Source organism: Xyrauchen texanus, chromosome 44 (genome assembly GCF_025860055.1).
Source record: "Xyrauchen texanus isolate HMW12.3.18 chromosome 44, RBS_HiC_50CHRs, whole genome shotgun sequence".
NCBI lineage: Eukaryota > Metazoa > Chordata > Actinopteri > Cypriniformes > Catostomidae > Xyrauchen > Xyrauchen texanus.
In genome coordinates, this window is record NC_068319.1 from 15,696,120 (window position 1) to 15,840,298 (window position 144,179).

Here is a 144,179-nt window from a genome sequence, read left to right on the forward strand (position 1 = left end):
GGTGTCTATTTGATGTGTGTTTACATCTGGAAGACATATTTTTTTAGGTTGTTTGCTCATCTGCAAAACGTCTATAAGACGTTTCCTCTCGGATGTCATAAGCAGATGTCTTTGAGACATTTATTATTTAGAATGTTTGTAAATCTGATCTTTCTAAGATGTTTAGCAGATGTTAATTCGATTACGATGCTTTCCGGATAAAAAGATCTATAACGGAGATGTCAGAGATCTCAGAGACGTAGGCCTGCATGTGCTATCTGGGCTGACATGTAGGCAGTGGTGGAGCTAGGGGGTGGCCAGGCTAGGCATTGGCCACCCCATTCGCAATTGCTGTTTTAGTCATTTTTTGGCACAATTTAGTTCTTTAGCGGTGAAATCATCTCTGTATATCAAATGTACAAACTCAACATGTGCACACACCAAGGTCGCCCGGGTGTCATTGTATCCACTCACTCTAATGTCCCGGGTATACTTTTTTATACGTTCCTGATTAGATTGCACCCTGTAGATGGCATTGCCATTCAATGGGCATTGCAGATTTTCCTGGTGCCACAATGGTGAGAAACAATTATCATGCACTTTAATGATTTATGTTTGACAACATTTTCCTGCTTCTGACAGAAAACATGCGCTGATTGTCATTGATCCTTCCCCCGGCCGCATCTATCAAAGTATGGGGAGCCGATATCTCACACAACTCATGTGAAAGGTGTGTGTTTCAGGACCATTTCTCTCGGTTTTTAATCTTTTTTGAGAAGTTTGGGTGTGACATGCTAAAATACGGAAACAAATGGCATCCCGTATCCGTATGGATTTCATACGGAACCTAATTTTGTTTCCTTTAAAAAGGAACAATTCTGTATTATATGAGATGGTTGGCAACCCTACTGCCATAGTCCCCTGACTTTAACAAGAGCCTACCAATTTAGCAATCTGGAGCTGTGCTTTTGAGTTGCAGGACTATCTTAAACAATCTTTTATTTTACAAACTAAAGTGTAAAACTGATCTTAGAACAGGAGTCTAGAGAGCTGTCTAAATGGACGTTTCCCACATCAGAGCATTGCTGATGTCAGGAGCACATGGCACATGTGCAAACTCGGCATGAGACACACATTAAAAAGCAGTAAAAGAAAGACATACCCAGCGAGGGGGATTCTGTTCATACTGTTGCCCATCAACACTTGGAAACTGATCAGAGGCAATGCTTGGTGGGGGAGAGGAGCCATTTGATTTAATTAGACTAAACTAAGAGAATAGGGCGTGTGTTTCAGTAGGAGGGGGATTTGAAACCACTCTCCCCAACATTGCTTGAAGATTATTGGGTGAGACTCTGTATCAGCATAATTTTGTTGAAGGATTTCAAATGATTTTAGATTGAATATAATATTCATTACATAGAAATGTCATTTTCCACCCTTTTTTGCAGACAATGAGACTAAAGCTATGAGATTAGATATGAGGTTGTTTAGCAGTCTGAACTCTTTGTTTGTCTTGGGAAGCCAAATTTAATCTGTTTCCTGCAAACCCCGCAGTCTGAAGTGGAGAAATAGAACGTTCGGCGAGTGATTTCCCCGTGTAGATTTGATGTGGTATATCAGGCATGCATTTCTGTTTCTCTTTCCTTTTGCTTTTAATTGAAGCCTTGTAATCATCTCAGAATTGTTCTTCAGAGGAAACAGATTGTAAGTGATTTTGTGCACTTGCAAAATCTGACAGAAATTACAGGTTTCTGATGTCATGCCTGGATGTGGTACTGCACTCATTTTTGGACAAACTACCCCTGGTTCCTGAAGTGGTCTTGTTTATGCCCATAGGCTTTTAATTCTACATTTTACACCTATGATCAGGTTCAGTTTAATTACTATAAATTATACTATAAAGTGAAAAGGTTGATAGAAAAAGATTAAAATGCTTGAAATGAAACCAGGTTAGTGAGTCAAGCAGACACACAGGTAATAATTGCATATCGTAGACAAGAGCTTTCAATGCTTTACTCCACTCTAACCTGAGCTGCTCATTGACTCTTATAAATGCCATTGAATCATTTAGAGCTTCATTCAGATTACTCCAATGGAGTATGCAGTACTGACTCTTTGTCTAACAGTCCTTTACAGCTTTTAGTCATTTTTCATGGTGGCTTTGTGTTTTATTTATTTATTTATTTTAACCTCTGAGGAACTGCAATGGTTGTTCTCAAGCATCAGCTCTGTCAAATGGACTGGAAACATGCATGTTTGTAGATAAGGCCTGAGTTTGGACAAGCCAGTGTAAAATTCTACTCAGCACAGTTTCTTTTCTTAATAGAATGGCACTCACAGTTGGTGGTGGATTGCCATTGGTGTAGGCCTCGGTGTAATACTAATATAGACAAATGTCTGTTATACTGTACACATCTTTACATGAACAACCCCCTTACATAACGTCTAAGAAGAAAGCTTGAATTGGTTGTATTAATATTGGGTAAAGCTCAATAAATGAGCTAGTTCACTATGGTTACTGTTAAGCGAAAAGAATGCTTACAGATCTTCTCATGTGTTTCAGTGATGTAAAAGGGACTTTTTATTAGTCTATTTCAATATGGCTGAATCTTAACACTGGCAAGTTCAGTATTTCAGAGCAGAACAGTTGAGAACATGAAGTAATGTGAAGTAACCCTGGAGACATGGGAACGTGAGATGTGCCATCTCTGTGTTCAACTCTGTTAAACAGTGTGTCACATCTTATCAATTATTCAGTGAACTTGTTTCTATCGCCATCTCCCTTTTCCTGTTACATCCCGTTCCTCGAGCAGTCTGAACTCTTTTACCAAAACCCATGCTTATGATGGGTCTAAAATGACTGAATACGGATGAACAGTCACCACTGTTTCCACAGGCTAAATGCATATGGAATTCACTCGACCCTGATCAGGGAGAGCGCAGGTTTTCATTAATTTACTGAAGCTGACATACTCTCTCCTTCTTTTTTTAGTGCACATAGTAAAATAAGTGTTCCGGGTTCAATACAAGTTAAGCTCAAAGGACAGTATTTGTGGCATAATGTTGATTACCACAAAAATGTATTTAGTCTTGTCTTTTGTGTGTTTCGTACCATTCTACTTACTGTCCACAAGACTGAGCCGTTGATTTAGCCATGCCCCCATATCCAAAACACCACACCGATATCATTGAAACCGACACAAAGCATGTTCCCATGGTTGTCAAACACAACAGTGGTGAAATAGCATCCTCAATTGTCAAATTATAAATCATAAAATGGCAATTAGCCTCAATAATTCGCTGCAACGACAACACTATGAGAACATGCAAAATGATTGACAGGCAAAAAGCATCAGAGGCAGTGGCCCGCAGATACAATTTTGTTTGCTGTTTACAAAGTCTAGAGCTGTCACAGAGAAATCTCATGACATTTATTTCAGTATTATCTTTCAGGGAGAAGGATTTTTGATGTTGCATACCTTTCAATGATACAACACAAATTGATTGTAGTAAAAAAATCATAACTGTGTAATTTTTATTATGCTGTTAGCTGTTAGCATGATGCCAGTGAATCACGTTGTCTCTTTGTACATACGTCACTGTTTTGGTCAAAGTTCGCGTCCCTGTGGAGCGTGTGCACAAGCGCGAGCACGCGAGCACGAGCAACAGGTAGCTAGCTGCAGTTCACTTAATGGCCACAGGTGTCATTAATAACAAGGGTTTCTGAATCTTACATACTGCATCTTTAATGGGGCTAAATGTTAAATGTTAAAATACTCAATGTCTCAAAAGTATACGGTAGCCACAAAATTTGAACAATATCCGTGTTAACATGATTTTAGTGCGGTAAAATAACTTACTAACATTTTCATTTTGTTATATCCAATTTGACAACTTTGTTCCCATGATGTAATGCTGTAAATATGAAAAGACCAAAAAATGATGATTTAAACAACTTTACAGCTCAAATAATACTCAAGTTTTAACAGAAGAATTGAAGTAAGTAGTTGTCTTAAATTATAAGCTTTTGAACCCTCAAAAAAAAAATGGCCCCATTTACTTCCATTGTAAGTGCCTCAATGTAACCACAATCTTTTAAAGAATCTACTAAGTTTTAACAACACTTTTTTGGCTTTTGACACTGTGCTTCATCTTTGGTTAGTGGATGTAGCCTACTGGTTTAAACAAGACAAACCAAGATAGGATTTCATGCCAATGAAATGTGAAATGTCTCACCTGGACTTGTGGGGTCATCACTTTAGCCCAAGCATTGTTTTTTCTGCTCTTGCCCGCAGTTCGAGAGTGGAAATTTGGAAAATGTTCTTCCTCTCAGTTTTGCAACAACTACAAACTCCATGTTTCTGCAGTGACTTTTTCAGGAAACTCAAATCCTAATAAACCTGTGCCACAGAGAGACCATAATATTTTTATTTTTTTAAAACAAAGAAGTGTGTGCATGTGTGGAAAGAAATGTCAGGAAAACTGCAGTATATCACACCAGTTACCCAGGATTACGTCATTGGTATGTCAGTGAGTCCAAACTGGGGGATACATGTTCATTTACTCACCAGATGATGGATATTGTTTTACTTCTGAGATCTTTCCTCACGCCATGTTAGTGTGATAGCGGAGGGTTTTTATAATTTCCCTAAATAATGTATTGGGACTGTTAAACAGAAGCAAAAAGTGGATTTCTATTGCACACAAAGAGATACAGTGTAGAGTTAGAGCACGTTTCATCCTTGAATTCACTATATACATCTTAAGCTGTTTTGCTTAAGTGCATTGAGGGTTGTTTTACATGCTGAAGAGATTAGTAGTAATTACCCTCAAAAGTGTAATCTCGGGTTTTATTCAAACACATTACAGATGACGACTAAATCAAAAACGCTCATGGGCAACTATGAGCTCAGTGTGTGAGTCACTGTTAAAGCACGCTGATAAGGGTTTTATTGAACCTGATATAACTGTACCATACTGATAACTGTGTACAAACCACTATCTTTGTAAAGAAGATCATTTTCTTTGTAGGGATATGGAGCTTTACAACTCTAGTGTAGTTTTATACCAGTGCACAACTGCCAAAGTCAGTGTCAATGGCAGGACACACAAATAGTTCTCTGGAAGCCCTTCCAAAAAATATATTTTCATCCAAAATAGCACTCCTTCATCTGGTCCTAAATTACACAAACTTTGTAGCAATTTTATAAAACATTAATATCAGTACTATGCCAATGCAAATACCACTACATACAGTTTGTGAGATCATGTATTTTTAAAAGCATTTTTTCCATCAGTGGATGCTTACTAGTGACTGGTGAGTTTTAGAGGCGTTCAGCAAATGGTTCATAATTTACATTATCCTTCTTTGCTGATCTGTCACCTGCTTCCTCAATCATAGCAGAGCACAACTAAGCCAGACTCATATCAGTTGGGATCTCTTACTAAGTCCCGACTGCCACCTTCACTGTTAAACTAACCTAATCCAGCCTCCTGACGACAGCTGGATGGCTAAAAGCAGAAAGCCCAAGGAGGTCTGGCACTGTGGTTGTCTAAATACTGAAAACTGAGAGGGAGTGAATTCCATATGCATTTAGCCTGCGGAAACTGTGGCAACTGTTCATCCGTATTCAGTAATTTTAGACCTATCATAAGCATTGGTTTTGGTAAAATAATTCTTATTCATCCCTCAAATAGAGTTGTTTCTTAAAACTTACATTTATTTATGCTAACCTGCTAGGGTTTCTGCCAGAAGTTATCATAGTTCAGCATGAATGCGAGCTGTTACAATATGAGATTTTTATGCCTCTAGCATGGCATCAAATTATTGGGAATGTTTGGCATTGATGGAGTGTGTAAGCAATATAGTATTAACCCTCATATGGGATTAATAAATGAGCCCTACCTTCAATCCTCTCAGTCATTTTTGTCCGGAAAGAGCAATAACAATAAAAGTATGCACTTCTTTGGGGATTTTATGCTACTTTGACCTTATTTACATGTACATTTCTCAATTTTACTATAGTTTTTGAGAAAATATGAGAATGTGACATATAGTGGAGGTAGATTGCTGCCATCTGGTGAACAAAATCTAAATAAAGATTAGTAAAACAATAAACAATAGTAGCCAGTAGACTGCTGCAGGTTCTCCTAAATACTAAAGCGTTTTGCCATGGTGCTGCTATTGTGGGTGTGTTGTTGTCGCACCCCTCATTTCTGAGTGTGTGTGTGTGTGTGTGCATCATTGTAGCTGATTTATTGGTTTTATTTGACAAATAATAAAAAAAAATGCTCTATGTTATAGTCTCACCAGTTCATTTTTATTTGTGTGTGTGTGTGTGTGTGTGTGTGTGTGTGTGGGTGTGTATGTTTTGTACTCTGGATGTTTTATAGTCTCGCCCTTTAATTTCTGTGTGTGTTTTTCACACCTGCAAAATTTTCCCTAGCGGCAACCAGAGGTCACAAGGAGTTTAGTGACTTTTAGTTTGAAGTTTTGAATTTAACTTCTTGTGTCTCTGTTCCTGGTTCCTGCCCTGATTGTTACCAGCTGTTTTTCATTTACCTTGTTTGCCCCAATGTATTTAATGTCCTTGTGTTTGCTCAGCCTTGGTCAGTTGTTGTTTCCTGCTATCCCCATGGATGTAACGTTTGTTCAGTTTCTGAGTTTTAGTTTTGTTCCTGTATTTTCTAAGTTTTGTATCTTAGACTAATTTTCTTATTAAATCAAAGCTGCACTTAGATCCTGCTTTCTTGACTTCCTCCTGCATTTGTTACAGAACAACTGACCAGCAACTATGGATCTAGCGGCTTTGCAACTGCTGCATCGGAGGCCGTTCCCCTATCACTGCCTGTGCTCTGGACTACGGCGACTCCACCCTCAGAGTCTTCCACAGTTCCGTCCGCTCTTCCTGAGACTCCTCCTCCAGTGGTTCCACCCGCTCCCCCTCCAGCAGCTCTGCTGCCTGACCCAGTCCCAGCCCTGTGTCCGCCTCCCAGGCCTATTGACCTAGTCCTGGCCCTGTGTCCGCCTCCCAGGCCTCCTGACCCAGTCTTGGCCCTGTGTCCACCTTCCAGGCCTCCTGACCCAGTCCTGGCCCTGTGTCCGCCTCCCAGGCCTCCTGACCCAGTCCCCAACCTGTGTCTGCTTCCCAGGCCTCCTGACCCAGTCCCCAACCTGTGTCCGCTTCCCAGGCCTCCTGACCCAGTCCCCAACCTGTGTCCGCTTCCCAGGCCTCCTGACCCAGTCCCCAACCTGTGTCCGCTTGCCAGGTCTCCTGACCCAGTCCCCAACCTGTGTCCGCTTCCCAGGCCTCCTGACCCAGTCCCCAACCTGTGTCCGCTTCCCAGGCCTCCTGACCCAGTCTCCAACCTGTGTTCGCTTCCCAGGCCTCCTGACCCTGTCCCGACCTTGTGGCCGCCTCCCAGGCCTCCTGACCCTGTCCCGACCCTGTGACCCAGTCCCTGCCCTGTGGTCACCTCCCTGGCCTCCTGATCATCCGCAGGCTCCTCCTTTGTCTCCAGACAGTCTGCCTGATATGCTCTGGCCTCCTTGGCCTCCTGTTAGTCTGCCTGATCTGCTCTGGTCTCCTTGGCCTCCTAGCCATCTGCCTGATCTGCTCTGGTCGCCTTGTCAGTCTTGTTTGCCCCAATGTATTTAGTGTCCTTGTGTTTGCTTAGCCTTGGTCAGTTGTTGTTTCCCGCTATCCCCATGGATGTAACGTTTGTTCAGTTCCTGAGTTTTAGTTTTGTTCCTGTATTTTCTAAGTTTTGTATCTTAGACTAATTTTCTTATTAAATCAAAGCTGCACTTAGATCCTGCTTTCTTGACTTCCTCCTGCATTTGTTACAGAACAACTGACCAGCAACTATGGATCTAGCAGCTTTGCAACTGCTGCATTGGAGGCCGTTCCCCTATCACTGCCTGTGCTCTGGACTACGGCGACTCCACCCTCAGAGTCTTCCACAGTTCCGTCTGCTCTTCCTGAGACTCCTCCTCCAGTGGTTCCACCCGCTCCCCCTCCAGCGGCTCTGCTGCCTGACCCAGTCCCAGCCCTGTGTCCGCCTCCCAGGACTCCTGACCCAGTCCATGCCTTGTGTCTGCCTCCCTGGTCTCCTGACCCAGTCCTGGCCCTGTGTCCGCATCCCAGGCCTCTTGACCTAGTCCTGGCCCTGTGTCTGCCTCCCAGGCCTCCTGACCCAGTCTTGGCCCTGTGTCCACCTTCCAGGCCTCCTGACCCAGTCCTGGCCCTGTGTCTGCCTCCCAGGCCTCCTGACCCAGTCCCCGACCCGTGTCCACTTCCCAGGCCTCCTGACCCAGTCCCCAACCTGTGTTCGCTTTCCAGGCCTCCTGACCCAGTCCCGACCTTGTGGCTGCCTCCCAGGCCTCCTGACCCTGTCCCGACCCTGTGACCCAGTCCCTGCCCTGTGGTCACCTCCCTGGCCTCCTGATCATCCGCAGGCTCCTCCTTTGTCTCCAGACAGTCTACCTGATATGCTCTGGTCTCCTTGGCCTCCTGGCCATCTGCCTGATCTGCTCTGGTCGCCTTGTCAGTCTTGCCTTCCGGAGGTCTCTCTGGGTTCACTGGTGGCCTTCAGCCTCTCTCGTTTCCACTGTGCTTTCTTGGACTGCCGATTCCATAATGTCCTGCTCCTCCCGTTAACAAATATATATATATATATATATATATATATGTATATATATATATATATATATATATATATATATATATATATATATATATATATATATATATATATATATCACTTAGGTCACACCTAAGAATTCTTCCCTAGCGTCCACCAGACGTCGCTAGGAGTTAAGTGACTTTAGTTTGAAGTTTTGTGTTTACCTTCTTGTGTCTCTGTTCCTGGTTCCTGCCCTGATTGTTCCCAGCTGTTTCTCGTTTACCTTGTTTGCCCCAATGTATTTAATGCCCTTGTGTTTGCTTAGCCTTGGTCAGTTGTTGTTTCCTGCTATCCCCATGGATGTAACGTTTGATCAGTTCCCGAGTTTTAGTTTTGTTCCTGTCTTTTTCTAAGTTTTGTAACTGGACTCATTTTCTTCAAATCAAATCCTGCTCTCTTGACTTCCTCCTGCATTCGTTAAAGTGTTTTCTCTGCATTGTGGCTGATTTATTGATTGTATTTGACAGATAAAAAAAGTTGGTCACTCCTATTAATTTTCAATGGTCGGTCAATTTTGAACACTAATACAAAAGGTGTTTTAATGACCACTTAGACTTTTTGAATCATGCCCAAGTTATTTTGGAATGTTTGGAGGTCAAGTGGAGGAAAAGTCACCAAGTCTTGTACCACTCAGATAAAGGAAAACATTTGTATTAAATCAGCAAAAGTGTTTCTGGCCAAAAATGGCCGAAGATTATAAAAGGGTTAACAGTGGTTATTGCCTTGGACATTCACTATTATTTTACAGAATTTATTCAAATCAGTTTAACCATTTTCATTGCCTTAAAGAATTTATATATTTCTGTGCTTCATATCTGTAATGTGACATCTAGATAGTCATTCACTATTTAGTCACTCAGATAGTTCATCTGGTAAGCATGACATTAGTCTAGCAACGCAAAGGTCATGGGCTTGATTCCCAATAAACACAAATGAAAGTTCCAGACTTTAATTGCATTATAGACTATTGTACTGTTAATATGTCTGAATAGTTCACCCAAAAATGATCATTCTCTCATCATTTACTCATTTACCCTTATGTCGTATCAAACTCATTTGACATTCTTTCTTTCACAGAACACAAACAAATAAATTTTATTGGAGATGTGATGTCTGTTACATGAGAACAGACAAAAATATACTGTAGCTCCTTTTTCTCTGTACATATTGCCATTGACGTCTCTAGGCAAAATCATGATTTCAAACTCGTTTTAACTTCCTAGCACTTGACGAAGTGTAATCAAGCTTGAAGGAGACTGCTGATGTCAAGATTTATAGTTCCAGGAGTTTCATTTTACTATAGACCTTAAATCTTTCTGTGCTTAAGCTCTGTTGTGTTGCTTTTGCTCAACTGGTAGAGCATAACACTATTCTTGCAAAGTCAAGGGTTTGATTTTTTTCCAGGACCTACATTGCATTATAGACTGTAAATCATTCTGTGCATAAGCTCTGTAATGGCACTATTCTAGCAACGAAAAAGTTAATGATTTGATTCCCAAAGAATTCACATACTGAAAAAATGTATATGAAATTGTAACTACTGTATGTAAGTGACTATGTAAGATGGTTTGGATAAAAGTGTCTGCCAAATGCATGAATGTAAATCTGATCGAGCTTATTTTACACCGGCATTTGAATTAGAAACATTTTAACTGATAGGAGAACAGCAGTATGCCTAAAATGTGAAGATTCTCAAATCCAGGAGATTTCACTGCTCTAGTGATCCAATGTTACATGGCTGTGAGCTGCTGCTCTGAACAACTGTAGAACTGCTGTGTGGTGAATAGAACAGCCAGCACCCCCTACAGATTTTCCTCAGACGCCTCTGTCATTCACTCAGTCTGGCCTGTGTTTCTATGGTGTGATTAAGAAACCGTCAGCTCTTCCGACCCCCTCAACAGCATTTTTTTGTATGTATTTTAATAAACGGTTGCATATAAGAATAAAGCACATTGTTGAGGCAGGGTGGCAATGCATTGTGAACCTCAATGATTTCAGAATCTGTTTAAATTGGCTCAAAGTGACCCCCAAGTACCCTGACATTTCTGTTGCTTTCATTAGACGGAGCATGAAGGGGCCACCACAGTCCACAAAACCCCCCTACAGGAGGTCTTCTGATCTAGAATTTCAGGTTTTTGGCTTTTAGAATTTTGGAAAAATACATCACTTTTTTCTGTAGTCCCTGCTAATGTGGTTTTAAAAGATACATGTATTTTTAAAGTTCACAGTACAAGACAAACACTGTGTCTGCATTTCTAGCAATTTGCCGGTTTCAGTCTGTTTTGTGTACGAATACACACATTCGTAATGTAGATGACATATTTTCATTTCAAAATGTTGAATTTCGCCAAATGGAAAATAGTTTGCACCCTTGGAAATTACTGTTGGTCAGTACAAAAATTTCAATCATAAAACAGGGTCAAATATTGCATGTTTATTTATATAATGACATCTCACATGACACAAACACTCCCGTTTAGCATCTTAAACTTGAGTCCTGCCTTCATCGATTTTATTGACTATCTCGTATGACATTGATGAGCGGTGTTAGACTACTGGACGCTGTAAAAATGAAACTTTTTTAAAATCATTATGTTATTCCTGCAACAGCTTAATGACAATTAGACAGCATTGCATAATGGACTGCAGCAGAACAGCAACAAGGATATCAATTAAATATATTGTGGTTACGGCCCTGTGTAAGGTGCCCCTACACATGAAAGTCTGCAACCTTATCAGTAATCACATGTTTGTAAAGGTCTCGAATATTTGATTAGGACAGACAGAATGTAGCCCTCCTGGTCAACTTTCTTTATGAGGTTAATTATTTGTAAATGCCAACCTTTACACAAAACCACTTGTACACACACACACACACACACACGCACGCACGCACGCACACACTTTGTTTTTCTGTCATGTTGGGGACTTCCTTTTGACTCCATTAATTTTTAAACATTGTCTTTCACTTCAAAACCAGTTGACTCTTAAAAGCCTCTTGTTGCCACTAGAGGGAGCCTGGATGAATAGCCTTACATTTAATCAAAACTGGAATCATGTGGTTTTTCTGGAGGGCCTTTTCTCCTTAAAAATGTCAATATTTCTTTTAATCCTTCAGTGAGTTCTGTGTGTCTCGCAACTCTTTTTAAAATAGAGCTGACAAGGACAAATTGCAATTGTAATCCACTTATACATTGAGACCACAATGATTCTCTCTGATGATCAGGTATCATTTTATACATTGAGGTTTGAATAACACAAATTTTACCAACAGCTTCTTTCGTCAATGCAGAATGCAAAGACTCCTGAGGTTTTACTGCGAGTTCCAGCCAAAATAGTATAATTTCCTAATTGTGCTAGTGTGCTTCTTTAGTGGCATATAAAATATCCCAAGTCTGTCCATCTATAGCAGATTGCTTCACACAATATTCAGCCTTCACTCATTTGAAAAGAAGAATGATGCTTTCCAAACACATACGCCAAACTCCTGTCTGGCTTTTTGTCTGAGTAACCTCTCTCTCTCCTGAAAATTAGAGTATACTGTATAATCCAAAACCAAAACCAAAAACAGCATTCTTGTCCAAACATCCTTAAATCTAATTAAATGTACCTGTCAGGCAATATTGTGACAGATAAGACTTGTTTCCCCATATTTATAGTGCTGTTAGTCGATTGCATTTTTATGCAAGATTAAACGCATTATTTTTTGTAGTTAATCACAGATTCTGTGTAAAAGAGCTGACATTTGACACTATATAAATGCATTTATTTCCATCTTAGGAAAGAAAACAAAACAATATGTAACAATTTAATGCTTTATTAGCTATTTAAAAAACAAAGCCTGCCACAGTGTAAAGATAGAAATGCACTAAAATAGCACCAATTCAATGAACATTTAACATTTCCCAAAGTCTAAGTGAGAGTTTGATTCATTGAAATAATTAGTCTCACCATAAGTATCAGTTTCATTGCAATGGGCGTTAAATCTCTTAAACTCTCATCCTCCACAATATTAATCTGCTGCTAGACTGTGGCTATCCACTTTCCTACAGCAGTCGTGAAGCTGCATTCATGATTCGCGTCAGGGCAAAGCCAGCAAAGCGCAGCAAAACATTTTTTATTCTGTATTTGGTGATAGTTAAGAATTGACAAGCTTCTGTGGTAATTAAAATAATTATAATGTGCCTTATATAAGTCCTATCTGGGCTTGTTTTGTACATCAAATAGTGTTAAGAGCTCCTTTCCCCATCATTTGATCACTAACATGATGCGCTGTTGTGTGTGTTGGGAAGTGTGCATCAGTGTAATGACTCCGGGCGGACACATTGCAAAGGTTCTGCCCTTCAAACAAGTGTTTATGCTGGTTTATGCTGTACTGATAGTAAATTTACTATAGTAAATGCTTTAATAGCGATTAAGAAAAATAACTTTTAAACTAAAGATTTTAAACTTCAGCTAATTTAACTTCAGCATTCCAATTTTTATTATATCAGTATGTAGTGTCTAAAAATGCCTTGGCAACGTACACTTAAGTTTCTCTTGCTAATAAAGTTTGATATAAACTGAGTCTGCCCATTTGATCCTATTATTAAAACATTCCACTGTAAAACGGCAGAAGATTTTAAACTTCAAATTACAGTATGTCCACTGATTTTATGATTTGTATACATATACTTGTGTCAAAGATTTATACATGTAAAAATGTGTCTAATTGACTCTATCCTAAAAAATTATTAAAACTATGTTTCACTGGATAACATAGAAAAACACTGATTAAAATAGTGAAAATAATGAAATTAAATTTTTTTTTGCAGTGTAATCTCTCTTCTTTAAAACTGTTTTAAAGTTCATACAAAGACAGAAGTCTGTACTACTTCAAAATCTACTTAAATAATTCCCCCCTTTTAAACAGCTTTGGCTTCCACCGTACTCAGAAAGTATTCTTTGTGTTAACACTCCAAGTAAACAGTGGTGTGGGAATTACAGAGTCAAGTGAAAGGGGCTTTTCCTGCCACCTGGTACCCAGTCCTTCAATGATAAATGAGTCTATGCCATATGACATTGCGCTTGAGCAGCATGACACCCACTCATCTGAAAACAGCTGGAAAGGAAACATTTTAGCAATATTCCTCTGCAAAAGAGTCTAAATGAGGATCAAAATTTTGTGTAAATTAGTGATTTAAACAAGATTTCTTGATTATAATAGATTGATCTCTTTATTATGTTAGACATCTTATAAACCGAAGTAACTTTAAGTTACTGAAGCTGTTTGGACTGTCTGACAGCATCGCAGATAAGGCATGGAGGAACCATGGGAATGATATGTGTGTGGACGGAGTGCTATGTTTTTAAAAGGCATAGCACGTAAACAAGAGCCTGTACTACATGTGGAAGCAGCTTACGATTTTTACTGCCCTAACTGAGGGATGCCTCTCCTTTCTATTGATTCCAGCTCTTTGTGTGTGACAGTGAGGGAGTGTGTAATGTCTGTATTGTATTAATTCATCATAATATTTTGCAGTGCTTTGTAAACATGATAGCACCTTGTGACAATCTATCTCCTTTTTTGCAGGTGTGAAGAAATCTTGGCACGATGACGCTGTTTAATAGCTTTGGGAAGAACACATGTGGACTGTTTAGTATATGGGTTTTCTGGAGGCTAAGGATGCTTTTGGTGATTTGCGTAGTAATGGGACTGTTAACGGTAATGGTCGCAGAAGATGGCACACCAGGAATTTTGGAGCTTCAGTTAGATGAGGAACAGCCGGCAGGAACAATAGTGGGTGACATCAGTGCTGGCTTGCCCCCTGGAGTTACAGCTTCACTATACTTCATCTCTGATCACGAAGGTACAGGCATTAGTAGCGATCTCCACATCGATGAAACAACAGGGATCATTAAGACTGCCAGGCAACTTGACCGAGAAGAAAAGGACCATTACAGTTTTATTGCTGTCACTATGACAGGTCTTACAGTCAAGGTTTCCGTCACTGTAAATGATATAAACGATCATGCTCCCACATTCTCCAAGAAGAAAGCTTCTTTGAAGATCCCAGAGCAAACAGCAGTAGGAACAAAGTTCTCAATTGAGCCTGCTACTGATGCGGATAAGGATCAGCTTACCGTACAAGGGTATCAAATCAAAGATGGCAATGTAGGACAAGTGTTCCGGCTTGAGACCAAAAGAGCAGCAAATAAAGTTCTTTACCTTGACCTGGTAGTCAATGGTGTCTTGGACCGAGAGAAGAGGTCCTCTTACTCTTTGGTGGTGGAGGCCTTTGATGGTGGCTCTCCAAAGAAGACTGGTCAGATGACTCTTAATGTCTTGGTGCAGGATATTAATGACCATGCTCCTGTTTTTAACCAGAGTCGCTACCATGCCATCATCTCTGAGAGCCTACAACAGGGCAGCAACATCCTGCAAGTTTTTGCAACTGATGCTGATGAAGGAGATAATGCCCTTGTGCTCTACGAGATAAACCGACGTCAGAGTGATCCGGATCGCTATTTCGTCATCGATTCTCACTCTGGGGTCATAACACTCAATAAACCTTTAGACTATGAGGTGAGGAAGGTCCATGAGCTGGTAGTGCAAGCCAGAGATAATGCAAGCCATCCAGAGATTACCAATGCATTTGTTACAATCCACGTACGGGACTACAACGATAATCAACCAACCATGACCATTATCTTTCTCAGTGAGGATGGTTCACCCCAAATCTCCGAAGGTGCTCAGCCAGGTCAATACGTTGCAAGAATCTCAGTCTCTGACCCTGATTACGGCGAGTACTCCAATGTCAATGTGTCACTCGAAGGAGGCGATGGGAAATTTGCTTTGACCACTAAAGACAGTATCATCTACCTCATCTATGTTGACCAAACATTAGATCGTGAAGAGAGGGATTCGTATGAGCTTCGGGTCATGGCAACAGATTCTGGAACCCCGCCACTTCAAGCAGAGTCTTCGTTTACTATTCACATTACTGATGTAAATGACAACCCGCCTCTTTTTGACCAACAGGCTTATGAGCAGACTATTCCAGAAGTGGTTTTTCCAGGTAGTTTTGTGCTTCAAGTGACCGCAAGAGACAAAGATCAAGGTCCCAATGGTAATGTCCGTTACAGCATCCTACCTGACAAAAGAACACAAGCCAGTTGGTTCACCATTGACCCCATAACGGGTATCATAACCACGGCAACCCAACTAGATTTTGAGATGGACCCAAAGCCGAGTATCAAAGTAGTGGCCACTGATGGGGGAAGGCCCCCATTATCGTCCACGGCTGTGGTAGAAATCGACCTCCAGGATAGCAATGATAATGAGCCAGTCTTTGGAAGCAGCTTCTACAACGTTTCTATCAAGGAGAACACAGCAGCAGGAACCTGCATCCTTGAGGTAGGAACAAATATTTTTACACCACTTTTCACTTCACTATTGCTTCACTGTTCATTTACTGCCTATAAAATTCCTCAGGTTTTCCAGTGCTAAATGCAACTGAACCTATTTAGAAGTTTTACAAATGAATGAGCCAAATTCTAGATTCAAAATAAGTATTATTTTCAAGTTACCCAGATTGGCTTTCAAAATTCTGCTTGACCCTGCTTGACAAGCCTAAGATGGTTTGCTGGTCTTAGCCAGTCACCCAGCCTGACCAGGCTTGTCTGTTGGCTGGTTTAGAGGGGTTTTGGGCACTTTTTAGAGACCAGCTGGCCGACCAGCTAAATCAGCCTGGCAAGGGTTGGATGCCAATTAGACCAGCTTGGCCACACTGAAAGAATAGCTTTAACCAGCTAAGACCAGTAAACCAGCTTAGGCTGTCACTGTGAAAACTTGAAGTTTCACTGTCAAAGAAAATTTGTAATTATGATTAACAGATGTTACCTTCTCATAAAAAATTGCATAAAGAGTTGCTAAGCAGAAGGTAAATTCTGTGCTTTGTTCTTCTTTTGCAATTTTGATTCAAGTCTGTTTTCATGTTAATTGTTGCCACCATGTGTCAGTTGGGCCAACTGTTTTCTCAAGCTGTTGTTACCCCTGTGGAAAAGAAATGTTTTTTCCCATTTTTCTCTCAAATAACAAGCAATTTCAGACTTCAAAAGGTTCTCTGTAATGTCCTTTTCCAACAGAATCATCTGCTGAAAAATGCCCTCCAGAACAAACATTCTAGATAAATACTGGAATTCCACATTGTTGCTGGTTCATTTAACTTATATTTGGAAAGAGTGGTTGGTCAGAATTCAGTGGAATTTGGTATGTGGGTTCACTATATAGAGAAAACGTGGGTGAGGGAGACAAAAAGAGGGATAGGAAGAGAGGGGGCTTTGCCACACACAGAGAGGGATGCATTAAGTCAAGAATATAAAGGAGGCTAGAAGTGAACGATATAGACTGATAGCTTAATCTGGGAAGCAAGTGGCCATTAGGAAGAATGTAGAATGTAGATTTTGTAGTTTAGAAGAGCAAAAATTTGGGCTCAAAGAATTATGCATCAATTTTAGTCATTTATTGAAAATAACGAAAGCCAAGAAATATTCTTTTCTCATTATTGGTAAACATCTTTTTAACTAATTTCAGGTCACAAACCAGCACAGTTGTTTTTTCTGTATCCTTTGCATGCTGTGCTGTCATTCCAGCATATTTCTTTTTGGTTTCACTGGACCAGGCCAGGGCATTTAGAGGATGAGTGTTTTTATCCAGAGCTCAGTAGCAGCAGCCCTCATGGCACCAGACCGCACACACTGGCATGTATACCACCAAACCAACTCTGGTCCTTGGTTCTGATCCACTGAGAGACTGGACTTGGCTGGAGTCATCCTGAGTTTTGTGAATAAGGCACACTCTAGAATGTGTGTGTGCTGAAGAAGAATAACACTGGCCTAATTATTGTAAATACTCATGGCTCAGCACTGTTTCAGTGGATTTAGTGCCTGGTTAAACTGGATTTTAGGTGGTTGGTAAATAACATATTTTTGTGATGACATAACGCATGCAAAACTGGTGCCACTGTTTAGTGATTGTCCCCTCAGTTAACACATTTGACTTTTTTTTAAAAGAAAAAAATGTAAGAAATGGGAAGCAATTTGTGTAATTTATAAACACAGATCTTTTAAAATACAGAGTAGGGGATTTTGTTTAATCAGTGTTTATAGAATAAACTGCTTTTAGATAAAATATGGCATTTGTTCACTTCAGTATAATCACACATTTGTCTTTAAAGATTTGGAGACATTAATTATTGTAGTCTTGAATGAGTGATTGGGCTGATGAATGTGTATTTTTATTGGTTTAAGTTTCAACCACTCAATCCACCCAACACAAACATCGCCCAGTTCTATCTATTAGTTTTTTCCCAAACATTTTCTGTTAAACAATGCTTATCTATAGAATATTATGGTGTATTATTTATACACTGCTGAAAGAGAAAACTGACTTTTATTTATATTTCAGTTTCTTCTCCTCTCCCAGGAGTAATTTCTCATGGAAGCGGCCTGCTCTTGTTTTCTGTTCATTGTTCTGGTGAACCAATGGATTTCACAAGTAGGGTGCACAAACCAAACCCTATTCGGGACAGCCCCTGTTACAGCATGTTAGGATAAGGATGACTCTTCTGTATATATTGGACAGAGGTCTCTTCACCCTATGCGTCATGTATCAACCATTGGGGCTTTTATTAGTTCCATTAAATTTACACTTCTACTCTGATCTGAGTTAAATTTCTTTTTATCGCACAATTCCTAAGTGTAGGATCTGTGTTAAAAAAACTAACACTAAATCGGTGTACACTGTCAAGCCAGCATGTTTTCATAACTAAAAGTAAAGGTCAATTTCCTCCTAATCACATCTGATAATAAGTATCACACTGTTTGGTCTGATTTGTTTAATGTGTCTCCTGTTTGTTCCATAAGTTTAATTCAGAACAAATGAGGGGCAAATTGTCTCAGGACAGACCCTAGACAAACAAACCTGCCAGTGTATCAATTCTTTGTCAGTATGTGCACATTTTAGATACAAAGTGTAGTGTTTACATATTCTTCTCAGAGCAAAGAAATATATTTTCCTGAGTCGTGCTTTGGCAGGTCAAGGTCAGGTTGAACTGCACAGTGCTTTAAAACAAATAATTTATTTCCCATGTTGAAGATTATTTAAGCCTTTGGAAAACATGTGCAACTGATCTTATACTCTATTATTTTTTATTTGTTTCTTGTAATGTGTCACATATTTTTGGCATGGGAGTATCCAACATATGTCTGTGCACAGATGGAGCAAGGGTTCCATTCCATGCATTAAACCACAGCAAATGTTGCTTTTCTTCACCTGCCTAAGCAATCCAGTTAATCCATGGTGTTAAGCAATATTTTTTCCATTAAGGAAAGACTAATCACTTTTTATAAACTGGGTGTTGGAGCACATCTGGAGTGATGGTTGTAGAGGAAGCTACCTGGGGTAAAGCTTCCTGTAACACTAGACCGGCCCCCTGGTGGGGTCACATTAAAAAGTGCCTCACCGGAAACAGGATCCAGACTGTGACTACCTCCTCTCCCGGTAACCTACCATTGACAGAGCAGCAAACAAGCCCCTTTTGTTGTGAATATAAGGAAGAGGAGAATATATAATGTGTTTACAAATGTATACAATTCACACTACATTATTTGTTTGTGACTGATGATAACATTTACCATTATTCATTTAAGTCACTTTTATCCAAAGCAACTTATAAATCAGTAATGCTACATTATAAGCTATTCATCCTAAGGTGACAGTTCCAAAACTGCATCTGAAATATGTACAAATAAATATTATAGTAAATGTATTGAATATCCATTTTTACATCCCAAAGTTGTTTACGTGGTTGATAACACACCCACTCCCTTCTTTAAATTCCTCCTTGCTCTGTTGTCTCACATTGTGACAAGTACAATGTGATTAATAAAAAGGCTGAACAAATCAGATAAATAAAACAAATTGATAAGCTTGAAAGACCATTCTAAGCCATGACGTGTGAGCGAGACTAAACAAACTCAGAAGTGAGAAGCCATATTTACATTTCTCTACCTTCTCCTTCACCTTCACTGTGCAATCTGCTCAGCACCCCTGATTTCTAGTCCTCTCACTCATCCACCACTCTTTAATCTTAAATTCCTTTTCATATCCTAACCATTTCTTAAATTCTCTACATATCTTTCACCCTCACACATTGTTTGCATTCAAATGACTTCTGTGACTGTTCGACTCTCACTTGTCTCCTAGCCTGATCTGTACTGCTGTTGTCCCAGAGTAAAACAGAGCAGCTGTGGATGTATCTGGTGACACAGTGTTGAGACTGGCAATCTGCTGAGGGTTCAGGGGGCAGCGGTGGTGTTTAAGATCATGCTAATCGAATTACATAATTAAGATTATAATGAATTAGTATGAATCCTTTAGGTTCAGAACTTCGCTGTTGGAGAGGGTGGAGAGTTGCTTCATGGGACAGCAGGTGGTAGATGACATTATATGTAATTAGCCCTTTGGGCTATGAGGTCATTATTGGTAATAATGTTCCTAGAGTGTCATAATTGGTAAATATGATAACACACAGATGTAATACAGGGATGGTCCATCCTTACTGGAGGTTCATGGAAGCCATCTGGTCTTTATTTAGAAAGGATAAGAAAGGACTCATAATATTCTCTAGAGATTGTACAATATAATGGACACAGCCAAGATGTGAAATTCTTGTAGTTCTTCCTTGATGAAAAAACTGTGTAAAACAGCACTAGATTTGCTTGTCTTAGCTGATTTAAACTTTCTCCTGCCTGGCCAAGCTGGTCTTCAGCTGGTCTAGCTTGTCTCCCAGCCGATCCAGCTGACAGGTCCAACCTATACCCTCTAAAACAGCCAAGCCAGACCAGTCTGTCCATACTGGGAGACCAGCTAAGACCAGTAAAGCTGGGTTGTTGTTTTTTTTTGTTTTGTTTTTAGCAGGGTTTTGCCAGTGTGAGTGACAAAACCCTTGGTTGAGGCATTAAGCTATCATCTGAGAGCAGAAACAATAACGGCAGTAACAGGATACACAAGCTATCTTGTTTGTGTACTGTCTCAATAGAATGTAAACCAGCTCACTTTTGTATTTTTCCATGTTGAATTTATCTCCCCACAAATAGTTCCAGTTAAAGAAATTTGGACAACCACAATTTTCCATTGTTGTGTCTCTGCCTCATCATTTCTCTCATGTATATTTTTTGTGGTCAAAAGGATTTTTCAGAGCAGCGGTTTTCAAATACCCCCAGAATCTACGCCCATGACTGCGTGTGTTCTAGGTGGTTGTGTACTTTGATTTGTTTGTAAGTTTTGTAAAGAGTTCATGTCAATTTTGTTGGGCTCACCAACTGCAAGTAGCCTAAACCAAGACTTCAAAATTGTGGTATTTTAAAGATTATAACATGTGATAATATTTACAACATGTATTTTCTTCACCAACCCCATATGTTTTCTTTTCCTGACTGCTTTTTTCAGTTTAAATTTGCATTGCTAGTGTAGATAGCAGTGCTGTGCTGCACAGTGGCAAAATGCATCCAGTCAAAGAGCCTAATGAGGCTCAAATAAAAGCGATTATAGTCTAGTAGTGAAATGGCTGATTAGTAGAGGTGACTGGTAATAGTACATTGGTAAATGCTCGGAATATGTACCTTTTTTGAGATTGTTCTTTCACACATACAATATACACATACTCCCATTGAAATGGGTCCGGGTATCGTTCGTTCATTTGTTTTTGCTTTCATATATAAAAACGAAAAAACGAGAAAACAACTCCTTTTTCGTTTTTTCGTTTTTTGAAAACGAAAAACTAAATTATGACTTGATTTTTGGTTTTCCGTTCTTGCACGGAAATCAGAAAAACGACTTGATATTCCGATTTTCCCCTGTGGGTGGGGCTAAATCTGATTGGCAGGATATGCATTCATTGTTTTTCAAATTAAGAGTTTTCCAAACACTGTATTTGTTAGCCTGTAAAATTAATAGTCTATATGCATGCTATTTGTCACCCAATTATTTGGCTTCACTGACTGAAAAAATCTATTGAAATAGCCTAAATTCAAGCCTAAAAGCCTGTTCACGCACTGACAGTTGTCATTATACAAATTTAAATAATACATTTATTCTTTGTTTTAGATGTTTTTATTAACTTAAATTCTTATGAATAATATATTTTTTATAATGTCTATTTGTTATTTATGGCCTGTATGCACATACACATAAATATGCTTTGAGGTTCCTAGTAATATGCCACATGCAGGCTATAGTCAAAGTTTAGTGCTATATTACATCGTCATTATAATACAATATAATGCAGGATTGTCATCTGTCCTCTTATGTCAGATTCTTAAATTTAGTCAACAAATTCAATCAGAATGCAAAGACACTGTGTTTGGTGTATGGTTACTATGACCAAATAAAAGGAAGTCGGTATCAATATAATACATTTTTGGATTGAGATTTTGGATTGAGATTGACCCAGGCTGTTTAGCCTGTGTCATGTGGATTTACACATACACAGCAAATTATAATTGCATAAATTATGTTAAGAGATTAATGTTTTAAATGTAAAAAATTGTATGTAGAAATATGAAATTATTGGAAAAAAAATGAAACGTCTACTTTTTAACTATATGAAACTAACACCGCCATTAGGTGGCGGCAAGTCTCTAATGAGGGAGTTGATTCCTTTATTCCAGAGGTCGACAAGTAAGGTTGGCATCGGGCCAAAAAATATTTTTGACACTAGATGGCTGGCCAGAACATAGTCAATGGATAATTTAAGAAATTAATTGATGAAAAATGCAACTAGAATTGCATGTGACAGACTGTTACAGTGTCTTTTGCAACTGGTAGTGAGCTGTTACTCTGTGTTAAATCCTGTAGTAGGACAGTCATTAACAAAAAGCCACATTTGTGTGGGGGTGTCCGGTTTTACACTGAATACATTAATAAAGCAGTAGGGATGAGTCACGATTTTCGAATATTCGATTTGTTGATTTAATTATAGAATATCGAATAGGTCGTGGCGATTATTGTCTAAAAAGTCCCGATGTTTTCGGTGCGATTCGGTGGTGACGCCGTGTAACCAGAGGGTGACGCTGCCAATAACGCAAAAGCTGTCACAAGGAACCGGCAAAAGTAATGATTATGAATGTTTCAAATATAGCAAGGAGACATTTTAATTGTTAGTGTCGGCTGCAATATTGACCGCAGTAGTTAACGCAGCATAGAGAAATGCACATTTCGGATTAGACATAAGCAGAGAGTAGGCTAGTCGGTTTCTTTTCGTTTTGAATTGTTTCGTTTAAAATTAGACATTTTTAAGCTTTCTATATATTTCTGGTGTCTGTGAGGCAGCTTAAACGCCGAGTTTCGGTTCATTTATAAGATGAGCTCCAGTTCATGAGCAATGCAATCTTGCCGCGCCTCCATGTCCTGATTATATTGTCTGCTATATTTGCTTCTTATTTATTAACTCCAGGCAATTGGTTGATAAAACATTGATTAAAAATAAGATACAAATGATACAAAATGAAATTAAATTTTTAGAAAGGCTTTCTACAAAACAAAACTTAATGATGGTCAAAATTTCAGGCAGAGGAGTACCAAATCGCCTGGCTGAGGGTGGATGCAGAGCCAAGATTGATGAAGTGTTTCTGCCAAATGCCTCTGTTGCAGCAGATATGTATCATCAAGAAGTTGGGTCAACTCTGACCAGGTTGTCCATGTTTGGCAGTAATCCCATCACATCAGTAGAGGACAGAGCCAGTGTGGAACAGCACTTCACAGAACAGTGGCCTGACATTTCTGTTCTTTTTGATGAGGCAGTGATCTACAATGGCACACCTTTCAAAAATGCGTTGATGTGTCTAATAAACACAACAAAAAGATTTGCCTAAAAATTGTTCATGTTTTATTGATTATCTGATGTTTCAACGATTTACTTAATCAAAATAAATGCATGTAACAAGCTAAAATTTCTGTAAGTGGTTCCATGCATATTGGAAATATAATTTCAATAACATCTTAGTGAAAGCTACCCTACATTTCAGATGACAAATGTGGATATTTGTAGGCCTATGAGATTATTAATTCATGATTCAAAAGTGTAACAGTTGTTACTTATTTTTATATATTTGATATAGTCTATTGGTGAAGTAGCTTTTTTTTAATATAGAACTGCTTTTGAAATTATTATACAAATGTAAAGTCATTCTGTTGGATAATATTTGTTCCTTAGTGTAAAATGGAAGTATATGGTAATTTTATTATATGAGCAAAAAACTATATGCTGTAACAGTTTTAGAACTAGACAAATCTCTGCATTAATAATATGGTATTAAATGCATTAATAGGCTAATATAAAAATTGCTGTGTTTGCTCGGGATTTGAACCCGTGTCAAGATCGTAACGTAAGTTCTACCACTCGGCCATGAGTGTACTCACTGAGAAATGCCCAAACGTTGGTTTCTCCAGTGTGTGTTCGCTCACATGAGCGAGAAGTGCTCTTCATTCGTTTCATTCCTCAATAGAATAGTAAAAAAATATCAGCTTAATTGCACCTAATTTATTTTTGTTTGTTTATTTGATTTTTTTTTTGTTATCGCGCTGATCCCCGCCCGGGAATAGGCTTATGTCAGCCAACCGACGTCAAGATAGGCCTACAATATGAAATATATAGGCTATATATTGTTCTTGTCTCTATTTTTTCTATTTTTCTGGGCTAAAAATGTTTTATTCTGTTTACCATAGTTGTAGTATTTCATCTTTACTGTTAATTGACATTAATCCCACTTACATTTCAAAATGCGGCAATTGCTGCTGTTTTGCACAATATCCATTTACGCTACCTGGCGGTCATTTCGTGAATGACTTGAAATGCGACTGGTTTATTTTTTCTGCTGGCGATAATAGGCATTTTGGTTGACTACTGTAGGTGTTTGCCAATGACTGTCTTGAAAGGCATCCTCAAAACTGTAGTGAGCAGGAGTATAGGGACGGCAAAAGTAACCTATATTGCGATGGAATGCAATATAAACTATAAGAAGGGCCTTCTCTCCATTCAGCCTTTTGTCTGATAACCACCGTGACAACTTCAATGCGTGAACATGTTTACATTTAGGCTATTTCAATAGATTTTTTCAGTCAGTGAAGCCAAATAATTGGGTGACAAATAGCATGCATATAGACTATTAATTTTACAGGCTAACAAATACAGTGTTTGGAAAACTCTTAATTTGAAAAACAATGAATGCATATCCTGCCAATCAGATTTAGCCCCACCCACAGGGGAAAATCGAATATCAAGTCGTTTTTCTGATTTCCGTGCAAGAACGGAAAACCAAAAATCAAGTCATAATTTAGTTTTTTCGTTTTTCAAAAAAAACGAAAAAAGGAGTTGTTTTCTCGTTTTTTCGTTTTTATATATGAAAGCAAAAACAAATGAACGAACGATACCCGGACCGAAATGCTGCTCTTTCCATTCATCTTTTCTCTTCTCTCCCATGTCTCACTCTTTCTCTCTCAAACTTTTGTTTCTTTTTCAGACTACACTCTGTTTCTCTGTCTTTCGATCTATGGCTTCCATTCTCCAAAATAAGCAGATCTCTCACACCTTCTCGTAAACCCTTCCTTTCAAAGAGCTCAGCTGAAAGAAAATTCATGACAAGACGACAGGGCACACCAGACCTGCAGCCAATAATAGTACCTGCTGTATTTATTTAATGAACAGGTTGAGATGATAAAAAACATGAAACCATGTTGCATTTGTAAACAAAATTATGCTAGACCTTTTCTCAGAACTAATCTAGCTTTTCTGAGCCTGTTTTGCAATTACATTTAACGAAAATAAAAAAGGGTAAATTGTTTGGTATCATTTTAAAGAGTTTTTTAAATTTTTTAATTATATAGTTTATGATAAATTATAATACTCTCTAAGAAACTAATGAAAAATCACAGATAACTTGAGCCAAAAATTAACTTTTCTTTTGTACAGTATATCAGGGTGTAAATTAGGTAGCTCTGAATTTTTTTTTGAGCCTTTGTTTTGTTCACAATCGTGTCACTAATTACACGTGCAAAAACAACAATGACCAAAGGTACACTCTGTCTTTACAAATCATACAGGCATAAGTAACGAGATCTCATTCAGTTCCATTTTGTGTCATTTGAGCCATCACTGAGTCTGTGTCATGTACTTGGTGCCATCTCCTGGTGGCCATATGTAATTAGAGTGAACAATCCTCTCTGCCCATATTTGGATGACTTCCACCTCTGGTTGCAGCGATCTGAATCCTATTACGTTTGGTTTAGCGTTTCATGATGATGGACAACATACTACATAATTTCCAATGAACTCATCTGATCCAGGAAAGCTAACGGGTTTTTAGCAAGATAGCACATTATGCACTCTGTGCATATTGTGCTCCGTGTAAATTATCTAATGATCTATACATCCGATTATGTTGTGTGTGGGCTTGTTTAACGTGAATTCCCTTCTCTAAGCAGTGGTCTGTGATGGTTTTGTTCTGTTTATTTTTCTTGAAGTTATAAGTGAAAATGCATTCTATTGTGTTGTATTCTACTCTTTTTTGAGAATTGCAATGACATACCACACAACCGATTACAATAATATGTACAGTGCAAAATTAATACATGATCAAAATGGGAAACTTCTGATTTGTCTGCATATTTTAAAGAACTTGTTCAGTTCTAGTCATAATCTCACCCTGGTGGTCTCCTCTCTGTCCTTCATCCCTCCAGCACACACACTCTTTTGGTTGATGCTCTGCCAACTCGCCTTTGTGAGATCTTACCAATTTTTGCCACTCATCCAATGCTTTGGCCTTCACCCTCATGCAAAACGCCATAATTTCCGTCTATACGCTACCATTACATAATGCCGTTTTAGTACTTTTAAGGTTTGTTTGCATTACGTTTAAGAGGCTGTACATTAACTTGAGGTTTCTGTTTGATGGGAAGGGGAAATTACTGTGTTTTTCCAAACCTCATGCTGATTTGATTCATTTACACTAGGCAGGGTTTGGTAAACTTGTTTGAGTTGGCATCCGATTGGGGCACTGCAAGATTTAATCCTGTGGAATAGATCCTGACTGCTGGGGAGAATGATACGAGGGTGCTTCCACTCAAACTTCACAAATTGTGTCTACTTTTTAGCCCTGAGCTGTCATGCTCACTCTGAGTATCTTAAAATCAAGCAATTTTTTATTTTGTATTTAAACCAGTCGACTCTCAACAATTGAGAGTTCAATGACTTATTTAATTCAATGATTATCCAAGTGCTCTTCCTTTTCATTTAGTGGCATTCTTCATAAATTAAATAAAGTGCCAGATGTGGTCTTCTGCTGTTGTAGCCCATTGCCTCAAGGTTCGACATGTTGTGCATTCTGAGATGTTATTCTTCTCACTACAATTGTACAGAGTTAGCGTAGCCTTTCTGTCAGCTCAATCCAGTCTGGCCATTCTCTGTTGACCTCTCTCATCAACAAGGTGTTTCCATTTGCAGAACTGCTGCTCACTGGATGTTTTTAGTTTCTGGCACCATTCTGAGTAAACTCTAGAGACTGTTGTGCATGAAAATCCCAGGAGATCAGCAGTTACACAAATATTCAAACCAGCCCGTCTGGCACCAACAATCATGCCATGGTCTAAATCACTGAGATCACATTTTTCCCCATTCTGATGGTTGATGAACTGAATTGTGATTAATTATTTTTAATATGAATCACTAACTGAAGGTCCTGACATATATCTGAATGTTTTTATGCATTGCACTGTTGCCACGTGATTGACATATTAGATAATCACATTAATAAGTAGATGTACAGATGTTCCTAATAAAGTTCTCAGTCATAGAATTTTATTTTAATGCAAAATATTTAGATAGTTGCAAATATGTAAGTAGTTTTAAAGTGTAGGAAGACTGACTCTGGTTTCATTCACAATGCATCATGGAAGTGGGTGGCCAGTCCAGAGCTTGTCTGGCACACTTGTTGGACTGATTGGTGAAGCATTCTCTTCAGGATCATGTGTAGTGTAGTTGTTCACCAGTAATTCTGGGGAACAATATGGCTATGCTGGTTTATCAGCGAGACCAGCATAAACCAGCCTGGGCCAGCATGGCCATGCATTTAGGCATGTTAAGTGTATTTTCCTCTGACCACATTTTTTTTACTCCCTCCATGGCTAATAAAGCATTTGGACCTCTGCACAGCTGTCCCAGTTTATGTTCACTGTATTAACTTGCAATGTGACACAAATGTTACACTGTGTTTCTTATCCCACTGAAAGCCATTTCAGTTGGCATATCCCTTTCTTTTCCAGTACACGTCTATTGTAGAGCAAGAATGGATGGCCTGTGTAGGCTTATTGAAATTACCTTGTGGTGCAAAGCCTGGAAAAATGAGAATGCTGACCTCACGTCTCTGTCAAGCTGATCAAACTTGTGCAGGACTCTTAAAGGCATTAGAAAGAATAGGGGACACATTTCCAGTAGCTACATATAGTCTGTGTGCGGCTGGCTTTTTGTCTACTGTCACTCATGAGCCTGGAAAGAAAGAGACGTTCATTGAATTCTCATCATGCTGTTTGAGATGGAGTTAAAGGCCTCTGGTTCTCAAAGCCAGCTTTTGGTTTGCCTGTTTAGGTTTTGCTCTAAGCTAACAAAGCAATCAACTGTTCTCTTTCTGGATTGGAAAAATCATCTTCATCTTGGGCAGTCCGATGTGCAAAGTTGCAAGTTGAGTGTATACACAAGGGAATGCATTTTTGGACAAGTCTACCCTGCTGATGAGATTTTAGACCAGCATTAAATTCCATTCTGGCCCAGTCTGTTTTTTGTTGGTTAGTGCTGGTCTAATTAGTGGACCAGCAAAACTTTGCTAATGAATCTGGTCGACCAGCTCTTTACGCTGGTTAACTAATGAAGTCTTGCTGGTTAAGCTAGTTTTAGAAGCCTGCTGGGAGCACCAACACAACCGCATCCCATGCTGAGGACCAGCACCCAAACACAAGATGTTTTGGGGCCGGATTTTTGAAAATCTTCTAAAATCGTCAGTCTTTCATCAATTAGTGTGACATATTCACCAACGCTTGATAACTTACAATTGCAATGAATCTTAGCCTCAGATGAAGTTCTAGTAGTGTCAGTAGTTCAGTGTGATTGCTCCTACGATGGTGAAAGGAAATAAAACACCCAGTCAACTCTTTTACTTGGAATGATTGGAACCATAGTTTTGGCTTTGATGTGTATCGTTCAGTCAGTCAATGTCACACAGTGTGCCATGGCTTTTACCCAAGATTTCAATGGGAACATATCGTACAGTCTGACCCACAACAATTGTGGGATTTTAAATATTAAATACTGTGCACACTATTGTCTGCAGGCAGACAGATCTCTCGAGGGAAAGCGAGAGTAGGACATTATTTCGGTATTTAACAAGAACGGTTACAAATGACATGTTATCGTTATTGCTCCCCTCCTCTCTTACACTCACTGCTGTCTGCAGTCTAAACACTTCATTTCTGGCCACAAAACTTGCACTGATGCAAGAGGAGATGGTCGATTCGAGACCCGTGCTGTTCTTTTTTTTCTTAAATTATGCTGCAATATTTTAAAGCTTGTGACATTGTACACACTGCTGCGACATTTTCTTAACCTACATAATTAGCCCTGTGTACTAATGATCTTAGAGCTGGATTCAGAATCCATCATGGAGGAAAACATTATTGTTGACTTTCTCTGTATTCTATTCCCGTTGGAGGCTTGTAAATAATCATATCAGATCCTGGATGCTCTAAACCAGACGCCATGCCTGGTTCACTGTGTGGCTGTTCTCTGTGCAGTAGCAGGTCTGGTTTAGCCTAGTGGTCAAAGAAGGTTGCAGGTTCAAAGCCTGCATGGGGAGATCCATGAGTAAATACAATTGTACCCTTGAGAAAGGCACTTAACCCTGGTTGCCCCATAGGGACAGTCCCTGTAACTTAACATGGTGCTGTTAACATTGGGTGGAAACAAATTTCATCAGCCCTGATCTGGTGATGATTGATATAAGTTTCTATTCTTCTCTCCAGATGATGTATTCTGACCTTTTGCATTGGCCATTTATGATGTGGTAGGCCATTCATCATAGTTCTCAGTTGCAGGCACTGCTCTGAACTTGTTTTGCATAAGGATATGGCTTACCCTAGGAATGTATGGTTGTCAGAGCTTACAAGATGAAAGCGGATATAAGGGGACTCCATGATTGCACTATGGAGAACTTGATCAGATATTCTGGCTTGACATGCTGATTGGTCTCCACCTACAAGCAGAGCTCTCTGAATTCTAATAAATGGCACTGCGCTATAAGGTGGAGATGTATTTTGCAAAGTAATAAACCTTCGGCCTTTGTCTGCAAATGGTCTTCAAAAGACTGGGCAGATGGGCCTGCATTGATCAAACAAAACATGTCTGATAAGATCTCTGGATTCTTTAATGTTTTAGGAAAATCTCTCAGCATTTTTTTTGGAAGGCTGTACCCTTAGTGGATAGCTCCCAACTAATCAATTCATAAACAGCCTTAATCCACGAATCAAATGCAGATCATTCTGTTCCAGGTGCTGAAAAGTAGCAGAACTCGGTTTGCCGCATGTCCCTGGATAACCCTGAATCTGTGCTGTCTGCCAGATGGCTGTGCCTGAGCTGTTCTTATGAGAGCTCTTATGAATGAAAGTAAAGGAGAATGATATATGATGCTCTTGTTAAAGGGAATGTTTATGAGAGAAGTCGATCTGGGAGTTTGGTTTACATTGGTTGTTTACAGTTTCGTTCAATTCGTATACACTTAAAGACAAATACACACACATGACAATTACAGCCCCATTATGGGCGTAGTTGGTGGTGTGTGCTGCAATGGCAAAAAGCAATAAATCAGATGAGATACAGTATATGAGGCTTTTTTTGACTCATGGTTGTGCTGTTTTTGTGTATAAAGAATTACAAAAAATGTGTCAATATTCAGCATTGTTCCATTTGCAAATATGCCTCATTTAAACATTTCAAACAGCTCTCAGATGTATGTGTGTGTGTGAGAGAGAGATGTCTGCATGCGGTGTGAGTTATTAGCAAGGAACTGTGCCAGTAGTCACGGTTACCATGACAATCCGAGGGAGAGAAGGGGGGAGGTGGTGGTGTGTGTATGTCTGTAGTGTGATTGTGTGTGTGTGTGTGTGTGTTCTGAAGGGTTTGTGTGTATGGGTTTGTAATGTTCTTGGAGCTGATGGCCTGCTTGGGAGCATGCAGGTTCCTGGTAAGGTTTGTCTGCTTTATATCTGACAGTGCACCCCTCAAGGACATAAGAATTGGGTTAATAAATTATACGTGTAGTCCCTTGAAAGTCTTGTGCGTTGCACAGGCTGGCTTGTACACAAACATACACACAACATTCAAAGATAGATAGCCCTCCATTGTGGAAACAAGGCCACTCCCTACAGCCTAACATATCTTCCTGGGCACACTACTATCTTGTAAACTACACACACACACCCACACACACACACACACACACTCTTATCGGACTGGCCAAGCCAGAGAATTACATGACAAAAGAGAATAAAATGGAAGCAGACAGTCTGTGAGCAGTAATGAATAACACCAGCTCTGCCCAGAGATCTCCACTCTTGCAGAACAAAGAGCAGTCCCTTACTCCAGAACTCCAATCAGCCTTTCCACTGCCCATCATCTATCAGAGTATTTCCTCTCCTAGTTAATTTGGTATTGAATGAAAGTCTTGTGTGAAGATAGGAGAATGGATTTTGAACAAGTCAATAAGATCAGCCTGATCTAATGAAAATTACGTGATTGTGGCAACAGTTTTGCAATATGACATAACATGGTTCATTACACGTATCTCAGCAGTTCCGAAATGAAATGTTCACTATGTGGTTATAAAAGGGAGTAAATTGTTCTCCCAAACAAATTGAGTTTTCAAGGTTAATCCACAAAACCGTCCTCTCTATCTTAAGCCTTAAACCTAAACCTAACCGATAGTGTCATAAAAAGCAAATGTGAGATGAAAAACGCAATCACTGTTTAAACCACGTAATTTTCTGGTGCTTCTATGACTTTCTTGACCAACCTGTCAAGTGTAATACATGCTCTTCAAGAATCGTAGAGCTACCGCACAAAATTCGAACAAGCTTGGAAATGTAGTTGGTTATGTAATTTTTTTTTTAAACGTATCCCCTTACAAGTCATGAGCTAGAGTAAAAGTGCTATGATGTCATAAGATAGCATTGTGTGAGGAACTGATAATTTGCCTATTACTTGTAATTTGTGTGCAAGTGAATAAAAGTCATTGTTGTTGGTGTAGCACCTATAATGTTTATTTCACCAAAGCACAATAATATAATTTTGCAAAAATGTAGGCATTGTATCTAGGCTTGGGATCGATGCATTTTTTCACACATCAATAATCAGAAGATTTTCCAGATGATTATCAATACACACTGATCAGCCACAATATTAAAACCACTGACAAGTGAAGTGAATAACATTAATTATCTCATTATTATCTCATTAAAAAATGCGCAAGCAAAAGAATCTGAGCGAATTTGACAAGGGACAAATTGTGATGGCTAGACATATGTGTCAGAGCATCTTCAAAAAGGCAGGTCTTGTGGGGTGTTTGCAGTATGCAGTAAATAGTACCTACCAAAAGTGGTCCAAGGAAGGACAACTGGTGAACTGGCAACAGGGTCATGAGTGCCCAGGGCTCATTGATGCGCGTGGGGAGCGAAGGCTATCCCGTCTGGTCCGATCTGGTCAGAGTGCCCATGCTAATCCCTGTTCACCACCGAAAGAGCCTACAATGGGCACGTGGGCGTCAGAACTGGACCATGGAGCAATGGAAGAAGGTGGACTGGTCTGATGAATCACGTTTTCTTTTAGATCATGTGGATGGCCGGGTGCGTGTGCATCGTTTACCTGAATAAGAGATGGCAGCAGGATGCACCATGGAGGCAGTGTGATGCTCAGGGCAATGTTCTGCTGGGAAACCTTGGGTCCTGGCATTCATGTGGATGTTACTTTTACATGTACCATTAACTAGAGATTGTTGCAGACCACGTACACCCCTTCCTTGATGGCAGTGGCCTTTTTCAGCAGGATAATGCAACCTGCCACACATGACAAAGAGTTGAAGGTGTTGACTTGGACTCCAAATTCCCCAGATCTCAATCCGATTGAGCATCTATGGGGTGTGCCGGACCAACAAGTCCGATCCATTGAGGCCCCTTACAGGACTTAAATGATCTGCTGCTAACGTCTTGGTGCAGATACCACAGGACACCTTCAGAGGTCTTGTGGAGTCCATGCCTCGACGGGTAAGAGCTGTTTTGGCGAGATTCAGAGCTTATATCTTGAATAAATTTTACCTCACAAAATTGTGTTAGATTCATGGTTAAAACTATGAAATAGATTAATTAATTGCAACTGGGGTAAAAAAAACTACAAAACTTCAAGATCTATTATCTGAAAACAAGACTTGTTATTGTATGTAAATTTGTCTTGTAAATAAATGTTTTGTAAAAATTATTTAAAAGGTTTAAAAAATGTAAAATGATAGTGTAAACTATGTATGTAAGTGCAGTTCTATGCAAGTAAGATAATTTTATTTTTATGTTGTTTTCCAAGACCCAACAATTCCATTGTCATTTTTGGCATGTTTGCATGTTCTTATTCTTTAAGCCATTGTGTTGCAATAGATATTAGTATAATAGCGACCAAGAGCTTCATATGAGTACACACACACACACACACACACACACAGACGCATTATGATTATTCTGTAGAACCGTAGCAGAATGATTACTATTTGAAGAGCCTTCCTCCTTCCCCCACAATCGAAAGAATGCTAATGGACTCCTTCATCCTCTTGCTGTGTGTGTGTGTGGCTGTGTGCTTGCGTTTTGTGTGATTTAAGGTATGCTGTGTGTGATTTGTGTGTTTTTTTAAGCAACAGTCTTTATGTGTACATGCAAACGTAAATGTGAGTGAGTATATGTGTGAAACAATGGCTTAATTGTAACTTTCTTCTCTAATTATTGTCATTTTGTTAATTAACCATAGAGGAGTTATAATTAGCCAAAGCTCTTCAGGGGAATCTATCAGTCAAGGCAGTTTCTTACATCTCCTAATTAAATTAATCTTCTGGCTTCTATACAAGTTAAGCTTAATTGACCACATTTGTGCCATAATATAGCAGGTGGCAGATTTCAGAATTTAGAGGTTGGGTTACAGTTGTGTCATCACAAATAATCAAATTTGACTCGGACAATGGGCTAGTCGACTATTCAAAAAATCTGTAATTGTGCAAGCCCTTTGATGACATTATGCTGTAATCCTGGTTAGTGATTTCATCAGAATAAATGTGCTAATGTGTATAATGTTTACATGTTTTGGCTACACATTTGAAACATTGTGTATTTTAATTATTTATTTTTTTAACAGTATATATGTCTCCTGGCATAATTCCCTGCAGTTTCCAGGTGAAATGAACTGTGTGTTTTATTCACTTTCACTCAAATCATGACTTTAATGGTTTAATAAACAAGGGACAAATATAATTATTATTATTTAAAAAATTTTATATAATAAAACCTGTGTGTATCAGACCTAAGATTGTGATTTGTCAATTATTGACTTGTGAAGCTAGCTCTCATTCCATCACATTATATCTACTGAATAAATTCTTAATGGTTTCCTTTTTAATTATAGCTGGTTTGCAGATGGTTTTGTGTGACAGCAAACAAAACAAGATGTCAGTGCCTCTGTGGATCTCATTGCATTTTGATTCGAAAGGGTAGTGGAGTGTAACGTCTGGGGTAATATATCTGTTGTCTACCAGCCAGTTTGTGTAAATGGTTTTAAAAGAATTAAGAAAAAAGAGAGAAAATAGGGCCATTTGCTTGGTTTGGCAACCATGTTACTATGGTAACCGGCACCCATGGGATAACAGGTGTAGGAAAGGAAAGTGATGCAAGCGTAGGACAAACAGTGCGCAGGAATGAAGGGTGGGGGACATTATACTGACATGAATTGGTGGTCATTGTAAATCTTTCATAGTCCCTTATCAACAGGATAAAATCTAGACAAAAGCACACTATTTTGGACTTTTATTCATGCGTAATATTTGTTTAAATATGTTAAAAATAACGTTAGAATTGTTGTTGATGAGAATTATTGATAGCGATATTTAACCCAAAAATTATTTATTTTCTGTGGAAGACAAAAGGAGATTGTTAGACAGAATATAAGGAACTGACAGCATCAGTCACCATTCACTTACATTGCAAATCTTTTCGGTAGAAGTGACTAACATTCTGCATAACATCACCTTTGGTGTTCTGCATTAAAACGAAAGTAAAAAAGGTTTGACCTGTAGAAATGGTTTGACACACTGAAAGAACCCATAAACCCATTTTTATTTACCTCAAAGGAAATTGGTCTTAATCCTCAGAAGCCTTATTTTTTCCTCACTGGAAATCTGTGGAGGGCTCACTGTACCTCCTGCCACACAGATGCAAATCATTATTGTAGAGCTAAAGACCAAATCACACAACCAGAATCTGCAACTGAAAACCACTAGGCAGGCAGACACATTGTGTGAGGTACTGAGTCCTTTTGCTTTGTTTTTTCTATAATTAAATAATTTTGAGTTGTCATTTAAGAGCAAAAATCTTTCCAATGCCCCACCCTATTTCAGAGCTTTGAAATGATGTAGTACATAGCCCTTTGTCTGGGCGGATAATGATCAAACTGGTATAGGGGAATTTTTGAAGGGTTGATCTCTGATTTATTTTTACCCCTTACCCAATTAAAACACATGAGCTGAATTATCGGTGCAGTGGTGTGTTGGGGAAATCCAGTCTCCTGATGGAAAACAGCTACTTTACTTTCATGTGCATGTTTGGTTCTTCAAGTAGCAGCCACTGAAGCTTCAGTTGGTTTGCATAAGTTTGTGATAATTTGATAAATCTGCATCAATTCATCAACACACACACACCATATAAAACACATTACACTTACTTTGATACCATATTAGACCAGTGTAAAACAGTTAAAGGATGGGCAAGGAGGAGGCGAGAACCGGCTTGTCAACATAAATTATATTTTAATGAGAAACTTAAACCAAAAGCACAAACCTAAACACACATGACGGACATGCCCGTAATTCTCTCTCTCTCGAACCATCGTCACCGGCCGCCTTTATCCCTCGCGCGCCTCATCAGGCCGATTGGGGACGCGTGATATTCCGACCCGGCCCCGCCCCCTCCGCTCCACACTCCTCCCGGCGTTATCTCAGGCCGGGGTGCCACCGGCATGACGTACACCTCCCCCCATCCCTGGGGCGGGGTGTATCTTGTGTCCCGCGTGGTCATCCCCGCCTTCCTCGCCCTGGGAGGAGACAGGAGGGGAAAAATAAATAAAAAATAGGCGAGGGAAAAGGCCAACACGGTGCGAGAGGCGAGAGAGAAAACTCACTCACCGGTTCTCTGATGTACCGTCGCGTGGTCCTCGAACACTCCTCCACACTCAGGCGGACGACAGCCGCTCCAACCCCGGGCGAACCGGAGTGAAATCTTCGACCCCCAGCGGGCAGAACGTGCCTCCGCTTTTCTGGCGGCAAATGGGGACACTCCTCCAACCCTGGCAGCGGCTCTACCGCTCCGGGCGGTCGGAGAGTTTCTTCCCTCCTCCCCTCACGGACGGCGGTCTTCCCTCGACCCCTCCGCGTCTCTGGGGACTGCAGGGCACTCCTCCGCCCCCGGCAGCGGCTCCCTCGCTCCAGGCGGTCGGGGTATCCAGTCCCCACTTGCCCCGCGGACGACGGCCGTACCCCGCATCCGGGCGGTCGGGCTACTCCGTCACCCGGCAGATGGCAGCGGCGCTCCCCTGGGTGGACGGCAGTGTCGAGGACTCTGCAACAGGCATCCCTCCTCCTTCCCGGGTTTCAGCACCAATGTAAAACAGTTAAAGGATGGGCAAGGAGGAGGCGAGAACCGGCTTGTCAACATAAATGATATTTTAATGAGAAACTTAAACCAAAAGCACAAACATAAACACACATGACGGACATGCCCGTAATTCTCTCTCTCTTGAACCATCGTCACCGGCCGCCTTTATCCCTCGCGACCGGGCGCGCGATATTCCAACCCGGCCCCACCCCCCTCCGCTCCACAACCAGTTTAGCTAGACGGTTTAGACGGTTAGATAGCAGTTAAAAAAATTTATTCACTTTGGGTGGTATTTGTTGCTCCTACGTTCAATATATTTGGAACATTTCTGTCAATTCTGACAATTTTGCCTCCAAACCCAGTTATTACTTACCCTGGCTGACTATAGTGCAAATCTTGATAGCCATTTCCAGGAATAAGGCAGGGGTTTGGGCAGCCTTGATTGGCAAAACACACTTTGCATTGAAATAATTCTAATTACAGCATCTGAAAAAATAGAAATCAGTACTTTTCTGGTGCATTTGGGATGCCCTTTTCTGGACTCATCATTTGGTATCACAGTAAAACTGGCAGTGGGACAAGGCATGTATAGCCAGCCAGTGAAAATGTCACCTAAAGAAAAATCCTGGCAAGCTTAGCAGAAAAACAAAAAATGGAATGTAAAGCAATGCTGATCGCTAACATATAATAGGAATTAAACCTTGATATGAAAAATTACATAAGACTTTCATGTTTTTTATCAACCTCTGCTTAATGGTTGCAGTCTTTCAGCTTTATTTCAATCTAAAAATGAGTACTATCAAAGCAAGACTGATCCTAAATGGAGCAGTGCTCTGTAGATGCCAATGAAGTCAGATGGTGACTTGCGGGGTTGTAATTTTCGAACTGGATTACCTCATCTGTTAAAGAATCACTTCCTTCCTTTGGAGATTGTATAACAGGAAGCTAACACCTCATGCTGATCGGAATATGCAGTCTGGGCCACAGTGCTGTTTTGATGTTTATCAGCAATCAAAAAAATTAGCATTCCTAATGGGAACATTCATTGTTATACACAAACAATATAATAAGGAACCCAAGAGGCGAAGCTAAGAGCTAACCAACATCTGGTGTGTGTTTGGTGGGAAAATATTTGTGTAGCTGCTTGAAATTTTATATTTTGGGTGTATTAATTTTTTTCCTGGTCTCCCCTGAAAAAGAAATATGCACATGATCATTTTTTTTCTACAGACTGCCATTTTTTTTTATCTCTCCCTTGTCAGCATTTGTCATTGTTACGCTGCCGGGGAGAGAAGACTGCAAGAGAGATGAGAAGAAGAAAAGGGAATAAGGGGGAAAAATAGTGAAATCGTTCAAATGTCTTTGGTATTTTTAACCTCCTGGCTCTGCAGATCACTGAATTGCACAAAAAGGCAATTTGACAATGCATCATTGGGTGTTTGTTGTTTGTTTCCATAATGCGCCTAATAGAGCAGGAGATAAGACCAGACACTCCAAGACCAAGAACAGACCCCTGAAGATCCAGACTGATGCAAAGACCCCCAAGACTCAAATCCAAACCAAGAGAAGACCACGACCCATCAATCCATTCTTTAGCTGAAATCAGTCTGTGTGGAAATTCGAACCACTGCCCCAGTGGCCGAAACTGAAAGTATTGTTTAACGTATGAGTACGTGTGAGCTGCAGGCAAAATTCCAAACCACTTCAAAGATATAGGCAGCATCTAACCTAAACCTTTCTCTTACCCTAACCGTGAGTGGAAGTGACTCCTCCTTTTAGAGTTAGTGCAACCCTTTTTTGGAGTTGCTCTGCCTGGATTCACTACGCCCTCTTTTGGAGATTCTGCCCCCATTTGGAGGTCTCAGGCCTGCAGCATTACCAACTTGAGTTTCCTGGTAAAATGTCCAGAGAGTTGCACCAAATTAGGTGCCAAAAGTAGTAAAGCAAGTTGTTATTAGTTGTAAATTTAGTAATAGCAAATTAATTTCTTGCAAGACTTTCCCAGATTGAAGGGTCCCTTCTAGGCACAACTGCCAATGTGAGACTCTACAATACTACCCCAGGTTCTCAGTTGCCCCTGATCCGTACTTTTTGTAATGTTTGCTGTATTATGTCAACATTCCTAAAACTTAAAGAGCTAAAGCTCTGGTCCAGCTGGTGGTCTGTAGAAGTTGCTTCCACTGCCCTTTGGGTCTCTACACTGAGTTTGAAGTTCCAGAGATTAGTTGTAGAGGTCAGAGGTCAAAAAGAGATCAGGGTTAAACCCATTCTAATAACTCAAAATGCTCTTGTAATCACCTTTGTGAGTCCTGCAAGAAACTGCTGGATAAATAATTTGAGGTGCCAGAGTTGGAGTCTTGATCTAGTGATCTTTGTTCTCGAGACCTCTTAAGACTGTGACCTTTGTCTGGGTCTCAATAATCTTTGTCTTGGGTCTGGAAATCAAAATGTAAAGTCTTGGTCATGGTCTGCATCTAGGTTGGCTTGGTATCTTGGAGAATTTGCCAGAATTTCATGGCTCTGAACAGCTTCTTAACAACTGTGCATATATTATACATTTCACCTCAACATGATCACACGGGAACTCTACATATTGATACTGAACATCAACCCCAGTCTGCCGAGTTACTGACAAAGGCCATTGTTTACTGATACTTGTTGTGCAGAGACACAGGTTCTGGTCCCATGGAAAACAGGAAGTAATAACATTCAATTAATCAAATTACGTAATCAAATTTGAGCATGATTCTAATGTTTGTCCTGCTAAGATTACAAATTTAATTAACTGGCGGTTACGTTTAGGGTTAGGGATGGGGTAGAGTTAGGGTTTCTGTGTAACTCCAAATAAATTAATGTTGCATCTCTCTCTCTCTCTCTCTCTCTCTCTCTCTCTCTCTCTCTCTCTCTCTCTCTCTCTCCCTCTCTTTCGACTACCCACATCGAAGGTTCCCTTTTAGACACAACCCACAATGGCTTGGCTCCCTGGAGTGCAATGTCTATCCTCTCACATAATGCTGAGTTGTTCCAAGCAGAACTTGCATGTAGGCCTTAAAGCAGAAATACTTGGATGTAGTTTTACCATAATAACAACAGTATTCACCAACACATCCAGATTTAAGTGTGTGTCATCTGCTACCACATTGGTTAAGTCAATGAGGAAATAGCACATCATCTCTTGGAACACTTACTGTTGATGTAGCAGAATTGCTAGTGTTAAGCTTTTACTGTAAATCTACTCCAAACTTTTTCCACCTTCTAGAATCACCCTTTGTGCCCAGAACAATCCACTCATAGAAAAATCAAGAGTGTTCCCAGCTGCTGTCACCTCTTGTGATGTTCTTCTCATAAACTTTTCCCTTCTCCAGCCTGAACAAGTCAGAACTACAGAGGAGTTTGCACTGCTTTTGACTTTTGAGAAAGCCTTTGATGTCAGCAGGCACCTCTGTGATTTAATTTAGGCTGTGCTCTGAATAGGCCTAAAACTATCAGTCCTCTGCATTGCTTAACCTTTTTTAAACACCGCCTTAAGCTAACCACATAATGCCTCCTGATGTAAAGCTGCTGAGATTTTCTTCTGAGCTTGCGAATATACTTTTAAGATATCACACACAAACACATATTGAAGTGACACCCTAAATGTTCAGCACACAGTGGACACATGTGACATAAGGTCAGTTTGTTAGTGTGACCCTGGGTTACTCATTTCATCACGTAAACATCACAATCTTTGTCTGATAGAGCTCAAAGGTATTCTCTGACACTTAAAGGGCCCTTGTCATATGGAAACAATCTTTTCACAAGCTGATCACATGCCACCAATGTCATATTCATCTTAAACAATTTTTGAAATATGAAAGGGTGGGAAGTTCCACCAAGCAAAACGTTCCCCTAAAATGGAAAAATGCCACACAACCTCCTTTTCAATGTAAATAGTCTTTTCTATTTGTTTGCTTAACAGTCCACCAGGGTCTATGGCAAATCTATTTACACAAATTTTGCACATTGGATGCCCCATTTGTCACATGGACGTGGGCTCCAGCAGTATAGATTGAGTACCAAACCCATGCCCAGAGCAACACTCAAATTACTCGCATTACTCCACAAAAGTGCCCTTTATTTATGAAGATTGATGAATGAAGGATTATGATTATTGATGAAAATTGCTCTTAATTTAAATGGTTTCTTTTTGTTCTAAAGCTGAATTTGTTTTCATGTTTAACTGAAAAGTTAAACATTTTCAAGTTAATAAATGAGATTGGTCTTGTTTTGTTGGTTGATGTATGGAGTGAGGTCTCAATGTATGGCAGAGTTTAATTTATGTCTGGCGGTAAAAATGTGCTCTTTAAATAGTTCCATGCTTAGCTTTCACTTACTGGATCTGCTTTCAGGAATAATTAGGATTAATATTCTTCTTGGTATTTGAGAAGAACTTCTTTTTTCTTTCTTTCTTTCTTTGCCTTCTTTTAAACTAACACTCCCTAGTTTTTTTGTAGTGACCAATGCCACTCTACATCTGGCCGTAAGTACGCTAACAGGGCTGTATTAAGGTGCTCGGGGGGGGGGGGGCACTTAATCACCATTTTCTACATGGTCGTATTTAACCGTGCGCACCTTCTCTGTGTTTACATCATTGTCTCCCACTGAACCTGGATGCCATGACTGGGCCTTCATTTCCCACAAACACCCCGCTTTGATATGGCCCTGGGTGCTAGCCATGGAAGTGCAGTTTTGCACAAACCAGCAAGCCCCAGTGGGAAATATGGGATGCTAAATGTCTCTCCAAAACAGTAGAAAATGAGCATTTCTAAATTAAGTCAGTTTAATGAGTCAAAGAGAGCATGGTCAAAGCAACCATTGAAGATCAGACCCCTCTAAACCCCATTGAGGTAAAAGCTCAAGGGCATCATAGCCAGACAGACAGACATACAGACAGACAGACACTTTAAGGCTTTCTCTATCTCTGTGAAATTAAAGTCTAGCAAATTCTCATCTTGGCTCCAGCTGACAGGTGGAGAAAGATGGGTGTAAATGTATGTCTCTATGCATTAGTCTCCAGTGATCTAATTTTGGCCTCATTTTTGGCATGGTGGGTGAAAGGCAAAATATATTTGCTTTTGTTGGAATATATCTTTAAAACATGTGCTGCAGTGATTTTTAAGGTTTACAGTACAGAAGCGTATTTATATACTGCCAAAACAGAGTCCTGGGATTTGGGCCTGGGACTATGTTTAGGTCAAATTATGGTGATGTAGGGAAGCTTGGCAGATGGGCATTATCAGGCCACTGTGTTAATTTAGGAGGAAACAGCTTGGGAGAGTGTTTTAGCTTACCTGTTTGTACTCTGCACAAAATTGGCGAGACACAGTGCGAAAACAAAGTCTGCGTGACTAATAATGAATGTTTGAGGGAATTACTCACACTTTGTCTTATTCTTTCTAAGGAGGTCAGAGGATTACTATGGGTGCTTTCACACTAGTACTTTTGGTGCGCACTCAGGGTCGAATGACATAACATTTCGGTTTGTTTGTACAATGTGAATGCTGTTTTCCAAATTCGGGTCCACACCCGGGTCTGCTTGAAAAGGTGGTCTGGGGTACGGTTCATGTGAACTCTGGTATGATTCGCTGCTAATATGAATGCAATCTTACAAAATCACAGAAGTGAACCGCTTGTGTTGACGTATAATTTGAGTCTTTGCAGGGTCACGATCGCAATTATTATGTTATAATGCATTTCTCATTACCTGCTTGTGTCCAAATGCACCGCAGCTCACATTCTTCACATCTCTTGCAACACATCCGCAGGCTCACGGCAGGCAAATGCTAATATTCATCACATCATTGCACATTCAATGCAGCTGCGGGAGATAAACACAAGTGTTGTTCTGTGCATGGCAAGTTTTTGTGGTAAATGCAAAGAGACAAACTTTAATTCTTCACTGAATTTAATACTACCTCACTGACTTCTCGAGTTGTTACCTAGTAACAGTGGTAAACAGCTGCGCTTGTATGCACATTGATGACATAATTGGACTGCAGTATTGCCCCAAATAATATGATGTTAATACATACCGGTGCAGGCAGTGAGAGGAGGAGGAAACTAATTCGAGTTCAGTCCAAGCAATCGAACCAAGTGTGAAAGAACCCTATGAATACGATCTATCTAGTTCTATCTTGTCTATTTTGCTTACATCCACTGAACAAACCCTTGCTTGGAGGGGAAGAGCTTTAAAATGGAGCATGTTTCAATGGTGCAGATGAGTCTCTAAAACATGAACAGCACTAGCCCTGCATGGCTTACAATGGGCAATTTACAGATTACTGTATAAAAAAAAAAAAGAAAAAAGAAACATCAGCCTTTGTTTTGATTGAAGATTGTAGAGATCTATACTGATCCGAAACTTTCTGGTTGAGTTGAGATCCACTCAGTCAGCCTCATCAGACCACAGCTTTGAAGGTAGGAAAATATTTTTTTTCTAAGAGGTATCTGTGTATGGAGCAACATTTTCCCTTAACTGTGTCCTTAATGTAGTGAAGACATTGTCTCTTTAGGCACAGACCTTGGGATATTTTGGCATCGTTTCTTGAGTCTTACCAATGTACAGCTCCTTTTGACCTTGGTGGTCCAAGTTGTAAAGAGAGTGCTGAGTATTGCATTACTCTTTTATGTGTCAGTCAATAAGGTGTGGGAGAGAGAAGGAACGAGAAGTAAAAATAGGCTCCAGTGCCAACAATGAGAAAATAGATTTCTTTATAAACAAGGTAAATCACTTCATATTGGGCTATTCAAACTGAAAGCGCTCTTAGGTTAAACAAAGCGTAATGATTGGAACAGAATGCAGGTGTCTCGAGACCTGGATCTTAAAAGTGCTCCTGTGCAAGACACTTAAAAAAACACGAGATGAGGTGCAACGGTCAAAAACACCCATCTACCACATGGGTTTGCATAGAAAAACAAATATGATACAGAGCAGACTGATGCAACAATGTGTTCTTTGTGAACAGCATAATGGTGCTTCTATATGAGATGAGTGAAAAACTGTCAAAAATGCTTGTCTAGCACATTTTAACATATCGGAAAACAATTACAGTGAGAGATATACGTATCTCAGATCCACATTAACTTGAGAACATCTCTGTTATTAAAATAATTCTCATGCATCAGAAAACATGAGAAAATGGCATAGCATTCTCAGATTTCTCCTTTTTCAGGTAGGGTTACGGAAATGTGTCAGGCCTGGTTTGTCATCAGCAATCTGCAAAGAGGGATAGTCAGCCATTAGGCTGGGCTGAGGCCAGGTGCCCATGCTCTGGGCAGTGTTACTCCACACTACAGGGACAGTGCTCGAAAAAAAGGACATTTAGCAGGTGTACCTAAGTTATAACTCCATCTGACAGCTTTATCCTATGGGCCTCTTTCTCTTTTTCCCTCAATTTCTATCTTTCACTCCACAAAATCTCCCCTTTGGTCTCTTTTATCTGTCAAGAAAATGTATGTTTGAGGGTTTCTTTCCCTGCAGAATATACCATGAATTACCCTGCTGGTCCAAGCTGGGCAATGCTGCTTAGTTCTGGTTTGGTGCTGGTCTACCAGCATAGCCATGTTGTTCACCAGCAAAAAAATGGTCATTCTGATTAAGCATGTTGACCAAGGCTTGCTGGTAAAGACAGTTAAGAAAGGCAGAAATATACCTTGGTTGTAATTTCATCATTAGCACAGTCTGCATGGACTGTTCGCTTGCAGCATACAATTTCTCTACAATTGGATAGTCCTCATCTGTTTTTACTGTGTTGAATGTAGTAAAATTATCTTGCAGTCAAAAGAGCATATGAGTGCTCAGCCGAGTGCAAGATGACCTGGAACATGTAAAAAGTATACCAGAGCCTAAATCCTGATAGTGACACCAGCATACCAGGAGCCCATGTTTGGGACTAGCATCTAAAGCACAACAACGTTCCAAAGATGGCCGCCGAGTGGACTGACTTGCTAAAAAGACTTAGGTAGGAATCACACTTTTAGATTTGCGTGAAGGTGAGAAATGAGTAAATGTTGTGCTCTTTAATCCAAACCCTGCTCTGGGTGAGTGGTCTGTTTCTGTAGCCACGGGGAGTCTCTGCCTTTCTTTCTCTATCTGTCTCTTTTCTTCCCTCCTGTTATTTCTCTATCACACAAAAGGATGCCATGATGCTTCAACAGCCTGACTGAAAAGGTACCATAGATTGCTAAAGTAGAGCACATTCCAAGGAAAAAGAGCCTGCTTCAATACTTTATCAGAATAAAACTGATTTGATTTCAAAGGGTTTTTATGGTGATTTACAATGCCTGTCACAGCAAGGTGGATGTTCAGTTTTCCATAGACCTCCTCCATTTGTTATCAACTCATGCAACAGACACAAACACACAATAAACACATATACAGTATATAAAGTCTTTAAAGGAAATATGTTGTAGAAAACCAGTTTTCCCTTGCTTTTTTAAACCTTGTAGACACACACAAAGTATGCAAATATGCAGCTCCCTCCCCAGTCTACACAGAGATTATTTTATAAGAAAATAAGTTACAAAAGGGGTATTGATTTCACATACATATTCAGCATTCAGCAACCTCTTGGTTGAGTTGTTAATCATTTCAAATGCAAAGAGGATATCCAACCAAAACAGAGCTCATTTACATACAGAAGCATTAAATACTGTTCAATTCAGTGGCAAAAACTACCTGTTGTCTAAAACTAAATTGTAACATTTTGTGGTAACTTTCACTGGGGATTTGCCTCTCAGATCCACGTCTCATGCTTATTTCACTCTCAAACTTCACGACTCTGGGGCCTTGTTGGTTGTTATCGATTTAAGTTCAGGCTAACTAAATGACAGCAGACGCCTGGTTCTCCGCTTTCCCAGTAGAGGATCAGCCAGAGTTTCACATCTATGAAAGTGTACCCGCCATTTGGGTGGAGCAGCTCGTCATTTCAGCAAGAAAAGATTATGTGACATGACAGTTGGAGAATATAATTTGCAACCATCCAAATGTATTCAAAGGAGCATCCTCATTTCTAAATCAGTGCACTGTAAAGTATAAATAACTCTATATCAGTTTCACAGTAATTGTTTCCTAATTTTTCCTTCCTTGTCAATTCAGTCTGAAACTGTGGACAGCAGTGGGGGATTTAAGGTTATAAACTTGAGAGGGAAAAACCCCAGCCTTTTCTTTAGCTCCCCACACAATGTACTGTAGTGCAGCTGTCACCCTGCCCTACCCAAATTCTGTCACCCTCTTGAACCCATCACGCACACACCAGGTGGAGTGATCACTGCCACCAGTACTTTAGAACACTTGGACGTCTAGTCGGTTTTAGTCCAATTGCTCTCTGCCCTCCCTGCTGAGCCAAAACGAATGAAGATAGATTTAGTTTCACTATTAGACTAGGCTTAAAGGGTAACTAAACACCTGCTCAGAGTCTGACTCCACCCACTAGAAATATTTGAAAATGCAGGAAAAGTGGGCAGACCCTGGCGGGGATAGAGGGAACGAACCGAGTGCGGGGCTGAGCGGGGGGGGCACCTGAGACTCGTAGTGACGGATTAATTGACAGCTGTTGTCAGACTCTATGTTATTATTATTCCTCACACGGTCGCAAGACGACATGTACATGAATCTGGCGTGGTGAGCTGGAACCTGCTTACGTCAGCTGTCACCGCTACGTCACGGCACCGCGAACTGCCAATAGGAAAATTCAACTGCAGTAGCCACCGTTCAACCTGAAGAGGGCAGCACTCAGACGTTTTTACACCATATATTGTAGAATTAAAACACTTTATACACAAATGTCTAAAAAATGACTTGAATCAATGACCAGTACTAATAAAGCCCCATGCTTACAGATTATTAACTAAAAAAAGTTGGTTTAGGGTTTAGTTACCCTTTAATCAAGACTCTTTACAATCAGGGTTTACAAAATCCATTATATTTGCAATACAGATCAAATTGGATAGTACTACTTTATTAGATGTTTACAATGAATTCTGTCAAAGGAAGAGAATTGTATTGCTCAGAGTTTGCTCATTTTCATAATTTAGGACAGTTTCATAATTAGTGGACCGCGGTCCAGGACCGGACCCCTGCTTGGTTTCATCCAGAGGCAACATGACAACAGTTGCCCCATCTTACTGTTTGTACAGTTTAAGTGAGAAATGTGTCAAAACTACGGAGCTGTACCACACACCATGCTAATACATTTTTATCTATCGCCAAACACACTTTATTCCCGCTCCATGTGCATTGCCTCTCTCTCCCTGCTATAGGCATACATAAGGTGCTGCATAAACCCTGATAAGTAGAGTTGCAGGTGCAGTTATTTTAACAACAATAGTGGAGACACGGTGAGCAGCAATATAGATGGATACTAGCACCCTTCGCCTAAACACTTTGCAGAAAACAAGAATGAAGCAAAGTGTAACTATCTTCATCCATCTGATATATGAATCTGAGGGTTCAGCTAAGGCCGGTTTGTAATAGGACAAGTTAATGTGATGCCTTTAATGTTTTTTCCCTCATCTATATTTAAATATATATATATATATATAGCATACAGTATTTTATGCTGCACTGTTATGTAAATGTTTGTTTGTGTTAGTAGATTGTCACTTTAAGGAATATATAAAAATGGTCCATTCAGAAATACATTTTATAAATTTTCTTTCAGGAGACACCCCTGAACCCACATACAGTATTTTCTGATCTATCAAAAGGTCTCCTATGCTTATATTTGAGATCTTTTCTGAAAATCTGTAGGAGACACATGAGATTACGGAGGTCTTTTTCATAGGAGAAACATCTGAGAAGCAGGAGACTTTAGCAAAGTCTCTATTTTTTCCCCGTTGATCCCTTTGCTGTCTTGGAGAAACAATTGAGAAATTAACAAAATCGCATTTGTGATTTGTCTTTCCTATCAAAATGGTCTATTCTTTGGTGAATCCTAATTGTTGCAACACAAGTGGTGACATTTTCCATTGGTTTTTCCATTTTCTCTCTGGAATATTTTAGAAAATTATTTTACGGTAATTACTACCCTTAAGCCTCCCATTTATAATGTTGTTTCCCGGCTAAAAGGAGCGAGGACTTGAGCACAGGGTATGGAGGTGAATGGAGCTTGGGACCCCTTTCCTGTTTCTCCAGAGTGGGTCTGTTTTGGCAGACATGTGTAAATATCTTTACATGTCTGTTTTATCAATCTGCCCTCATGGCTGAGGCTCTCCTCACACAAGGTGCTGATTGGAGACCCATGGCCATTTGTCAAGCCTGGGTTTCAACAATTGGATTTTGCAAACAAGACTGCCGGTGCTAAACAGTTTTGCTCTCTTCCCCCTTTTCCTATGTCAGGTACTGTGGAATAGACAAGCGATTGTATTACATAAGTATACAATAGCTGAAACATTGCAAAACAGACTGAAGCAAAGTTAAGGTGGAATTTACTGACAAATAACATTAAATAAAGACAGTTGTTTGAACCAAAAATGTAGGATATCTTTAACAATGTGGGGTGACTCCAGGAGAACCCCAACTGTGCTAAAACGATGACCTGGGGTTTGTGTATGATTTAGGGTTAAGTGTTTCACCTTACGGGAATGTGACAGCAGGGTCACTCGGGTTAGACAAGTGGCAAAAGAAAGGCAAAAGAAAGGTTCTTGTCTGCTGATCAAATTACAATCACAGTTTTGGGGGCAAAGGTAAAAGGTCAAAGTGTGAGGGCTGGAATGCAAAACATTTCCAAAAGAGGTGCTCTAGTGTCAGTATTACTCTTCCTTCCCTCTAACCTGAACCATTGAAGACGAGACATCAAAACTGGTCGCAAATCAGCACCAAAGGCTTATTTCTGCCAATAATTTAAAAGTCCAGCAATTACTCTGTTAACATGACAGCTAAACACAACTCTCGGGTCAGAAGATGCCATTCATAAATGCCTCCCTGCTGCTAACATGTCTTTTAATATGGCTGATCCAGCATGCCAGAGTGCAACATAGGGCATCACTGAATCTCCAAAGATTCAAGGTAGGGCTGGGCAATATGAAGGTATGTACTGTATATGTGTCAACCAGTAGAGATTCTGCTATACCTGCTATATCTGCTATACCACTGACTTGCACACATTGGCTTCCAATTATAAGAAGCCAACCAGATATATGATGCATTACTGTTTATGAGTCTTGTTTTTAACTCTTTTGTTTTTAAAGTTGTTGCCATTCTGAATGCTAATGCTAGAACTTATCTATCCAAAATATAAAGTTACTATTATAATTTTTTTGAAGTATGTAACTTTTTTCTGTGTTAAAATACTTTCTCCTATCCCAGCTTAAAGGTAAAGTGTGTCATTTATGTGCCAGTGCTAGTGGCACCAAATGCAATTACAAAAATGAAGTATGTTTTCAAACAGCTTTTGCCAACACCCCTTACACTCATCACACCCTTACACACTCTCTAATTCACTATGAACAAATAGGCCATACTTAACAAAAGGTGGTAACTGTTTAACGCTGTAATAAACAAGACCTCTATTACAAACACACCGGATAGAAAGCATGGTAGAGGAATCAGGTCTTCCAATAATATCGCCGGATTGAACGCCAATACATATCAATGTATTGTCAGTGCCTGGGAGGCTTATTGTTTATACTTTTGGGGGCAGTAAACCCACGAATGGCTTAATTGTACACTGCCTGGCCAAAAAAAAAGTTGCATACATAAAATTTAGTTGGACCGCCTTTAGCTTTGATTACTATGTGCATTCATCTTGACATAGTTTAGACAACCTTATGCAATTTAAACATTTTGTTTCTGTCCAGAGTTGCTTTAATTTTTGGCCGAGATCTTGTATTGATGACGAGAGAGTCGAACCACTCCGTAAAGTCTTCTTCAGCACATCCCAAAGACTTTCAATGGAGTAAAGGTCAGGACTCTTTGGTGGACAATTCATTTGTGAAAATGATTCCTCATGCTCCCTGAACCTTTCACAGTTTGAGCCAGATGAATCTTGGCATTGCTGTCCTGGAATATGCCTGTGCCGTCAGGGAAGAAAAATATCTTTGATGGGATAACCTGGTCATTCAGTATATTCAGGTAGTCAGCTGACTTCATTTTATTGCCGCATAATGTTGCTGAGACTAGACCTGACCAACTGCCTCTCAAAAAGTAATTTGATTACAAAATATAATTAATTTGTAATCAGATTACACACAGAACTGTAAAACATTTTTACTGTGTGATAAAGTTCATACAGAAATACAAGATTTTGGTCATTCTGCTCACCCATAGGTGGATAAGCCAAAGAGTTCTGGCTTAGTTATACTCTCTTGCTCCTGATAACTGAAAATGGCAGAACAAACTTGAGCCAGCCCTGAAATTAATCTGTTTTTGTTGCTTGTTTATGGACTGTGGTTGTTCTGTGTCTGGAAGTAATCTCTGTTTTGAAACCTAAGATGTAAGTAATGGGTTGACATTGTTCAACTTGTTTTCTTCCCTGTTTGTGTGAAAGTAACTCTCAGCATCTCTCTTCTCTCTCTCATCTCTCTTTTTTTGTTCTCCGTATAGCATGATTACCATCCCATAGAGAAGTCTTCGTTCTTTGAACTGGGACTTATGAATCTTTGACGTGTCTTACATAGAACAGCGTCTGCCTCAGCTGTCATAACTTTGTGACTAATCTAATGTGGAATGCCGCAGCTGAGCAATAAGAGTGCAGAGGGGAGAATAAAACAAAAAACTGAACAAAGCAAAAATGAAACAAACAGATGTAGAGGGGGAGACACAGCCATGTGAAAGCCGGCATCAATGGGCAGTCCAAAAAATGAATAAAGACATTTATGGCCCACATGAAATGATTTAATTTAATTAATGTGGATGGTGGTCATAAAAGGGTTTCTTAGTGTCTATGTGCTACTCTAAATTCATTGCAGTTTTTTGGCCATTAAAGAATGACTTTCTGCTGGTTTAAACATCATGCACTGTGAGAATGTTTGAAAATGCATTGTCTTTGCTCATTTTACTTTTGACAGCTATATGATATGTTATATCCAATGAAATGGAGACCAACCTTAAACCACTGGTAGATGTAGAACCATGTATTACATGACTCTTTGAAATACTTGATTCTGAATCTTGACCGTTGTCTCAGGCAACCGATTACCTACATAATGGCACTAGTTTCATGCCTCTCATATCAGTCCTCCATCTCTTTGTTCTCACAAAGTTAAAATAATAATAACAATAATTTCAACAAAAAAATAAATATGTCCATTTCCATTTCTATCCATGTATTTATTCATTTGGTAGCTGTCATAGGTGGAATAATGAAGAAATATATGATTCCGTGTCATAACATCCCTTAACTGATTTCAGATTTGTTTATTTCTTTTTCTTTGGAACATGAAAAGGTAAGTCTGTGTAATTAAGACATATTTACAATTTTCCACATTTTCTGGAGCATGAACAGAGAAAAAATCTGGTAATACTTTCTATGGAGCTCATATTAATAATGCATTGTAAAGGCATTATAAACGCATTATAATGCATTCGTAAAGTCTCACATAATATGTTGTAACTTCTCATAAATAATTGTAACCACAATTATAATACTTTCAATTCATAGTTATATATTAGAACTATAACTGAGGTTATACCTCACTGTCAACCATGTTAAAATGCAATTATACGTAATAAATTCTGAATCTATGTACTGATTATCATTGTCCCATATCTGCCAAACATGTTGAGTGATGTAAACATCATCTGCAGCCAGAAACTGAACTTTTTATTGAAAGGTTGGATTAAGTGCACTTAGCAGCATAGGAAATCTATAGGATGCTCTCTTGCTCCCTATTCAATGAAGGACTTAACTTCCAGTGTGCTGTCTTTCTACACTGGTCTCAGAACAGTTATACATACACCTTATTTGCATCCTAACTACATACAAGCCTCATGCAAAGAATATTTTTCAGCTTTTGGATGAACCCGTTGATTCTCAATGTTTAAATGCATAGCAAATATAGGAATGTTAATGAATAAAAGTGTATTGTACAGTGATAACAAAATAAAATAAAACAAAATGTATATTCAACTTAAATGATTTATCAACATACACGTGGCTTTGAACGTGGCTCATTCAATCAGAATTTAGATAGGTTTTATATTTAATAATGTACATTATCCCTTACATTTACTAACAAAAGTACAGCAATGAGACTGTAGAGACACTGAAAGTTTGTGTAGCGAAGCCCCCCCCCCCACCTAAACACAGTACATCACAGTGAACCTCATATTGTCTATTTGACTTCTCACCTTGAGAGAGGCCTTGACTGCTGACAGCTTGGACATCTCATGTGTGTGGAACGGGGGCCTGGGGAGAGAAATTAAAAAGCATTTGATTGATTAAACTTCTTTAGTCCCTAGAAAGGACCCTATTTGATATACACAATCTGTTGCAAGCTTGAGTGTTCTCTCCAGTTGTAAATGAGTGTTCTCTCATTTTACTGACTCTGTAGGAACCTGAAGAGCTGTGCTGAGCTGAAGTCATTGATTTTACACTTCTGGTGCTGCCCATGCACTTCTAAAATCCATCGTAACACTTAACGTAACACAAGAGGATAGAGTTTTTTGTGTGTGTGTGTGTGGGGGTGTTGAAGTTGTTGTGGTGTTTTTGTTGTTGTGGTTTGAGAGGCATTTGCTTGGCAACATAGGGTGCATTTAATGGGATTGTTTAACCAAAAATGACAATTCTGTCATTTACTCATATTCATGTTTTTCCAAACCTTTATGACATTTCTTTCTTCTGTGGAACAAAAAGGATCCATCCATCCATCCATCCATCGTCAACCACTTATCCTGTGTACAGGGTCGCGGGGGCTGGAGCCTATCCCAGCTAACATTGGGCGAAAGGCGGGGGACACCCTGGACAGGTCACAAAAAAGGATAAGTTTTGAAAAATGTTCATGCTGCTCTCTTTCCTCAAATGAAGGTGGATGGTGACCAGGAGCAGTCAAGTTCCAAAAAAGCACCATAAATCAACATAAAAGTAATCCAAATGATTCAAGTGAATTCTCAATTTGAAGTATTCTGAAGGCATACAATTGATAACAGACTGCAATTTTAAGTTGTTATTCACAAAAACATATTTTCTGACAGCTGTGGTCATCATTTACTTTCTTTTTATGGAAAATAACAGCTTGACATTGGCTATACATTTCTCCTTTAGCGTTCTACAGAAGAATGAATGTCATACAGGTTTTGATAGACATGAGTAATTACAGAATTAGCATTCTTGGGTGCACTGTTCCTTTTATATCATGAAAACAATCTAGTCACTAAATGCAGAGAACCATTGTTACAAAATGGGGGAAAAAAAGTTTCTCAGTAATTTCTTTGACCAAGGGAAGTGACATGTAATAAATCAATGCCTTTATTGACCCCATTGCGTGTGCAAATCAAAAGCTGATGTCATACATTTGTTACTAAAGGTCTTGGCTTAAGTAATGCCGCCACCCTTCAAGCCCAAAATCCCATTTGAGGGTGGCCAGATGTGTTTGCAGCTGCAGCTTGTCTTGCCCTGTTACCTGCAAAATAAATGTATGGAAGTCACACAAAGCAGAGACTTTGTTTTCGTATCATCAATTTCCATTGCCTCAGTTCAGTTTGTATATCCGTGTTGGCAGATTTGGTGCTTAAACATTTGCAGCTCAAACTAACAGCAGCCCAAACTTGGTGACCTTGGTCTCCGCACTCCTCCCCTGAGGATAGAGGCTTCATTTTTTTTCTCAGCCATGTGAAGGTCATTTCTTCGACCCTCTTCACGTCAACAGTCATCGCAAGAAGTAGAGGCCAGGACACGAGATCAGCAGAAGCGTATACATACTTGAAACTGTAGACTCTCTGGAAACCCAAAGAGCTAAACAAAGACACTGTCCTCTTCAACACTGTCCACTTATAAGTCCATCGGTGAGAGCAGTACAGTGGGATCTGAAAGTCTGATATCAAATTTTTAAATCTATTTCAATTTGAATATAAATATAGAATATAAAGGTATGGTATGATAGACTTTTGGTTATTGGAGATTGGCTAAACTTTACAGTAATGTTCCCTTTTGTATATATTAATAAAGGAGTTATTATTGACTAATATGTCATTTACAAATGCATTTTAAATTATTGACATATCATTATCATTATCATTATTTATCACATATCATTGATTTATAATGCATTTGTAAATGACTTATTAGTCATTAATTAACACTAAACAAAGGAAACATTAATGTAAAGGGTTACCGAAATATTTATGATTCTGATTTATGATTAATCAAACATAATCCACTCACATTGAAGCACACAAGTTGTTCTTTGGAACCCTCAGAAATCATGCTGGAAGAACATTAATCATCAAGTTGTGAAATCCATATCTGCTTAAGTGCATGTTCTCATTAAAGCAAAAGAGGAGCCTACCAACAATACTTATTTATTTATTTTTATGAGAAAAATGAAAAACAGTATTTTCACTAGTGGTCTGAAACTCCCCACTGTATATGCCTGTGTCTGTACTGGTATTTATTTCTAAGCACATATTAATCTCAGTTTGTGAATGTTTACGTGCAGATGTCTTGTGATGTTGGATGCACAAATTAATCTCTTAATCGCCGCACCTTTCTTGATGCTGACATCATGCTTGGATAAGGAAATATGTAAACTGTTTGGAAAAGTACTCTTGATGGTTTACCTTATAGATTCCCTTCCCTCTTGGGAAATTCTCTTACAGTTCTCGCTGTCTTATCTGTCCAGTATCAGTGCCGTCAAGCTTCGGCAGCACTGATGCAGCACTAACTGTAATGCTGCTGACAATCTCTCCATGGTAACCTGTCCGGGGGGAACAATCTTATAGGGTACAGTTTCAATCAAACCCTTAAATAATTAATCGCAGTGCTCAAGCCAGCATTGAAACATTCAGAAGCCCATAGATTTTATGTATGAGAAAGCATAGACGTTTTAAGAAATTGCTCTCCCCTCAGATCAGGACATTCACGCAACTCATAGAAGAGGCACCGACCACATAGAGAAATGCCAGTTTTGGAGTTTGTAGTTATTTACATGATCTGCTTCCATGTTATTTAAACTTTAATAAAGCTATAACGCATTAACTATAACTGCATCCGTTTCCTTTAAAGACGCTCGACACGCAAGTTTTGCTTCAGCTCCACTTATTCCATAACGAGAGTGCTTCTGTATTTACCTTTTTTGTATATTTACATTGTAATTCCCTCATACTTTGTGATCTACATCACCTGAAGCTGTTTGTAAAGTTTAGAGTGCATCTGGACTGTGAGCTGTGTAATTCTTCCTCTCCTCAGTCAGGTGCACCATCATTTGAGTTTTAATTGATCTCATATTACATTAAATTTGATCAAACATCTATTCGACGTAGTTGATAATGTCGACTAATCGTTTCAGCCCTAGTCACAATCCAGAATTTCCGAAACTGGCTGTACATCTGTGGTACGACAGCAAAAACAAACATTTATTTTTAAAATTTTCTGGATAAAAGGAGAGTGGTGTTTTCTTGTGCAAAACATGTGCTATGGGATTTTGCTTTGATATTGAAGGCGTTCTGATTGGTTTTTAACACATTGCGATGCTAGGGATTTTGGGTGTTTGCAAGGATGTAGCAAGGTGGTTGCTGGGATGTTCTGAGTTGTTGCTTACTATCGTAAGTCAAAAGAGCCCATTCCCAAGTTTCCATGATATTGTGTTCTCTAGAAATGGCACAGTCTCTGCTTCAATCTTAGTCTATGAGAATTGTTTAATGGAAAATATTATGTGCCAAAGTTTAATACTTAGTTACAGGTTTTGAATGAATCCTATTCATGAGCAATAAGTCAGCTAGAAAGTGAAGCATTGTTTTTATTGCATTTTTTTAAACCACGATTACAAAGTTCTTTACCAAAGACATATACAGTGTATGTTCATAAATGTTCACATACAGTATATACATATGGAGGACATACAAGAAATGAAAATGGAAAGATTATGAATAAAATATACACATATTAGCCTAAATCTATGATCACTCACAGATGAAGCAAATAACGTTTATCATCTCCTAACAAGGGCACATGTCAAGGTCTGGGTAGATTAGATGGCAAACGAATAATCAGTTGTCGTAGTAAATGTGTTGAATGCAGGAGAAATGGGCAGGAGTAAAGACCTGAGCAACTTTGACAAGGGCCAAATTGTTATGGCCAGATGACTGGGTCAGAGCATCTCTGAAACAACAAGGCAAAGTGTTGAGTATCTACCGACAGTGGTCCAAAGAGGGACAAACCACAAACCGGTGACAGGGTTTTTGGCAGCGCCTAAGGCTCATCGAAGCACGAGGGCAACAGAGGCTCTCCCTTCTGGTCCGAACTGACAGAAGTTCTACTGTGGCACAAGTCACAGAACGTTTTTAAAGATAGTTATGGGAGGAATGGGTCACAAGACACAGTGCATTGCACCCTGCTGCGTATGCAGCTGCATAGCTGCAGACTGGTCAGAGTGCCCATGATGACCCCTGTCCAATGTCGAAAGTGTTTACAATGGGCACGCGAGCGTAAGAACTGAACCTTGGAGCAGTGGAAGAGGGTGGCCTGGTCCGATGAGTCACGTTTTCTTTTAGATCACGGGGCCGGCCGTGTTCGCTCTCACTGTTTACCTGGGGAAATGATGGCAACACGATGCACTGTGGGAAGATGACAAGCTGGTGGAGGGAGTGGGCAATGGAGGGAGTGGGCAATGTTCTGCTGGGAAACCCTGGGTCTGTCCATTCATGTGTATGTCAATTTGACATTTGCCACCTACCTAAACATAGTTGCAGACCAGGAACACTCCTTCATGGCAATGTTATTCCTTGATGGCCTCTTTCAGCAGGATTAATGCACCCTGCCTCTCTACACACATTGTTCGGGAATGGTTTGAGGATGGTTTGAGGAACATGATGAAGAGTTCAATGTGTTGCCCTGGCCTCAAAATTCTCCAGATCTCAGTCTGATTGAGCATCTGTGGGATGTGCTGGACCAACAATTCTTATCCACGTACAGGACTTGAAGGATCTGCTGCTAATGACTTGGTGCCAGATACCACAGGACACCTTCAGGGGTCTTGTAGAGTCCATGCCTCGGTTGGCAGGTGGTAATAATGTTTTGGCTTATCAGTGTATAGAAAGAACATAGAAATAAAAAATTTGAAACTTAAGTAAGAAAAAAAGGGAATAGAGTGCAACAGTGCCTGCCCACCTTTTCGTCTTGGTTTCAAAGTATTTTTACCATACATTTCTTCCATAGGGTTTACAGAAGTCCTTCATAAAAGCGTTCTATGACATGAACCAAAATAACCAGCTCCAAGGTGAATCCCAACATTACAAACTTTACAAAACTCAGTTAAAGTATTTGAAAATCTGACAAAAAGACAAAAATTCAAGACTGTGTATATACTGTCTTCCATGAGCGCACAAACTACAATCCCATTATGCATTGCTAATGATGGCATTGAATTAAAAACAAAAAAAAAATATCCAGCTATTGATTTAAAACAGCCTTTTTAGCAAGCAAGTCCACTGGCGACATCCCGGGCAGCTATGTTTCTATGTAAGCAAGCGGCATACAAGTGCACCTCCTACATGTATCTACTTTAATGGAGATAGACTGAAATCCCCAATACAGTTGGTCAATATAATGATCAAATAAGGAAATTCAAATTAGCACAAAAAACTGACAACACTGGAATCATAAATTGTGCTTTGTTTTTTACCCCCAATTACTTTAAAACACACAATTTTCCCGGTTTGTATAGCTAATGCGCATGCGCATTCTCGAGTTAATTGACAGGCGATGTCTGTATCTAAAAGGTGATTGGCTCTTTTAACTGTAAGTAGGTAAGAACTTCCTTTCTATATCCGTTGACTGTTCCAATTTCTCCCATTCATTTTAATAGAAGTGGCCCATGTTTGTTAAAAAGTCTCTTCCAGAACCAGACTTTGTTAATGACTCCATACGTTTTGCAGATATCAGGTCATGATAGTATGCTGTGTTATGAAATTCACAGCTAATTCCAGGGGTGTTGCAGCTGTGACAGTTCTAGACTGTATATTTAAATGGTTTGTTTGGCAGATTTCTGTGACACATAGACAAGTATGTTCCTCATCAAGCCTGTTGCATTAACAATCATAGCTCGTTGCATGTCTAAAGCCCTCTTCAGGTGTTTGAACCCCATGTGCTGGTGATTAGGTACAAGATTCCACTCAGACCAAGGGTGAAAGGGTCAAGTGTGTTGTAGGAGACATGGCTTAACTGCCGCATTAGTTCTGCTCTCCATCAACTGATAAATCCTATACCGCTGACCCTCAGCTAACGTGATTGATTGGAATGGGTCCTGTTGCGTGAAACGATCTTCCTTTGTAATGGCATCCTAGAATTCAATCCTCCACACAGACAGAACCATTTAAACATCCACAGGCTCTGTGGGCATCTTGACACCACAGGTATAGGAATGCTGCGTACATATCAGTTTTGCTTTTACTACATTTTGCATTGCCCCCACTGATAAACTGTTTCAGATTCTTTTTCCTATTGCGCTTACATTGGTTGATGACCCAGCACATTTCAACCCCTGCAGTGTAAAGGGAGATATTGGTGGTTGAGGTGCTGTAAAGAGAGCCCGAAGGTCACAGTGAAAGGCTGTAGTAGTGCTGGAAGATCTCTCCATAACTTTCCAGTGACCTGAAACTCTCATTCTGGAAGCCATTATCTTGAATAACCTCAGAATCAAAGACCTTGTTTTGGTATTTTTTGTCTCCTGTCTGCTTTTTAGCGCTAACAGCACTCCCCACAGACGCAGCTCTGGAATTATCGCCTTTGGATCATCAATGCTCAGTGGTCTGCGCAGTGATTTCAATCAAGCGCACAGGCTGATGTGGAAAGCAACAATGAGGCTGTTTAAGTAAATTAGGCAGGAAAAAACAATGGTGCTTTTCCTGTTTTTAAAAGTGGAACACTTGTATTAAGTTATTTATTTACTCCATGAAATCAAAATGAGAGTTTGTGCCTTTTAGGTCATGTGTGTTAGCTTTAAGGGAATCTAACTCCTAAACAAAATCAACCTTTATCAGATATACACATTTCTCTTTCAGCACAACAGACCAAAGATATTGGTGACTCATCTTGCACTACATGACAGAGATGATGGTTTACGTTGGAGTGCGTTTGCTGCATTTGCAAAACGAAGTGACAAATGAAGCATTTTTTTCCCCTCCCATTTTTCTCCCCAATTTGGAATGCCCAATTCCCAGTGTGCTCTAAGTCCTGTGGTGGCATAGTGACTCGCCTCAATCAGGGTGGCAGAGGCCGAATCTCAGTTGCCTCCACATCTGAGTCCGTCAACCATCGCATCTTTCACATGGCTTGTTGAGCACATAGCGAATGTGGAGGCTTCACGCTATTCTCCACGGCATCCATGCACAACTCACCACGTGCCCCACCGAGAGCGAACCACATTTTAGCGGCCACGAGGAGGCTACCCCATGTGACTCTACCCTCCCTTGCAACTGGACCAATTTGGTTGCTTAGGAGACCTGGTTGGAGTCACTCAGCATGCCCTGGATTTAATCTCAGTAGTTACTAGGCTGTATAAATTGGGCTGCTCGTTGCTCATTAGAAAAACATTTTTCTTAACACGACTTTGGTAAACTGTGAGCGGTAGGGTAAATTAAAGAGACACATCTAACGAAAACACGCAAATAAGGCCTCTAATTTCAATGTCGGCTAATTTTAATATATCAAAGCCTCAGAAATATATCGATAAAATATCATGCCGACCAGTAATCGATATATCAGTATTGTATGACATACATAGTAGTTACTGTATGTTGGTAGCATTGTCACTTTTAGTTAACTACTCCCCAACACTGGTGATTACAGTTTATTTCCTCTTTACTAGCCAACATAGAAAACCGCTTTTCCCAGTATTTGCAAATACATTTTCTGTGAAGCTGTAAAGGTTTTACCATTCACACATTCAAAGTTAAGCTCTGTGAGTTGCACTGCCACATGTTGCATTAATTGCGAACCTATTAAAGGTTTTCTAACAAATGGCAGGATGCCAATCAATAATACACTGTTAAATACTAACAATTATTACATTTTGATTTTATTTGAGATTACAAGTTTTGGTTGAAAAGTAAGGTTTGGGGTGTAAATGATTGCACACAAAGGAAACAGACAAAACAAACATTTAGTTGGGGTCCCGTGTCTATAGTCTGATGTTGAAAAAAGATAGCTCTTTCATTCAAAGTAATGTGGTTTCATCACCAACCTCCTTCCATGGATACAGTCAAAACAAGTAACTGAAATCATTAATGTCAATCATTTCAGAGAAACTGCCAAAGACCAAAATTAAACATGAGCAGAGTCCTCAAAATCATATTTACAAGCCAACCAGAGATATAAATGACACAGTTTTCTATGCTTTCAGTACATTTTAGTTATTGTTTTTGTATTTTGTATTATCTGGTGTTTGATAATTAGCCCTGACTCATTCACGTTTCTTTCGGATGCTTATCAAATCGAAATGACGGCTCATTCATAGTAGTAACAGCCTGAACACTTGGCAAGCTTGGATGGAAGAAACCGTAAAATGCCAAGCCCAGAGTAGTGCAGTAGTGCCATATAGAAATCATCTTTACCTACACAAAACACAGTAGTTCCACCGATTTCATACCGCCTCAAATGATTGGAGGATCAAAATGCAGATATAATTGCACGTTTATGGTCCATGAGCATCTACTTATGAATGTACTTATGTGTGAAATTAGATATAGAAAAATATATGATTTTGGGTTAAGACAAATTTAATTTAGCCTTAAGAGTCGAGGTCTGAAATTAGCCTAGCATTCTTTTCATTGTTTACTCTGCGTGTGTGTGTGGAAAAGCCATGGGGTTTTTGCTTGAATGTACTCAAACAATGTCGCATTGATCCTAAAATCTCCTTAATAGAATTTTTTTTTTAAATGAGCATGGAATAACCTTAGAAAACCTCAGTTTTCATCTGTTTGAGGTTATTTGGGGGGAAAAAATCTTTGACACACTAATCGCAAACATATTGAACCGTGGATTCTGCGTGTTCTGATTATTTTTACTGCATCAAACTCCGAAATGTTGATATTCATTACTGACTCAAAATATTGAGTTATGAGGAAAACCGACATCTGGACTTATTGTTTTCTTTTTTTATGACACATGTTTTTTGTATGACAAGAAGCGTTGACAGTTTGCCACTCAGGTCACGCGTCATTGTCTCTGAAGTTTATTGTGTTAGCAACTCATGATCTCAGTGTTTCCGCATTGTTAAATGGATATTTGTAGGGAGCCAAAGAAATGTGAGCTATATTAATTACTGCATTACACCACTGATTTTACCATCTGCACTGTTTGCTCTCACGGAACTTCATCTGTTCTCTGCTGCCAGGGCAAAATATATATATAAAAAAGTGGGAAGCCCTGCTGCATTATATGAGATAATATAACACACCGGTTATTAAAAATAGATGCTGGAGAGATATAAGTGCAAAGTTAATGTCTTCTCAGGATGGTAAGTGCCTGGACGAACCTTGAAGAAAATAAAACAAGCTTAGTGCTGGAAATGAAGCCAATACCGCATAGGCAAAGTTTCCGTTTTCTCTCCGCCAACAATAGATGCCTTTTCTGGTTTATTATAGAATTTCCTGCAAGGTTGCCGACCAAAGTTTGTAAAGTAGCACAGGTTGGGATCCAAAAATCACTGTCCACATATAAAATCTGTGCTTGAATTTTATCCTGTGAATAAGAAGTTTTAGGGTTTTGAGAAATAACAAACAAAGGCACGTTATGACGTAAAATGAATAAGAAATATTTCAGATTCTGCAGTATTTCTCGGTCACTAATCAAATAAGCAGACTTTTTAACTCATACTTGTTCCTGTCATCCATTGAAGCACATAAAATGCTCTTTGAAACATTCTTAAATCATGCTGGATAACATGCATTGTTGTTTTTTGGAGTCTTTACCAGTTCTGGTGCAAAAGGGGGAGCTACAATAATTCATGTTCATTTTTCACTTCAACATTTCCTTCATATTATGCTGACAATATCATTTTTGATTAAATTATAAAAATGCAAAAAGGAGGCATTTCCACTGGTGGTCTCAGACTTTTGAAGAAATAATAACAAACCTTGTTTGCGTTTTTCTAAGTGAATTTTTACATCTTTAAACAATTTTAAAAATAAGTCACAGTTTATTGCATATGAAATCTAATATTTTAAAATTAGGTGTTAAACAAAACATTCAAAGTAAGGTTAGAGATGTTCATGGTCAGTTAACATTGAAAAACAGGGCAGTGACTGATTATGCTTATGTTGACCTTGGGTAGGTGTGTGTGTGTGTGTGGGGGGGGGGGGGTTTACAGTATGTGTGTGTGTGTGTGTGTGTGTGTGTGTGCATGTTTATGTGATTTACAAGGACAATTTTATAAATTACAAACTGGTAATTACAAGGGTATTCATAAGTAGATTATTATGCTATACATTTGATTTATGAGGACATCTCTAGGATCAGTAACATTGATGTGAGGCTGTGTGGTGTGTGGGGGGTAAGGTTGTTATACAGCATATGTCGTGTGTGTCATGTGTGTGTGTGTGGGGGGTGTTATAGTATGTGTGTGAGTGTGTGTGTGGGGGGGGTTACAGTATGTATGTGAGTGTGTCTGTGTGTGTGTGGGGGTGGTGTTTACAGTATGTGGGGGGGGTGTTTACAGCATGTGTGTGTGTCTGTGTGTGTGGTGTTTACAGCATGTGTCTGTGTGTGTGGGGGGGTGGTGTTTACAGCATGTGTGTGTGTCTGTGTGTGTGTGGGGGTGGTGTTTACAGCATGTGTGTGTGTGTGTGGGGGGTGGGGTGTTTACAGCATGTGTGTGTGTGTGGGGGGGGGTGTTTACAGTATGTATGTGAGTGTGTGTGGGAGGGGGGGTGTTTACTGCATGTGTGTGTGTCTGTGTGTGTGTGTGGGGGGTGTTTACAGTATGTATGTGAGTGTGTGTGTCTGTGTGTGTGGTGTTTACAGCATGTGTCTGTGTGTGTGTGTGTGGGGGGGTGTTTACAGCATGTGTGTGTCTGTGTGTGTGGGGGGGTGTTTACAGTATGTGTGTGAGTGTGTGTGGGGGGTGTTTACAGTATGTGTGTGAGTGTGTGTGTGGGGGGGGTTTACGGTATGTATGTGAGTGTGTCTGTGTGTGTGGGGGGGGGGGGGTGTTTACAGCATGTGTGTGGTGTTTACAGCATGTGTGTGGTGTTTACAGCATGTGTGTGTCTGTGTGTGTGTGTGTGTTTGTGCTCATGCATGTATGTGTAGTACTTTCTGTCAGACAGACAGGAAGAGAGAGGTGGGAGAAGCGGTAGAGATATACTTTGCTTAGACAGAAAATGGAGATTGCCGTCTGGCAGACCCACATTCTTTCAGGTCTCACAATCACACACTACAGGTCCTGGTAAAACAGGAATGATAAGTGAAACTCTCTCACACACATGGGCAGCGACCCACACTCAGCCACTGGCTGGACAAACTGCCTCTGTTCTTCACAGCATGTACAAGTCCATTCTCCTTTCTTGCTTCTTCTTTCATATAATTCTCTAAGTTAATTTCTGATAATTCTGTCATTATTTACTCACCCTCATGTTGTTTCAAACCAGTATTACTTTTTTTCTTCCATGTAACACAAAAGGAGAAAATCACATGCAATTACAATGAATGGGAACTGAGGCTTTCAAGCTTCAAAAATGACACAAAAGCATGATTAATGTATTAAAAAAGTGGTCCATACATTTTGTGAACTATATACCAAGCCTTCTTAAGTCATTCTATAGTTTAGTGTGAGGAACAGACTGCAATTTGAGGTTTCACTCACAGACAATCTTCCCCTCTAGAGAGCTGTTAACTGTTTCAACCAGATCATTGAATCGATGAGTTGAACTTGAAAACTGATTCGTAAACTGGATCAACAAACTCATAATTTTTTTTTTTTCGTAGTGCATATTTCATAAGTGCATGTATTATGAAGTGTTGTTATTTGCATAATGTCAATTTTAGTTAAAGGTGCACTTTTGGGGCTTGGATGCAGCATCATTTTAAATCAATATTTTTCAGTTTCAGATGACATTGTTGAACTCTAGTATTCACAGTCAGACATGATTCATTTAATCAATGAGTGAAAGTGTCAAATAACAGGACCGTTACTGAGATTAATCGAGTAGTATTCAGCTGGTCGTGTGATTCTAACATGGCAGCCCCCATGTGTGAACCCTCTCCATGTAGAATAAAACAGCTTTTATAAGATTACTGATATGACTGGAGTCTTCATCTTAATGTGAGTGCTCATGATTTCATACATATATTGCAAAATTACAATTCATGTCTTTAGGAGTTCAACTTTTTTAATAAGGAAAAATTACTCAGTGCAACTTTAAGTGAACTAGCATGTATAAGCTTGAAAAATGTCATTCATCATTGGTGCCAAATGAACGCAGTGCCCCCTAAAATTTGCGATATTCTTTTATAAATGTTAGGAACATTACAATGAGGTATGCCAAGCCTGTAAATTTGTACATTCCAAGTTGTTGGTGTGACGTTTGTAGGCTAGGTCCCTTTTTGGTCGTTTGCAAAACTTGGACAATGGTTTTGTTTATTGTACCGAGACAGAATTATAAATAACCATTTACGTCTCAGATTCTGTCTCCGATAAGGAGAGGTCAGAGAGTTGCTTGGCCAAGGCTACACATGAGCTTAAACAAACTAGCTGTGTTGATCTGTTTATGCCTTGGCTGTTCATCCAAAACACAAAAGTACAGGGTTGTAACATACTGGGCCTGGCAAGATTTTTTATTTTTTATTTTTGGCCTAATTGTGAGAGAATTAATCCAGTAGTGTTTAGTGGAAAAAAGATCATTGGTAGATCATCCAAAAATTAAAATTCTGTCATCATTTACTCTCCCTCATGTAGTTCCAAGCCAGTATAACTTACCTTCTTCCATGAAACACAAAGCACTATGTTTAAAGTGTTCTTTTATGATGAATGAATGCTGTGAAGCTCAAAAAAATGACAATAAACATCATAAAAACAGTGCATATGACTCATGTTGTATATTCCAAGTTTTCTGAAGATTTATGATAGCTTTTTATGAAGACAGACCAGAGTTGTTTTTTTGCTAAATATCTTGCCCTCCACTGTAGCTGTGCACTTGCTTTCATTCAAATATGCTGCATGAAGACATGTTGCGCCATGTTTGACATGACAATGATGGCAAACGACATCGGTTCTTATGTGTCACATGACCGTTTGTAACATGGCAAGGTTGAACATGCTCACATGCAAATGAGATATGAGAGCTATGAGTTGATAAATACATGCATACAGGCAGTTTGTGCTATGAAAAATCCTGATTTTGTTGATATTTGCATTTGAGGTAAACAGGATGCAACTTTATAGACTGAGCCATGTGAAAAATCCTGTTCATTGTTGGAATGAGCTTGTTTGTTTGAGATGTGCATGTACATGTGTGTGTGTGTGTGTGTGTGTGTTTTTAGAGAGAGAAGATGGCTGAGGTATTCACTAACCTCATACACACAGAGGCCATTGTACACTCTGGATTTGGTGCCTAGCCCAATCTGACAGCCCAGTCTAGAATAGGCCCGCAGGGAATGAAGTGTTTAAGGTAGAAATTTAAAAGGCCGTGGTGTTTCTGCATCCTGTCCTGGCCTGTCTCTCTGTAGAGGGATGTGTAAGCCACCCCTCAACACCCCCTATCTCCATAAACATCAGTCTACTCAATCTCACATCCACCGCGGTAAATGCAGTAAAAGTTGTGAAATTCAGAGAAGTTGTATTTGACTGCAACTATGGGGAATCCAACAGAAAATGTCATTCCAAGTTATAAGTATGGTGAAATGAATGTCACATTTGTTGTCTTCAAAAGGACGGTGGCATATTCACCTCCTCCAATTTTGTCATTCTTTAGACATTAGTCATTTTGTACATTTCTTGAGTGCCGTTCACGCCAAACTTGTTTTTGTGTTCGTCTGCACACATTTTCCATTGCTTTTCTTTATAAACATCCACTAGATGCACATATTTGACTTTGAAAAGTCTTTTTTTTAGAGCAAGAACAAAAGTACAACAGAAGTTATTATTTTATGTAATTTCATCTTACACTGAACAAGCAAATTGAACTGTATGGGGCTGAATTGCATCAATAGACTAAAAATGAGTAAGGAAAATTAAGACCTCAGCTAATTTAAGACCATCAGGGTGTCTCATCAATCTTCCTCTGCCTTTTATCTCACACCCAGTGCTGAGCTGAGCTGAACATGACCCTCCAATGGACTGCAAGCTAAGCTTGAATATTCGATCTTTGCCTCTTGTCTGGAAACTCTGTTGTACAAAGAGTTAGGAAGAGAAATGTAAAGAAGCCTCTTGCAGTCATATTCTTTTAGAGGTCAGAAAAACATGAAGCTTACCCGATGAGTGGGTTAGACTGGTTTCTAAATTATATCATAACTGAAGAGGAGCTTCAAGAGGAAAGTGGTAGATTGCTCTACAATGTCATGTTTTGTTTGGGGCACATTTGGTAGTGACTTGGAACCAGTGAACCAGAGAATTCTATCTGAAGCAGAGGAGGAACACCTTGTTATCAGGGAATACATACATAAGCTCGACCCCTCACTCATCTGTATTAGTTATGGAGCAAATTGTAAAATCAAATTATGGATGAAATCATCCAAATGGATTACATGGCCTTAAGGTTAATATTTCGACAGAATCATGTTGACTAAACACACAGGCACTCCTACAAAGCCATCCTTGGCCGGACATACTTGCAGCTTGGAAGTCAATGAATGGGCGGGCGGAACAGTCCAGTCCTGCAGTTTTCCTGGGGCAGAAAGAGAGGGTCACAGAACTCACTTGTATTAGAAGAAAAAAACTCTTTGAAGGAAGAGTGAATTTGAAACGTTTCTTTGTCCTCTACTTTTTTAGCAAAACATTGACGAGATTCCGAACTGTTCCCATTATAGTAGCATTGTTTCACTTGGAACTCTAAGCCATATAGACATACTGTAACAGGCAGTTTTTGAATAATACCACCAGATCTACAAATTTGCTTTTTTTATTTATTTTTTGCTTTGCTTTGCTATGTTTTGTGTTCTGTGTTTTGAATTGACGAAGAATTTTTGGGATTAATGACATCTTTAAGAAAAATGAAGCAAGTGCGCTGAAGCAGTGTTTCTCAACTGGTGAGAAAATGGGTCGCAGGTCTGTTCTGATTGGGTCAAGGACAGCATGGAAAGAAATATGCCAGGGTTGTTCCTCCGTTTCAATTTTTCCGTGGCCCAAGCGGAATTTTGGGCTGCTGAGGCAAATTTAATTATGTTCATTAGAAAGACTTCCAAGACGTATGGACAAAATAAGGACAACGTCTTCCTCCTATATCACTTAATACACGCCCTTTTATTTGAAAACCATGAACAAAACTATGCAAGATAAAAGAAAATGCGACCCAGGCTACATTAAATACAGGATACATGTTGGGTTGCCAGTTGATGTCCTATGTAAAATCTGCGTCCCGAAGCAAAACCAGTTGAGAACCACTGCAATTAAGTATTCCATTATTTGGTGACAAGCTAATACTGTAGAAGGACATTTATATTTTTGATGTAGAATACAGTAAGTGTTAGTGGATTCAGTTAAGCATAAGGAAAATAAATATACTATAAATGAATTAATTATTGTATTGCCGTATCTTGGACTGAAGGTAGGGAGATGCAATGTGGAGAAAGAACATTTAAATAACCTGCTGCTAAGGTTATTATTGTTGCTGTCCAGCACCCTCAAAGAGGAACTCACACTGTGGAGATCATCTCAAGACCATCCTAATACTGAAGCCCTGGACTTAAAGGTCCAGCTGATTGGTCAAGGGCCCACCCTGAAACCCAAATCCACTTTATGGGGCTTTGATCAGCTAATCACCTTCCTGCTAGCCCTGTTTGTGTCTGCACATATCATGTGATGATGGGAGCTTTATTCCCTGACTAGAAGTTCATCTTGAAGTCTTTTATTCTGCTGGCAGTTCTGAGGCCCAGAGGCACAGGGATTCAAGGATAATCTCTTCTAATCATATTCTTCAGCTTATATTAGCACACAGAACTGCTCTACTCTCTCTACATTTGACAAAATCTAATTCTTAACTCCTTGTTTACATTCCATGTGTGGGAATTTGTGAGATAGAGTGCTTATAGATGTCAGCTGAGAACATCTCCGTCCACCTCAATAACACGTCATCTCCTCTGTGTATGTCAGTGATTGATCTATTGGAACGTGTTTGATTAAATTGGGTCTGGTGGTACTGTAGGGACCCAGCAGGTGTGAGAATTGAAGATCCACTATGTATGGGTTTCATCCCTGGAGGAGACTGCAGTGGAGTTCCTTGATTTTTCTACAGGGTTTGATGAGAGGACTGTCTCTGATTTAAGAGTTGTAACAGATGTGTTGTGTCATAATGGGATTTAATAAAGCAACAATTTTTGGAAAGGATTAATTCTGAGATAATGGAGTTGGGGAATGGAGAGATTACGTACTGAACCATGTGTGAAAAGATTTAAGGATTCTGAGGCATACTAAGATTTATCAATAATGTAGATCTGTAGGATGTCTCATCAGACACTATGCTCAAACAGATGGATACAGGACATTGCTATTCTGTCAGAGCTTAAGCTTCAGTTTGTTTTTAACCGATGTGGTGTTTTGGAATGTAGTTAAACATTTTAATTTCAGTCATTAACATTCCTGTCATATCCATTAAAGCACACAAACTGTTTTCTCCAGCTCTTTAAAATCCTAAAGTAGGAAAGCTGAGTATACTGAAAAGGTTTCAGATTTAAAATTAAAACAGTGTGTCTTACACTGTCAACTATTCATGCATGTGACACCACAAGAATGACATTTAAATGACAAGAGGAAATTAAAAATCTATGAGAGTTTTATTGTTTCTGAATTGTGGATGTTTTGTGTGATGTTCTGAGATGTTGAGCCCTATTTTAAGAGTGCCAGCACTAAGCGCAGCGCTATGCCATAAGTCATACACACAGAGTCAATGGGCATGGCCAGGAAATTGTTGTATTTTCATGCAAGCATGCGCTAAGTCTAAGCGCAAGTGGGTTCGGCAAAATTTTGCTGGCATGTCTGCATCCTATTATATTGTCCATACCCTGTCATGCACCAACAATATAAAGAAAGACTGCACATTTATAAGAAGTTGGTTGTGTAAATGGGCTGTATGCAATGAATTGGAAGAATAGAAATATGGACAAATGTTCTTTTATCTAATGTTCTTTTAACTGAGACCCTTTTGAATGTCAGACATATTTATCATAAATATTGGTTTCATAAAACGGCTACAACATTGATCGTCATGGATAAAATTTGATGTTCCAATTTATTTTCAGAATTTGGACATCAAATTTATTAAAACCTGCTGATGGAATCTCCAAACTGCTAAAGCAGGAACTTAGTTTAGACGAAGTTTAGCGCTGAAAACAGACATGCTTTTGAAACATCCTAGCGCAATGACCTATTTCTCAGGAAAAGAGCAAATTACGCTTTGCGCCACTTCATTTACATACAATACATCAACAGTTTGCATAAATACTCCCACCCACGCCCACTTGCACTTTGCGTTCGCACGGAAATAAGTTTAGAATTAGCGATTTCACGAAAATTGGATAAGATGTTTACACAAGGTCGTAGTGTGTGGCACTGCGCATTGCGCACTTATGAGAATACAACCCGTTATCTTTGAATTATAATAAATGTTAAAAAATTTGATATTGAGGTTATGATGATGTCATTCTCCATCTCTTTAAGGAGATTTTAAATCTACGGACCGTCAACAGCTGGAGAATTCATTTCTCTTCTTATTCTGAAAGCCACTGAGATGAATTTATTTATTTGGGGAAATAAATTAGCAGTGTGACAAAATTTTCATCACAATTAAGAACAATCTTCCCAAGTATTAATTACCGTAATACAAAAAAAATCGAATTCTTATTACAGTAATGTGAAAACAGTACTATGTTATTTTAAATATAAAGTATTTCTATAACATTGTGTTTGTTTTATCTTTAAATAATGCTCATTTAAATATCTGTATAATGATAATCTAATGAGATTCACCTTTCAAAAATATGAGAATTACAAAACAAAACTCAATGTTACTGTAATGCTACACATTACATTAATGCAGTGGTTCTTAAACTGGGAGCCCTGGCTAAGAGGTGCCGTGGAATCTCTGCTCAGTTAAGTATTTATATACCCACCAATGTTAAAAGCACAGGTAGTACTTTTGACTACTTTGACTACAGCCGTCTGCTTTCAAATGCTCGCATGCGTATGTCTGCGCATGCTCTATAGAGTGCTAGTGCCGTGTGGTGAGTGCAGCTGCGCCCGTGAACTGTTAAATGCGCTTCTTGGTCAAAATGTCCCTCTTGACGCGATATTAATGCAAAAAAATATATATTTTAGGAGAGTGTAAGCAGACAGGGCAAAAATCATATATCTCTAAATATCTGATCTGATCTGTCTTATGTGTAAATGCAGCCTAATAGACCTTGATGTTAATCACACAATATTGACAAGAGAAAAGCACTCACTGTCCTTGGCTGGATAACATCACTAGCTGTAAGCCCAATACATTTCAATGACAGGTCTGTGCGGTGGGGGTGGCGTGGGGGGAAAAGCGGGTATACCGATTTTTTTTATTTGACTTTGGTAGCTAATGTTACTGTAGAAAACATTGTCTGGAGAAAATACTTTGGCTGCTTTGAAATGCTTTAATACAAATTGATACCAGAGATACTGTATTAACATTCTTGATGGTCTTGAAAAATGACACTGTATTGAATAAAAATCCATTTAATTTCTGTGTGTTTGTTTCAGTGTTTACTGTAAATCCATTTGTTTAGAAATAAGGGTTGGCAGTCCAGGCAGCATTTTTTGGTTTGGTCCATTTTAAGTGCATATCCCTCAGGGAATGCTTTTAATTAGGCTGGAGTCAAACAGTGGTCAGATAACAGCTGGCTTTTCAGGTCCTGTGTTCAAATAGCCATTTGCATTTAAAGAAGACTGCCACACCAGCAAATCTATAGTCTTCAAAACACTACTGCTAGTTTAGAGAACTGCATATTCATTTTATAAATTGACTAGTCGGCTGGTTACCTGAACAGCTCTTGAATGATGGTCTACACCACTTTTAATTAGAGGGTGTTCACACGAACAAGTTTTTCCTGCCATCTGGGCTGTTTTTCAATAGTTTTTCTATGTGAAAATGTGCTAGATGGACATCATCACTGTTGCGCCATGTCTTGCTGCTTTTCAGCTTCTTGCACTGGAGTGCAGCGTTTTTTATGCTGTATCCACATTTAAAAACACATCTCAATATTTGCATTCTGTTATATTCCGTCTAAGCCTCTTAGGTTGGTTTCGGGTACATAAGACCCATTCTTACAATCAAAACCAACTACGGAATTGAACAGGAATTTAAAAGTAGGACTACTCTAACTTGACAACCTTTGTGGCGAGCCACTTAAAAAAAAAGAAGCACTTTGTAATATGCAGGCACAACTTGGAACAGCCGCTTTAAGGTTGAACGACCCTGTGCAGACAAGGTCTTGATTTAATGCTCCCTCAGAAGCTTCCTGCTCACATGCACACACATACAAACACACGTGTGCTCGTGCGCGCATGTGTGCATGTATGTGTTGGGTTCATCATCTCTCTCGCGAAGCCCTTGGCCTGACTCTGTACGTCCCAGCTGGAGCCCGTGACCTCTGGCCTCTGTGCTATCTTGCGCTCAGCCAGCATGTTGTTTTTGGCCATTCTCAGAGCCTTAGTGTGTGCAAGTGGGACCGAGCTGGTGTGTGAAGTCTGGAGGATGTTTGTGTGTTTGGGTGGGTGTACTTCTATGCCTGCAAGTGCAATGTGTGCATTGTAAGTTTAGATTTTGGATGCATATGGGTGCGTAGGAAGTACTGTACCACTCTGATAATTTATGACCCCTTTCCACAAGACAGAGACTTAATGATCTGCTTAGCATGTGGTGTAAGCCACCATGGTTTGCTTTGATCCCATCCGTTTGTGTCCACAGGCATTGACTAGGCTTGCGTAACGGTTATATCCGAATTTCCAGGCAGCGGGGATTCATTGACAACTTTATTTCAGTTTGTGTGCCCCTGCTAAGCTCCCACTGAACAACAACAAGGCACCCTTGAGCTTTTGAGGTAACAGGTGCTTTACATGTTTTAATTTCCAGCAAATGTGAGGTGCATGTGCCCTGTGCACTTGTGTGAGGAGGTGGGGATTGATTGGCGGGCATGTGTACATGTGTGTTTCAGGAGGGGGCCAAGTACTTTGCCTGAATCGAATGATTCTATAAGACCAGGTTGGGGGTTTTCTTCTCACGAGAAAAACCTGGGAAGCAGGAGACATTTAATCTCAATGCTGTTTTGAAGAAACAACTGAGATGTTGTGATTTTTCTTCTCTATACGGAGATTGAGAAAAACAATATGCAATGGAAACCAAATAGAAGGAACTTTGGCCTGCTTGGAATGTGGTCTGAATAAACTGCATGTTGAATGCTTTTTCCGTGCCGTCTCCGATTCCATAACTCTCTCTATAACTCCTTACTGGTAAAGATAATTCAAAGAAATAATGACCGCTTCCAACATCAGCGCAATACATGAACACTGTGCTGTTACTTCTTTTCAGTCAAGCCTGTGAGCTTCAGTAGGGGAAAGATAGATGTCTTATTGTTTTACGTTCTTTCTATCACCTCTCCATTTCTCCATCTGTCTCCCACTATAATCTGTCTCTCCATTTCTCAAACAGTCTTTCCTCCATTAATCCAATGTCCAATTCCAGTTAATATCCCCCAGTGTCCTGATTGTTGATTCATATTCACAGAGCTCCTTTGGGACCTTGACTAGGATTTTAACCCTTTACATTTTTTTGATTATTTGGCATTATATATTATGATCAATAAGTTTGGTTTTCCTTGAATAATTCCAGAATAAACAAACAGATCTTCTATTTCCTCACACACTACTCAAGATCGTTGATCAGTCATTTCGGGGACAATCAGGTTAGGCCTAATATACTGTGGTATTACAAAAACTAAATCTAGTTATTCTTAGACTGAGAACAATGTGTCACTTTAACCTTGGATTTGCACGATTTATGCACTTGTCAGCTATCAGTTGGCAGGCATTTATAGTGATTTCTATGGTCATAAAAGTGTGTATGAGTCATCAACTACGATCTTCCGTGTGTTCAAGCCGGCCTAATTCAATATGGCTTGCATTAGACAGATGGAGGGGTTCTGCTGAAGCGTTTTTGAAACCTTTAACACCAAGAAGAACTCTCAGAGGAAGGTGCATTCTCTCTCCCTCTACCTTCCCCCCATTTTATCCTTCTGGTTCTCCCTTTTCTCTCATTCTTTCTCCAAAATGTTCTTCTTTTTCTAAATGTGCTTTGTATTAGAGATCTTTAGCAGCATTTGTGTCTGTCAGGGTCACCCATAGCTCTCTGACATTCACTCAACATTGCAAAAGCAGGTCCTCTACACAGAATATTGTTACCTTTATTTGTTTGTTTGCTTGCTTTCTGTCTTTTTTTTTACTTTCTTTTACTCTCCACTCTTTGGCTCTTTCTTTTATTTGATCTTTTTTCACTCTTTCTGTCTTTCACACTTTTGCTTTCTGTCTCTTGCTTTCTTTTACTCTGTTTTCTCCTTTTTCACTCTTCCATATTCCTGTCTTTTTCACTCTTTCACTTTATTTATTTCGCTTTCGTTCAGCCTTTCGTTCTTTTTGTCTTTCACTCTTTTGCTTAAGTTTGCTTTCTTGTACTGTTTCATTCGCTCTTTCACTTTCTTTCACTTTTTCTTTCATTCGCTCTACTTTTTTCACTCTTTCGCTTTATTTTTCTCTGTCAATTTCTTTCAGTCTTTCTTTCACTCTTTCTGTCTTTCACTCTTTCACTTTCTAACGTTTGCTTTAACTCTGTCTTTGGCTTTCTTTTGCTCTTTTGCTTCCTTTAATTCTTTCTTTCACTCTTTTTCTCTTTTTTCACTCTTTCGCTATATTATCCCTTTCACTTTCTTTCAGTCTTTTGTTCTTTTTGTCCTTCACTCTTTTGCTTAATTTTGCTTTCTTGTTCTGTTTCATTTGCTCTTTCACTTTATCTTTCTTTCGCTTTCGCTCTTTCTTTCGCCCTCTTTCACTTTTTTCACTCTTTTGTTTTATTTCAATCTTTTGCTTTCTTTAACTCTTTCTATCTTTTACAATTTTTTCACGCTTTCTTTTATCTTCTTGTCTTTTCACTCTTTTGTTTTCTTTTGCTCTATCACTTTCTTTCAGTCTTCGTTTGCTCTTTCTATCTTTCAATCTTTTGCTTACTTTCACTTTTTCTTTCACTCTTTTGCTTTCTGCCTTTTGCTCTTTCTGTATTCACTCTTTTTCCTTCCTTCATTCCTTCCTTCTATCCTTTCTTCCTTCCTTCCACAGGTTCACTCAAATCAAGCTCATGAAGAATATAATATAATATTAAAATATAATAAAATTGGAATACACAACATAAATCAGCATTATTCTCTAGTTCTCTGGCAGTTTCACTTGATTGCTTTTTGTTTGCTTATTTATTCTGATGTCCTTTTGATATCTGAGGCATTCTTAACCTTTTGTGTCAAGTTAAAAAGAACTAACTTAAAGATATTTTTTAATGTTTGATTTGGGTGTTATGTACGGGATTTGTTCAAATATTTTATTTTATTTTATTTGAGCATGAATAAACATCTATTGTGGTCTGTTCATCATGCAAAGTGTTTGTATGACTTTAGAAGACCTGGAATATAGTGTATAAGTTGTATCGACTACTTTTACTGTGATATTATGGTGGGTCACTAGTGACTATTCACATGGATAAACCTTTTTTCTGATATTTCTTTGACAGCAATTAACAATGAAGCAATCCAAAATCGTATGCTAACTTCAAACTACACATTTTATTTTCAGGATTGTTATTCTTGATCATTAGTACTGTTTGCACAGTAGGTCACTGTATTTTAAGACCACATCAAACAGTGTCTCATGCTAAGAAAGCTTTGGTTGTGAAATTCAGCTGAGCCTCAACCTATTAAAGTAATTTCTGTCACAGTCTAGGAGCAGAGATACAACCCTCTTAGACACATTTGCAATTTATTATCCAGATCTTAAACTCTTGAACTTAACTAACATGTTGGTCCCATGACTTTGGTATACCTTAAGTTGTGTTAATGTATTAAAAAACTCGATGGGTGTATGTATCTTTTAAGTTGGTCAATAGGCCTTTTTTCTGGTATGTGCTGAAACTATGGGAACAAGGTTAAGGGATGTTGTTTTAAATTATATCCACCTTTTACGGGCCTCCGTTATCTGGTGGAAATAAGACCTGAGTCATTATCTCTGCAACATACAAAAAAATATGTAGAACTGACCTGCATGCTCTGTACTTTCGTCTGGACTATTGTTTTGTTTTGTTTTGTTTTGCTTGTTTTTTTTTTTCATGATTTCAAATTTGACTCTTTATATATATATATATATATATATATATATATATATATATATATATATATATATATATTGAGCCACAACATTAAAACTACCTGCCTACATTTGTGTAGGTCCCCCTCATGCTGCCAAAACAGCACCAACCCACATCTCAGAATAGCATTCTGAGATTCTATTCTTCTCACCACAATTATACAGAGCAGTTATCTGAGTTACTGTAGACTTTGTCAGTTTGAACCATTCTGGCCAGTCTCTGTTGTCCTCTCTCATCAACAAGATTGTTGCATATGAAAATCCCAGGAGACAGGTTGGTTTGAGTATTTCTGTAACTACTGATCTCCTGAGATTTTCACACACAACAGTCTCTAGAATTTACTCAGAATGGTGCCAAAAACAAAAAACATCCAGTGAGTGGAAGTTCTGTGGATGGAAACACCTTGTTGATGAGAGATCAACAGAGAATGACCAGACTGGTTCAAACTGACAAAGTCTACAGTAACTCAGATAACCACTCTGTACAATTGTGGTGAGAAGAATATCATCTCAGAAGGCTATTCTGAGATGCGGGTTGGCACTCTTTTGGCAGCATGAGGGGGACCTACACAATATTATAGTCACAAACAGATGGGTAATAAATGCAATTACACAAGTTGAAATTCTTTCTACTATATAGTCGTAATTTACAGAAAAAGTAAGTAAGCCATTCGCAGGTTGATTTCCCCCTAAATTTTAAACAATGTGGCTTTGTGACTCTACAAAAAACAAAATTTCTGTTGGTTTTATCCCAACCATACTGAGACAGCAACATTGGCTCAACCCATGGCATGTGTTTTGAGCGGAACTTTCTGTTTGTTTGATCAACAGAAGATGGAGGGTTGATCAATAATTTTATTTTATTTTTTCCAATTATGCTTGGGGACACTAGTCACGCAGAACTGTCAAACTGCAGCTTTAAGTAAGAATATATTATTTACTGTGTTTTTTTTTCATCCAAGTAAAGCACATATGATTGAGAACTATGCCATTTGTCACCATCATTGTGTTCCCATAATCCTCTCTAATGAGTGTAAGTTGCTCAGTCATTCTCTGACTTTAACTTTTCACATAGTTTTCATTTTTAACGCTTGAACGAACCATAATCTCATGACCTCCTTGATTCAAAGGTGCCCTGCTAAACTGCAATGAACTCACATGACATTAAAATCGGTTTGATATTTCACTCCAAACTTAGAAAGTGTATGTTTGTATATATGGAGATGGCCAATGTGTAACAGCTTTCCACAGTCTAATTAGGTTACTCTGGGGCCTCTAACCCTCTGAAGCAAATTATGTCATGTCTCAGGATATCCCTCTTCCAAATTTAATTTATTTGTTCTTATGAAGAGAAATAAGAGCAGGGCACCAGAGTTTGTATATATGTTGTATTTAAAGATATCGGGTGGTCTTTCATTGTCTGGCTATGTGGCATGTGTCTCTGTCCAAATGAACAGCTCATTTTAGATATACTGAATAGGATTTTGTTTGCAGCTTAGCAGCCAGGGGTCAGGGGTCGACCTGGGACTTCAAGACATGGCTGACCTATGACCTTAACCATCAAAAGCTAAGGGTCATAACATAAGTATGACCAAAATCTGTCTTAACCCCTGCAGGTGGAGAATGTAAAGTTAGTATTAGACAAGGCAGGGAGAAAACAATGCAGGCCAATCTAAGTCAACTGCATGTTATGATGAATTTGTAAAAAATTTATAATGCAAAAATGGTATGTTCCAAACCTGCGTGACTGTTAGTGGTAGTTTCAGTCACCTTTACTTTCATTGCATCTTTTTCCATACAGAGTTTTTACAAAGAATGTTGTTAATTAATTATGAATAAACCATGACTATCACGCCTGGAGTAATGAGTTCAAATCCAGGGTGTGCTGAGTGACTTCAGCCAGGTCTCCTAAGCAATCAAATTGGACCGGTTGCTAGGGTGGGTAGAGTCACGTTGGTTTAACCTCCTCATGGTCACTATAATGTGGTTCTCGCTCTCAGTGGGGCACATGGTGAGTTGTGCATGGATGCCGCGGAGAATAGCGTGAAGCCTCCACTCGCGCTATGTGTCCGTAGTAAACCATGTGATAAGATGCGCGGATTGATGTCTCAGACGTGGAGGCAACTGAGATTCGTCCTCCGCCACCCGGATTGTATCGAGTCACTACGCCACCACAAAGACTTAGAACGCATTGGGAATTGGGCATTCCAAATTGGGGAGAAAAGGTGAGAAAATCAAATTATGAATATCAAAAACCTTTTTTTCAAAATCACCTTTTTTTTTGTTTATATCAGCGTTTTCATGCTTAAAACTAATTTGTCGATGGTTTTAATTTGGTCAATATTTGGCCGATAAATTTCGGCGGCCAATACATCGGTGCATCCCTATACCTGACATATCCTTTTGGGCTCCATGGAAGGAAGAAAGTCATATGGTTTGGAACAACATGACTTTAATTTAAACTTTTAGCTTTTTCTAACCCCTTTTATAAGGCTTTAAGCCTTTCTAAGAAAGGTCAAGGCTTATAGATGCTCAAATAGTATAAGAAACATCAGAATTCATATCAAATAAAATACAAATCTCTCTTGAGGTTCAATATGATTTAAGTGAGGCCTGCATACCTTAATAACTCAATAAGCTAAAAGACTCCCAATGCTATGTGAGTTTAGGTCAGACTGCGACCGTATGGAGCACAGGGAGAGCACCGTTTGTCTGCCATATTTATGGAGCTTTGACAGATCATGCTTATCCACAGAACTCCCCCAAATTTGAGAGCAATTTGACCTATCTATCCACCCCTTTTCTTAGCCCCCTTCTGTTCCTACTCGATCCATCCTCCTCCACTTTAGAGAGCTGTCGTGAGCCATATGACTGAGCTTCTCTTGTCGCCGTGGCGACTACACTCTAAACCATTGTAAGTAATATATTAGGGGCAGTTTATAACTCACTACTATTGTTTGGGTTTTGGGTGGCTACATAATCAAGACCACACCAGTGGAGAGGAGATGGTGAGAGGGGAAGTTGAGACAAGATGGTTGATAAATGATGGTGCCATGAAGGCACCATGTTTTTTTTATTTTTTATTATTTCTTCTCTCTCTCCTTTGCTTTTTCTTCTCTACATTCTTGCTTCCTCTTAAGGGCTGGGATCACTTACTGTAAGAGTGTTGAGCTGTGAGGTTTGTGCCATTCAAGGTCAGGGTTTTGGGGGATGAATAGGCGGAGAAGGCAGTTTTCCTCTAGTTTCTGGCCTGTACTTTGTCAGCATCACTGATGTAATACAGTATCAATAAATCAGTTAGATTGTGCTCATATTGTGGGGAGTAAATGACAAGAAACTACATTGATTGAGCACTTTATTAGGAACACCTCTACACCTACTTATTGATGGGATTATCTAATCAGCCAATCGTGTGGCAGCAGTGCAATGCATAAAATTATGCAGATATAGGTCAGGAGCTTCAGTTAATGTCACATCAATCATCAGAATGGGTAAAATATGTGATCTCAGTGATTTCAGTCATGGTATCATTGTTGTTGCTAGATGGGCTGGTTTGAGTATTTCTGTAACTGCTGATCTTCTGGGATTTTCACACACAACAGTCTCTAGAATTTACTCAGAATTGTGCCCAAAACAAAAAAAAAACATAGAGTGAGCGGCAGTTCAGTGGATGGAATCACCTTGTTGATGAGAAAGTTCAACAGAGAATGACCAGACTGGTTCGAGCTGACAGAAAGGCTACAGTAACTCATGTAACCACTCTGTACAATTGTAGAGAGCAGAACAGCATCTCAGAATGTACAACACGCCAAACCTTGAGGCAAATGGGCTACAACAGCAGAAGACCATGTCAGGCACTTTATTAGGACCATAGTGCTCCTAATAAAGTGTTCAGTGAGTGTATATGCAGCCATATACGTTATGTGAGTTTTAATAAACTACGGTATAAGTATCAGCTGTGTTGGACATCTTTTTGTTGAACTACATGTTAATCTAGGTAAGCTGCAACACACTTTAGCCCCAAAATTTCTGTCAGCCAAACAGATTGGTTGATAAAAATGTTGTTCCAGATACTTAACCTTATCCCTAAACCAACCCAAATTTAGCAGACAATGATTGGTTCATAGGATCATTGTTTCAGGATCAACAAAGAATGCAAATAAAATAAAAAAATAAATAATTGGGGGGTAAAATGTGTGTACTAATGTCACAATGTAAAAAAGGGTCTTAATGGCCCTTAAAATAGGCATCATTTTCTAGGATCAGGAAATTTTCTTGACAGGTTTCGTGAGAATCAGGAATGCTAGCCAGATCTCAATCTCTTGCCTTCAGCTCTTGCCTCTTGCCTGCATTTTACTGGATTTGTCCCCAGGCTCCATTAGAACAATCACTTGTCTCTACATACTCTAGCACAACTCCACTTTACAATGCCTGGACTCCATATCTAAGAAAGATGTGCTCAACAAGTCCCTTTATGAACAATTCATACAATAGAAAAGTGAATGTATGACAAAAAAAAAAAAAAAAATCTAATGTTTTCTTCAAGTGTGTACTGACTTTGCCAGACATACTCTGTTTCACTCATTAACCTTCACAGGGCTTGTAAACGTTTCTAAACCTGTTGCCAGAGTAGAGGAATAAATTATGCCTGATATGTTTGCGCTTTTCATTTCTGTGTACAGCTCCCATGAAATACAAACTGAATGCAATAACCAACAATCATTGAGTACACTTCAAAAGCATACACAACTCTAGAGCTAAGACCCCAGCCAAATCCCACAATGTTGTAAAAGAAAAATTTGACTCCTGTGGCATCTTTACAAAAGCTGTTTGGAGGAAAAGAAAATCCACACTGTACTCTTACTTCATTGTAAAACCACTTAAATGCAGCCTTTTATATTCTGTGTCATGATGCATAGCTCAGTGCTTCAGTGCAAGATGCTCTTACACCATAAATTTTCTTAAAGGCACAGCGTGCTACACAAACAGTTCTGAGTGGATTTAGCCAGTGCGGTTCTCAGTTGTTGAGACATGGGCCCATTGAAAAAGAGAAGCGGTTGGAATCAATCTGCTCTCATCTGTTGCCAGTTTACCTCAAAGAGAACAGTCTGGACTGTCCCCAGTCCATCACTGTCCCAGTTAATTACTGTTTTCTTTAACCATAAAAATGAAATTTTAATGGCAGAATGATTTGCTTTGGAAGTAATTAATTTTCATTCATAAAAGAGTTGTAATGTCTGGAAAGATTTCTCAATTCTCTCTATCCTTTGTTTTTGTTTTTTTCTCAAATTGGCCTGTTTTCTTTTTTTCTTTTGCTTTTTTTTATTATTCTCATTTGCTGCTTACTAAGATTCCAGTGTTACTGGTCCTACTCGAACTGACCCGAGCAAGATTTGAACTGGCGATCCCCGGAATGGGAATCGGACATGCTAGCAAGGAGGCTGCAAATCCATGACCTCAGTTGCTAGTATGTCTCTTAAGGCAAGGGGAGTGAGGTATACACACTGCACATCTATCACTTACCAGCTGGCTACTGTTACACTCACCCTCCTAAACCTCACTCCCATCCGGGTCACAGCACCAGTGTCACCAGTCCTACTCAACCTAGCCTGAGTGAGATTTGAACCGGTGATCTCCGGCATGGGAGTCGGACGCTCTAACAAGGAGGCTGTAAAGCCATGTCCTCAAGCCTCGGTTGCTAGTGGGTCTCTTAAATCAAGGAGAGTGAGGTTTACACACTGCACAGCTATCATGTACCAGCTGGCTAACTTTACCTGCACACATTTACATGGAGTTTACTTTACCAGGCTTGTGTTCAACATGCAGATGCTGAGCTTTTGTGTCAAACTGAAAGCATACCTAGGGCCTAAGGGGGAGGGGACATTCTCGTTCTGGAGAGCATGTTATTGGTCAGACATTTTTGTGTGCAAGATGAGTCATCAATATTTGTTGCCCGTTTGCTGGAAAGAGAGAGATTACATTTTAAATTTGTGTATCCCCTAAAAGTAAAAAATTATATTAATCCTAATAATGACATGTAATCGTATATATATCAGCTTATACATCCTGCGCATAACTTCTCCATTACAGGGCAGGGTTGCACCAGCTGTGCGTAGGGTCTCATTTATGTTGAGACGTAAAGTTCACACTAAGGGCTTAGTAACTACTAGTTAGTTTGTAACTAAGTCAGTGCTTAATTTGGTTGCACCACCTGTTCTTAAGGCAAGACTTACAGTAACTAGTAGGTCGTAAGCTCTCCTTAAAGTAACCAGCCTTCAAATTTGTACACAGAAGTGTTAAACAGCTGTGAATTTCAGTTTGATCTAGTTCAAACCTTGTTTGCAAACCTTAACCTTGCTAGGCTAAGTTGTAACATTTGTATAGCTGGTGCAACTGGCCCCAGAATACAAATTGATTAATTGTCCACGAACACTAAAATATTAATGGTGAGCAGTCTGGTCCTTAACATTAAAGCATTTATGACTTTGAAAGTCCAACGGTATCATCAGCAATCTCATTTGTGTGCTGATTCATGCTCAGATCAAAGAACAGTTTAGCTACAGGTTTGCTACAATATAACCGCCTCGGGTTCACCATTTCTTACAACAGACCTTATATTTCACCACTGGCATATGACTCACATACTCCCAACTTCCTCTTTGATCAGCCATTTGTCACGGTGGTTCTGAATGTGGGAGGTTATGATTCCGTCTGTCAGTTTAAGGCTCACATTAATTAATAGAATTGGTGGTGGTTGGGCTGGCTTTTTTTTGGTGATTAATGATATATTGAATTTGATGAGTTGTTTTATTCATGAGTTGTATTGATCTTTGATGATCCGTGATCCATTATTCATGCTGCAAAGGAACAGGCTATTTAAATTAACTGAATTCCACAACCAATCAATACCAACAGCAGAGTCCAGACACTCCCACTGAAAGAAAAAACCCTCATTAGATCTACTGTATGCTGACTCATCACTGGATGTCAATATATTTCAATATGGATTTAAAGATCAAGAATATCTAAAACTGTGTAAATAGAATGTTTGCAAAGTAGGCCAATTTTTAACAAGCAAACTATTTCCTAAAAAAAAACACTAAGTCCACTAAGATTTTCACCATCTGTACTCTCGTGGTTATGATGTTGTGACAATAAAGTGACTTGATTTGATAAGCAAAGAGCTACATAGACATGCATGTATAAGATTTAAAATGTGGCATATACATAAGAGCTTTTTTAAAACAGGCATGATATCATCTCAAATCAAACACACTTCCAATCACATCCTCTAGTGCTGGCTTTGAAATGGATCTGCAGAAAGGTTACAGAGAAAGAAAGAACATTCAGAGCATAGCTCTCAATCACTTGAGTACTGCTGCTTATCTTGATCGCATCTTGAGATATTGTAGTGCTGAATTATCTCTGTTTTTCTTTACTTACACTTACCCCTTTGGTTTTTAAAAAGAAGAGTCCCTTAGGTTTCGGGGATGTGCGGGGATCTTTAATTACAGGTATCAGGTATACAAATCAAAGATTATGTGCATTTGGGAGTAACTCTATAACTTTGCTGAGTTTCGCTAAAGTAACATTAATCTGGCTGTTTGGCAAGCTGTTAGGATTTTGTTGTAACAGATCTGTCAACTAAGATAAAATTGTTTGTATGTGCCCATGCATTTATAGATCTGCATGGGTCAATGGGTTCATATGAGCATTGGAAACCCATGTCTTGCCTTCAGTGTTTAAAAGAGGGAAAAGTCTTGTTAAAACATTGATAAATTATGGCATCAGACACTTGATGTTGGATGCTAGCAAGAGATAAACTCCAAGATTATTTATTTAGACCACATGTTAGGGACTGCAAGCAATGTAATAACAAACCATTTATTGCACTTGTAAAAATGCGGTGACCCAGGAGAGACATGAGGCAATTTAGTTGTGTATGTTGCAGTTTAAAATTCACATTGGAGTACGTACACATTTGTCATCTGAAATAACTCCTCTGCAATTCAGGAAGTAAAATCTTATATCTATCTATATACTCATGATATATGATGTGTATATTTTGTAGGACTTTCTTTCAAGCAACATGTTTGAAAGCTGATTATGACATTTTTACAGAATTGCTGCAGTAAACTGAGGGATATCAAAAAAGTGGCTGCTCTGTTACTTTTCGGAACTTTGTGCCAATTTTTTGGCATATTTAAACATCTACAACACCTTCACGATAATTCAGTGGAAGCAACCATTCAATTACAGTTCCACCACCTTAAATTTGCAAGTGCAGCGCAATCTCTTGAGAGGCCCAAGAAAGTGATGAGTTACAACCTGCAATGTTATGGCCTATATTCTGGGAACAATTGTCTCTAGAGTAGCTCTGAATTGAGAATGGATGAGTCTCCATTGCAGAGCACAGCTTCATCCAGACAGGATTATTGCAATACTTTTGCACTAGTCCCTTATTTATTTGTATTGTTCAGTAATAGCAGAAAGACTAAGTGGTGTTTGAAAGTTCTAGTAGCTTGTTGTAGGCTGAATATGAGTCTCGACAGTATTGATCTACTGAGGAGAGCCTCTGAGTAAGTGATATGTTTCTTGTGATGTCTATAAACTCCTTAGTGTCTGTGGACAGTGATACAGATGGGAATTCTGCCTCTCGTCAGGAATGTCAAATTAAATAATGCCAGAACGGAAGATGGATTCTTGCGAGTGTGCACAAATGCTACACAACTTTAGACTTAATTGTCATTGATGAGTGTGCAGAATTCTTGGCAGCCTGCTTTCTGCTTGTGCTCAAGACTGCAAATTTGATGACCTTCTTCTTCACTCTTCTCAAGTGTATGAACTTTGTATTTTAACCAGGGATGGTTCACAATGGGCAACTAGTTGTCCAACAATCAACTAGTCAATTAGTATGGTTGACTAGTTTATCTAGATTTTTTAATTTCATTATTTTTAACAATGATGCTTTAATTAGTGTGCTGACAGTGTGCGAGAGAGGTCAACAGAGAATGGTCAGATTGGTTCTATGGTAACTCAGATAACCACTCTGTACAATTGGGGTGAGAAGAATAGCATCTCAGATATTCTGAGATGCAGGTTGGTGCTGTTTTGTTGGCATGAGGGGGGCCTACACAATATAAAATTTTCCCCCATCGTGCATACTTATCATTAATTGTGGAAAACTTCACCTTAAGTGTACGTTAAGAGTTACAAGGTTTCTAAAAAAACAAGATGGCTTAGTTTATTGAACAAATTGAAGAGTACAGTAAGTTTTTCGTGAAGGAAAAACTATTGCAGGAGTACATATTTGACCGTCACATAATATGTCAAACAACAAGCTTGGAGGGCGATCTCATAGGAAAACACACAGAAGTGTGCCTAGTAGTTTCTACAATGGTGTTTTGGTGCCACGGAAAAAGAAAAAGAAATTCAGGATAATGTCAAAGATTTCGACATTACCCTATTTACTAGCACATGCTCTCTGCACTTGTTTAGCACCCCATTCACTAAAGGAATTATGCAGATCAGCCAACATTGCAATCTGTGTTGGGGCGGGCTGCTCTGCTCACCAGCCTGTTACGTGTTTTACCCGGTCTACCTGATTCCCCCGGCCTTCCTATCTGGGTGTGGTGGTCATCATTGTGTGTTCCTGTTCGCCATTTGGTGTCCTGGAGTTTGTACTCGTCTTGGCTCTGTGGCATGGGACAACGAGGGACAACTCTGGTCATGTCAATTTTTTTTTAACTGTTGGATTTGGACTCTTGTGCACTTCCACATTTTCACTTTGGACTATAACTTTTACTCCTGGATTGTTATGTTGTGCTTTTGTGGACTGAATTGTTTTAGTGATTTGTGTTTGTGGACTATTGTTTTAGTGTTTTGATGTATATATGTTTGTTGTTGCATGTAAAGCGCTTTGAGCTCGGGAAAAGCACTATATCAATTAAACGTATTATTATTATCATTAGTAGTAGTAGTAGTATAAAGTTACATTTCTATGTGGTAAAATTGCCCAAATGTTGGTCAGAACATTTCCGATCTTCTAAAAGATGGTAGAGGCATGTTGTATCCATTTTACTACGATAAAATCTGGTTCACTGTAGTAAATACCTTAAAGGTTTCCCTTAAGATAAGGGAAGATAACTGTCTAATGGATTATATGCAACACCCTCATGTTATTTTCTTAGGTAAGGGAAAATCACACTTTAAATGTTATAGTTAAGGGAAAACTCGAGGTGTTTTATGCAACCAGCACTGGAAAGTGTAGAGAAAGGATGTGCCCCTTTTCTTTCCCTGTGGCCAATGGCCTGCAGTCCTCATCACCCAAAGGGTCAGGCTCCTCACTGGGCCCCCTAATGCTTTTCTCACCTGCACCCTTTTAAATGGTGAGGGATGCTTGACGCTGGTCTCTGATCAATTCAAGATTTGTGACTGCCCTCCCAACTTTGCACTTACACAAACACACACATTCTATTCCTCCCTTGAACCTTCATACATAATTACCCTTACACCTGATACAATTATCCACAGCTTAAGCACAGTCGATGCTTATATTTGAATCCTGTAGGGTTTGGCATTCTTTAGTACAATATAAATTATCAGCTCTAGTCTGCGCTGCAAAAGACATGGTGAAACTTTCTAGAGGCTCTGGGATAACAAGGGGTGCTTTAGAGGTCATTCGCAGCAGGTGGGCCACACTTGTCATTTCTATTAGCACCCTGAGACCAGCACCACAGGCCGAATCATTATCGCAGGTGTTCAATCTCTCCCACTTTACAGAAATATCCCATGAACACGAGCAAACATGAGGCCTTGATTTGTCAAAAAGATCTGTTTCTCCACACATATTTCCAACAGGAAATAAAGGTGATACAGTAATGGTGAAGACAGCTGGAAAAGAGGTGACCAGGGCAGAAAGTCAGAACTGATGGTCTCATTGGGGATGAGATTAGGATATGGCTCTATTGCTGTTGGGCTTTTGCTTCTGAAGACTGGTCAGCCGTAACAGAAATTCTCCTGTTGGCCTATCACTGCAAACATTAACCATTCTTGTCATACCAGAACACTGCTAGAGACTTCTGTAATGGTACATAACATGCACATGGGAATACACTGAGAAAAGTGGACAGCATTCTCAGAGCAAGTGTTTATGTTTTGTTTCTGATTTGTGATTGCATCACAAGACCGACTTTGGCCATATCTGATTTAAAGACTGTAGATCAAGTAACTTTTTTGCTTTTCTGTGCCAATATCAGACACAATGATGTTGCAGACTTGGAACAGCAGATACATTCTTAATCGCGATTTATGCGTTTACTGTTAATAATGCATAAACCAGCTAAAACACTGTTGGAAATAGGGCAGAACCTTTTGCAATATGTCTGCCCGGTCTCATTGCACTGACGCACAAAACACACACACACAACAACGATGGGAAAGGACCTCTTAATGCTATTAGTATGTAGAAAACAAGCCCAGATGGGACTTGTGACAGATAGAAAGTACTTTGCAGCCTCTGTAAGGTGCAATTTAAATACTGAAGAAGCAGGTCAAGTCTTAACTATCATGAAAACGCAGAATGAAACATTGTTTGCAGTGCTTTTCGTGTGGAGATCAAAACGGAACATGAAGCAGGCATTGTTGCCCTGATGGGAATTGTGAATGATGTAGAAAACACGATAGCCACAGTCTGATGGGTGATTAATATTGTGAAGAGATTTAATGCCCATTGCAATGAATATGCACACTATTTGGGGACAAGTTCTTTCAATTAGTCAAATTCCCACTTATACTTTGGGAAACATTTAATGTTACTTGAATTGGTGCTATTTTAGTGCATTTCTATCTTAATACTGTGGAAGGTATTGTTTGGAAAATGTTTATAAAGCATTATATTGTTACATAGTGTTTTGCTTTCTTTACTTAAAAGGAAATAAATGCATTTTGACAGGAAAAGTATATAGAGTCACATTTTAGCACTTTCAAAATCTGCGATTAATCATGATTATCTATGAAAAATTATGTGATTAATCGCAATTACAATATTTAATCGACTGACTGTAATATACAGTATGTATATATTTTATGTTTGCATGTCTCCATTACCAATATATTATTTATTATGATATACTGTATATTATGTTTCCAATGCTCTATTACCGATTTACATCTTACTTAGTCTTTGCACTAGAGGTTAAATGCTAACTGTATTTCATTGGCTCTGAACTTGTACTCTGTACAACGACAAGAACGTTTAATCAAATCTTTAACAAAATAGAAATATTAGAATTGATGAAATAAATAGCTTCACCTCCAGAACTTTTCCCCATGCCATTTTGGCCAGATTTCAAAGCTGCTAGATCTTCCAAAAAAGCCCAGTTTTTACAGTCCTCGTAAATGGCACCAAGCAAGGTTATGGAAACTCTTCCAGTGCCAAACATATTAAATATTTGCAGAGAAACAGGCCCAGCAGAGTCAAAGGTCATTTCCCCTTAATGTTTTGCAGGGAGCCCTTTGTTTTGTTATAGGCACTAGGGTCTACAGGTCTTTATGGAATTGATGAATGAAAAGTTTTGTGGACCACCAGAGTAATTTTGTTTACAGAGCATGGCATGGTGGGAGAGGGGTCACCATATAAAGCAGAGTTTAGGGGTTTTGTCCTTAACCTATCCGGTAGCAGGAGCCCTGTTGAGTGAGGGCCTGAGATTCTGGAGTTCTGTATGGCTTCTTTGCTCTGCTCTTTACCATGTCAGGGCTGTAATGGGAATCAGCTGTGCAACTGTGTTTCTGTAATTATACGGCCATGACATGTGCATGTACTGTGTAAAAATGCGTGGTGCAAGTCTCTTTTAACTATTCCCTATATTTTAATTAATTAATGTATTTTATTTAACTGATTTACTAGCTTCAAAATGACATTTTAATAAACTATAGCTCTTTATTACATGGTATTCTAGAATACTTATTGGTCAATCACGTCATTCTGCGCACAAATATTTTTGTGTATTGAACTCTAAACTTTTTATTCACTGTTTTTTGCTGTGCTAGTTTTATGTCTCTCACATCAATCTGCAGTCTCTTTCTTCTCACATAGTTAAGTAATTAAGTATCCATGTATTTACACCGATCAGCCTTAAAATCACCTGCCTAATATTGTGTAGGTCCCCCTCGTGCCGCCAAAACAGCGCCAACATGCATCTCAGAATAGCATTCTGAGATGATATTCTTCTCAACACAATTGTACAGAGTGGTTATGAGTTATTGTAGACTTAGTCAGTTTGAACCAGTCTAGCCATTTTCTGTTGTCCTCTCTCTTCAACAAGGCATTTCCGTCCACAGGACTGCCGCTCACTGGATGTTTTTTGTTTTCGGCACCATTCTGAGTAAATTCTAGAGACTGTTGTGTGTGAAAATCCCAGGAGATCAGCAGTTACAGAAATACTCAAACCAGCCCATCTGGCACAAACAATCATCCATGCGATTGTCTAATCTGCCTATCGTGTGGCAGCAGTGCAGTGCAAAAAATCATGCAGATACGGGTCATGAGCTTCAGTTAATGTTAACATCAATCATCAGAATGGGGAAAATGTGATCTCGGTGATTTAGACCATGGCATGATTGTTGGTGCCAGATGCATGTATTTGGTAAGGAGTCTTTTATGTGGGAGGATACATAGTCAGCCAAGCATTATCGCAAAATAAACCTCTTCAGGGTAATAGAAGGGTGCTGATCAACCTGTCTGGGTTTATTTTATGATAATGTCCAACTGTACATTATTCTCTATGTACATTACTTCTCTTTAATGATAATGTATTAAATGCTGGAGCTGATTTTGCTTGGAAAACTTGGACCTGGATGATAACCTTGATTTAAAGAGATTTGTTCTGTACAGTTTAAAATATTTAGTATGAACTCAACCTGACCAGCATCATGATTTAAGTCATGATGCTGTTCCCTAAAGACTCAACTTCTGATCTGCCAAACCTCTACTTTTGGAACAGAAAATATTCTTTTTGACTCGATCCATGCTGTCTCTTACACGTTTTTCAATTTGCTTCCCTGACATATTACCAAAATATCATTGAGGTGCTGTACAGATACCAGTGCACAGAGAGGGCTGGGTGCCTAGATAAACTTAAGACTTTTATGGCTTGTGGAGATAAATCCAATGCATATTTCCCTTTTCTCATATGGACCTTTACTAGCCTTTAGCAACTGCTATAATGCACACCCTGAACTCTTTCACCTTTGTCCCTCACCAATCCAATGTATCCAGTGTAGAATGGATACATTTGCATATGGTTCATGTGCTTGTATGTATTTGATGAATCTGCTCTTCTGTCTTCACATTAATGTTGCTATAAATTGGTCAAAGCCCTTTGTGGACCAGATTACCTCAATATCAGTGGTAACATCCTTCACCACCAGCAGCTAATGCTCTATAGTTTTAACCAGTTCCCCTGCTTAAAGGTTTCCATCTCTCAGCAAAAGCAGCCAATTTTCCATTGATATGAGAATGTGAAATATAGGGGGGAATCAATTTTCATCCCCCTCTGCTCTCTCTTTCTCTTTTAATATGTTTAATATGTCAGTGGATCATATTTCTGACAGTGCTTGTCTCTGTGTTTTTGTGTTGCACAGGTAACAGCAGATGATTCAGATGGTGGGTCGTTTGGGGCCATCACATACTCTATTGGATCTGGGCCTGCTAGTGCTCCACCCAGCCAGTTCACTATCAATAAGGAGACTGGACAGATCTGCACAAGTTTGGCTCTGGATCGAGATGAAGGATCAGACAGTTTTGACTTCACCGTCACTGCAGCTGATGGGGTTAGGGAATTGGTTTTTATGTCTTTAAGAGCCACAGTGCACTATTTTATTTTTTAGAATGGTATATAGCTTGTTCAATAATTATAATTAGTTTATAACAATGGTATAACATTGTTATAACACGTAACATTGTTACCTAATTATGCTGAGGCTTGCTAAGCAACCAAGCCTTGACGTTTAATACAAAATAATGCTTTTTAAAGGCAAAGCGTGCCATTTTTCCCTAACACTTTACATGAATATTCCCTTTGTTAAGTGTTTATAAAGGTGTTTGTTAATGACTAATAAGTCATTCATTTAAATCATTGATTTGTGTTTATAACAACATGCATGAAAAATGTGACTTTCATGTAATACCTGCCAAATAGTGAGCCATTTTACCTTGTATTTTTTTACATTTATTTTTGCTGCATTGTGACATAAATCAGGAATAAGGGCATTTTGTTTTATTAAGCATTTATAACATGCTAGTTAAAATGCTCACATTTAGCAAGTAATGCATGAAAGTCGTTATGACATCAATGGTGATTTCTGATCAAAAAGATAGTCCCGCCTCCAACTCACGCATTGGAGTAATTTTTATTGTGCCACAGAGACACTGTGTTTACCCTTTTTGTGAAACTGAAACTATGAATTTCTAACTGTACTTAGAGTTTTCTCTGCATATTAAGCTGTGTTAGGAGAAAGTAGTTTAGCACTGAAAAAGGTACACAGCTTTGATTAATATAGTTTTGCAGTTCCGTTTGGTGCTGCTAGTGCCGCAGAAATTACACACTGCAGCTATCTGCAGAAGCTTCAAGTGTGAATTAAAAAGGCCATTAGTGCTGTTATATTGCACCTAGACGCCCAATCCGTCCCTTACATGCCCTGCTCAAGACATTTTTTCTGAGCTGCCAACAGTCACGGGCTCTCTAAATGAAAAGGCAATAAAACCGAGTGTCCCAAGGGCACATTGTTATACATACACAAACACTCCCACTATTTCCCTTTGTTAACTGCTAGCAGCAGTTTTCTTTGGTTCTCATTTCAATTATTAATGCAGCCATAAAGTACTCCCTTTGACAATTGAGGAGCCTACAGTACATACTACTCCTCACTGACCTCTTACAACCTGGAAGGGCAATCATATCCCACTGTGAAGAATGAATCTGTATTATTACATGTAAGAATCATCTGACTGATTAGACAGTATGTGACAGATATCCACAATCCTCCATAATGGAATTAATGTAATCAATGTATAATATCTCCTTACAGGGAGGGCTTACCTCATCTGCCTATGTGAAGGTGTCATTGGTGGACATTAATGACAACAGACCCACATTCTACCCTGTGAACTATGCCATCAGCTTAAGTACACAGAGCACGCCCGGGACCTCCGTTGTCAGGGTAACAGCCCACGACCCAGATGCTGATGCAAATGGAAAAGTGACATATCATACTGTCCCTGGTGGTGGAACCAATTTCTTCACCCTCAACAAGGACACAGGTATTTAGTTTAAATGATTTAACTGTAACTGTATGTAAACTGTATTTATATTTTTTTTAGAAGGCCCTTTACAAGAAATAAAGGAATAGTCATATTTAAATGTATTAGAATATTAAATGAAATTAACTACACTGGCAGCCAAATGTTTGGAATAATGTACAGATCTTACTGTTTCAGAAGGAAATTGGTACTTTAATTCAACAAAGTGGCATTCAACTGATCACAAAGTATAGTAAGGATTAATTAATTAATCCTGACTATTAAGTATAGTCAGTAATTAATTTTAATTAATAATAATTATATCATATTTCATAATTGTTTTATTATTATTAAAGCGCAACAAAATATTTTAACATTTTGGCACAAAATCATTGAATTTGAAATTAAACAAAAATTCATCTAAATAAAAAGTTCAAAACTAATGTTGCATTCACTCCTTTATATAAATAATAAGAATTATAATAATTATTATTATTATTATTAATGATATGTATAAGCAAATGTGTCAATGCTGTATGCACAGTGTACAATTACACAGGTAAGTACACTACATTGTAAACGCTTTTCAAAATGAAAAGAAAAGGCTGTATCTTCATATTAAATTGTCAGACATAAAGCTTAAAAGCATTCTATTCCTATTCTCTGCATTTTTTTTCCTGTTAGGTGTGATCTCTCTGTCACGCTCCCTGCATGGAAAGGCCAACTCTGTCATTGCCATGGTGATCTCAGCACGGGATGGTGGCGGTCTCACAGCACCTGTCAATGCCAGAGTGAACATCAGCGTTGTGTCTGGCTCAGTTGCGCCCCCAGTGTTCGAGCAAGCACATTACTTCTTCACCGTGTCTGAAGATGTGCTCCGGGGTACTGAGGTTGGTGTAGTGCGGGCCAGCAACAGGAATGGTAAGCTTTAGCCAACATTTTACAAATATCTGCTTTTTGCATGTCCTTCTGGGAATTACCATCACGTTGTCTACAAATAAATGGCAATTCTAAAATTGGCTATGGTGTTAAAGCTCTGCCCTTTTTGGAGCGAAGGTATAAAAGATGGCACGCAATCACCATTCCTCAGAATTTTCTTCTTTCATGACAGCGATTCAGTTCTCGGCTAGAAGCCTTCTACTACTTCGCCATTGACATACACGAGTTAGCGGGCGGGCTCTTACGGCAACGAGAAGACTCCCCTGCAGTGTTCCTGCAAACATTTACTCCGCCTCAACGCTTGACGCTTTGCTGGTGAACGGGGTGCTTCAACATCCTGATTCCCCGCAGCGCTTTGGTGTCTGGGCCGCACCCATGCAGAGACAGCTCTCATAGAGACAGACTGCCCTCACTGTGAGAGCACGAGTCTCAAGAAGCTTCGCTTGCGAAACTCTCTCGTTCTGAGTTCAGCCTCCCACGCCCTCCCAACCGCCTCTTCTGTGACTCCCGAAGGATCACACGAGGAGGCAGGGCAGCGAAGACGAGCAGGATGAATTTGTGGAGGACCTCATGCCAGCACACACCCCGCAAGCTCCTAAATCTCCATATACTGCATCTATGCCGATACAGTATGTGCATGACGAGCTTCGGCCCTCATCACGTTCGGCGTTTCTGACGCTGGGGATGATGTTATGTTTCTCGCTGTATCTGGCGAGCGATCAGCGGAGGACGTTGCTGGCCCTTCCCCCAGCGAGGATGAGGAGCATGTACGCACCACTGACAAGGAGATGCTTCGCGTCCTCTCAAGGGCGGTCGAAGAGCTCGGTCTTGAGTGGTCACGTCTAGAGGAACCTGAAAAATCTCACCTAAATGAATTTCAAGTTTCCGTAGATCTGCCCCGTTCTTCCCGGAAGTTCATAATGAACTAACAAAATCCTGGTGCGTGCCCTATTCAGCTCACTCACTCAAACATGGTTATACGATCCAATTTGCACATCGTCCGCCCCATTTCAATGGTGTTCTGTCTTACGCGGTTCCGTCTGAAGACACACCGATATTATGGGCTGAGATTAAAAAAAAGAACTGGGTGTTTGTGCACAACGGCCTGCATTCAGACCATTGTATTTCCAAAAAGTCATAGGCACTTTCATTTCAAACAAATTTCCTTCACGACTGGGTTCGTGAAAGGGATAATTCATACTATATGATTATAGTTAATATATCCATTATGAGTGTTCCCCTCCAGGCACACCATGAGGGTCATTCACTTGTGGTACACCGATGTCGATCGGTGTCCCATTGGACTGCGGCGTCATGAAGCGTAGTTATGTTGCGTAGTGTGATGTGATGGGACACTGTTCCCCCATAGCGTCAGCTTCCTGTCAGTTTTGGTTTCTTATGTAACCTCGATTCCCTGAGATGAAGGGACGAGTCATTGCGTAAGCTAGCTGCACTACAGAATCAGAGTTCTTTGAGGTGCAAGCAATGCACTCTTGTCCCTCAGCCAGAAAATTCGGAGGAATGGTGTTTGCGTGCCCGCTTTTATGCCGAACACCATTGCCAATTTTAGAATTGCATTTATTGTAGAAAGGTTTCAACTAGGTCATATAGAAGGACACTCCCCATAGAGTCAGCTTCCTGATACAATGTCTCGTTCCTTTCGTCTCAGGGAACCGAGGTTACTGAGATGTTCTGTGTACTCTCAGAACCATGAATTGGTGACTTTGAGACAGTTAGGGTTGTTGAAAATCTTGATAGGGAATATTTTTACTCTCGCTGAGCCAGTTGAGCAAATAAAACAGCAGCTGCTGCGTGAACCTCATTAAACAGTCACATCCATCATAGATTCCACTTTACCTCATGTTGTTGGAAATTATTGTTTGTTGATGTATATTTTCTCATAGCAAAGGCATTTCTGTGTGTTATATGCTGAATGGGTGGGTATGTTAGTACCCATTTTTTATCATCATGTTTTTTTTTTTTTGTATTTCTCTCTTTACCTTTTTTGGAGTAATGTGTGGTGTAGTAGTTACAGATCTGGAGCTGCTAAAACAAAAGGGTTGTAGGTTAGAATCCACCAAAGATTGTCCCATGAGATGTCATCATTGTGCCCTTTTGTAAGAGATTTAAAGGGATAGTTCACCCAAAAGAATTTGATTTCTGTCATCATGTACTCAACCTTGTTATTCCAAACCTGTGGTGTTATCTTTCTGTGAAACAAAAAGGGAGATTTTGCTAAATGACTACTTATCTTCTCCCATCTCTCGTTCTACAGAAGTTTCAATGGACATCACCTATACTATCTCAGCCGGGGATCCAGATGGTTATTTTATGGTTGATTCTGAGACTGGAGCACTTAGAACAAGTCTTCCTCTAGACCACGAGACTCGACCCTCTTTCGATTTGAAGATTCAAGCTCGCAGTGGTTCCCCTCCAGCTTTCGAAGAGACTCTCGTTCGGATCACCATCGCAGATGTGAATGATAACGCCCCCATATTTTTCCTGTCCTCCTCAGAGTCACTGCTGCTGCCTGAAGCCACTAAGATGGGCACTGTTGTGTACCGTGTCCAGGCTGAGGACCATGACTCAGGCCATAACGGACAGCTTAGCTTTGACCTAATGTCATCCGGAGGGCAACGTACATTTGGAGTGGAACGCAGCAGTGGGGAAATTCGCCTAATTGGAAGTCTGTCATATGACAGCGTTCCTCGCTATGACCTCCAAGTGATCGCAAAAGATAGCGGTGCTCCTCAGCTTAGTGCTACGTTCACCCTAGTGGTCCACATCCAGGCAGAGAATGACCAGGGTCCTGTGTTTGACACAGTGACCTATCGTGTGGAACTTACGGAGAACACACCACTCAACACCCGTTTCCTACAGGTTCGGGCTCTCAACCGAGATCTGATGGGAAATGGAGGATCTTCCAAAGATTCCATGACATCTTCCCCTGTGGCATATCGTCTCCGGCCTGATGGGGATACAGCAGGTTTTGGAATCTCCCCAGATAGCGGCTGGCTGTTTGTTAAGAGCGCTTTGGACCGAGAGGCCAAGGATATCTACTTGCTAACCGTGCTTGCCACCTCAGGAAGTGGGCAGATGAGGAAGACAGGCAGCGCGACAGTGAGAGTTTCAGTGACGGATGAGAATGATAACTCACCTCGATTCTCTCAGGAGAGAGTGTTCTTGGCAGTGAGAGAGAACCTGCCTGCTGGAACAGGCTTTGGAAGAGTGTCTGCTTCAGACCGTGATGCTGGCCTCAACAGTCTGCTTATATACAGGCTACTTCACATGGACCGTTACTTCCAGATCAATTCCCAGACTGGTGAGCTACGATACAAACCGCACCTTCACTCCAAAAATAAAAATGATTAATGTACTTAATTATGCTGAAGAAAACCTTTTCACAGAATTAGAAGAAGACTTTTAATCAAAAAACTTATCTTTCTAAATGGACTTGTACTAGTTTTGTTGTTCAAACTAGACTATTATGCCTACTAGATGCAATGACAAAGTGAAGGCTTCTTTGATAAAGTCACTCTTTTAGCACAATACTAAAAATATTGCTACTTTACATTAATAAATCATTCCTTTACATATTTTTGATTAAAAAAAATGTACAAATGTTTGGCTTTTTAACAAACAGATTTTTTTATTGGATATTTTTCTGGTATACATCGAAATAGAGAAAAAAAGAAATTACTGTATTTTAATTATTTAACCCTCATAGACCTAGTGTAACAGAACTGCAACATTTGTTTTTAAAGCCATTCAATTATTATTATTTTTTATTAAAAACAACTACACCTAATGGTAGCTGACACTCAGAACAGTTTTCCTGGGACAAAAAAATTGTTTAAAGTTTAATGGCACAGCACAGCTCACACAAAATTCACTCCAAAGAAAAGTATGTTTTAAATTCAAGATTTTTCCATTGACTCACATTGATTGATGAAGTGACACAACATTCACCCCCCAAAAAAAATGTAATTGATGGAGTACTAATATATATATATATATATACAGTAAGTGCATTCAGTAATTCTTTATTTTTTTTTTTTCAATTTGTTTTTACTGACCCCTAGAGGCATGGATGCAGCATCATTAAAACATGAGTATTTATTAAGAAACTATTTCCCTTGCAGAAATACACTATTCACAGTAAGCCATGATTAATGTAATCAATGAGTGAAAGTGTCAAATTACAGGGCAGTTAATGACATTAAGTGATTAGTATTCGGCTGATCATGAAATTCTAACATGGCAGCCCCCATTTGTGGACCCTCTCCATGTAGAATAAAACAGCTTTTTATTCAAGGTCACTGATATGACTGTCTTCATCTCATGTGAGTGTACACGATTTTATACTGTTTCAAAATTACTTAGGAGTAAAAAAATTGAAATGTGGAAAAAATTACTCAAGTGAACTTCTGTTTTACAAAGGTAAATTCATTGCACACAATGAAATTAAGTTTAATTAAGATACTAACTCTTTTTAATGAACTGTAATGAGTAAGTAACAAAAATCCTTTTTTGAGTATTAAATCTTGGAGAATGCTACTGTACTGGGCATTCAATATATGTCCTTTCAGTACATTTAGAAAGTGCTCATTGCGCAGTACTGGATGGTAGAAGATAGAAATGTTCTTGTTTCTGCTGCAGCAACCATTGGCGCCAATGGTCTCTACGATCAACTTAAGCTTGCGATGCTTTTGGGAAACGCAGCCCAGGATGTTTTTACTCTACTATGTTTAACATAGTAAAGATCTCTCTCTCTCTCTCTCTCTCTCTCTCTCTCTCTCTCTCTCTCTCTTGTTTGTGTAGGTGAAATCAGTACCAGAGCAGCTTTGGACCGTGAGCACCAGTCCAGTTATCAGCTGATTGTTGTGGTCCAGGATGGAGGTACCCCTCCCCGTAGTGCCACTGGAACAGCCCACATCACTGTGCTCGATGAGAATGACAACGCTCCAGCATTCAGCCACATACAGCCTGGCAGGGAGATTCTCATTCAGGCAAGAGACAGACTGGCACAGACTGTTTTCATAGCCTTAAATCAGTTTGTCATAACATAGGAGCTTGCAGCATGGACCATCATATGTTTATTAAAGGACAGTTTACACATCATAAAAATGTCATCAAGTCTGTACATAATATCTTTCAAAAATTGTTTATGTGACCTTGGACATGTTCCCACTCTAGCTGGTCTGTTTGGATCAGGTATAAGCAGCCAGACTGTGTTGTTTGAAACTTGGTTGATGTTTTGCAGGTTCAGGATGGTCTTCCCGCAGGTTCTTTATTAGGGACTCTGAACGCCAAAGACCCAGATGAGGGAGAGAATGGCACAATTTTTTACTCATTATCAGGTAAGCAAGAACCAGAATAGACTATTAAAGGGATAGTTCACCCAAAAATGTCAATTCTGCCATTTACTCACCCTTGTGTTGTTCTGCAAACACATATGACTGTCTTTCTTCTGTCGAACACAAAAGGTGATGTCTTGTGTCACCTATCTGTCTACATTTTGACCTGGTCACTAATCTTTTTTTTTCTTTTCTAAATTAGATGCCACAAACATCATCATTACCATTAATCTAAATTCAATATAATTAGCGCTTTGATTTCCACCCACTACCAAAGCAACCAGCTGGCAGAGGCTTCTGCTGGGTCTTAAAGGCTTCGTTTTTTGGTGATCAGCTGCAGTTTTTAACATTATTATTTCTCAAAACGTGGGGTGACCAATTTAGTTATTTTTAAAATGTATAATGGTTCCTAAGCCCCTGAACTGTTTATTACTATTTATGTTATTCCCAGATGATATTATTGCAAAATGCCTCCTTTTACAAAAAGTAAGATGTCCTTACACTTCTCTTTGTGTCCAATGTGATGTATTGTATGGATAATTATACTTCCATATTTGTCTCTATTTATGTTTCCATTTGTCCTTGCTCTTAAAGGCTCTAGAGTGGAACGTTTCTCCTTGAACCCAAACACTGGAGAGCTGCGCTCCTCCTTCCCCCTTAGGCGAGCTGAAAAGGCAGAGTACAGCTTTTCTGTGACTGCCTCGGATCGCGGGGCACCATCTCAGAGCTCTTCCACTGCCTTGCTTATACAGGTGAGATTGTACAGACACATTTCAAAACATATGACATCACTTATCCAGGGATGTTAAGCTGTGGTGCTCATATGGGAGATGCAGGTTCAAATCCGGAGGTCATGTATTCTTACTACATGACCACCACAGCTTACAACTGTACACAGTGACTTCCAACATGAACTAGCCACCTTTCACTCTGCCAAACTATCATCACGCTCACAGTCCCCTGAGCTGTGGTATCAGTATTCAAGCAGGGAAATTAGTTTTGACCCAGAGGCCAGCTCCTGTCTATGCAAACACAAACACCTCCAAACTCCAGGGATTGCTTCCTGTTCCAGAGGAAGAGGCTGTAATTTAAAACCATGAATTAAACCCAATTCACAGTATGGAATGGCATGAATCAGACATGTAATACAAAGAGGTACCGTTAACTGAAAATTATCCATAATTTACAGAATTTTGAATGCATTGACCGATAATTCATAATGCCTACAACTCAAAATCATCCTCTGGTGTGACCTCTGGTCACACACTATTTTTGAAAATAGGTTCATTTTTGTCACTTTTCAGTCCATCACAAAAGCATCCAGATATCTACATTCCAAAGAGTTGTGCTTTGCAAAATTATTCTTGGCAAATGGTACAACGGTACAATCTATTTTGTAGTGAAATATCTTTGATGCTTGTACAGGTGTGATTTCAAAAAGGGAATTGGATGCTAATTGTAGAGCATGCAGTTGACTGTAATTTTGGTGCCCCCTGTTTGTAAGGCTTAGATGAGAGAGAGTGAAAGAGAGAAATAGCAGAGAAAGAGAATGCACCTTTGAATCAAGTGCTCCCAGATGGCTCTGATGAGGCCCAGCTGTGGTTCCCTATGATCAAACGGCAAGCGCAAACTTCAGTCCCCTAACACAGTAGCACCAACTGATACTCTTGCACCAGAGAGTCATGCACCATAATAATATCAAGATAATATTTTGCATGCCGTCAGTAATACCAGCCAAAGTGCAGTGTACCCAAAACATGGATCAACTTCAATCCATCTGTTGCTTTCATTTCTGCCATCCGGAATGTGTGTACTGTTTTTTTTTTTTTCACGGGGATATTAGTATGAAAGACTTCACCTGTCATGATTACTGAAGAGTTTTCTGGCTCTACTTCAAGGACATGGAAATGGGCCTGTAATGTGACAGACAGGTTCATTGCATCGTAATCTTTCTCTGATGCACTCAGTTGACCCTTTAAACAATAAGGATGTATTTTACCACCATTGATAATAAATAACCACCTGTATGTGCTTTAATGGGTATACCCTTCTGAAAAGACCAGTTCATGGATCTTCATGCTGGTCCAGTGTGATATATGCTGTTAGTGCTGGTTTGGTTATGGTCTAGCTGGTGAACTATTTCTAATTAAGAAGCCCGGAGATCAGACCAGAACACCACCATCCCATGTTTAGTACCAGTATCCAAAAACGCAACACAAGCTGGAGTGGTCTTTTCAGCAGAGTATATAATATATATATATATATATGTGTGTGTGTGTGTGTGTAGCATCACAATTAAATGTTTTTTTTCAAATGAAAATTCTCTTCCTTGTTCTCAACGTGTAGGTCATTGGCTCCTCAAGGACCCCTCCAAATTCCAACACCCTATCCATGACCCTCAACTCAGTGGAGGGGGTTAAACCAGGCTCTGTTATTGGTTCAATCAGGTCACATGACCAGCTTGAAGTCACAGCAAATGGTCAGGTGACCTACCTGGTAGTGGGAGGCACAGATCATGATGGGACATTTATTGTGGACCGTCTGACAGGAGATGTATACTTGGCTAGAGAGCTGGACTATGAAAAGGGATCACGGTATACTCTACAGGTTGAGGTGGATGACTTTTCAAAGGCCTATCCAAGCAGTAACATGGTGCAGTTAGAAATCAATGTGGAGGATAGTAATGACCATGCTCCACAGTTTCCAGAAGATCCAGTCACTATTGTCATTCCTGAGAATATGCAAGCAGGTTCTTCGATCTACACCTTCCAGGCCACCGATAAGGATGGTAGTGGCCCCAACAGTGAGATACGTTATTCTATCCATCAGCAGTGGCCTTATAGCTCAGATCTCTTCATTCTTGATCCAGTCACGGGAGTCCTGACGCTAGGCCAAGAGTTGGACCATGAAAAGACCTCCAACCTCTTCCTGGTGGTCCATGCCACAGATTCAGTTATGGATCCCAATCTAAGACTCTGGGGATCGGTAACAGCACAAGTGTTTGTGACTGATGAGAATGACAACGCACCAATCTTCAGCTCTCCTACAGCAGTTAGTGTGATGGAGGACCAGGCTGTTGGCTTTGTCCTACTCTATGTCATGGCCCGGGATGCAGACCAGGGGGAAAATGGACGAGTGTCCTACAGGATCCAGTCAGGCAACACAGCAGGACAGTTCAGTCTCAGCCCCAACAGTGGTAAGAATAATTTCTTAAGGGTGTTTTTAGACTAGCACTTTTGGTGTGCACCCGGGTTCAAATGATGTCAAAATTTGGTTCGTTGGTTGGATGATGTGAACACTGTTTTCCAAACTTGGGTGCGCACCCTCGAACCGCACATGAGTCTGCTTGAAAAGGTGGTCTGAGGTACGGTTCATTTGAACTCCTTTACGGTTCGCTACTGATATGAACACAATCGCACCAAATTATGGTTGTGAACCGCTTGTATTGACAAAATTTGCATCTTTGCAGGCTCCTGATCACAAGTATTATGGTATAATGCATTTCTCATACCTGCTTGTCTCCAAATAAATCCCATTTAGAGAGCAGCTCACATTCTTCACATTTCTTGTAATGCATCTGGGGGCTCGCAGCAGACAAATCACATCACATTCATCACACCATTGCACATCATTGCATCTGCTGGAGACAAACACTAGTTTCGTTCTGTGCATGTAAAGTTTTGGTGGTAAACACAAAGAGTAATTTAATAACATAGTGAAATTGATGTCTTCTTGTTACATAGTTACAGTGATAAAAAAGCTGCCGCTTGTACTTACATTGATGACGTATTCGGACCGCAGTTTGAATTCGAATAATATGATGTCAACAGAGACCAGCGAAACTAACTTGGGTTTGATCCAAGAGTGAAAGCACCCATAAAGAATAGTAAACCCAATAATGAAAATTCTGTCAATTCTGCTAAGTAAATGATGACAGAATTTTCATTTTGAGGATGCACTATCCCTTTAACTCTATTTGAAAAATGTCTCCTCACACCACGCTGCATTATGGGCCATTTCGTCAAAACCCAAGTAATCTAGCAGGAAAAGGTCATTTTCTTGAAGGGTTTATTCATGAAGGACATTATTTTGGCCCTGTTAACCACACCTCTTTGATTTGGAGTTGGAAATATCCATTAGCCAGAAATTTCTCCATCATCCATGAAAATGACCATATAGGCTACAGCTCACGCAAAATTCGATTAAAAAGACAAAGACACCTAATTGACCGACCAGCTGTAGATGATTTTCTTTTCAGTATAGTCAAATGGTTTGTGATGTAGGCTAGTGTTTAAATGGGTAGTTCACTCTAAAAAATGAACATTCTGTCATCATTTATGCACCTTCATTTGTTCCGATCCTGTATTAATATCTTTCTTCCATGGAACACCAAAGGAAAAATTTTGTAGAATGTCGTGGCTACTTTCTTAATGTCTTCTATACAATGAAAGTGGATGGGGACGAAGGGGTCGAGCTCCAAAAAGGGCAAAAAAGCACCACATTTATTTTATAAAAGTAGTCTGTACAACTTATTCCAAATGTGTGAAAGCCATACGATAGCTTAGATTCAGGAATAGACTGGAATTTAAGTCGCTATTCACTTACAATATTGCTAAACTGTCATGGTCACCATTCACTTTCATTGTATGGAAAAGAGTTCTGTGGACAGACATTCTGCCTTTTTTTAAAGATTTGAAAGATATAATTTTAATTTTGGAGGCAACTTATTTATTTAATTTCTGCTTTAAATCAGGAACAAGCTACATGCAAAATTCACCCGAGAAATAAAGTTAGGTTAAAATGCAAGGTAAAGTCACAACAAATGTAAATAAACTGATATTAGCCAGACGCTGGGAGTAGAACTTAACACTATTTTTACTGTGCGAAGAGATTGATGTTAAGCACAAAACCAGAGCTACCGTGTTCAGAAGCAGAAACAATCTTAAACATCTCAATGATGTTTTTAAAGCTACTGTGTGTTACTGTAGGTGGGCTATAAATAAGAAAAGAGGCCGCACAAACACACAATAATATTTTGCAGTCAGCAAGCATTCAAGTTGCCATATGAACCGCAGGGGTGTTTTTAATTCTGACTGACCCTCGCTCGAGCTTTAGCTCATGACAGCATTGCACAGAGGTAATGCTGGAACGGTTCAATAATGGATCCAAAATAACAACTCAAGACCCTGCTCTTCATAGCAGCTGGTCAGCAAAAATCTTCTTTGTCAAGTTCCAGTTGGATGAGCCAATCTGAGGAGAAAAACAGAATGAAGGAAGCTTAAAATGAATTATGAGCTTTGGATATTGTGTTTGACTTTTTATTTTGCATGAACACATTCTTCAAATTTGGAATCTCAGGTACATGTTAACAGGGGAGTAATAAAGATGAATAAGCCCTTGAAGTTTAATGCTAAAACCATACACTGACGAAAACGTACCAAACAGTGACAAAATAGTTTTTGGACATGATCATGGTAGGACCATTGTAGTCTTTTATTCAGTACCATGCTATACTGTATATGAAAGGACCATGATATTACAATCTGATATCATCGCTGTGCCTTGGTACCAGCACCACACCTAAAGATTACCTTGGGAGCAGTTGGTTAATAGTAATCAAAAAATAGCTAAGAAAAGTTACATCTTAGGAAAAGTCTGGTAGCAATTTTTTGCAGATGCGACTTTATTAAAAATCAATACAAATTCAGACATTTTGATTGTGGCTTAAAGGGATAGTTCACCCAGAAAATACAATTCTGTCATCATTTACCCTCATATTGTTTCAAACCATGACTTTCCTAATTATGATGTTTTCATGAATATCATAGTCTGTCTTTTCAATACAAAGGCAGTGGAGGGCACTTCACTTTAAAGCTTAAAAAAGGATCCAAAAAATGAATCAAATGCACAACAGATATTATGATTTTCAATGCAAAATGTCTTACATTTCAGGTTGTTTCTTACCAAAATCTATCGTATGCATTCAGAAGACTTGGAATATGATGCAAAGTGGCATTGACTACTTTTATGATACTTTTGGGTCCTTTTTATTTTTTTTTAACCACAATCCACTACAGTTGTATTGAAAAGACAGACGCACAACAGATGCGTTATTCATTAAAACATCTCCTCCTGTGTTCCACATAAGAAAGTCATACGGGTTTGTAATGCCATGAGGGTGAGCAAATAATAGGTAAACAATTCCTTTAAGTGTCCAAATACTCATTGAGTCCACTGTATAGGAGAGATGTCCCCTCTTTAAAGGGTTTCTTTCTGTTAAACCACAGAGCAACTGAGTACAATGCAATACTGTGAACCCCTCAAGCAGGCGATTTAGAGATGTTTTTCTCTTCTCCTAATCTCCAGGCTCTCTTTCCATCCTGAAACCTCTGGATCGTGAGGAGCAAGAGAGCTACAACCTTACCATTGTTGCTGAGGACCACGGCATACCCCAACACTCCATCACTCAGATGCTGTCTATCCAGGTGATTGATGTAAACGATGAAGCACCATGGTTTGAAAGGACTGAATTTGAAGCTCATATCAAAGAGAACCAGCCAGCAGGAACAACCATACTAAAGGTCTCCGCCTCAGACCGGGATCACGGTGAGTGATATTTGACTACTTTATGCATTAAACCATGTGTTAAATGTACCTTTACTACTAGGGTATTCCAACTGTTCAAATATTCATGGCCTGTGTCTGAAAACTTTGCCATCTGGTTAAAGCTGTTATGTTGTGTTGTGGTGAGGGCAATGTTTTCTTTGAACGTTTCCTGTGGAGGGTATGCAGGACTCATTCTAAGCCCCCTGGGCAGAGTGAGAGAGTATAAAAGAGAGAGATTGTAAAGACATTCTCCAGGAACTATTAATTGAGTAAGCAGGTGCTCATGCCAAAGCTAGCTGACTTTGCACGCAATCTGGCATCCGTATGTCTTTGGTCTTTGTTTATGTTCATTTTGTGGACCAAGACTCGGCTGCTGAATCAGCAAATTGAACTACTAATGAAACGTATGCTGTGTTAAAAGCAAGATGAAAAGGTTTTAACCTGAATATTTTATGACATTGTACACATCTGTTTTAATGAAAATTAGGTTATTCACTAGTTCCTGTACAGTCAGAATGTATTTCTTAATTCTGAAATAAGGGAGGCTTTTTGTAGATTGTTACAAGTCACATGATATGTTCAGAATAGCATACTAACTACTTTTATTTTTCTGGTATATATAGTATGTATACTTCACACAATATATAACATTTCTGCATGCATAGTGTAACTAGTTTACCTATTAAATTTCGGTATTCCTACAATATATAAAATACCCACATTGACATTCCATTTCCAGTGTGATGAATTACCCGGAAGTAATATCAACGATAGATGTTAACGTCTAAGTTGTCATCTCGTAATTACAGTACAACATGTTGTGAATGTACCATAATGTGAGAGTTTCACTTAAAAAAAACAAAAACAAAAAAAGTTGTAGGCAATAAACCGCGTATACTGCAAGGTGGTGTTCCATTCCAATGATAGCTATCAATTAAGTCGACAATCACGATATTGCACATCATTTTGAACAGAATTATTGATTATATATATCTGGTTTTAATGACTGTGTTGCAGGAACTAATGGCCTGGTGACATATGGTGGAGTGACTGAGGATGGATTTATAATTAATCCAGAAACAGGTGTAATATCTGTCACCCAGGTCCTAGACAGGGAAATGAAGGACCACTACACTGTAACGGGTACTTAAAAATCAACTTTATTGAATATTATACCTGATAATCATTACTCATAATGAACTTAGGAACTTAGTAATCATACTTATGTCTTGTGTTTGGCAGTGTATGCAAAGGATGGTGGCATACCCCCTAACTTTGCCAAGGCCAAAGTGCACATCACTGTGCTGGATGAGAATGATAATGCTCCTGCTTTTGGGAGGCAACAATACAGTCTGGAGGTTCCTGAGAACCTAGAGCCTGTGGAGCTATTTGCCCTCAAAGCCACGGATCAGGACACTGGAGACAGTGGCCGACTGGAATACAAGATCAGTGGTAAAACTATGACTTTTTATTGTTTTTACTGAGCAATATAAAGAAGAAGAAAAATAAGAAGAGCTTTTTCCTGTAGATTTACACATCATATACATTTTGAAATATATGACATTTTCAATCATTTTGAATTATCTGTGATAAAGGCATATGTTACTGTTTAATGTTAAAACTTCAGTCTTAATGATTTCTTTCTAAAAAGAAGGATGTACCACTTACCCTGCTGAAAGAACTCCATAAAATAACCTAAGGTGGTTTTAGCTTGTTTAATCTGGTCTAGCTGGTCTACCGGTCTGGATAAATTTGTCTTCAGCTGGTCTCCCAGCCCTGCCATTCTAATCTTCAGCAGGTCTAGCTGGTAACCCAGCCTGGCCAAGCTGGCCTTTAACAGGACTAGCTGGTCTCCCAGTCTTTCCAAAAATGGTCTTAAACTGGTCTAGCTAGTCTCCCAGCCCTGCCAATCTAGTCTTTAGCAGGTCTAGCCAGGAACCCAGCCTGGCCAAGCTGGTCACCCAGCCTGGCCTAGCTGGTCTTTGGCTGGTCTAGTTGGTCTCCCAGCCTGACTAAGATGGTCTTCATCTGATCTAGCTGATCTTTCAGCCTGGATAAGATGGTGTTCAGTTAGTTTAGCTGGTTGGCTAACTGGTTTTAAAGCCTGACCAGATGACACGTGCCCAAACGCCTTCTAAAATCAGCAAACCAGATTAGCCTGACCAAGTTTGGAGACCATCTAAGACCAAAAAAAAAACATCTTAGCCTGGTTTAAACAGTTTTTTTTTCCAGCAGGCTAATATTAACAAATGTTATGTCTCTGTATTGCTCTTCAATAGCTGGAGATCCAGATGGTGACTTTCAGCTTGACAGTTCCTCTGGAGCTCTTTTGACCTCCAGACCTCTGGACCGGGAAAGGAAGAACAGTTATTCCCTGGAGGTGGTGGTCCAAGATCATGGTAGTCCCTCCCTTAGCAGCACCGCCACTGTGGAGGTCAATGTCCTTGATGTAAATGACAACAGCCCCAAGTTTGGCAGCAGTAGCTACACTATTGATGTCTCAGAAGATACTGCTGTAGGTAAGGTGGTGCTGGATGTGACTGCAACAGATGTGGATGAGGGTGAGAATGGTCAGATCCTGTACTTTCTAAGCCAAGACACCAAAGGTGCATTCACAATAGACCCAGACACAGGGCGAATCACAACCATATCACCCCTGGACAGAGAAAAAAGAGCTTCTTACACCTTCCAAGTTTATGCAGTTGACCTATCACCTGCCGCACCCCGCAACACCTCAGCCCTGGTAACAGTTACCATCCTGGATGTCAACGACAATGCACCATTCTTCATCCAGGATCCACTTGTCATTAATGTGTCTAGTGGAAGTGTGTCCACGCATCAGGTGGTGGCCACCATGAGAGCAGAAGATAAGGACTTTGGAGCCAACGGGTCTGTGTTCTACAGGTTTGCGATGCCTGTGCAGGGTTTTGCTATTAATTCACTTACAGGAGAGGTCCAGACCACAGAGAAGCTGCAGACCCTGATGCAAACCCAGCGCACACTCATAGTGGAGGCTATGGATCAGGGCAGCCCTCCCCAATCTTCTCTAGGGGTGGTGATCATCTATGTGAAGGAGCAAGACTACAAGGGCATTCGATTCTCTCGCACCGCCAGAGATGTTAGTATCCTGGAGAATGCAGCTAAAGGTAGGTAGAGAATTACATAGTTTCAATATTGATTTGATGATTCAGACTGTAACCTACTATCACATTTAACATTCTCACATCATACTGGATAATAAACCCTTCAGTGAAAGGGAATCTTTTATAATATCTATCTATTTTTCAAAGAACTGAAATGAGATAATTAAGGGCTAAAATTTAGCAAGCAACTTTATGTTGAAAACGGCAACATTATATTTAAACTATCACTCACAGGCATTTTTGTGCAGCTCCTAAGTTTGCTCTAAAAGCCAATCCATTATCTTGAGTGAATGTAGCGAGTATTGAAGTTTTTGTGTATTTTCCCCCACAGGCACAGTGGTTGCGCAGGCTCAGGCTCAGCACCCCGATGGCAGCCGCGATGGCATCACTTACACCATCTTCAGTGGGAACAAATTTCAGTCCTTCAGCATCAGCTCCAGTACAGGTCACGAGAAAACCCTGTGAATTATGAATCAAAAGGAAATGCCTCTAAAATTTGTACAAGATGCTCCAATTGGAAATTGGAGTGTTATGGCTTTTGGTCCATGTCTATTAAATTTGAAGCAAGTGTACTCTAAAAACTAAATTTTTCCTTTTCCAGGAAAATGAACCAAAATATTGGTGACTCATGTTACACTACACAGATTTTTGTGCAGTCACATGCTCTCTTGAATGATAACGTCCCTTTCCCTAATACAACCTGCTACCGACTAAAAAGGAAAGAGCCCATAGATGTGTTCCATCCACACTTCTTTTTTCAATACGTCAGCACAGGAACAGCACAGAAAATCAAGAGATTTCTTGGGGTCTTTCAACTCATAAAAGAAGTTAGGAAGAATATACAATTTTGAAGTTAGTTACAATGAAAAAGAAAAAGACAGAGGAAAAGAACCTGTTGCAATGTCAGGCAGTTGGCGTACTTCAATGCATCATCTCTGCGTTCACAGGTGAAATCTGGGTACAGAGCTCCAATGGCCTGGATTTTGAGGACACGCCAAGACTCCGCCTAGTGGTGAAGGCTGAAACTACATCATCTAACTCCTTTATGGCTGTCAACCTGATTCTTCAGGATGTAAATGACAACCTACCACGATTCCATCTACAAAACTATGTTGCATATATGCATGAAGCACAGGGCTATGACTTTCCCATCATTCAGGCAAGGGCTCTTTATTTTTGGTACATTTTAAAGGTCAAAGGCAATTGTCGTGCTAAAAAATCAGCGTATGTTGTGTTTTGAATGCTGGTGTGCTGATGTTTCTACCAGACCTCTTTACTAGCTGAACCAGCTGGTTTATATTGGTCAACCAGCTTCACCAGCTGTTTTGGTATGGCTATGCTGGTCCACTTTAGTCTGTACCTGCATAAAAAATTAATACTGGTCAAAGTTGGTCTTTCAGCAGAATAGAAGCATATTAAAAACCGTAATATTCTACAAGCAACTTTCTTTTAAAAGACTATAATATTTACATAGTCTGCAATTGTATGGTAAGATTTATATATCCGTTAGGTTGTGGCAGAGGATGTTGACCAGGGTCAGAACGGTCTGGTAACTTACTCCATCGAGTCTTCCAGGCAAAGTGGTCTTTTCAAGATTGACTCTCTGACAGGCAGCATCACTACAGCGGCTATTATGGACCGAGAAATCTGGACGCAGGCCAAGTGAGTGTACTAGTGTGTGTGCTGTGTTTTTTTGGCCCGTGAAGTCATTGCTCTGCGGGTCTTTTATTTCTTCTGTTCTGTGGAATGTAACTGTCCTCTCTGGGCTTTGTGTTATTTAGTTTGTGTGTGTGATGTTTTCAAGCCCTCATGTGTTTTGTGTCTGAAATGTTCCCCTGACCCCTGTCATGCTGTGTGATTTTAATTTACCACATTTTTGGGTCTGTTAGTGTTTTTGGGTTGTTTTACAAATCTTATCGAAAATAAAAGACATTTTTGTTCTCTCTTTCATCATATACTCACCCTCATGACATTTTAAACCCATATTACTTTTTTCTCACGTTAAAAACACTACAGGGGATACCTGACAGAATGTCCAAGCTGCTCTTTTCCATACAATCAAAGTGAATAGGGACCAGGGACAGCTGTAGTCACCTTTCACATTTATTGCATGGAAAAGAACAGCTTTGACATAATGTAAGAAAACCCTTTTTCTTCTACACAAGAAAGAAAGTCATAAAGGTTTGGAAGGACATGAGGGGGAGTAAATTATAACAGAATTTTCATTTTTGGGTGAACTATCTCTTTAAAGAAGCTCCACATTAATCTCTCCTTGACATTTAATCATTCATCTAATTTGCTTCAGGCTGGTGATAAAGGCCACAGATCGTGGCAGCCCCAAGCTAGTAGGCACTGCCACCATCACAGTGATTATCGTCGACCTCAACGACAACAGTCCCACCATCCCAGTGCCGCGGGAAGTTAGAGTGCCAGAGAGTAAGTAAACTAACTAGTGACCTATGACCCTTCCTTATCCATTTAAAAGAACTTAAAGTCAGGGTTGTCATACACTTTTTACTTCTTATTAGCTGTGGTGTAATAACCATTTTTGTTACTTTTTTGTATTTATCTCACCTTTCATAAATAAAATGCAGCTCAAAGTCTTTCACAGGTCAGAGTATAAAAACATATAAATCTAATAAACTGTAAAAAAAACAAACAAAAAAAAAACAGGTATCAGGCTCTATATAAAAAGGAAGTATCATACTAAGTAGGAAGTACCAACTAAAAATACTTATTAAAGCTGCACTACAGAACTTTGAACTCTCTATCGACATCTGTGGTTGAAACCTAAAATTGCAAGTAACTTCCAGAGGAACATTTTATTTCATTTGTGTTTTGGCACTGCTCTTCTGCACAGATGAATCTCATGGTTTGAGGTGACCTGCTTTGCCTATGATCAATCTGAGATATTGACCTACAGAGTCATAACGTGCTATTTTCACTTTGATATTATGTAGTTGGATTCAAAACTACAGCAATGTTATAAAGTAGTCAGAAGTCATGAATATTAGTAAACATGTTACAGTATCTTCACTGGAAAACGTAGCCCTTAAACACATAAATGTGAATGCTGGAAGCTTAAATCGTTTCTGCTGGTTAAAGGTTCTAAGGAATAATAGCTAAAAGCAGCATCACCTGATCATTAATGTTGTAAATACCTTGAATTGCCCAACCTTTGTCTTTTGAAGGACATGAGATCCTTTTATTACTGTACATGTTTATCTAACTCCTAAACCATGTCTCTGCTCTCTTCTCTTCCTCTCTGTTCTTCCAGATTCTCTTATCGGGACTGAGATCACTATGGTTACTGGAAATGATGTGGATTCTGGCCCAGTTCTTTCTTATTCTCTGCAGCTGGACGCCCCATCACAGGGAAAATTCGGAATCCACCGCTACAATGGCCGTGTGTCTCTGACAGCACCATTGGACTTTGAGGAGAGGACATGGTATACATTGACTATTCGAGCTTCAGATTCAAAGCACCAGAGTGAAGCCAATCTAACTGTGCTGGTGGAGGATATAAATGATAACGCACCTACATTTACACAAGATCTGTACCAGGTGACTTTATCACTTTTCTACCATTGTTACTATCATAGCTGTTAACAAGTTAACACTGTAAAAAAGTTAAAGGGAGAGTTTACCTAAAAATTTAAATTCTGTCATCAGTTACTCACCTTCATGTTGTTCCAAATCTGTATACCTTTTATGTGATTTTAGGCACAATGTGAGCCTCTGTTACCATTCACTTTCTTTGCATATTTTTTTCATACAAAGAAAATGAATGCTGACTGAGATCAACATTTCTCCAAAATGCAAAGTAATAGTTGTGTTGTTCCTATTGTTTTCCAGGTAACACTTACAGAGCATTCTCCAACAGGAAGTACTGTTATCACAGTAACAGCCACTGATCGGGATTCAGGAGATAATGGAAAGGTCACCTATCGAGTGGTGTCATCAACGAGGGAGGGGTTTTATATTGATCCTAAAAATGGTATAAAGCTGATGTTTCCACTAAATATGTGGATATAGATTTATCATATTGCTTATAGTTAAACCATTATCATTGCGATAAAATCACCTGCAATACATTGTAAAAGTTAATCACTTCCTATGTCTTTACAGGAACACTTTTCATTAGACAGAAAGCAGAGTTTGACCAAGAGCAACCCACTGTGAGTGTAGTCATTGAAGCTTGTGATGGAGGGATTCCACCTCTGTCCTCTTCTGCCACAGTCCAGGTTCAGCTGACAGATGTCAATGATAATGCCCCCATATTCCATCAATTGGAATACAGAGCCACAGTACCTGAGGATCAGCTACCGGGAGCCACTATCCTGACCTTAGAGGCAGTTGACGGAGACCTGTCTCAGGAAAACTCTGGCTTTGATTTTGCAATCACCAGTGGGAACGTTGGAAATGCTTTCCAGATTGAAAGTAGCGTTCGTTTCATAGAGGGTCAAGGTTTCCAGACAGTAGGAACCCTTATCCTTGTGGAGCGACTGGATTTTGAGACATTGTCACTCTACAACCTCACCATTGCAGTCTCGGATCGTGGTGTTCCCCAATGCAGTTCCAGTGTACTGGCCATCATCAAGGTCACTGATGTAAATGACAACCCTCCTGTCTTTGGCAGAGCTGAGTATATAGTGGCTCTGAGTGAAGGGGTCGCAGCAGGTACTGAAATCTTACGTGTGACTGCAACTGATCCTGATTCTGCTCCCTATGCAGAGATCCAGTACAGCATAAGCTCTGGAGATGAGATGAAACTGTTCTCGGTGGATCAGTGGACTGGGGCACTGAAGCTTCAAAGACCACTAGACAGAGAGAGCCGGACTTCTCATGTGGTTATAGTACAAGCCTCAGATGGCCATAGTCATTTTGCACTGGCCCCTATTAGTGTTGAGGTCAAGGATGTCAATGATAACAGACCTTTCTTTCCCATTTCAACTTTAACCACCAGTATTCGCGAGAACCAGCCTCCCAACTCTGCTGTGACTGTATTGCACGCTATTGACTATGACACAGGAGTTTATGGACAGCTAAAATATTACATAATAGACCACTCCAGCCTGGGAAAAGATCTTTTCTTAGTAGATCAGAACTCTGGGGAAGTTCGTACAAAACAGATGTTTGATTTCGAGAAGGTGAACTCATTTAATTTTATCGCTTTGGCTGTGGATGCAGGCAACAATTCAGCCACTGTCACTGTGCAGGTCTATGTTACAGGAGAGGATGAGTATGATCCAGTTTTCACCTCTTCAGGCTTCTCCTTTGAAGTGCCAGAGGGAGCCAAAAAAGGTCAGAGCATTGGGCAAGTACAGGCCAAAGATGAGGATGGTGGTGTGGATGGTATTGTCCTCTACTCCTTCCCCAATATTTCTCCATACTTTGATGTGAATAAGACCACCGGTGTGATCTACCTTAAGTTGGACAGCTCTAGCAGCTCAAGCGGTGGAAAGAGAGAAACCCGCCTAATGACAATGGATGTCAGTGCTCACAGCCCCCTTGATACCTCAAGAGTTGCTTCTGCTCAGCTCACCATTGACATCACCAACACATCCTTTGGTCTTGCAACTGACCTTAACATCCTTCTTGTGAGCATAATTGCTGCCTCTCTTGGAGTAATCGTCTTATTAGTAATAATTGCTGTGGCCCTTTCTGTAGTAAGATCAAGGCGCAAGAAGAAAGGGCAGGATAATGGAAATAGTGCTGTGTCATCAGGAACAGCTTTGCAGAATTTAGATGAGTCTAAACCCGCAGGGGGAGACAGAATCTATCATCAGGCCCTTCCTGGATATACCGGTGAGGAAGAAGGAACCGGTGGAGGGTCTTACACACGAGGAGGTTCCCTTGATCCCTCTCACTCCAGTGGACGAGGATCTGCTGAAGCAGCAGAAGATGACGAAATCCGTATGATCAATGAATACCCGAGAGTTGCAAGCATCACCTCATCAATGCAAGAGCACATCTCTGCTCGTGGCCCTGACTCAGGAATCCAACAGGATGCGGACCAGCTCTCTGATATTTCTTGCGAACCTGGGCCACTTGATGCAAGCCAGTGGTTCAAAACTAAAAAACTGGGGAGCATCAGTGGTACCCTGCTCTCTGGTCAGCTCCCAGTCTATCGAGACGAAGGTGGGGGCTACCTTGGAGTAGGTCGAGGGTTGAACATTTCCCATCCAAAAGATTATGCATTCCCAGAGGATGGAAAACCCATGGTAGATGGGTCCCTCACAGCCATAGTTGCAAGTGATGAGGAACTGAGAGGCAGCTACAACTGGGACTACCTTCTCAACTGGTGCCCCCAGTTCCAACCCTTAGCCAGTGTTTTTACAGAGATTGCTAGGCTTAAAGATGAGAGCCTACCCCCCAACAATCCACGGCGGCCCTTCCAACCAAAACTCAAGACAGACCCCAAGCCAAGAATTGACCCGCCACCCCTCATTACCTCAGTGGCTCATCCAGGAGCCAAATCCGTCCCACCTAAACCAGCCATAGCACGGACGTTCCACCATTTGGCAACTCTCAGGCGCTCACCAATTAGCCATGAGGGCTCTATCTCCTCAGCTGCCATGTCGCCTAGCTTCTCCCCTTCCCTGTCCCCACTTGCTGCACGTTCTCCAGCAGTCTCCCCATTTGGTGTCACTCAAGGTCCCTCAACCTCCATCATCAGCACCACAGAGCACTCACTAGAGCACAGTGATGATGCAGAGATGAGGATTTAATGCTGCATTGCACTCGATTTTATGAAGACAATTTGTTGTCTTTTGATAAGACATTTTATTCACTCTAAGTAATGTTGCATTCCAGAAAAGGCAGCATGAAAATCAGCCGCTCAGCCATGACGATGACGCAGGTGTCTGGTCACTGAAAGTGTTAAATCGTTGTGCGGCTTTGAAATGATGTTACCCTTCCTCAGAGCCACCGCAGTGTTGACGTAAAGAGTGTATGTGTTGCTTAGTGTTGTCTCACTGGCTGGCCAGGGAGTCAAAACATAATTGCTCCTTTGTTTTTTATATTTGATGACTCTGAACAAATTTGAAACTCCTTCAGTGTTGCGTTAAGTCTGTCCAGAATAGCTGCTATCATACTTTATAGACTGCTGTGAGAACTCTTTGTAGGAACTCAAAATCACTAAAATCACGTTGGTTATGTTTTCATAAAGAGATGTTTTCTGTTTTTTCCCCTTCCTTATTTTTTATTATTATTTTATTTTTGCAATGATACTCTCCATTTCATTTATATATTTTTAAAGAAGTTTTAACTTCTGACTTTAGAAATGCCATTGCTTTGAATGAGTAAAGAAGTTCTTACATTGTAGTGACTTTCTTTATGTGTATATTTGTATGTATGTTAGCCATAATATGAATAATCATTGTATAGTGTCTAGGATCACCATACTGTGCGGTGCGGTTGTGAAATTTGTGACATTGTAATGTGAATGATTGGAAGATGTTGTATATTATTATTTATAAAGAAAAAGACTGAAAGTGTTCAAACTTTCCATGTTACATAGTGTTGTATTATAGGCCTTTTAAACTCATTTTGTCACCTCTTTAAACATCCTCCTAGCTAACTTATTGTAGAGAAGCTCTGACAAGACTAGACTGATTCAGGCTTATCTGGAAGCTTGTCAAGAAATTGGCGAAACCTATAAGACTCTTCTTTTCTGAATGGGTTTCTTCCAATTAAATGCCAACTTCAACAGAGCAGCTCTGACAAACTGTTTCTGTGCTGCTTTTTTCTGATTGTAAGAAAGTTCATGTTTGTATTGTCTGCATAATTGACCTTCACTTCACAAGTTTAGTGACTTACTCCATCATCTGGGATGCAGATATTTACTTTCAGGGTGATTCACCAGGAAACTGACCTTCTTTTTTGGACAAACTCTAAAGTGCCCTGCGTACTTATCTCACATCTCTGTGGAAACAGATTTAAGCATTTGGACAACCTTCCTTTTTCAGAGAGCTATTTTGCTACCACCACTGGCTCAAGCGTAAATGGCCCCTGTTTAACACTCAGAGGGGCCTAACATTTTTGAAGTCTGTCTTATGCAATTTTGGAAATGGACATTTTGTTGTCTCACAGTCTGGAAAACATTGATTTTGGAGACAGCTGCCTACATTCTGGCAGCAGTACAGTTTAAATCATCTGTACATATATTTAAATCAAATATTAAATTCCTACTGATTTCCTTTGTCAAAACTGAGTATTCACTCTTCCTTCCTTTAAGTTTAAATCAAAACCTGACTGGAGAGTTTAAAAGAAACTGAACTAAAGTAAAAGGCCAATCATCTGGCTTTTAGGGAAAAAAAGAGAACACAGAAGGGTTCAGAGTCAAATTTGTCCTTCATTAAAAAGCCATTTAAAAGGATACAGTATGTTCCAAAGAACTGGCCCTTAGGCTGTGTATAGCCAAAGACAGGGTGTGCCCGTTCTCAAATCAATTACAGACATGTAAAAACATTAAGCATTTCTTTGAATTAAATCAGTTCATACACAAGAAAAAATGTATAGATAATCATGCATGTTGTGTAGCCAACCGTACCAGACTACTATGATCTACTATGACTGATTACATTTGGCACAACTGTATGTGCAAGGCATCCCATACAGGAAATGCATCACTCATTCATACAGTAACATGCTTATTTTACATCCTCAACCCAATCTGTTAACACGGCACATATAGCTCTCCAGATGCAATGGATAAGTAAAGCACTACATGGCCAAAGGTATGTGGACATTTGGCTCTTTCAGCTTTACCCATTACTAACAGGTGCATAAAATCAGTGTACATCGGATATTTATATATGTGAAATAACATCCATTTTGCATTTTCTCTCTCTCACATTCTGTCTGTGCCATTTTGAGTTTTCTCATCCCCTGCTGCGAGGTTGCTGTTGGCCAAGATTCAGCTCTCTTCCATCTCTGCTTGGCATGTCTAACTGATTTACACCATCCCAGATATCACACAGAAATAACAGTCTCACTCGCTTGCACAGTCAGTGTCTTATAAACACTGTAATGAGCAATGTGAACACTGTATAAACATTTTTTCCTTATCACAGTCAGTATTATCAGGGTCAGATCTAACCTTTCCAGTTTGATATTAGAATATTTGTTACACTTATTCAGCAATCTGTATATCATGCAGGTCTGTGTTGTCAAAATAGTGTCTACTTGCTATACAGTTCAGATATTTTTCACTTTCGTTGTGCTTTAACCATTTTAAATATATTGCTTTTTTTTCTTTCTGCTTTTATGGTACTTTGGATCCTTTTTAAGCTTTAACGTGAGGCACAACCCACTGCCATTGTATTGAAAAAAAAGTTATACAAGTTTGGAATGGCATGATGGTGAGTTTATTATCACAGAATTACATTTTTTAAACTGTCAACTAGTTTGTATGCATTAGCACATCCGTTAAAATCACTGTACAATTTAAACAAATTAAGAAGCATATAGTCGTTCTGGCTCTCAGTATTTGGTAGGCTGAGCATAAAAAATAATTAATAACATACTAAATGCCTGTCTTTAAGCAGAAGCCTGCATTTTTCATTGTGTAGTCATTTATCAAGGTGAGAAGCCTGCCCTAGCTTGTGAACTTTTATGGGAACTATTAAGTTGTCAAATGCCACATGATTGGTGACTTGAATCTAAAGACCCTAAGAACTGTAATATGCCTAGTCTGAGGAAACACCTGAAGAATAGATCAGATTATCCCTCATTTGCATTAACAGTTATGTACTCTACACTCACTGAGCACTTTATTAGGAACACTATAGTCCTAATAAAGTGTCTGCTGTGGTCTTCGGCTGTTGTAGCCCATCCGCCTCAGGGATCGACATTTTGTACATTCTGAGATGTTATTCTGCTCACTACAATTATACAGAGTGGTTACATGAGTTACTGTAGCCTTACTTTCAGTTCGAACCAGTCTGCCCATTCTCCGTTGACCTCTCTCATCAACAAGGCATTTCCATCTGCAGAACTGCCACTCACTGGATGTTTTTCGTTTTTGGCACCATTCTGAGTAAATTCTAGAGACTGTTGTTCGTGAAAATCCCAGGAGATCAGCAGTTACAGAAATACTCAAACCTGAGTCTGAGGGGCCTGGGTAGCTCAGCGAGTAAAGACGCTGACTACAACCCTCAAGTAACAAGATTGGCCGGTTGCTAGGGAGGGTACAGTCACATGGGGTAACCTCCTGGTCACTATAATGTGGTTCGCTCTTGGTGGGGCGCGTGGTGAGTTGTGCGTGGATGCTGCAGAGAATAGAGCAAAGCCTCCATGTGCACCACGTCTCCACGGTAATGCGCTCAGCAAGCCACGTGATAAAATGCGTGGATTGACAGTCTCAGACGCAGAGGTAACTGAGATTTTTCCTCTGCCACCTGGATTGAGGCGAGTCACTAAACCACCATGAGGACTTAGAGCGCATTGGGATTTGGGCATTAAAAATTGGGGAGAAAAAAAAAAAGAGTCTGGTTGCGAACCTGCAGCACAAGTGGTGGAAAATGTACTCAACTTCCATGCATAAGTAAAAGTAAAGATACCACACAAATGTATTATTTAAGTAAAAGTTAAAGTCAACCTTTAAAGTACTATTTAAGTAAAAATAAAAAGTATCTGGTTTCAAAAATAATTAAGTATTAACAATAAAAGTGAATCCTGCAAATTCAAATTTTTAATAATGTGACCCGTTCATGCTGTTATTTTTAGTTGTTGTTTAGTGTAATAAGTAAAGCTTAGTCACTGGTGGATAAGGACTAAGCATTTTATTCTGAAAATAAGCTTAGAGTACATGGAAATTAACATGAAGAGCATATCATTTATTAAAATCATAAAATCAAATAATTTTATAATGTGTAAGTTTAACATATTTACTTATTTTGTCTCTGAGAAAAGTTGAAGCTAGCCTTTCAAAAAATAGTTACTACACTACAAGCTATTAACAATAGTTAACTTCATTAAAAATATATATCTAACTATCAGTAATAAACACTATTTGAAGAGATAATGTAAACACATCCATGTAAATAAATGAGTCGAAAAGTGTGGTGAACAGCAGCATTTAACTAAATATTCAACAAGGAATAAGTAGACGTAAAAACAGTGTATTACGCGTGAAACTCAAATGAATCGTCCTTTAATACGATTCATGTAAATGACTACTGAACAAATACTCTGAACAAACAGATTCACTAACATGAGCCTTCCCAGTGCTTCATATGAGAGGGACAGAACAGTTTTGGGGAGCTTCAAACACATACATTTTCTAAACGAACCGACTCACTAAAATTAATCGGACTTTCTTTGATGATCAGTCTTCTTGAATAAATACTGTACAGTGCACATAAACAAAAAGTGTTTATATTCATAAAAGCGTCAGGAAAACGTTCAAATTCTGTGACATTTTGCGATTCTAATTACATTTTTCCAGAATGGCCAAAAACCGTGACGATCCCGGGAAATCATGGACGGGTGCATCTCGATGAGCGCAGACATAAGCAAACGCAGACGCAGACATAAGCAAACATAATGTGAGAGCTTGAAAGCAGCACCTACTGTCATTATTCCACTGCATCTTATAAGATTTCTCCATTGTTTTCTGTGTTCCTCGTATTCTGTGGCTTATATACATTGCATTACATTATACGTATATACATTGAGACTGTAAGGTTTGTATACAGCAAGGGTAAATTGCATCATATACAGTATGTGCATTTGGAAGCGCATTTAGGCTTTTTATAGTTTAGACATTTGCTAAAGAACTTCATAAAAGCGTTTCCTCGCTGGTCTGACACAGACTCTTTGAGCGCATGCGCTGAATGTCTCACACTGCGCTGTATTTATAAACTACTCACTGCTCACTTTTTGCGAATAATGAAACAAACTTCTTTCAAATCTGGGTAACGAGTAAAGAGTAAAGCTCTGAATCAGAGTAAAAAGTATTTATTTGGCTAAAACATTTTGCAACAAATATAAACAATCAAGAAAGTAAAATAAAAAAAAGTTACTTAAGTACAGTAGCAAGGTATTTGTACTTTACTTTACACCACTGACTGGCACCAACAATCATGCCATGGTCAAAATCACTGAGATTATATATTTTCCCCATTCTGATGGTTGATATGAACAAAAAATAATATATCTGAAAATATTGTTAATGTAATTTGTTTTGCTTTGCTGGTTGGTAGAGGTCTTTTGACTGTGCATCATCACAGAATATGCACAGAATGTAGAGCCATTGCAATGATTATACGGTATATCATCCCTCCACTTATTGGGAGATAATCAGTAATGTATGATTTCTCTATGGGAACATCTTACTGTCTGTTCACCTGCTCTTTAGCTCTACATCAAACCGTTACAGTCCAAAACCCCCCTAAAGTAAAATAAAGAGTCTCTCATTACACTCCATTTTATATTCCTCTTGTGGATATTCCTTATAAGACTAACTTCAAAATGCCGGTAAGGGTTGTATAAAACCGCTGAAGAGGACGCATCTGGTCATATAGATTATGGTCGCAGTGATAAATCAAATTCCTGAACCTACAAAAAAGATAAAACAGATATGCTTATACAGATTCCTGTGACAGGAGGGACATTTTTGTGTTTTTCTTAAACCAAGTGTGGACACGTCATACACTGTATAATACACAGCATTTGGATTGTGGGTTTTGTTTCACAAAGTAGAACCAGAGACTATTTAGCAGAGATGGGCCAATTGGAACGGTCAATGGATGTAAAAAAAGGAAGTTCTTACCTTCTTACAGTAAAAAGAGTCAATTTCCTTTTAGATACTGTATAGACATTGCCTGACAATCATCTCGAGAACGTGCATGCGCATTAACTATACAAGAAAAATCATTTTTTAGCGTAATCTGAGGGAAAGAAGCACAATTTATGATACCAATGTTGTCAGATTTTACTGCTGATTTGAAATATGTTCGTTGATTTTATCTTGACAAACTGTTTTCGAGATTTCGGTCTTTCCCATTCAAGTAGATAAGAGCTATACTGTCATGACTGAAATTAGCTTCCCGAGTACATTCCAAAGATGGCCGTCAGTGGATTGACTTGCTAGAAAGACCCTTTATTGCTTTTTGGGCTGTGTAAGTAAGAATGCAGTGTGTGATTTGAAGTTTGTTTGTCTATTGTGGTAAGAATAATCGCTTTTGGAACATTTTTTTAAGTCATTTATAAGTAAAGGGCTGCTGAAGGATTTGGGGATGTTTACCCTCCATGTTTCTCACCATTATTTATTCTTAGTGCTTTTTTTGCCAAGCAATACATAAATGATTTTTTTAACCAGCTCGCATACTACTTATTTTTATTTTCTGTAGTTCACGAGGTGAGGTGTGCAAAACGACAAGAGCATATCAGGAATATACATATACAAATATCTTCCCCAACCTTAACCCAAACTTTAAACCTACTGTATAGTTAACTGTAACATCCTAAAATAAAATAAATAGATAGATTGTCACATTAATGACTCTTCGCTCAGTTCTAAAAGGAACATACACAGAGTAAAAAAAAAGGGATTTAATCATTGAAAAATCTAAACTTTTAAGGGGTCATGCCACAGCTTTTTTATTTTAATATGTTCCTTGAGGTTCACTTATAACATTAGCTTGCACAAAAAACAGTCATATATTTGTAAAACATGACCATTTTCCACCATTATTCGGAAACTCTGTTAGAAACATTCGGTTTTGCTGCTGCTTCTCCTTTAAGACTTGAAAATAAACGCCCACTGCTATGACTGGCTCTCTGCTTTTGACTGACCTGCTCTTTTCTTGCGTCTCACTGCTATAGGAAGTGATTAAAGGTAAAATAGGCATTGATGTGTGGTTGTGGAGGCGGTCAGATGCGAATGTCTACCACAGTGTGACATCACAATGTGGAGGAAGTTGTTTTGGCAGCTTGGTTTCAACAAATGCTCAATTTGCAGTGAGAAGGAAGTTTTGAGTTCTGAAACTTACAATATGTTTTTATAGTAAAATTAGCTCTTATATGTCAAGATGAAGAAAATTTTGATTCTTCATGTCATGACCCTTTTAAAACTAAAAAAGCCAGACAAGATAGCAGTATTAGATACCATGAACAAAACAGAAATAAAGCGTGTCACAAAGCTGTGTATTGGTCAGGTGTTTTCTGCAGCTAAAATGGGTTTATGACTCCAGCATCAGGAATATGTCAGTAGAAGATTACAGATAATAATAATCATGAATTTTCAACAGGTGAGGGTCAAACCCTGTATTCCAATGACACGTATATTGTGGCAGAAGTCCAGAAGAGAAAGTCTCTGGTTTTGATATTAAAAAGAATTGTTTTTTTGAGGAATAACACAGAATAAGTACAAAAAATGATGTCGTTTATGTATATTTTTTTTTTCAGAAATGTATCATTTCTTAAACACAACAGTTGAAAACTAAAGAAAATCTCCATAGAACCATTCAAGTCAAAAATAAAGATCAAAGGAATGACTCTACTGTTAAAATAAGTCTGGTACTCCCATCAGATCAGTAGTAAATTGTAATGATCCCTGCATTCCTCATGGAAAAAGTCAAACGTAGCTCACATTGATTATAATGACTCCCTCCTTACAGTCAAAATTACTTAAAAGTCAAATGAAAACCAAACGTATATGAAATATGAGTTACACCAAACATGTATTTTGAATTACAAGACCATAATTTTGCTTTTTAGATCTTATCATCCTGTGATGCCATATATTGTTTTTGAAAAGAGCCTATGCCGAGGTTCTGTTAATGAAGGCCAGCTCTGGGTAATGCAAAGGGAGTTTTCTACTTTGTCTTAACTTTTTTATGCTGACTCAAAGTCACTGGCAAAATCTGTCAGATTCACAGGAACCAATGAGGCACTGAGTCCATAATATATTGAACTACATTTGCACTCAGTTTAACACCAGAAATGTAGATTTGCTCTTAAATGATGGTTTCCATGCAATCTATCCATTCCTGTTTTTCTGATTGAGGTAGTTACTGGAGGTCTTAGATTGAATGCTTCTGATATGCCAGTTAGCATTTGCTTTCTTGATTAACATTAAGAGTCGCCTTCCGTCACTCTATTCACCAACCTGGAAAGTCCTCAAAATAAATGTGCATGTTTTCCGTGGTTAAACCTGATGGAGTTGCCGAAATGACTTATCTCATTGACCATGAGAAGTTCCACTTGGAGAATGTGATAGATTGAGTCTCATAATAGTTATAATAATATTACTACAAGAAGGAGTGTTTCCTCATTTAGAAGGAAGATGTGTTTGTTCTCTTTTAGCGACGGTGAGCCATGGCGCTAACTGAAAAGAGCTGGTACCGAATGACTGCTCTCAGGGTCTGTGCATGAACCGGAGCTGAATGCGGAGGTGGACAAAATTGCACCAGACACGGCTGAAGGATTCCATCAACAACTCACGATTTACGAGTGTCCGGATATGAGAGAAGAGAAGGAAATAGTGGCAGAAGTACAGTTTGAATTTATCCAAAGATTATTTAGCCCGAGATGGAGCACTTATATTAAAATGAAAGAGAGAGATTTGAATACCCAATATGGCATGAACTATGGGGTGGATTTAGAAAAGGAAGTCCCACCTTACAGGTAAAAGAGCCAATCACCTTTTAGATGCAGACATTGTCTGTCAAAATGCACATCTGCATTAGCTGAACTAGCCAGAAGTATAGGGTTTTTTTAAATAGGGTTTCAATTCGTAATACAAATGTTGTCAGATTTAACTGATGAATTCAAATATGTACTTTGATCGTAATAATGACCAACCATTTTGGAGATTTCAGATTTTCCCCATTCAAGTAGTTATGCTGTACTTTTATGCCGCTTGTATCCATGACTGCCATATAGACTGACTTGCCTTGAAAGGGACTTTCATTTAGCACAAAGTTTTATTTGGTTTGTTGAGTGAAAATATGAGATAAATATCAAGTTTAACAGCAGCGTTTCACTCTTTGCGATTCATGAGTGCAAATCTGTCAGACAAGATTTGATTGACCATGTTAAGAAAAGACAAACACTGCTGGTTCACAACATATGGTGCATTTTGGATGCCTCGTTCACCAAAGAGATCCATTCAGTCGCCATTTCCACAGATTACCTCTGTACGGCCAGTAGGTTGCGACAAAATTAGCATATTTTATATGTAATGTGAGTTATTAAATTGATTAAACTGATTCATTATAAACACAAGTTGTTTAACCGAAACACTGGATGTAAACAAGAATGATTTGCTCACTTAAAAGATTAGTTCAAAAACACTGATTCGTTCATGAGCGAAAAACTACTTGTATTTTTATACAAAGTAATTGAAGTGAAGTGAAAAAGATTGGACAAAATGACGTAAGGATGACAAAAAGTACATGTTAAATAAAAAATCAAGTACATAGTGGGTTGCACAAAGCAAAAACGAATAATGCCAGCCAAACCACAGAGCGAAGCCACATTGTTCATATTCCGTTGCATCAAAAGCAATTTATTGACATTGAAGGTTGATTATGACAAGCTGTGTCAGGGATCGCGGATTGGCGCAATGTGCTCTCAGAAACAGGCCCAACAGTCACAGAGAATACAGTAATCTGAGGTCTATTGTGTGTCCATGTGCATATAACGTGTATAACCTTAGTTCAGTCATGACAACTATTGGAAAGATTTCAAATTTAATGTGGATATGACATAGTGATAGGTCTTGGTAGATTAGATCTGCTACGCTGCTGCTGCTGCTGATGCTGCTGCTTCAGAGCAAGTATGGAGACTTGCTACTGCTAGAACATACACAGACATACTAAGTTAAGCATGTGGATATGCTGCTGCACATTTAGAAAAACACAAGACATGCTGCATCAAGCATGTATGAAATGATGCTGCACAATTAGACATAAATACAACCCCCCAACCAAGCAGGGAATCTGCACAAATGCAAAACATAAAACACAAACCCCAAAACAAGCAAATCAAGATTTGAGTACTGCTGCTGCTCTGAACAGCCATGTGCACAGAGTCTGTGTTAGCTTGGTTTGCCTTGGCCTGCTTGTCCTAATGGCATAATGCTAATGAACTAAATATCCATGTGTGCCTGATTTGGCTAAGGCTTACTTTGTAAAAGACATGCTTCTATGTGTCATGGACAAAAACATACCTTATTGTGCAAGCTGATAGAAGACAGAGACCCAGCAACCACCTGAGCAAATACCATTCTCGGAGAAAACTTTTGCAGCGTGCTGCAGTGAAACCAGCTTACTTGCAAAATTAGCAAACTTAAATGTTAGGCCAAGAGAGAGTACGCAAGTTGATTGGCTGCCCGATTAGACGTCAAAGGACCTATCAACTTCCACCATGTGAGCTGATTAGCTTGACATATCACTTGAGTGAGTTGATTGGCTAACATACAGTATAAAAAGTTAAAAGATCTGATTAGCTTGTGCAATTCAGAGCATTCAGAGTGCCTGAACTTAGTCATTTTTATTATTTAAAAAGTATGTCATGGGTGCAGCACAAATTTCTTTTACACTGATTAATATCCTTAAAAAAACACTTGAAACATTTTTAGTCTTGTTAGTATAAGGCTGGTGATTTCCCAGCTTTTCATGCAACCCATGAAAAAGTTTTCTTATATTGCTTCTGCTGAGTATTTTTCCTGTCCCCCTTGTTTTAATATAGTTTTTCGTGTGTGCTGGTTAAAATCAAAGGGTAGGGCAGCAAGACTGAGCTTTTGAATCATAGTTACAGGTTGGATTCAGAGAGTGTAAAACAACCTTCTGTTTTTCTGCTTGATCGCTGAGTCACTGCAGATCCGTATTAGACTGAGTCACACATGCGGCTGTAGAATATAATTACAACCCTTCCCCAGGGCTCTTACATCTCCTCGGGTGTCTGGAGACACATGCGGGAAAACATGAGATGTTATGGTTTGGCTTCAGAGTAGTCTTGGCAAAGAAACCATAGTAATTCATACAAATGTAATTTCTGTTTAGAGAATGTTTAAAGGTGTACACTCAGTAATTTTTTTCCTCCAAAGAAATTTTTAATTTTTAATTATATGTATCAAATAATGGCCACTCACATGTGATGAAGACCCTAGTCATATCAGTTACCTTATAAAATCTGTTTTATTCTGCAAGCAGAGGGTCCTCTCATGGTGGCTGCCATGTTAGGATCACATGACTAGCTGAATACTCACTCAATTTCAGTAACTGCACTGCCATTCAACACTTCCACTCATGGATTAATTTAATCATGACTGACTGAATAGTGAATTCCTACGTTGGCATCTGTAACTGAAAACTACTGATTTTGAATGATGCTGCACCCACGCCACTAGGTGTCCGTGTAAGTCCAAGATCACACAAGCAAAAAAGTTACTGAGTGCACCTTTAAAAATGGTCACCATTTAGAGTTTGATTTCTGTTTTGCTGAATTAGCCTAAAGGTTTTCCACATCCACACTAATCCATTGATTGAAACCTCTATTTTCAAGTTCCTACATCATCATTTTCCAAAGTATGAGGTTATGGACAGGGTTTTCGAGTCTGTTTTGGTGGAGAAAAATGCCATTCCAGTGTGGAAGAGAGGCGCAAATGTAGCAAAATCTACGCATTTTCGAACATAAACAGATTAGTGTAGACGTGGCCTAACGCAGTTTAGTTTCCGCCTCTCATCCATACAAGAATGGTGTTTTCCTCCCCTGAAAACAGCGTTTCAAAAATGCTCTCCACAGCCACATTCTTTAGAAAACTATGATGATATGAAACTGAAAACAGAGTTTTCAAGCAAAAACGTATTAGTGTAATAAACATATTAGCCTCAGCTGTTGTTCTGGACGCAGAGGTGTTGAGTAAGAAATTAAGATGATGAATGTATGTACTGAAAACTTTGTGATGTAATTTTACTGTTTAGAAGCAATTGCATCCAACGTTCTGACAGATTTTTTCCATTCAAGTGGATAAATTGTAACATTTAGAATCAAGCATTTAGACAGTGAAATTAACACAATAACAACATCCCACCTGGTTCTGATTTGTCTGCCCGCACCAGACCAGTAAAAACTATCAACAGTCCTACCAAACAGACTTTTCTATGTGTGTATAGAAATAGACATGGGGATAGAGAATAGAAACTTGAAAAATACTGATCTCTCAAATCCCTGCCTAGCTCAACTTTTAGAGCCAGTTCTCAGCTAATTCACCATATTGTGTTGCCAGTGAGTTAGATGAATTGCATTTAAAAAGGGGGTCTATTTCATTGTATATCAGTGAAAATCAGACTTCTTCACCCCTTCTTTTGTGTGGCCTAGGTTTAGATCAACAGCAGGAAACAGGCTCCATCTATAACCTCTGCAAAGAGCTGCTCCCTCTTTCAGTGGATCCAGCTTTATCCAGCACTCCCCCTCAAAAGATAGTGTTTACTTACTGTGTTAAAATCTGTTAGGAATAAGATTGTTAATTTTCCCTTGCTCTTTCTTTGTTGTATATAAAATAAAATTAAGACAGAAGTGAATTTTGCACCATGGGATAAGAAGATTGTGAATCCAGTGCGAACATGAACGAATATTCGTGGCATTCCTGGGTAAAATCAGCAGTTTTCAAGTTATGGCTATTGTTTAAATCAAACTGGAACTACAAAAAAGTTAATGGCAAATTTGCCAGAGATAATTTTCACATGCATTGTTGCCAAAGGTTTGCCGGAGGTTCACCACTACCGACGAAGAGCTGCAAACTTCTGGCAAACATTTGCAGCGAATCAAAAGCTAATTTGCATGTGAATAAAACAAGCAGCAAATTTGCAGCTAATTAAAATTTTTTGAAAGGGACACCATGAACAACCAACGGGACAAAAATACAAATCCACGGTACCCGACCATGAACAATGGCAAACATGAGGCGTAAAGGTGCTGTAAGCGATTTTAGCCATTCTAACTTCCACGAGATTGAGCTGTTGATTTAGTCACGCCCCCTCTTTCCAAAACTCCACACTATTTTCTTCTTGTACACACAGCAGACATTGTTTTAAGCACCACAAAAACCATTCAAATGAACAATGTTTCTGATTATTGTTTGTAAAATGCAAGCATCTGTTTATCTGAATTGATCTTTCATGACTGGTGTAGGTTCAGTAGATGACGGGAAAAGCAAAGTGCCAGGTTGGTTGCTCTCTTTTCAACTCCTCCCCTCGACTGTAACCGGCAAGTCTCACCGATTGGTAAAGCACACTGCAGTCAAACTCCAAGACACCTTATGATTAGTACACAAGTATGGCAGCCAAACGGTTCAAAAATAAGACTAATGACTTGCCGAGGGAAGCCACTCGGCTATTGAGAGCAGCTATTGGCTGTGTCTCATTTCGAAGGCTGCATGCTAGTTTGGATGCGTCCTTTGAAGGCTGCAGCATACTGAGAGTCCTCCTTTAAACAAGCCACATTTAAATGAGATGGCCTTCGTAGGACAAACGGAAACGGAAATCAACATGGTTGCTATGACAGCACGCCACTCTTTAACCCTCCTAAAATGTATCTCATGCATTCCCTTCTAAAGGGACTTTGTTCCCTTCTCACTCAAAGCGCTCACGCTTGTTAAAGTGCGGCGTGCTGTCATAGCAACTATGTTACGTTCCGTTTGTCCTAGGAAGGCCATCTCGTTTAAACAAGGCTTGTTTAAAGGAGGACACTCGCTATACTGCAGCCTTCAAAAGACGCACCCTACCTAGCACGCAGCCTTTCGAAATGAGACACAGCCAGTGAGTCACTCGATAGAACAGCGCTGACTTCTGAGAAGTCGGTGGTGCATCTGGATCGGCTACTCACATATAAAAATAGCAGATATATCGATATGATAGTAACTTTATATAGGTCCACAACGAGAACATTCAGGTGTATCAATTTTAAAAGATTAATATATTGATTTGACAATCTTTAGTATTCATTTAAATATAAGCATAATATAATTTAATACTAATAGAAATTAAAACATTATTGACTAATAAAAATGTGAGCAATTGGAAAACGAATAGATGCGAATTTTGTGGATTTCTAAAATTGTTACTTTGTAGTGCACTTTAAATTGGAGTAAGAGATAGAGGTGGATAGATTGTCACTTTGCTCACAGCTGATTGGTCCAGTATCTGTATGAAATCTCTGATTGGGAACAGGTTAGCCTAGCTTATGTTACTATGGCGATGAACCTCGATAAAAACCTATCCACCTCACTGGTACAGCAAATTCAGAGTTCACACAAACTAAGTTTCAGTTTACCTAGCTAGCTGACTAAATCCAGCTTTGTGATATAGACCACAGATCCATTGTTGATAGCTATTTCTAATATTTGTTCCAGTTCAATGCAAGTTAAGCTCAATCGACAGCATTTGTAGCATAGTGCTGATTGCCACCAAAATACATTTTGACTCATCCCTCCTGTAATCTGGGTTACAATGCGACACTTACAATGGAGGTCAATTGGATCGATCCGTAAATGTTACTGTTTCAACAGTATGGCCACAAGACGTAAACAAAAATATGCAACATGATTTTTGTGTGATAAACCCACTTACTAGCCTTTTCTGTGTGACATTATATCCCTGTATGACATATGCCCTGAAATCCCACAAAAAACACCAATTTAAACAACTTTACAATTTTAAGTGTTTTTATTAAATTATATACTTAAAAAGTGGCCCCCTTCATTTTCATTTTAAGCTCATAGTGGCTTTATCAATTAAAATTTAAATCAACTTACATTTCAAAACTCTAGAATATTCAAAGAGTTATGAGTGAATGATCCAAGGTCAAGTTATTACATTCAGACAGGAAGCTGTTGGGTAATTTAAGATTTGACTCTAAACTGGTTGAACTCTGAGTCTTAATTCAGTGAAAGAGCTACTGCTACTTCAGTCGATGACCTAAACAAAGAATGACAGGGGGCTTTTAAAGTATGTGTACGGTGATGTATGTTGGCTGAATGTGGGAGCAGACAAAAATGTTCAAGACTATTTGGGAACCAAGACTTACTATACCAAAAAAATATTTCACTTCTGTGTCTGAGACTGAGAGTGTGCATTTCAATATCGAACAAGGACATTTACGTAGTCTACTTCATAACCTATATGTGTTTGTAAGACATTGGGAGTCATGATGTATAGTGTTTGACTTCAAACTATCAAGGTGGAAATGTTAAATTATTAGTTGGCATATCTAATATACAGTATTAGGTTTTAATGGGTTGTCTCAGGGTTTCCAGTTAAAAAATGTGTTTTGTAGTACTTTCCACTTCAAATAAATGTTCCCCGTCCCACTATCACGCCAAACATATTTTTTATTTCAGCAGGTAAGTCTATAAAGATATTATATTGTGCTGTTGTTGTGTGAAAAGGACCTTGGGAAAGAAAAGATGTACCTTAAATATTACTTACCGGTATTATTTAATATCTTGGACATGACCTTCTGAGACTGTAGGGGAGCTCAAGTTTAACATAGCAGAAAATGACGCTGTTTCCTCTCCCAGCATACTGGGAGAACTTTTTGGCAAGACACGCAGATTGTCAGCAGTATCTTTATGGCAATATCATGCTCCCACTTTATTCTGTGTCTCAGCCCATGTAAATTTTGTGTCTGAGAATAATATCTCTGCGGTCGATGCACGCTAAACTGGGGTGTTGATTTGGTAGAATCACGCCAACAGAAGTATTTAAAAAACAAAGGTACTTGCTCAAGAGATTTTAACCCTAAAAGAGATAAATGAGGTGAAACCAGAGACTTGACAGCTTCTTAAAGACAAGTGTTTGACATGTGCTGTGTTTAGAGTTAAATCTTGGAGATATGTCCACCATATTGAAATGACAGCAATTAGTGTCAGCAAATAAAATCCAGGAATACAAAATTGTAATAGTAGTTTAGTACAATTGTATTATTTAGCTAGGTAATAATAAATTATCTAGCAGTGAGACTTTTAACGGAACTAAAACGGAACTAAAAAGAGGGGTCACATTTCTCCAATTTGCTTCATTGGCTTCCTGTAAAGTTTAGAATTGATTTAAAAATTGCTGTTTTTGTGTACAAGGCTTTATCTGGTGTCACACTAAAATACATTAGTGACCTTCTGATTCCTTACTCTCCCCAAAGGCTACTTAGGTCTAGTAATCAGCTTCTCTTAACTGTCCCACGTTATCACTGTAAAACTAAGGGTGGCCGGGCCTTCTCTGCTGCAGCACCTAAACTTTGGAACAGTCAGCCTGTAAATGTGAGGTTTACTCCTTCACTAGCTAGTTTTAAATTGGCTCTTAAATCTTATTTGTTCTCTCTGGCTTTTGATATACTTTACAGTGTATATACTGTACGCTGCATGTTTTCCTTTAATGCTTTCTTTTTATATGCTAAACGTTTTATTGTGCAGTACCGTTGCTTTTAAATGTGCTATAGAAATACATTTGGACTTGACTTGAATATAAAATTGAATGTGGAATTTTTTTTTTTACTACAGATAATGTTGATACATTGATATTGATACAGATGATATTAAATCATAATACATGATAAGTTTTTATTAAGAGTTTTAGGGCAACTTTATGTCCCAGGGACCATTTTCTTTTTTGTTACATGAAAGTCACATAAACATTTTACCAGGCCATCATCATTTATTTTTTATACAATTTTATATTCTGTAATTGCTTTTTATGTACAGATTTGACAGTTTAAGCATTGTCCCAGACCTGCAATATTGAACTGTAAAAATCCTTTATAAAAATACAATTTATTATGTTTAAAACTATGATAATCTAAACACAGAGTGGAATAAACAAACCATTTTAATGTTTAATGAGGGAACATTATTTATATAATTGTTTTCCAAAATTACGACTGTCCCACAGTTGTGGCGTCATTTCCACCAAACAAAATAAATAAAAAAATTTAACCTAATAAAGTTTTTTTTCAGAAGTTAGAGTACATGTTTACCAAAAGTCAACAAAAGTGTCAGTAAAGAGCATGCTTGAGATTAAATATGAGGCAAGTGATGTTTTAAGAAAACCAAGGAAAATATTAAATCTCACTTTGGCATAATTTCCAATTTGGCTGTAATTTTGCCAAATTATGCAAGATGTGTGAAAATATGTCATTGTGTGTATTTATATATACATATAGATGTAATATTAAATATTATATATATATATATATATATATATATATATATATATATATATATATATATATATATATATATATATATATATATAATATACAGCTGTCATTTTATGAAAATATTGATACTTTCTATAGTCAAAAAATATAACCAGAGCTCTTAAAGCACATATACACACTGACACAAAGCTTTAAGTGCATTCCAGGAGTGGTGGTGGTGTAGTGGTCTAAGCACATAACTGGTCTAAGCACATAACTGGTAATCTGGTAATCAGAAGGATGCTGGTTCGAGCCCCACAGCCACCACCATTGTGTCCTTGAGCAAGGCACTTAACTCCAGGTTGCTCCTGGGGATTGTCCCTGTAATAAGTCCTTCTAATAAGGGCTCTTTAAGTCGCTTTGGATAAAAGTGTCTGCCAAATGCATAAATGTAAATGTAAATGTTGCTTTGTAAAGCTCCTCTAAACCCTCAAAAGTGAACAGATGATAAAACCAAATGAGTAATTTTTGAGCGAGAAAAGCTGTGCCATCTTAATTTGAACGTGTGCTTTACTGTCCCATATCTTATTCTCTCCTATTTGTGGTTTGTGAGACTGTAGAGGTTGATGCAGCAGCACTGTTGTTACAAAATTGTTTTTAATTAATACATTTATAATAATTATGCATGCAGTTTTTTAGTGACCACATATTAATTGAGATTTATATTTTTAAATAATTTGTCACACTGTAACATTTAAAATGAACTGGTCAAGGCAACAATGTGCTTAAAATGGTGAGAAAATCTGAAATTTTGATGTAGATAAAAAGGACATAGAAACATTTTGCCACAATATTAAAAGGCCTATAGATCTGAAAGTCATCCTCTTTTCATGCACCGTTCTGGATGCAGGCACCAAAATCTGTCTGAGAGTTGTAGAGCTCTGGAGCTGACCCAGAGTAGAGCAAACAAGAGCTGCATACTTCAAGTGGAAAGTATTCCAGACTGTACCATCTGCTTTCACTTTAGAGTCCGATTCCACACCTAAATAAAGATCCCTCCTGTACACTTTTATTGCTCTCAGCCTCTCTTGTTCAGTGTTTCTTATTCCTACTTTACCACAGGCTATATTGCAGCACCTCTCTTCCACTCACATAACTGTCCTGTGTTGAGCCAGTTAACCTGAATACTCTTGTGAAAAAGTCAGGTTTGGTTTTTTGACTGGTGTGTGAATCCTTTGAATTGATACGCTTTCCCACCTGATTCATGCTAATTTGTGTATACGTAGTTGATACTACTCCATGTATATTAACACTTTTAAAACAACTCTGAGATTGTGCTTTCTTCAAATGAAGTATAATGTTTCAGCATGTTATCACGCACATACTGATCACAACTTAAAGGGACAGTTCACCCAAAAATTTAAATTCGGTCATCATTTACCCTCATGTTGTTGCAAACCTGTTACACTTTCTGAGATCGGAAAAAGACAGGGCAAAGTTATTGGGAAATGACTCGATCTGGACTCAAACTTGCATTACTGATATAACTTGTTAGAGTACTAACCATAAGGGGCCGTTCACACAAAACACATTTCTGAGTCCTTGTGTGCTGTTTTTCCATAGTTTTCCTTAGTAAACATGCACTAGATGCACGGATTTGACCGCTGCACTCTATCTCACTGTTTTATCAGCATCTCGTGCAGGAGTACCGCATATTTTAAACACAGTGTCAGGTTAAAAAGCATGTCATGAGACACCTGTGTCTTACTCTTTTAGCGCAAGAACACTTTCGGTCTGAACGGCACCTAAGCCTATGTATTACCTCATAGAGACAAAAGAGAACAACTTATCAACAAATAAGAACGTGTCAGTAAAGACCTTAACTCACATTACCACCATCTTGTCTTCTTGTCATCAGGTATGTATCTCTCTGCCCAGGCGACTGGCATCCAGTGCTCCCATATGTTCTTACTTGTTCTCAGCCCTTCCATTATTTTTATTCTAAGACCTCAAGATTCGACTGCATTTGTAGCCCATGGCCTGAGCTTCAGAGAAGGGGAAAAATGTAATATATGGTGAAAAATGCATTGCCAAACTAACCAAATGTTCTTTTCCATCTGAGATTCATACAGTATACTGTAACTCAGAATAGCTGCGGTAGCTTATTGTCCTTTAGGATTTTCGATTTCAATTACTGTGAATGCACTACATCAGCTGTAAATAAAATCCTGATGCACATGTGGGCACAACATGCTTGTTACTGTAAATCATTATTACAGTGCTTGCAAGGCAGCACTCTGTTGATGTTCCTCAAACACACTGGTAAGGACGTTTTACCCTGGGTGATTCTCACGAAACCTGTCAAGAAAATATCCTGGTCATATTTAACCCCAAATCGATACAAAAATATTAAATAATATTTTAAATAACAAAAATAAAGCCTACATTTAGGACAATTGTTTTGACATAGTAACATTATTTTCAGGACACTTCAAAATATTTGACCCCCCCAATTCTCATTACCGCAATGCATCCGGAAGTTTTACTTTTACTATTATCATTGTTTTCAAAGGTGATTCACATAACCGTGTTTTACAGTAAAAGATGCTGTTGTACTTTTTTTTCTTTTTTTTATTAAAATTGGTGAAAATGAAAGGCAGTGCCAAGACAGTACTACTATGATGAGTAAATACTAGGGCTGTCAATTGATTACAAATTTTTATCAAATGAATAACATGGTATGCCGATTAACTAATAGAATTAATTGCATACAGTATATAGGTATAAATATTTGCTGAGAAAGCAATAGTACATCATATATAATGATTCAATAATTACACAAAAAAAACAAGTCGCATACTCTAATATTTCATTGGACCGCCTTTAGCTTTGATTACGGAGTGCATTCTTCATGGCATTGTTTCGAAACCTTTATGCAATGTCACATTTACTGATGTTGGATTTACAGTTGCATTAATGTTTGGCCAAGATCTTGTATTGATGACGGGAGAGTTGAACCACTCCATTGATGGGATAACCTGGTCATTCAGTACATTCAGGTAACTTCATTTTATAGCCACATAACATTGCTGAGCCTAAACCTGACCAACTGAAGCAACCCCAGATCATAACACTGCCTCCAGAGACTTGTATACATGACGGGTGCATCGCTTCATGCACTTCCCTTCTTACCCTGATGTGCCCACTGTTTTGGAATAGAGTAAATCTGGTCATGTGGTCATCACACCACATGATCTTTTTCCATTGCTCCACAGTCCAATCTTTATGCTCCCTAGCAAATTTAAGTCATTTTTTCTGATTAGCCTCAATAACAAGTGGCTTTCTTGTGGCCACACAGCTGTTTAGCCCCAATCCTGCAAGTTCTCGTTGCATTGTGCATGTGGAAATAATCTTAATTTCACTGTTAAACATTGCTGTGAGTTCTACTGTCGATGTTTTACAATGTGACTTCAGCAAGCGTTTTAGTGATCTCAGATCACACTCATTCAAGATTTTTTCCAATAACATTTCTTTCTCGAAGCTGACGGTTCACCACTTTCCTTCTAGGTTTTAATAATGCGTTGGACAGTTCTTAACCCAATTCCAGTGATTTCAGTAATCTCCTTAGTTGTTTTCTTTGCTTGATGCAGGCCAATAATTTAACCCTTCTGAAACACAGTAACATCTATTCCTCGACCACGGGATACGTCTTTCGGCATGGTTGTTTAAGAAATGAGAAGCAACACACTGCATCAGTTAGGATTAAAAGAATTGTTGCCAGCTGAAATATATTAATCACTGCAATAATATTCCAATCATAGGCTCTTAAGTATCTGCTTATTTTTTGGCCTGGCAGTGTATAAATAGTATTTAAATAATTATAAATTATTTATATGTATATACAATACAATAATGCAATACATTTCCATTTGTTAACATTACCTATCAATGAGCAATACTTTTACAGCATTTATTTATCTTAGTTAATGTTAATTTTAACATATACTAATACATTTTTAAGATCAACATTATTGCACTATGAACTAACATTGAACAACTGTATTATAATTAACTAACATTAACAAAGATTAATCAATGTTATAAACAATATATTGATACTGTCACGAACCCCGCTCCCTCGCTCCGCCCCCTCGAGCTTCCTCGCTTGTTTTGCTCCCTCGGGCTACCACGCCCGTTTTGCTCGCTCGAGCTTGCACGCTCGTTTTTGCTCCTACGAGCTCACACGCTCGTACACTATCTCCCCCCTCGGGCTCGTATGCCCGCTCTCATTCACTAGATTATTAGTGTCACGCGCACTCGTTCCATACCATTGGATTATTAGTTTCACCTGTACTCGTCTCATCACCTGTCATTGTTTACACCTGCACTCGCCCCTATAAATATCACAGCACATTCGTCTCCCGCTTGTTGGTTATTGTATTTAGTTTCCCGTGTCTTTGCCCCCCGCTAGTCTCGTCTAGTTTTGAACTCCTCTTGTCTTCCTCTTAGCTTGCCAGCTCCCCATGTTCCCCTGTCTTTTGCTCCCACTAGTCTCGTCATTCTTATTCTGATTACCCCGGCTTTGACCCCTTGCTTTCCTCGACCATTCTCCCTCTGGATTTGTAGATTTGCCCTTTTGTTATATCCTGATTCCCCGGCTCTCGACCCTACGCTTACCTCGACCATTCTCCCTCTGGATTTTCCCCACTGTACCTTCGCCTGCTCTTTAAAATAAAAAGCAGTTTGGATTTACATTGTGACTGTCTCATCTTGTGTGTGTGTGTGCGGGTTACAGAATAACCAACCTCACCGTAGACAGTCACAATGCCGGGGGATTCGCGCAGCTCACTAGAGCGGAGGTACACGTCACATTCAGCGCGAGGAGCTACTGTTTGGACACTTGACCAAGCGCTCGCAGCCCAGGGGCAGCAGGTATGTGCTATGTCTGATTTATTACACCCTGTTTCACCTGTGTCTGCCCCTGAGCCCGTTGATGCTCTCCATGCATCCGCGAGCGTCGTATGCTCTCCATCCCCGGAGAGGTTTTATGGCTCTTCTGACGCTAACCAATGGTTTTTCATGCAAGGCAGCGGTTGTGTAACTCATAACCCCGCCCTTGACATTATGGAGCCAGCAGCCCGACTCTTGGTTTTGCGCCAGGGGAGCCAACACTTGGAGGCTTATGTTGTGGATTTTTGTGCCCTGGCTAACCAGGTGAATTTTGATGAGGTGGCTCTGAAAGACATTTGTCAATATGGACTGAATGAGCCAGCCTCATCATTCATGCCTGGTGGTCGCTGCTCTCTCAACCTGGCTCAGTTTATTGACCTCGCCCTACTGTACGCTGGTTCCTCGTTTACTGTGGGGGAGGCAGAAACTGAACCGGCGTTCCACACCACAGCCCCAGTCTCGAAGCCTACCACGGCCCCCGTCTTGAAGCCTTACACGGCCCTAGCCCCGAAGCCTACCACGGCCCCAGTCCCGAGGCCTGTCACGGCCCCAGTCCCGAGGCCTGTCACGGCCCCTCAGAGTCTTCCACAGCTCTGCCGGGTTCTGCTCCGCCCTCAGAGTCTTCCACGGCTCTGCCGGGTTCTGCTCCGCCCTCAGAGTCTTCCACGGCTCTGCCGGGTTCTGCTCTGCCCTCAGAGTCTTCCACGGCTCTGCCGGGTTCTGCTCTGCCCTCAGAGTCTTCCACGGCTCTGCCGGGTTCTGCTCCGTCCTCAGAGTCTTCCACGGCTCTGCCGGGTTCTGCTTCGCCCTCAGAGTCTTCCATGGCTCTGCCAGCCTCTGCTCGCCCCTCAGAGCCCTCCGCCTCACGAGCCTCCCAAGGCACCTCCTCCCAAGCCTCCCAGGGCTCCTCCTCTCAAGCCTCCCAGGGCTCTTCCTCTCGAGTCTCCTAAGGCTCCTCCTCTCGAGCCTCCCAGAGCTCTACCTCCCAAGCCCCCCAGGGTTCTGCCTTTCAAGTCTCTCGAGCCTCCCAGAGCTCCGCCTCTCAAGCCTCCCAGGGCTCCACCTCACGAGCCTCCTAAGGCTCCTCCTCCCAAGCCTCCCAGGGCTCCTCCTCTCGAGCCTCTCAGGGCTTCTCCTCTCGAGTCTTTCAGGGCTCCACCCCTCAAGCCTCTCACGGCTTCGCCTCTCGAGTCTTTCAGGGCTCCACCCCTCAAGCCTCTCACGGCTTCGCCTCTCGAGTCTCTCAGGGCTCCTCCCCCCCTCAAGCCTCTCAGGGCTTCCCCTCTCGAGTCTTTCAGGGCTCCTCCTCCCCTCGAGCCTCTCAGGGCTGCGTCCCTCGAGTCTTTCATGGCTCCACCCCTCAAGCCTCTCACGGCCAGCCTCTCCCGAGTCTCTCAGGGCTCCTCCCCTCTCAAGCCTCTCAGGGCTTCCCCTCTCGAGTCTCTCAGGGCTCCTCCTCCCCTCAAGCCTCTCAGGGCTTCTCCTCTCTCGAGTCTTTCAGGGCTCCACCCCTTCCAAGCCTCTCAGGGCTTCGCTCTCTCGAGTCTTCCAGGGCTCCTCCTCCTCCCGAGCCTCTCGGGGCTCCGTCTCTTGAGTCTTTCATGGCTCCCCCCCTCGAGCCTCTCGAGCCTTCCAGGGCCCCACCTCTAGAGCCTGCTCTGCCCTCAGAGTCTTCCACGGCTCTGCCGGGTTCTGCTCCGCCCTCAGAGTCTTCCACGGCTCTGCCGGGTTCTGCTCCGCCCTCAGAGTCTTCCACGGCTCTGCTGGGTTCTGCTCCGCCCTCAGAGTCTTCCACGGCTCTGCCGGGTTCTGCTCCATCCTCAGAGTCTTCCACGGCTCTGCCGGGTTCTGCTTCGCCCTCAGAGTCTTCCACGGCTCTGCCAGCCTCTGCTCGCCCCTCAGAGCCCTCCGCCTCACGAGCCTCCCAAGGCTCCTCCTCCCAAGCCTCCCAGGGCTCCTCCTCTCAAGCCTCCCAGGGCTCTTCCTCTCGAGCCTCCTAAGGCTCCTCCTCTCGAGCCTCCCAGGCTCTACCTCCCAAGCCCCCAGGGTTCTGCCTTTCAAGTCTCTCGAGGCCTCCCAGAGCTCCGCCTCTCAAGCCTCTCAGGGCTTCTCCTCCCGAGTCTTTCAAGGCTCCTCCTCCCAAGCCTCCCAGGGCTCCTCCTCTCAAGCCTCCCAGGGCTCCACCTCACGAGCCTCCTAAGGCTCCTCCTCCCAAGCCTCCCAGGGCTCCTCCTCTCGAGCCTCTCAGGGCTTCTCCTCTCGAGTCTTTCAGGGCTCCACCCCTCAAGCCTCTCACGGCTTCACCTCTCGAGTCTTTCAGGGCTCCACCCGTCAAGCCTCTCACGGCTTCGCCTCTCGAGTCTCTCAGGGCTCCTCCCCCCCTCAAGCCTCTCAGGGCTTCCCCTCTCGAGTCTTTCAGGGCTCCTCCTCCCCTCGAGCCTCTCAGGGCTCCGTCCCTCGAGTCTTTCATGGCTCCACCCCTCAAGCCTCTCACGGCTCGCCTCTCGAGTCTCTCAGGGCTCCTCCCCTCTCAAGCCTCTCAGGGCTTCCCCTCTCGAGTCTCTCAGGGCTCCTCCTCCCCTCAAGCCTCTCAGGGCTTCTCCTCTCAAGTCTTTCAGGGCTCCACCCCTTCCAAGCCTCTCAGGGCTTCGTCTCTCGAGTCTTCCAGGGCTCCTCCTCCTCCCGAGCCTCTCGGGGCTCCGTCTCTTGAGTCTTTCATGGCTCCCCCTCGAGCCTCTCGAGCCTTCCAGGGCCCCACCTCTAGAGCCTCTCGAGGTCTTCCACGACCTTTTTCCCCGAGCCTCTCACGGCTCTACTCCCAGAGACTCCAGAGCTTCCTAGGGCTCCGCCTCTCGAGCCTCCTACGGCTCCGCCTCCCGAGCCTCATACGGCTCCCCCTCCAGAGCCTCCCACGGCTCCACCTCCCGAGCCCCTCACGGCTCTGCTCCCAAAGACTCCAGAGCTTTTTTGGCTCCACCTCCTGAGCCTTCCAGGCCTTCCCCCCTAAAGCCTCCTTCGGCTCCACCTCCAGAGCCTTCCAGGCCTTCGCCCCTAAAGCCTCCTTTGGCTCCACCTCCAGAGCCTTCCAGGCCTCCGCCTCTAGAGCCTCCCACGGCGCCACCGTCATTGGCTCCACCTCCAGAGCCTTTCAGGCCTTCACCCCTAAAGCCTCCTTCGGCTCCACCTCCAGAGCCTTCCAGAACCCCACCTCCAGAGCCGCCTACAGTGCCGCCTCTGACGGCACTGCCTTTCATGGCTCAGCCCGGACTTCCTGACCCTCTCCCTGTCCTGTGGCCTCTTCCCTGGCCTCCGGACCCTATTCCTGTCCGGTGGTCACCTTCCAGACCCCCGGACCCAGTCCCTGTCCTCCAGTCGCCTTCCAGACCCCCTGACCCTGTCTCTGCCCTACGGCTGCCCCCTAGATCTCCCGACCACCCGCCTGTCCGCTATGTTCCCCCTGACCTTGCCTTTCAGGGTTTTTTTTGTTTGTTGGGATCGTCCAGCACCACCTCCCAGAGGTTGCGCTCCTTGCAACCGAGCGCGGCCGTCAGGAGCCGTCCGTTATAGAGGGGGGAGTACTGTCACGAACCCCGCTCCCTCGCTCCGCCCCCTCGAGCTTCCTCGCTCGTTTTGCTCCCTCGGGCTACCACGCCCGTTTTGCTCGCTTGAGCTTGCACGCTCGTTTTTGCTCCTACTGAGCTCACACGCTCGTACACTATCTCCCCTCGGGCTCGTGATGCCCGCTCTCATTCACTAGGATTATTAGTGTCACGCCGCACTCGTTCCATACCATTGGATTATTAGTTTCACCTGTACTCGTCTCGTCACCTGTCATTGTTTACACCTGCACTTAGCCCCTATAAATATCACAGCACATTCGTCTCCGCTTGTTGGTTATTGTATTTAGTTTCCGTGTCTTTGCCCCCACTAGTCTCGTCTAGTTTTGAACTCCTCTTGTCTTCCTCTTAGCTTGCCAGCTCCCTTGTTCCCCTGTCTTTTGCTCCCACTAGTCTCATCATTCTTATTCTGATTACCCGGCTTTGACCCCTTGCTTTCCTTGACCACTCTATTTGTAGATTTGCCCTTTTGTTATATCCTGATTCCCGGCTCTCGACCCCTACGCTTACCTCGACCATTCTCCCTCTGGATTTTCCCCACTGTACCTTCGCCTGCTCTTTAAAATAAAAAGCAGTTTGGATTTACATTGTGACTGTCTCATCTTGTGTGTGTGTGTGCGGGTTACAGATACTTGTTTATTCATGATTCCTAATGCATTATCTAATGTTAACGAATGGAACCTTACTGCAAAGTGTTACCGAAAGGTCTATACAATAAGCGGCTTTAGAATCCAATATTCTGTTTATTTCCATATTACTGAACATAAGCCTATAATTGGCCAACTGTTCATAGCAATTAATTTTGCTATGAACCTTCGTCAGATGGACGCTTTCGGAGCATCTCTGGTGCGTCACTTCATAAACATACATTTTAGGTCACTGTGTATAGTATATTTTGAAACTTAGAAAAACACGTCTTGAGATCCCTGCGTTAAGAATTGCCCTCCATAAAGCTGCATTTAAATTCAAGAACACATTCATCCAAATGTTGTGCTGTCTGCTGTCGGTGTGTTTGTTTTCTGTATAAGGTGCATGCCTATACAGCTGGAGATTTGATTACTCCTTAAAGCAGGTAATTTCAACATTGAAATATTTTTTATGCATTATTTTTATAGAATGAATCGCTCTGAATGAATGCGTTAATTGACAGCCCTACTTAAAACCTAAGCTTACCTTAAACATTAACACTTCTTTTGCTGCCTTTCTGGCATTGGTATATTCTTTAGGAAATTAAATCTAGTTAAGATTATGAAGGCATAGTTTTTCCTGATTCTACCATAGGAACTCTTGCCCTGGTCCACCTTTGCCTCCCAAAACAGCCCTATTATGGTCTTCCTTGGACTTAGCATTGAGAGATGAAGTGTCTTCAACTTGAATAAGGGATGAGCTCAAGAACTCTCCTTTTTTGAAGATGATGCTTTTCCAACTCATGGTTCCAATGGCTCTCCTCTTAAGAAGCATATGATTTATTTAGCCATTGACATATTTATTTGTCTGTTTGAACCCTTCATGAAATTGATTCCCCCCAGGAGAGTGCTGGATTTGACCTATCAAGTGCTTCCAGAAAACCTCCTCCACACTGTCACTGGCAGATCGGGTTCCTGGAGAGACATTGTGCTCGTGAGTCAGAAGAGGGCTTATCCAAAGTCCTTTTTCTTCCAAGCTCCTGCCAACTTGATCAGCCGCAAATCTGATTAACCTTGACAGGAGGAAAATGACTCAGTGCTGTGCTCTTTTAGGCTGGATAGGGAGTTCAACACTTTACCTAAATCTATCCATTAATCTAAAGTCTGCAAGAGGTTTATAGGGTGGGGGTGATGGGGCTCAGGAGTGAGCGATACTGGCTCGTGCTCAGAAAGGGGGACTTAAATGTTGAAATAGGAGATTGCTGAACGCGTTGCTGGTAAAGGTAAAGAAATATGGTATGCCAATTGAGCTTCTCACTTTTTAGGTCACTTGCACTAATTTTGTGAGAGCTTTGCCATTTCTCTTTATAACAGTAGAAGTTAACATTTGAGTTATAAAGACTTCACCTGGTTGAGCTTAAATTGTGTAATATCATTCAAGTGCAAGTCACGCACCTTGGCATTTCATCCGCTAATAGTCATTGATACAAAAGCAATGATTCAGCTCCAGTGAAATAAAGTCCATATGGTTAATAGGGATCAGAGATGATGGTGTGAATCACTGAGATGTTGCATGCTTTGATTTCATTTTCTCATGCCACAGCGTGACAAACAGCCCCTTGTTTTTTAGCTGATGCACAGGAAAGGGTTACTGACTTCCCAAAAATGATGTGATTCTAATCTGGCAAAATAGAGAAAAATAGCCTGTACAAAGACAAAAAAAAAATTCTTCAAAACAATGAGTTATGGTCTCAATCAGTTTAGCAGAGAAAGCTTTCGGCAAAGATTGTCTGAGATATGTTTGTCATAGAAAAAACTCCTCTTTGAGTTACAGTTAATACTGAACATTAATTTACTTTTTTTAAGAGTTGAAAACGCATTCAGAAAATATTACTTCTGAACGTTAGGCCATATATATATATATATATATATATATATATATATATATATATATATATATATATATATATAAAGCTTTGCTTGCTTTTTCCAGCTGCTGAATCACATTTCTAAAAAGAAAGGAGAATGAAGAAATAGTACATAATAGGTATATACCATTAATCAGCACTCATATTAGGATCTTTAGTAATAGAAAAAAAATGTTTTTTATATAAATAAATAAATGTGAATAGAAAAAGAAAATAAAGACAGTAAACATTTATTTATTTACTTAAAATTATTAATATGAAAATTATTACTTTATTAAAATGTATTTATTTATATATGTGTATGTACATTTCTCTTGTTTACCCTGCCCAACAAGCCATCTGTAACTTAAGGTGAAGTGGGTTTACAAAAATGAGAACCTGCAAGTAACGAATGGAGGAACCAAGTAACCATTGGAGGAACCAAGTAAACCTTGGAGGAACCAAGTAACTAATGGAGGAACCAAGTAACCAATGGAGGAACCAAGTAACCATTGGAGGAACCAAGTAACCAATAAGTAACCATTGGAGGAACCAAGTAGCCAATGGAAGAACCAAGTAACCAATGGAGGAACCAAGTAACCATTGCTCATAGCCTCTGAGAACCAAAAGAGGGTACATGAGATAAAATAACACATGGACCCTATTATCATAAAGGCAGGGGTTTTATTGTTTTAGTATTGGTTAATTTATCAATGAGTATTAATATCAAGCAGATGAATGGAAAAATGCTTCTTTGATTTAAGGCAACATGGTGGGTTGGCTTGGTAAGCAGCCTTATTACACAGTTGTCAAGAATACTTGATTCTGATTGGTCAATTTGTATGTCTCTCCTAGCACGCCATGGTCTCTTTACTAAAATAATTCAACACAATAAATATTTCAATATTTCATGTCCACTTATTTACTTGTTTTGTAAGTAGTTGTGTATGAAGTGGGATAATGTACAGTTAGCCAGTCATTATCCCAAAATAAACCACTTTAGTATGATTCAATACCTCTCCACCTCAAGTCGGAGTACTGAATACTCTGGCAGTAAACTTAGTAAATTTGTATGGAAACTTTGTATGGAAAATATTTTTTTAAAAGTGCCATACGTGCAT

General features: G+C 39.8%; 1 protein-coding gene across 1 annotated transcript; it reads left to right on the forward strand.

Annotated features, from left to right (window-relative positions):
* The first annotated feature begins 14,362 nt into the window (after positions 1-14,362).
* LOC127636375 (protocadherin-16-like) lies at positions 14,363-116,016 on the forward strand. The gene is given in 20 exon segments (XM_052116824.1): positions 14,363-16,060; positions 90,113-90,301; positions 91,559-91,790; positions 92,454-92,703; positions 94,997-96,030; positions 97,530-97,717; positions 97,972-98,068; positions 98,660-98,817; positions 100,412-101,261; positions 104,432-104,671; positions 105,689-105,814; positions 105,914-106,123; positions 106,951-107,817; positions 108,146-108,259; positions 108,762-108,973; positions 109,325-109,476; positions 110,120-110,250; positions 111,092-111,378; positions 111,670-111,811; positions 111,943-116,016. Coding segments are annotated over 20 exon segments (9,771 nt in total). The 5' UTR covers positions 14,363-14,371; the 3' UTR covers positions 114,546-116,016.
* Positions 116,017-144,179: the final 28,163 nt, after the last annotated feature.